Below are 109,732 nucleotides of genomic sequence, written 5' to 3' on the forward strand. Positions count from 1 at the left end.
CTGCCACTCATTTTGGCTTATATTGACTATAGTGACTAGCTAGAATTATTATTATATTATTATCACAAACAAGTGATCACACTTATATGTATGTAAAAAAAAAAAAAAAAGGTGTTTGTAAAGTGTTTGTTCACATTAGGAAAAAACAAATTTGCTATCTTGCTTATGTGTATTCAATGTAATGTCAAATGTTTTCACTTGAACATATGCCACCTATAATCCCTTTTTACACTCATACTTGATCATGCAAATCATTCATTGTGAGTAGTGTCAGATATTTCCAATAACTGATGATGTTAACCATTAGTCCAGTTAGGAAGGTAAGTGGGAAATTGCAAATGATGCATCTATTTTTGACATATTTGAGTCAGCAGTGTTTTTAAGGTTGTTCTTCGGAGCACCTCTTTGTTCTCTCTTCATAATGCATATGCCTTAAAGGGGAGGACAGACAGCAGACAGGCCCATAGAAGGAGGATATGGGAAGTTACAGTACTTGAGACACACTGGCTCCTAACCACAACAACTGGTGTCTCTCCTCTGCAGATGGACACGCAGGTGGGCTCACAGGTGGGGAAGGAAGGGGGAAGTACTCTGCCAGTTTTGTGTCCTGCTTGGTGTGTGTGTGTGTGTGTGTGTATGTGTGTGTGTCTTGTGCACATAACATCTGGACCATGGTCCACTGACATGTCAGAGAAAGAATTCATCAATGAAGCTACACTGCACCCTCCTGGACGTCTGTAGCACCACGTGAACAACCCCAGATTGTCTTCAGTTAGTTTCCAGTATCTGTGAAAATTTAAATATCAGCTCTTGGACAAATCTACCTATGAATTTTCATATTTATTTTAATAAACACTGAAACATTTTGACCTTTTATGTATCTCTAATAGTGTGATACTGTTGTGTGTCTTCACAGTTAAATGTGCATTTTCTCCTTTTTTAAACCAACAAATTCATCAAATAGTGATTTAATAATGCGTGTGCCTTCACACACTGAACTAGGTGCTAATATAATTAATCAACTATTGTTTGGGCATAAAGTGATCTTTATAATTCTATTCTGTTTTCCAACTCTCCATCTACAGATCTCCCATTTCCTCCTAAAGCTCCTACATAAATTATTTGTCCAGTCTATGAAAAGATGGGTAGAACCAAACAATATGATTGCAGAAAGCAAACTGACAAATATTATTGATCCCAGCAACACACAGACAGCTAATCAATAAATGTATGTCCTCCCCGCACAGGCTGCAAGTCAAGATCAATTTTGAAGAAAGATGAGGCATTGGCAAATAAAGTGAAGTAGTTCTGAAGCATATCCCGCTGCTGTGTAATGGAATAAATTCCCCAAACATATGAAAGATCGACTATAGCTGTAAGAAATGGTCCTGCCAGGTCAATTGAACTCAAAAAGAACAATCACGCTTAATGCGATGTAATTCTAATATCTACTGTTATTATCGCCTACGTAGTCAGTTTATATTTTTTATTCTTGGTGTCTAGTCTTACACTTTTATATCAGTTGCTCTCTGGCCTCACATCATGAACCACCAGATGATTTATTGATCTCAACACAGCCTCCAAATAACCTGCACAATTGTTTCATCACCTTGTCATTACTGCCCTGTGATGAGCTAGGCATCAAAAAGTTGGAAAAGTCCCTCAAGGGTGTATCTTTCAATACTGATTTGATAGGCACATTAGTTTTCATATGATGCAGACTCATGAAAGGTTACAGGTTGTTATTGGCTCACTGATTGCACGGTCAGCTTACTGACCTGAATTTCATATCCTTGTTTTTTGGGTTTTTCTTGTTTTTATTTTTTGGTGTGTGTAAAAAGACAGTCAGGTATTATTGACCGCTTTTAGAGCAGTGAATTTACAATTCAGTTGTCTGGAAATGGTAGCTGTGGTGACAATGCAGTAATTGAGCTTTATGTGCCATGTGACATTTATTTTTAAAACAATGATTACTGTGTTTAATGCAAACTAAGCAGAACAGAAATGCTAAGAAACAGACAACAGTCAAACCAGATTTCTTTTAATACATTCATACAAAACGACATACAAAATATACATACTTGCTGAAATGAATGCTGCCCTTTAGTCACATGCAAATGGTGCTATTCTTCAGTTATAATAACTCGAGGGAAGCAGCACACACAGGGTCAAAAGAGCCAAAAGCAAAGAAACATTCAGTCCAAGATACAGCCTCTCAGTCTTGTCATAGAGCATGACCCTCTGAGACAGGAATAACCTTAGAGGTTAGCCTGGCCAAGATGCTGAGTGAGAACTGCTATAAATAGGTAATGTTGTTATGATGAAACTATGTCAAAAGGCACAAACAAAATCCACTGAGGTCAACATGTAAGCCACATGTCAAAGCAAACAGTCAGCATGCAACTCCCTACCAGGTGAGACAGCATTAAAACAAATTGAAAAATTGGAACATTGCACCATTAGTGGACGTCGCCTGATCCTTACTTCACAAGGACGCAATATTTATCCATTGCAGCTTCAAAAACAATCAAAATGCATATAAACATATTTTTAAAAATGCTAACACAGGAACCACAGGAACTTAAAAGTGAACATAATTTGATGCAATAAAATAAACATTCATTTTCATGTTAAAATTAAAGGAAGGGATTCAGAATCCTTTTTTGTGTCAAAAATGTGTAAAGATTTAAAGAAAAAATATGAGCTCATTGGCTTCACTGCACCACAATCAAATTCACCAATTTCACGACAAAATAAACAAACAAAAAACATGTCATAATGGTATAATTTTTAAATTTGTAACCCAGGTATAGCTAGACCATGTTACCAATAATTTTCTTTACTGAATTTACTTTGTGAGATGTCACTCAAAGAAATATGCTTGCTGCCTTTCCCAGAGTTTGATGAGAAGATCAATATCAGTTTCATCTCAAGATAACAAGATACATGATATAGTTTGTGTACTTTGATCTACAACTGTGGAAAAAGTGGGGTTTTTTGTGCAGCATGGAACATTTTTAAAAAAAATGATGTTAACATGTTAACAGGAGATGAAATTCTGTGGCATTTGTAGTACACTCTGTCCTTAAAGGGTTAACTCACCAATAACATTAAATAATAATCAACAACAATAAGAAATGTATAGCATAGCAACATATCAAATACATTATGTGGTAGTAACACATGGCACGTTGAGATATCACTGCAGTTAAATAATATTCACATTAACAAAACACATGATGACAAAATACACTGTACAATTTAATTTGAGAATTAAATGCTGCTAAATTAACTGCATTTATAGACTTCCATATTGCATATCAAGTAGATATAAAGAAACAAAAACATTAGGTTATTATGTTTCAGAAATCAAAAATTAAAAAAAAATCCTCCTTAAGAGATGCTCCATATTTTGGATGTGGTCATTAGACATTACAGTATCGTTAGTTATTTAGCTGCATTTGCAGTCAGCAAAGCACAATGAAAATAGTTGTCAGACACTTTGAACACTCTACAGCCTGAGAGAGCTGTTACCTGAGGGTGAGCATAAAATATTTAGTGCCCAATAAAATCCATCTTCTTCTAGGCTAAGAGTAGTTACATGACACTGTGTTTCACAAATGAGAGCACATGGACTATGTAATGATTAAACTTCCAGCATTCATCCTGATAAGTGAAGCATAAAACCTGACTTCCTGAAAAGCAACTCGGAGGAGAGAGGAAGAGTCATCAGTGTCAAAGGAAAAGTAGGACAGATCAGTTTAACTGAGAACTGATTGATATATACATACTATATATAGAGAGGGTTTTATGTAGCCTACTGTCCGCCTTATGACAATAATGACACCACTTTTATCATCCTCCCATGTTACAATCTGTTTGGCTTAAATTTAGGTTTGCTGTAGCACTTTATATATATACATTTTTATACACATTTTCTATATACTTTATAGCATTTATGCCTTATTCAATTCACAGTTTGCCTATTCCCTTTTTTAAAAATAATTCATATATGACTTCATACATGACATTACATAGCTATCTTTCCATTAAACCACAAAAGATGCAAAGGAAATACAACACCAATTAGTTTAAATGAAATGACAATTAAAAAAAATAAGATGAAGTTTTAAGCATTTTTAAACAACAATTTCACATTTGTTATGCAAAGCGGTGCTAAAATTTAAATCTGCTTTAAAAGTCTCAATATTTTGTTGCAAAAAAGCTCCACAAAAAACAGCCATTTCCAATGTCTCGTCTGTCAAGCATAAAAGCTTGTCTCACAAGCAGATTGGAGCCTGTTCAGCTTTACAATCTCTTCTTGCTACACCCAAACAAAGTAAGCAATTTCATCCAGGTCTACAGGATAGTCTGTGAGGTGCAGTGGCTCCTTGATATCAAATCTCTCCCCCTTGTAGCTTCTCCAATGGCCAGCTGGAAGGTAGATATCACGCTCTTGCTTTCCAGGCTCTAAAACAGGTGCTACCATGAGGTCATCCCCAATCAGGAACTGGGAGTCTATTTTATAGGCTGTCTCATCACCTGTGGCAATCCACCACAGGGGCCGTATGATTGGGTCACCAGTGTCCAGCACCTCACCAGCCAGCTCCAGGACCCGTGGCGCTACAATGCTCTGATGGAGAGCTGTGTATTTCCGTGCAATTTCAACCACCTCGTTGTCATATTCCCATGGTGGAATAGAAAACTGCATAGAGGGCATGAAAGCTGACAGCTCCAGCCAGCGGATATAGAGTTCTCGATCAGGCAATGCACGATCTCCATCTGTGCGGTTCAGATAGGCATTCCCTCCGATCATGTCAGGCAGAATAAACTGATAGCCGAGAATGCTGATGGTGAGCACTGTGGGAATAAGAGATTTGAGCCCCAACTCATACCCCCACACAGAGTCCCTGTCAATAGGTCTGAAGAAGCAGGAGATGTTCTGAGATTGGTAGCCACTACGCAGCTCAGCTCTATCATTGTAGGGGATGGCCATCTCTGTGTAACGTCTTGTGAAAAAACTTGGGTCCCGAATGGGATATCTGGTACTAAATTTCCATGGTAAGTAGTTGGTCTCACCTGCGTCAAATTTAAAAGATGACACCCCATACTTTGAGCGCAGGGAACGTAGCTGGGAGGAAAACCAATCACGAGCTTCTGGATTTGTGAAGTCCAAAATGCCGCCAATGCCATTCCACCATCGCACCAAGGCTGGCAGCCGGCCTGTAGGCTCCCGGACAAACAGCCCCCTCTTTACACAGGTATGGAAGTTTTCTGAGTCATAGTTAACAAAAGGGTGAATCCAAAGTGACATGAGAAATCCATCTGATTTCAGCTTTTGGAACATGGCTGAGGCATTGGGGAACTTTGTTATGTCAAACTCAAATTCCCCATAGCGACTGGTGTAGCGGTCATCTAGTTCCAGGTGGCTGCAGTTAAAATTATACTTTCGTATGTTGGCAGCATACGTCAAAAGTTTCTCTTGATCAATATCAGTCTTATGTAGCGCCCAAGTGGACCAAATAGGATGGCGAAACATGGCTTTGGCGGGCACTTTGTTTGGTTTGTTGAAGTATCTGCGGACCATGTACTTGTGTATGGATGTCACATCCAAGCCCACACATACTCTGTAGCTAAGTTCAGCACACGGAGCCTCCCCTGGGTCTGGCTTGAAGGGACTGTCATTGTATCGCGCCTGGAAGTACATAGTCCTCTCTGTGTCATTCCAGCCCAGGTGGAAGGGCACAGAATTATTGATCTTGATGGCGGTAGCATTGGATGAAAGCCAATAACTCTCCAAAATTCCACCAAATTCATTGCGGTTTGAGTAGATATCACTAGTAACAAAAGGTTTGGGAGCCTGTTGGCCAGAGATGGAAATAGGCCAGTGCTGAATTGCTGACACTGCACCACCATACCAGTGTGCAAACTTGTATGTCATGGCATGCTCAACAGGAATGTCAGGAACCAGTTCCTCCCAACGCACACGATAGCATTGTACTGTGTCTTTGGGTCTCACCGTCTCAATAAAGAAATTCAGTTTTCTGTCAGTGGTGCGTCCACAGCTCAAAATCTCCCCTTCTTTAGAGCAAGAATCCAAATCCAATGTCCCTGACCTGCCAAGATTCAAACATAATTACATTCTGCTATCACTCTCAAGACACTACTCACATTTCTGTTTTGTTTCAGTTAAATAATAGTAGATCAAGACATGTTTAAAATGAGCACTTGTGTTCAACATGAGTTGAATTATTAAAAACAAAACCTTTATTTTATTGCACATTGGAGATGGTGACATTTTTATTTCCACATTTTACATTAAATGTATGATGTTTCTGAAATACGTATACATACAGATAAATCAGGTAGCAATTACAAGAAATAGCAAGAAATACCAACCTGAAATCCATTCTGAAAACAATAGACCCTCCTTTGTTGCGGATAATGTAGCCATCTTTATTCAGATCCAACAGCTGAGTCTTAAGCAGCTCAGCTTTGCGTAGAGAGGCTATGTAATAACACCATGCAGTCACTGCTGCAATCACCAGCACAAGGCCGATTACTCCAGCTCCGACTAAGGGTCGAGTGTCCTTGGTGTGTTTCTGCTTGGGGATAACATCTGTAATTGTGCCTCCAGCTCCTCCTGGTACAACTTGGTACATGACTTGTGCTGTTCACTGGGCAAATACTTGAGCTGATGTTCTACATAAAAATATTTTCCAGGGAATCTCTTCTGTTGCACTCCGGCCCCGTCGTTATGTCTGTTTGCCTGCCTGAGAGAGATAACAAACTTTCAAAATTCTGTGTCCAGCTCTTCTTATATTACAGTGACACTTCTTTTAATGATTTTAGTTAATACAATAAGTTTCTTTGTTGCTGGAGCTTTTGTATGTTGTTTACCAATTGTGGTTAGTCAGAATAAATTGGCCTTAAACTCACTTAAGTATCAGAGACATCCAAGAAAACAGCCCCAGTCAGAGAATTCAAGATGTCAATGTCTCACTGCCAATATTGTTTCCTTGTCAGTTCAAAGCCTCCATTACATTTCTAGCATTTTCTTACGTGCTCTGCATTGCTGCACAAAGTGATTTCACAGCAGTTAGAGGTATTATGCTGTCAGGATGTAAACTTTAAAGATGTGTTTGAGACTTAACAAAACAAATCTACTGCCAATTACCCATAAGAGGATAAAATGGACTTTCACAGAAGCAATTCTAACATATGAGTTCGACTGAAAGAATACTCATTTGTATGTAAGGAAGAAGAGAAGCAGAAAAGGGGATTTTGGCCTTAGAGCTCTGCCAATGTGAGGGGGAAGAGGGAAGCATACTAAACTTTGTGCTCCATCAAGCAAGACTAACCAAAGCTGGAAGTAACCTGTTTCACTCTAGCCAAAAAACAGACATTTTGACAACCCTGGCAAGGAATCAAACAGAAACAGAAAGACAGGTATCCATATCTATTGCACTCAGAGATTACTGCGTCCCTCCGAGCAGGAACGCAAAAGGAACTTAATCTTATGGGTAATTAACTGGTTGATGTTAGTTATTGTGGCTTTAGCTGATCAGAATAGATTAGATTAGAATGCACAGCAGACCGAAGGGAGTTCAGTCCTCTCCAGCTTCCCTGTTTGATGACTGGCCCTAACTGCAATTGACCCTCATGGTCTGCCCAAGCAGCAGCGGTCGATAATAAAAAATGATTGCTATTAATTAGCAATCTAATTGACTAATTCTGTGTTCAACTACCCTTAGTATAGATTTCCCCCAACAACGAATGATAACATCAGCCCATCATTAATTAACAGAGAACTAACTGTTGGTTCCTTGGAGATGCACTCCAGTTGCTGGACTCAGGTAGGGAAATTAACGAGGAAAGTCAGGAGAAGATTTAGGCTACTGTATATCGGGTCTATTCTAAATATTGGGTCATTTTTTATTTTTTCTTATGGAAAAGTGCAAGATACAGGGATGGAGGAACATAACCAATAACCATCTATTACTGTATTATTACAGTTATCACAATAAAGGGCTGCAAGTAACTATGATTATTTTCATTATCAATTTACTTGATGTTTATTTTCTTTATTAATTGATGACACATTAATTCTAAAATGTTATTTCTGCTACAGTTTTCCAGAGCTTAAAGTGATGTCTGAAAATTGCTTCTCTTGTTCAACCAACAGCCCAAAAATATTCATAAATTCATTATCATGAATGACTCAGAAAACCAGCAAATATTCACATTTGGAACCAGAACAGAAGCTGAAGGCAAAGACTTTTTTGAATTTTTGCGTTAAAAAATGATTTAACCAATTATCAAAAATGTTGCTGATTGATTTTCAGACCACTCAGTTAGGTTTCAGCACAATTCCTTCACACACACAGATTAAAACGTGGAAGTTTTTTGCTTTTCACACATATAGTGGCATTTCTAAACAGAAAAAAGCTCTTACTCAACCATGTTTTTGTCATTGAGAGAGTGTGAAAAGGGCAGAACATTTTCAGACTAAGGCATTTCTTTGTTTATGTGTGATCAGAGGGGCTTAATATCTGCCATTTCAGCCGATTCACTATCTATTCTGACATGGTGAAAAATAAACACAGAAATGCTGATACAGTCAGAACAGAAGTCTGAGAAAGGCTCACTACCTCAAAAGTGTGCGCGCGTGCGTGTGTATGTGTGTGTGTGCGTGCGTGCGTAGCGCATGGCAACGTGCTGATAATGGCTAAATGTAAGTATGTAGGCGAACAGTAACGCTACACAGTCACGATCTTTACATTTGGTGTGGCTATTTCGGATAGAGACTGTGTTAAGATGTTACACTTTTACGTAAATTTTGTTTATTACAGACTGACGCACAATTAATGCACACAAACACATATTTACAAGAAATTAACCGTGCAGAAAATTTCTAAAGTCTCTACAACTTCTAGGCTACATATAATCCGATGTATAGACACGTCGTTGTTGTGCGCCCTGGTGGGTGGTACGAGAAAGTTAACGGAGTGGAAATAACATGGAATACGTGTGCAAAACCCTATAACCCTATAATTATTGCTTATGCTTATTCCATTTTCTTTTCAGGTGTTAGTTCATTAAAAAAAAAAGTTTCTCCCTACCTCTCAGCAGATCCCAGCACAACTTGTTTGTCACAGTTTACAGAAAAAAAACGGCATCAAGGCATGTTGTTGCGTATCCGCCTTGTCTACGCCCATCACAGCCTGGGAAATGTAGTCCAGTAGGAGTAGTACTCTTTATTTTCTTATTCTGCACAGATTACAGTTTGACATAACACATCACACTGGTTGATTAACTTTACATAACACACTGGTGGTATACTGGGGTGGAAATATGCCAAAAACTAGATTTTTAAGAACTGAAAAAATAGCAAGAAATAGCAGAAAAAAGGTATTTCTATGGGGACTTGTATATGCAATATGGTGTTTATAATGACCTTTGTTTGCACTAGTGGTATATTCTGTCTGCCATATGGTATCTTGATAATAATGACTACAATAAGTCTGTAATACCCCTGAGTAAAGTTTCATTGTTTGCAGTACTGTTTCTGTTTAACTCTCCCTACAGGTAATAAAGAATTCATATATCACATGTGGAAAATTACCTCTCTAATAGTAGAATAAAAAATTTATGTCACAGACAGATACACATTTGGGCCAAAGTGCCTCATTTGATTTGATCACCACAAGCCCCTTAATGGAAGATTTCTTGCTGCTGATTTAGTACTGAATTGTAAAAGTGTCCATGCTGTATGTAGGGAGATAGTAGTGGTGAGAGTGCAGCCTACAGTTATATTATTCATTCATACAGCTTCTCTCACTGGGTTAATTATTAGAGAATTAAACAATAGTGTGGTTAATGAGCCCTCATTTTGTTGGGAAACCCCTGAATCCCCAGATCCACTGCAGGTCCTCAGTTCCCCACTTCAGAAGACAGTGCTCTAATAGTCCTAACGAAGGCATTCAGACACAAACTCTGGGTGTATGATGTAGTGTCCAGCTTGGTAGGGCTTCACCACATGGAAACAGCTGTAGCATGCGCTGTTGAGAAATCATGGGAGTAAAAGTGGTTACTATTTATGGCACACAAAGACATCTTTTCCAGTCATCTGTTCTGTTCTGTCACGTGTTTGAGTGATTCATATAGACAAGATTTTTTATACGAGGAAGTTCAATATGCACCTATAATCCAGAATGCTGTTAGAACAAGACCTTCTGTACTGTGCTCGTGGAAGATGGTGTTGAGCTGCAGGAGGGTTGCTGGTTTGGGGTCTTGTCTGAAGCTGAGCGCCTGCATGTTGCCTGTCAAAAATAATTATTATCGCAATAGCAGTGTAGGACTTATAGAATCGCTCACTTCTTATTTTTAGGACAACATTTCCTTTATCTCTGTATCAGCAGAGTAACTTGTAAAGTCAGCCTGATTGAATTTTCCCTTTGTCCTGGTGATTAAATAAAGTTCAAAGGCCACAAGAAGAAGTCAGAGGTCAGTCTCTCACCTGAGCTGCTGTGCTGAAAGTAGATGGACATTCCTGTGATTATCCATTCTAATGCAGATAAAAAAAAACAGGATTAGTATTTCTTTAGAATTATCTTTGAGCCATAGATTGATCTGATTGATTGTCACCTTGGTGGATTCTTCAATGCTGCATGGAGCTGAGTGTCAGTGCCAGCAGGAGGCTCAGTGAGCTGTAGTTTGTACAGTCCATCAGCAGAGGGCAGAGCTTGTGCTGTGGATGTGTTGACAGGGGGCATGTGCTGTACTTTGCTTGTGTCCACAGTGTTTAAAGAGTTGTCAGTCTTAACTGGACAATGGAAAGACAAATGTCTGACAGGGGGGAAGAGAGGACGGCCAATGTCCACTGTATGGGATGAACTGTAGCTGGGTTGAGGACTCCGGGGAAACAGAAAGTCCTGGGAAGGCAAGAGGACGAGCATGAATAGAAATACAAGAGGAAGAAGTAGAAGATAAGAAGAATAAGAAACTGGATATCACTGTTACAGATCATCTCTGCTCCTCACTGTTAGCTAGACTGAACATTCCTGTTTATTTGTAGTGTACACTGTCAAATGACATATAATATGGCAAATCTTCACAGACACATCATTTTAATGTGTAGCTAATATTCTTATTTTTATCTTCTTATTCTTTATCCTCATTCAATACACCTCATCCAAGATTATTTCTCTCTTATTTCTCTGTCATTACAACTTTATTGTACTGCAAGAATGTAAAAAAGCATTACGTATTCAAAATACCATCAAAATTCCTCCTAGAAGGGTTTTTTTAATCTTAATGATCTGTATTACTACCGTTGCATACACCATTACCATTACCATTGATACATTAAGTAAGGCAGTATTGCTCAAACTGTAAATTGTATTTTGGCTTCTTTTTCAATGCGTTATGGTCACCTCTGTTGTACAGTCATTAGGCTTTTTTTTCTTTACAGTAGGGTGACTGTACAGTATAAAACTCCTTTCAGCTCTGTTTACTCCATGTCTGGATAAATAAATAGGCATGGAGGAAATACTGAATAATAGATGGGATACAGCTTTCACCAAGCACAGGGAAATGTAAACAACCAACTGCCAATTAGTGTAAGACACTTTAGACGACTAAATGAAAAGCAATAAAGAGAATGTCAATAATAAGTGACTCAAGTCTGACCTTAAATGCACCGCTTTGAAATGTTTATTTTTATTTGTTAAATCATTTTTCACTATTTGTTAAATGACACAGATTGAAGGACAACCACTTTCATGAATTGGAGACTATTTTTTACTTAAGAAATTCTACATCTTTTCCTTTTTGAGCCTGTATGATAACTACTCTGACCTTAAAATCCTTCAGTTCATGTATGTGGTACAGCAGGCTTTGCATCTTACCGGCCGTGGCTGGGGGTTGTTCCTGCGGTGTGCAGACGAGGGTCGAAGTTGTGCCCGTTTTGCTCTGCCAGGAGAGGCGAACTGCTCTTTGTACATAGTGATGTAGAGCTGGGGAGCCATCTTCGCTTTAAGTGCACTTATTTTCCACTGCTTCTCTGCAGTCTGCCTGAAAGTTATGAACATCTTTCTCCTCCCCTGTCACCTGCTGGCTCCTCCCTTTCAATCATGTGTACCTGTTCTTCTTTTATTTTCACATTTTCCTTTTATGGAAATTTTACCCAGTATATGTGGTTTGGTTTTTTCTGCTCAAAATTGTCACTGCCTTGAGCATGCAACCAATTTTGCTGACATAATTTACTGGTTCTGTGTGTTCATGTGTCCTGTTACAGTATTTCTACACACATCAGTAGCCATAAATCCTGCATAGATCTTAGTCGATGACCAAACAGACAGTGAAAACTTTTTGTTTAACCTGCAGCTATTGTGGTGAATCTAGCATGTTGGAAATAGAGACAGGTTAAGAGCATCCTTTCTGAACCAGAACAACTCTTTGTGCTACCTGAGCACTCAGCCACTAATCCTCCTAAACCCCCTGCAGAGACACACATACCTGGGGTCACTATCCATGACCTACTTCCCTCCCAGGGGCCTTTTACAAACTAGCCAGCACTGATCTCAAACACTATGCACAACCCCCATCTGTTTAGCCTCCTTGTAGTTAAAACAGACTCAGTCTTATCAGATCTTACAGAACTGGAACAAACCACTGAAGGGATGGGATTTTGCCTCATCTCCCACCACCATCCAGGGTCACCTCTATTCACTGTCAGCATTCCACATGAGCATCAATAATTTACCAAACGCTGTAGGGTGCCTTTGTGTCTCAACCGATTGCACTGAGTAGTCTGTGACAGGAACTGGCTGTTCATCTCTTTGCAATGACTGGTCCTTGTTTGACAGTCATGTTAAGCCCAGTCAAATCCATGTCAACAGATGCAAAGCAGAGGACAGGGAGAATCATAGTAATGATGTGGCAGGAACGTCCTTCAATGGTGCTCAAATCAAATCCAAGCTGCGGTTTGTGTTCCCTTCTTCAGTATACTTTGAAGCAAGACACATCCCCAAACTCGTCCTTTATTTATTTTGTTTACATGTCCTCCAAACAACAAAGTCCAGTCTGTTCCAGTAAGAGATGATTTACAATACAGTGGATTTATGAATAATGAAAGGTACAAACATCTTTAAAACAATATACATTTCAAAGCAAATGCACTGTTTATAAGTTGTGCATATGATCAGTCTTCTTCTCATATTGCTTTCATGTGCTGCACAGCCAGTGAAGCAGAAGTCTAACATGTGCAAGGCAGACTTCAAAGGCCTTGTCATAGAATCAGTATTCAGAATTTTATTTACTGGTGCTTGGATTTCACTGCCGCTTTCAGCTTTGTGTAGAGATAGCCAAAATTCTGTAAAAGAGAACAGACAGAATCTTCAAGAAAACAAGCCTGATATATCAAGTGTTGTCTACCTGCTGTGTGTGTCTGTGCTTTGCTCAAGAATGACAGCATACAAGGCAATATGCTATGCCAGGAAGTAATGCAACACTACATTAACAAACCTGGATTGTGTAGTAAACGATGCCCAAATACGCAGCAATGCAGCCACCCAGGAAAAGATCAAAAGCTGCAGGTTTCACTCTGAAAGGAAACAGTGTCAGTGTCCATGTGTCTTTTTGAAATTAACACACACATACAAAAGGGCAAATGAAAACAGATATTTACCTGTACATCACTATCGGTTGGTTCATTTGATCAAAAAAGGTAATATCAGGGTCCCTGTGTGGAAAAGTGTTAAATGTAGTTAATCAATAGCGAAAATATACAGGTCCAGCAGAAGTGAGTGCTGGTAAGATACTATATATGTTTAATACTTCTACCACTAAATGTTACCTTTTGTCCTGTCGGAAGGTGTGTCTGTGGACTTGCTGTAAGTAGCGTTTGAACTCATGTTCCAGTGAGTTGACAAGCAGGATGTGACTGGGCTCCTTATCCAGCAGCTGGGTGGCTCGAGGGACTGACGTCAGGAAGGCCATCAGACTTGACATACGACTGTCCTGGAAGTCCTGTATCAAGGATTTGGACATGGATTCACAGAAAGAAAAAAATTGGGAATCATCTGTAGTATCACATAGAAATAAAAGTCACTGTCCAGCTGTCCTGATTTTTCAAATGAATCTGATTCTAGTTAACAATAAACAACCAAAACTAGAATTCAGATCACTATTATGATTACTAGTAGAAACTAATCTTTTAAAAACTTTGCCATAAAGTGGTAACTATGTGATGAACTTTCTCTACTGTAAACCATTTACACTCCTGAAATATATTTTAAATAATTGGCAGTTGTTTTTTGAAATAAATCTCCAAGCAAATCAAATTCACAAGACACAAACACCATGTAATGCCTATAAATTAACACCAGAGGTCAGCACTAATCTTTACCAAGTGACTAAAGATAATCAGGATCTTACCATTTGGCCCCTGAAAACCTGCACATCTTTTGGTGAACCCTTGTGGGAGATAACACAGAGTAATCACACATTAACATGCTATAAAAGAACAAAAGAACAAATGATAAAAACACAGTGTCTGTATTCAGGTATATGTATTCAGTTTCCATGCACCTTGTCTGAGAGATTGAACATATACCGTGCCAGTGCTTCTGCTATGAGGATGCCATTACGCTTAAGTTTCCTGAAGTCCACTTGTGACCTGTGAGAAGATATTCACATGAAAATAATCAGGAAACTAAGGCAACTTGGATCTATCTCCTCAAATTATGTTTCTATATTCTCTCAGGGTGAATGAGGCCTTTAAATAATTAAAATATCTACCCACATGGTGTCTAGTACAGAGCCACGGAGCTCAGATTTGGGGTCTTCCAGATGAGACAATGTGAAGCCTGGGATCCTGCGCAGGCTGTAGCGTTCATGCTCCCAGGCTACTGTGGACTCCACAAGATTGATCTTCTTATGGACCAACCCAATCTTCACCCAGGGAAATCTGGAGGAAACCACCTGGGGAAGATCCCGAAAATATAAGTGCAAAAGGTCATGCAGATTGATAAAATATATCCATATTTTTCACCTATATGTGAAGTTGTTTACCTCCTCCAGATGTTGAATGAAGGAGTGCATGGGAGTGTCAGATTTAGGAGGGCGGGACACATGCATGTACAGCTCATCGCCATTGGCCAGTGTATCCAAACACAAAACGAATGCCACATTGTCATGGAGCAAGCTGGACTCTGGTGAGAAAAAGTTTGGATAAAATAAATTAACAAACGGGACCGCTCATTTTCAGTTAGGCCTATGATAGTGTAGACTACTTTCTACATGTTTCGACACAACATAAGCCTCAAAACTCACCAGCATGGTCCAGATTTTCTTCAATCCATCTCTTTGTGCCAAGGAAGTTGTGTTTTCCTCCTCCAGTTAGGGAGAACATTAAATGATATCTAAAACACCAAAAAGAAATCTGAAAATCAATCAAGCATTTTAATCAATAATGGACTTATTACCTGCCAACCAGATAGGAGCCATTTTTTCAGATAACGAGATAGTCACGACATGGTTTATGTTAGTTTATCAAATCAGACTTTTATAGTGTACAGCTCACTTGAGAAAACAACACAGTTTTTAGCACAGTTTGGGGTGTTTTTTTCTGCCCGGCACCATGCATAATAAAAATGTGTGTTTGCATAGCATTAAGTGGTTACATTATGGTGAGCACTTTAGGCAAAATATTCATAGAATAACATGTTTTGTCCACTACTGTATGGGGGACCTGTAACTCACGGTGGTCTGGTACTTGGGCTACTATAAAGCTTCTGGAAGAGACGTGCCAACTCTAGTAGGATGGTGACCCCGCTGCCGTTAGAGTCTGCTCCATAAGACAACCACTGCATTACACACAAATGCAAACATACACATTAACACTGAATCAACATGAACATGAGGAAATGGGAATGTGTTAAGTAGGGTAGAGCTTTGGAAACTGTCACAGACATTACAATGAAGTGTTTTCTCATTTTTATGACTCACTGGTGCCAGCCCATAGGAATCATAGTGGGCAGTGATGACAATAGTGGGTGCATCCTCCAATGCTCCAGGAAGCACTCCCTGTAACACACATCACCAGATATAATGCGTAATAGACAGTTAAGGCCCAAGTCAAAATAATCAGGTTTGACTAAAATTTTGAGAATGTCATTATAGGGTTTTTACTTCTCTTTACTGCATAAAAAGTCTTGAGTTTTCACACTCACCTCCAGTGTGACTATAGCGTTGTCCGTGATGGCCTTAATAGGGGCATTGTTGCTCACTAAGATCTGAAAGGCTGTAGCTGTGACCATACTTCGAAGGACTGCCGAATAATAAAAATAAAAACATCATAAAAGGTTGAATAAAAAAGACAGTTTTTATATCTGCTTTTTCATTAGAATCTCTTCAGCCTTTTGTATCCATTGTGCAAATTTGGCCCTAGATTTTTTTTCTATAATCTTTTACCATATTTGTTATCAAATATACCTTCCTTACATATCCATATCCATCTTTTTTTATCTATTCTTTTTAACATAACTGTCTCTTTCATTCAAATCATCATGCCACCCACTATGAATTGTCCATCCATCCACAGTGGCACACAACACATCCATTTATCCTCTTGTATCTCTCACCTCGGATAAATATTGAGGAGGTCCGGGTGGCTGCAGCCTGCTTGACCTCCTCATACATGTAGAGCAGTTGTTCATCCTCAGGCACCACATACACAGGCATGAGGGTCTCTTTCAGCAAGGCCTCGCTCTCACTTACCATGAAGGACTGGGAGAGAAAAAGACATTGTTGAAACAACTGGGTGAGGAGAAGCAATTGTCTAGGTAAAATTATTTTATATGGTACAAATCACTGAAGTAGAACAGGAAAGATTTCTATGACAGTAATCCTGCAAGCAGTTAACTGATTCCTTGGAGCACTGATATAATATTATATGATTAGTGTCTGATAAAAGATGTTGTAATTCTTTTCTTTGTTCCTTCATAGCTTACCCCAGAGCACAATGAATGTTTTGGGATAAATCTGTTACCTGCACTGTATCATGAGGGACGCTGGAGATATTTCTGGGCAACAGGATCAGTATGGCAGCAGCATTTTGTCTCTGGGCCTCGAGGTATTTTTCTGTGGTGAAGTCCGGCACCTTCATGATGACACAGCGGCGGGTCAGCACCGGCTCGTCGGCTGAGCGTGCCTCTGCCACCACAATGGCCCCACGGCAACCTCAGCATCCAAAAAAATGACATGGGAAAAATGACAACAATTTTCAGCCGAGGCTTCATAATGAAAGTCTCAAGAGGTCACAAGAACATATAAACTTCATTACCATTAAAAGGATTATACAAATGTGATAAGCATGTGGTGTCAGTGTTATCTTAAGTGTAATATGTATTATTCAGAAAATCCACCCGTCTTCAGTCACTGATCCAACTTAAGTAGGCCAATGTGACAGTACCCAAGACTTTTTGGTGTTTCTTCTGACACAAAGCTAATTATCCCATCCTTGGTTTTAAGACTATGATTTGTTCTATACATTTTTAAATGATATACTCCATGAAAATTCCAATAATATCTGAGCTGAGTTGGAACTGAGAGTCTAACTTTCTCAGAATTAAAATATGTCCAACTGTGCAGCAGAACAGCTCATGGGGAAAATCTATCACTGAACTCACCATGCTTTTGTTGTACCAGGTTGAACTGTTGCATCCTGTAGGCAGTGAACTCATAGGAGGATACAGCAGAAAGAGCAGAGCCATGCAGAGACTGGACAGAGAGCAGCAGCAGCAGAACAGCAGCAAAGCTCAGGTCCCTCAGAAACATGATGTCACGTCCTGCCTGGATTTTGTTATACTGTCAGTCTATAAAGGAAGGTTGATGTTAGGCTTCATACACCAGACTAGGTAGGTAGACTACCAGGAATAGAGCAGTAAAGATGATGATGTTCACCCAAATTATATATGTTAGAATAGCTTATTACATCATCTCTCATTTTTGCAGACCCTATTACAGATATCCTTTGGAAATAGAAACATTAAGAATTGGTGACTAAAGATCTGCCATCCTTGTTCTAGATACAGTTGTACCATAATCTCAACCAACTGTCCAGAAGGAGACTCAAACACTTTACAATAAAACATTTCTATAACTATAAAGTCCACTATGATCAACCTGCATCATTCTGAGGTATGAAAAAGTTCCTCACCTGTTTCCTGTTTTCCTGCAGTCCTGTCTCATGAGCTTTTTTACTACGTGTTTCTCAACTTCAATGCTACTCCTTGCAGCGTGGACACAAACTAGCTCCTGGGACTTGAGTCGTAAGCCACCATTCACCATCTGCTCCCGAAGGATCAACTCAAGGCTAATCACAAACACCCAACCCCCCACCCTTCACACTCACTATTCCTCTATCTATCTATCCATTCCTGCATGGCCACTTCAGTAGCTAATAACACATCCCCAGCAGAGATTCTGTGTGGGAGTCAGGCAAACTGTTTCATACAGCAGCTATTTCTTTCATCTACCACAGGGACAACAGTTGGAAGCAGTCTGAAGAAGTGTTCGACTGAGCGCTTGAGAAAAACAAGAGGATGATGTTGAAACTGAAGACATAATGTGACAAATATTTTTCCAGGCTTCAGTATTTCTGGTTGATGCTAAACAGCAATTTTATATTTTATAAAAGAAATTTTGCCCTCCAATCAACTGTAGTGATAATCTGTGTTAATGTAAGTTTCCTCTCGGTGTCCAGGTTTTCTCTCAAAGACATACATTTGAATTAGGAACTCTGAACTGCACACACTATAGGCGTGAATACGTTTACTGACTCATGATCTATCCGTGATAAAGGCTCCATGCACCCACTGACCCCAAGAAATGAGAGGATACAGAACATGGAGAGATGGATAAATAAAAAAAATAAATGGCAGTTTTATGACACCGAGCTAAAAAAGGTACAATCATAGACACACATGGGAACGTCAAATTTCAGATATCTAATATTTATTTTTTGATATTTCGGCACTATACACAGAACTTTTAACACTGTTAAAATCTAAATGGGACCGATTCACAATCATCATAATAAGCATCTGACCAACAAAAACCATCTGTCTGTATATGAATTATTTCCCATACTTGAAAAATAAGTTAAAACACACAACTGCAAATAAATATCTTTTGTTACAATGCATTACTTTTGGACTTTTAACTCAAGAGGTTAGTGAAGCTAAACGACATTGGCCAGATGTAGTACACTCAATAGAAGATGACTGTGTGAATCTATTAGAATGATGCATATGGTAGAGAAAAAAAATCCAGCACCATAGTCAGTCACACAGTCAGTCCCTAAATGTAAATGTTAGCTGTACACAGCTACTGGTCCAACTCTCTCCCCAGCAAACAGCTGTCCTGACCACTTTATCTTACACAAACGTCTGTACTCCTACTCATGTCTTTTTTCAACATAATGCAAATAATTTTATCATCTACACACATGGCACCTCATTTGCAAAAGAAATGCAGATTTTTTTATGTTTGTGTGCTTTTGTAACTCAAATGCTATAGAAACATTCAGGCTGTATCATGGATATTAGTGATGAGAAAAAGGAGCTTTTTTTCTTACAGATTCACAGATTTGTATGGATGGTTTACTTAGCTAACAACGGTTTGACATTTATAATTAACATTGTGTTTTCTCTTTCCCAATAGGTTTTTAGTTTGGTTTACTCTCTACACACAGTACCATTAATTCGTTCATTTAATGAGAGCAAAAACATGTCTTCTCCTCTTGACTGCACATATGCTTGCTGATCTGGCACCTTTCCAAATAATAAAAAACCTCTAAGAAATGGGGTCCTTTTGGAGTCATAGATTACACACTGTTCCTATTCAGTGAATCACAAAAACATGTTGTTTCTGTATAGATTTCCATAAAAATGTAAACGTTGTAAATGTACTAATAAAATCAGCAGAATAACAGTTGAAGAATGAATGCAAGGTTTCCCAAAACACTGCAATATATCTACAAAGATCGTCAAAATAACATTCTACATTATATATGCACACTGTATTTCAAAAATATCTTCACATCCTAATTACAAATCCCTTTGTACTTGAGTCAACAGAATGATCTGAATGTTACACAGAGAATAACTTACACCACAGTGTAAAGTGCACACATACGAGCTAAATCAAGAGAAATTTGTTTTTCCAAGTGTCAAAATGTGCTCTCATCGCTCTCAAAAAACTCTAATTGTTTAAGTGTTTCTGGGAAACCCACCACTGATCTTCTACTGTCATTTGTGTCAGAGCAGATACATCACGCATGAGTGTGAAAATAATTGATGTCTGTGAAGCTCCACAGATGTCTTTAGAGTGATGTAAACATGACCAATAAATCTTATGAATTCAGTACTTCTAAAACAGCAAGAACTACTTCCTTGTCAACATCATGGAAAACATCCATTAGTATAAAGCCTCGACAATACACAGCTGTGTCAGGTGCTACATATACAGGCCCCAAATTAGGTATGCGTAAATATATAACCATACAAAACAAATACACTTAATAAAAAAACTTAAATGAAAACATGTTTTACTTCCCTTGATATGAAAAAAATCCTATTTCATTCCCATCCAGGCAATATGGAATCACTTTAATGACATTCTTCAGAATCCATACCAGGTACGACCATTTATATTATATTCATTCACTATTCTGTAACCACATTCACTGGTAGTGACGTCCTTTGTGATCCACTCATGTCTGGGGCTTATGTGGACAAACACAAAGGAGGTACACACTACCCCATGAGCTGTTCTGCCACTATTTCTAAATAATTGTTTCTCTACATCTTCTGACATTACAGTAGGTGAACCTAAATATTGCTAATTTTATGTTTTTTTTTTAAAGCACACCTCACATAATGTCTCATCAGCACAAGGATGTGTTTAGGGGTCAATAAAAACTGGAAAAATTTTCTGCACAGGCTGATCATTAGAACACAGTGTTAACAGGCAACATGCAAAACAATTTGTTTTCAGTTTCTCTTAACCGAATATTAAACAATAAGCAGTACAACCTTGGTGTAACAGACAGATATTACAAAAAAAAAAATCTGGAATTGACTACCTTAGTGTCGTGACTGTACGTGCTAGTGTTTTATCAGCAGCTTGATGGTTTAGCACTACTATCCTGGACATAATTTCAGACACACACTCATACACACTCACACACATCATTTTCATGTTTGACACGTATATACACAGGAAGACAAAGCAGACTGGCTGAAAGAAAGGAGAGAAGACAAAAGACAATGGCCACTAAGAAACTTCCAATCTCCTAAGCTTCTTGTCCATTGAATCTGACCATCAGTGTTACACCAGCAGTAGAGCAATAGACTCCTTGAATGGTGTACTGCAGCAGTAATCACACTTTGTCACCATTTTTGTTGAGTTCCTGTCATGCCATTTTGTTGGTTCTGTTCTTCTGCGATGTCGCACGATCCTTCATGGTCCTTGTAAACCAAAATATCCACAACCATGGGATGGAATTCAAGCGAAGGAGAAGCAAAAGTAACATGTTTTCCTTGGAGGTAATGTTTAGGCCATCAGTCGAGCCCCCGCTGAACCAACAACGCAGAAGTAAGATGCACAGATCCTACCATAGGAGGAACGTGCACAAGATGCTGTACATTGACTCTTTCCTCGAGACTTGACCTGTTTCCATCGCTTACTGTAACATTTACAAACCCTTGTTTTCCTTTTGTGCCAGCCGATAGTTTTTCAACTCCTTCTTACTGCCACTCTAGTAGGAAGTTGGCTTCAGTGCAGGTGGCAGACAGGAGATTTTTTTTTTTTTTTTGAAGGGGTGGGGGGGTGGTGGTGCTACTGGATTTGACAGGCTGTGGAGGGAGCAGCCTGGCAGCACATGCAGGTGGGGTTGACTGCTTTCGGGGGGATCAGATCCAAGTCTTCGTCATCCGGGATCTCATCAAGCCGGTACCCATCCTTCAGGAGTTGGATGTTCAGGTCCTGGTTGATCTGCTGTAGAAGCAAAAGAGGAGACAGAGTATCAGCAGAGCTTCAGGAAGTTTTTGCAAAATCCTAAAGCCAGGAATGAGCTTGTTAATGAAATTAGCTAGAATTCTGATTCTAAAAACATTCATCATATATGTTCAAAAACACGGTGAGAGCCTAATTAATTATGTTTTTACATAAACAGAAAAGCAACAGAGTACAATCGGGTCTTTGGTGATAATGGAATGAGGCAAGAAAAACAAAAAAACATTCCAAGAGGACAAAAATAACAAGGAACAACCTCTTTGGATGAAAATTATAGCTAAATCATTACAGATGACAGTGATTATAAAAACTTGGGTATTACAATGGTGCAATGGGTGCACATGTACCTGGTGGAACCGATGTGACGATGGGATTGGGTGATCAGGTAGTGATGTTTGTGGTTTCACCAAATGACACTGTATCAACTACAATATAATGTGTGTATAGATACCTGGTCCCTCAGACATCTCACCTCGGCTGAGGAGTATCCTGATGACGAGTATCTGGACATGTCAAAGTCATCGTCACTGTAAAAAATGGAGACATCAGCAGTTAGATACAAGCACCTCAAAAGATGAGGGTTGAAACAATAGTAATACACTGTAAAATTGCTCATATTATTTAAAAGTTGTATGTCATATTTGATTTGGTAGACAGGGTCATTTGTGAACATAAAGTGGTGACATTTCTAAGGTAAACAGATTTAACATTTAAGCTTGTAAAAACGATCTGCTGCAGTCTCTTGATTCCTAAATAATTAATCAGCCTTTCATGCAGCCTACGCACATAGAACAGAGTAGCACTGTGCAATGTGTGTGCACGTGAAGCTAAATGTGGACAATAAACAAATGGGTGTCCTGTGTGGCTGTGAGTCAGAAATCCTGTCACAGAACGATATGATGCAATCCATGATGTAAGGTTGACTGGTTACCAGAGGGCTCATTTCACACGGGAGAGTCTCCCTCATGTAGCACAAAGGGCACAAAGGGTGGGACTCATCTGTGTCAAATGCAGACCTGCTGGTACAGCGTGGAAGCAAGCGCTCCCTCTGAGCCGCTTTTCCCCGTCCAAATCCTCACCCCGCTATCCGCTAATCCTGTGCCCTGGTAGAAGCTTTGCCCCTTTTTAGGATCCCGTCTGTTAAGAACTCTCTCAAGTTGCTCGATGGATTAATGTACCATCATGACAGAGTAAGTTAGCCAATTTCTGCTTTTCCCCTCCTTTTAGGCAAGCTCGTCTGTTTCTGAAATGTTTGTTCTTTTAACTGTGGTATCTTTTAGCGTTGTAGAAGCTGATGAGAAGAAACTGCACATACCTGTCAGTGTCCAGTGCTACAAGGGGCTTCTCATCTGGGCTCTGGTCCAAGGAGGAGTAGCCTTTGTTTGGTACCACCAACCTGAAAAAGAACACAGATAACAGCTTTATATTATACTAGCTACATCGTAGTCTATGATGTGCATCTCCTAAGAAATGGGACTGCAAGAGCTGCTTGTGCTTTCTCCAACAGGTTTCTGATGCCGCTACAGATATTTGAGAGTAAGGATAACATGAAGCAAGTCAGAGGAAATGCAGTTTATTTATTACCCAGGTTAGCACTGACTGTGATCACTGGATTACATGCTGCATTATTTCCTGTGAATCCCTCATGCATGTGAAGACCATTTGAATCCCATGTGGGAATGTCTTGAATAATTTTCACAAAGTAGCATAGTATATTCTTACATGAATATTTCAAATCATGGAGGGTGTGTACTTGATAATTGTTCTGAGTATGGTATTCTCCTTAAAGGCCACAAAAAGAGAAAAAAATGGGGCAAATCTGTGGCCTTCAGACTGCAGGCGTTGCCAGATTATCTTTCTGCTTCAGAGACTCGGGGTTCAGACCAGTTGGTAGCCTTTCATATATTTCCACTAATCCAGCAGGCAGTGGGATTAGACAGATGAGCCAGTTGTCAATACTGTGAGGTTGTACTGGGTTTTTGCTTAGTGCTTTGACTCCATTATCACCATCCACACTCATGGAACACAACAAATTCTCCTTCTCCAAGAAGCCTTGTTGCGCACTGTTTGTGTTATAAAGTCTGATGGCGTCCACAGAAGGCTAGCAGTAAATAAAGCTTTCAGTAGCGGCTTTGCTGTCCTCATGTTTTGCATTTCAGTTGGTTGTGGTGTTTTGCATTGAATGGAAAGCAGAAGATACAAAAACATATTGCTTGTGATGCTAATTAATGCAAAGTGTAACATTTGTAGTTGAGTTGGTCAACATAACAGAGAAACAAACAGGCGGTTTAGGCTGTTACCTTGTCCTGGCATTCTTCTTAGGTTGTTGATTGACAGGACTGCCCACAGTGCCATTCTTCACTGATCCCTTCCTGGCAAGGTCCCTCTGTTTCTCTGGGCAACCACAGGATGTGAGGTCATCAGTAAAAGCATCAATAAACCTCAACTTCATGACTATCAATGTCAATGACTATCAAATATGTTTAAACAAAAAACAGTATAGGAAACTATCCATATTAAAGTCATGATCACATGACTTCAATATGGTTTCTACCCTGCATGCTGCCAGTGGCTGTAGTTGCTAAAATCCGAATCAACACAGAAATTTAGTCTTTATTGGCACATTAGTGTATTCACAGATATCATGAAAATATGGATTTCAAGAAGTTCCAGTTAAAAACATTTGGGGTTGCCAATCTTTCAAATTTTAGTTTCAAAACAGGTTTTGGAGGATGGAACATTTATGTTTTGGTGAGCTTCAGGAGCAATATTTTTCAGCCAGCTATTTTGGAACAGAGCCCTTAGGACTAAATAAAAATGAGGAATACTGAGTGCAACAAAGGCGTTCACAGTGTTGTGGCAGTACAATAACAGAGGCAGCTCAGAAATGTTCCAACACCTCTGATAGAAGAGATATATTGGGAGGCTGGGGAATATAATTCAACTGTCATACAATACTTCTACTGAATATCTTTTGGTTCTGTATATAAACTGATGTTGAACAGAATGTTTTGTACTTATTTTGACCTCTTATGATGGAGTTTAGCAAACCTGCACACTGTGGTATCTATGGAAGGCCTGCAGTGACAAATGACACTTATGTTTAATATGATTTACATTGTGCAAAGGTTCTCCATTTTTTTGCTGCTGTTATCTCATCAAATCTTAAGTCTGGCATTCTGTCACATGCTGATTTTCAGTGTGATGGTTGTGATACCTATTTGGACTTGCAGTGGTGAGGGCTTGTAGTTCATAGCCACAGTCTCTCCCTTGGTGTCAGCATCTGCCTCTGAGGTGGAGGATGCTGCTGGATCCTAGAAAAAGAAAAGAGACAACCAAGCATGTTAGATTTGATTCAAACCAGTAAATCAAAAACAATAAGTGATATTTTATTTTAGTATAATCTCATTCCATAAAAATGAGATGTGCAGTATATACCATAGTCCCTGTTTCTTCACAATCCTAGTTGTGTCACTGCTAATAAACCTGGACTCAAACTTATTTTCTAGTAATACAATTCCAGTCAACTTGTGCTATACTCCCTTTGGCAACCTGAAATTGAACACAGTCCTGGGGGCACAATCAACTCAGCACCGTAAGTGCCTGTGATTTATCACCAGGCTAACAGTAAACGTTGCCTAAGAAAATCAGCTCCCTTTATATCATGCTTGTGTCCAATACCCCAGCGAGATTTCCCTTGCCTGTTGACTACTATTTTGCGGCATCAATAGGCTTGAGTGTTCTTCCTATGTCGCTGGCTCCGTCTCTTTTATGTGCGAGCAGTGATGGCATGGGGAGGAGGCCGTGGGAGAACAGAGGGGGTTGCTGTTGGAGCCAAGGTTTCCCCAGATTGAGAGAGGGGAGCTGGGTTGCGCTTGGCCTGCTCTGCTGACAGAGCTCCACATTATGTTCATCCTACAGGCCTCCCCTTGTTGCATTCTGTAGGACTCCACAGGCCACATGGACGAAGGCTACCAGGCAGTCGGCTCTCAATAACCCTATATTCTCCTCAGAGAAAAAGCTGCTATTTTTAAAGGATCCTCTAAGTACTTAAATGACTGGAGCTAAAACTTACAGTTAAGTTCCATTTATGTTCAGACTGCAGCTGTATACTGCAGTAAAGTACAGTACTGAAGTGTCTAAATATTTCAGTCATGTAAAATGATTTTATAGTCAAAATGTTGTGTGTCACATAACAGGCGTAGGCATGTTGGCAACTGATAAAAAACACTGAAAACACTGAAGTGTCTTTGAAGATTGCGTGAGGGGATTACTAAATAAATTGATCTAGACACAGATACACACGAATCTATTTCATCAAATATATTTCATGGTATTATTGTGAAATACTACAGGAATTTAGGCCAAATCCATGAGTTCATCAATCTCACAGGGCCTGATGAAAAATTCATGAGTATTTAGCAGGGACAGTGAGAAGCTTGTTTTGCATATCGATTTTCATGTAACACTTTTAAAAACATGCTGCCAATACTCAGTCTTGTAAAACAGCATAGATATGCACTATTTTATTTGCACATGTAATCACTGTGAAGTAGGGCGGGGCAATATATCAATATTTTGATATGTGATATAGCGTAAGTGTTGTCTTTTCCTGGTTTTAAAGGCTGCATTACAGTAAAGTGATGTCATTTTCTTAACTTGCCAGACTGTTCTAGCTGTTCTATTATTGTCTTTATATCCACATTATATTAGTCATTATATAAGTCATTACATCCGTATGACTGATGATTTTTTATCAAAAATCTCATTGTGTATATATTTTGTGAAAGCACCAATAGTCATCCCTACAATATTGTCGCAATGTCGATACCAAGGTATTTGGTCAAAAATATTGTGATATTGCCCAGCCCTGCTGAAAAGGTAAAGGGTAAAAATAGAAAGACAGGCTGAGGGTTTTTCTTCTTTGACTGCAGTCCAAAATGGCTAAGCGTACCTTTACTGGATACAACAGTCTCATCCTCATCTGGTCATGAGGCATTATTCACTTAGCTGGAATAATTAATGCGAGCTGCAACACTGAATACAGTGGCAAAGCACAGCAAACAGATGAGGTATTCCCACCATAACAAGCACAAACATGAGCTCTTTCTGTTCTGTGGCAGGCCCCTCCCTGGCATCATTAGGCTTACCCGCAGGATTTTTTTCATTCTTGTTTTTCACACTTTCCTTCCACCACTGAAAGACTCTGTGATGAGACAGGGTCATATCGTCTGTCAAATACATCCCTTTGAAATGTTATGCAGAACTGTCTGTGAATTATGAAAGGGATCGAGAATTAAGCTGTTTGTGACAGAATTCCCTGACACTTCTTGAGTATAAGACAGCATAATTACTGATAGCAAATAGCAGGTACCCCACAATAAACACGTTATATGTATAATATAGCGGCTTAAAGTATAAAAGTCTAATGTTTGGTGTGAAGAAATGCAACTTAAAGTTCCTAAACCTGAAAACGATTTTAAAATGAAGTCCTTGTAGCCCTATGGTTTATTATCATTACCTTACTTTTGGGTACTATGCTCTGGCACTTAAAACTTACATTAAGAGCATATACTTGCCTGTAAGACCATGTGCTGAGTGTTGACAGTCACTAACAAATGATTAAAACATGACCTATGGCACTTGGGGTGCCACATAGATTTTTATGTATTAAAAGTAAAAACACAGTCTGTTGCCCTGACCTTCAACCTGCATTCACATACACATACTGTACACTCACTCATAGGCCCACACACATACAACATCATATAAATGAAATGACCTCTCTGTGTATCAGTTTCATCAGCCTGTCCTCCTGTTAGCGACTCCTTTACTGCCTCTGATGATGAAGAGCCACAAGGTTGCTGACACAGCACAGACACCAAGTGATTGGTAGGATTATACATCATGGCCTCCCACTGGCCAATAGCAGTGAAGATGGATGCATCAGGTGACCGTTAAAACACTTGCGAGCAATACTTATACGTGACAGTGGCAACTGGGCTATATTACAGTCTCAATGTGTTGCAAAGCAATCTGTCATGATTAGATTTTGACTGCAGCAATCATTTTCTGATCACTCGTCCATGTGCTAAGTAATGAGATGCTCTGTAAAAGTAGTTGTTGAGATACAATGTTTCTTTCAGAAAATTAACTGCTAATTAAAATTTAATTTTCAAGTATATATATTTCATAATCTTAAGCTTGATCTTAAGCTTTCATTGATGATAGGCTATAAGTCAATAATTTATATCACTCAAAATTCTTTAAAGCTGGTGTGATTCGTGTGAAATTGATTCCCGACAAGGAGGCAGGTGCCAAGTTGATTCATGCGGTTTAGGAATTACAATGAAGTTATTAGCATTAAAATGCACAACCATGTGTGCCACAGCAACTGCGATTCTGATATAATCAGATATGGTTTAAATGTTAAGTGTGTCAAATAAGATAAGATAACGAGAAGATACCCACAGTGCTGTTGGACTCAAGCAGACTAATTACATGAAGTGGTAAAAAATAAACTATGCATTTTTTTTCCAAGAGTTTTAGGCTTCGTGCTGACAACAGACACACTGCAGCCACTTGCCTCTCAAAGCCAAGTATCTCTGATATTGGATACAACTCCACAGAAATCTCACTGGATGACACATGAGAAGAGACTGATCAAATCTTTATGGAGGAGAGGCAATTGCTGCTGCATAATAAAGCAGAATTTCTGTTCCGGAGAACACATTTTCTTCTGTGATTTCTGCTGGAGTTAAGCCCCAAGGTAGTATGGCTGGAGAAGCATGGGTGTGATATGAACAGTAAAACTTGGAGCTCTGCTTTTGCCTAAACTCCCCTAAGGCAAATACTTAAAAAGGGACAGCCGTTTGAGACTACTTTGTTTGAAGCGTGGAGGGTCTATGGTAATGATAAACTGCATTGCTGAAATAAAAGATTAGCAAAACATTAAATGTAGGGAATAAGAGCAGCAGATTTGTTCATTTTTGGTGACCATGACATATAATTTCAGATCTTGTACAGTGTGCTCAGTAGGCCTGTATAATAATGGCATTCAAACACTGACAGATATACCCTTAAGTTATAAAGAATAAGGCACAGAAAACACTGATGACTTCCTAGTATTGGAGTATATCAATTCTAATTTTCTAGCATGTGAAACTTGTCATATGACATTTCATGGAAGGAAGGATATTCTGTTACAGTGGGCCTGCCTGAGCCTGAGTGATCATTGCTGCAGCCTGCAGTATGAGCTTTGGACACAGGGTTCCTACTCACGCTACCATTTGGGCTTGCAGTGCATCCCGAAACACCCAAATAACCCAAATAACACGTCACCAAATGACGAAATGTAAAAGCTGTGAGCTATGCCTGCTACTGATGTAAACAAGCGCATACTGACGTGGATTTATTTTATGTATGTTTCAGTTAAGTGCGTAGTTGAATTGCTATGATCCAGTAAGATGAAAGTTTATATAATATTCAATAATTAAATGCCTCGTTCGTGTAATCATTCAGTGGGGGGAGATTTAGCCGCTATTATTTTATCCGCAGATAATCAATATAACGCATCTCATAGATTCAGTTTGTGCCAAAGCTGTCGGTTGCTGTCGGTCAGCTCACACGCTGATTGTAGCACAGCTGTCACGATGAACCACCCAGACGAAATTAAAAAAAAAAACCCGTTGCCTTCAATAGAAATGATTTGCATATGTGTTTTTGTCTTTCTTACCAAAGGCTGTGTCTCTCCGTTGACTGGAGGTACTTGGAACCTGTCGATTTCTTCCATCATTTTGGCAAAGCGTTAGTGGAAACGATGCAGCAGTGAAGATAAACGGCGACTTTTGTCTAAGTGTCCCGGTTTATGATGCTCCGTTGACGGGATCCTTCGTTATTATTCAGCATTGTAGCAGTTCGTTTTCCTCCATCCTGACAGAGGTGACTCGACACTGCAAAACAGCAGCACCGCCCCACTTCCGGGTTTATAGAATATTCATGACAAATCTGTCCAATCACAGAGAAGATCATATTGAAACGCGAATTGAAGCAAATCCGTGTCTGTAAATATATGATACAGACATTTAGACAAGTCCTTACTTGTTTTCAAATTATGAATGAAAACTGCATTTTGCAATTGAAATAATCATTAATTGCTTTCCAAGCTTTCGTATATTTGTGTCACTCCACAATTGACTGCGTTCACCCCGTTGCCCTTACTCAAAAACATAGGAAGAACCCCATTATGAGGGTTAAACCCTGTTTCAAAAGTTAAATCTGGCAAGTAGCTTTCAGACTCTTAACTGATACAATATAAATACCATATAATTCACTAAAAAACGACGGAAACTCGACGGGTGAGCTCCACCTGAAGGGTATTATCTTGACTTCATTACTATCTTAACCCTCTTTGAGTGACCAACCTGGACGGCTGGTTGTCTTGGTAACCTATATACAGCAGCAGGCAGCTGCTGGAAAGCGAGTCTTCTTTTGTTTTTCACTATTTAAAAGTTTCCGTAATACTTTATGTCGAAAAAAACATATTATCTTAAGTTAAATACCTAAACTATTGGTAAGCTAAGTACCTAAACTATTGACTCTTTTCGCAATGCCTGGGCCAAACAGTAACGCTGCAGCATCTGTGAGAAAGGTAACGTTAGCTAAATGTCTACGTAGTTAGCAAAGTGATAGCTCTATGTCTCAATAACTGAATAATGTTAGCTAAGTAAAAGTTGTACTGTCGACTTTAAGAAAGCAAACAGTGTTTCTCCACAATGCTCAAGCTAACCATTTAGTTGTCATTTGTTTTCACACAGGGCTCAAATGTCCAGAAGGCACCTGGTGCAAAGCCAACCAAAGCTGCAAGCAAGAAAAAGGTGGGTACTGTCTGAGTCACGACAAGCCTATTACACAACTCCATAAACTGACAACAGTTCTGTATTTTGGCATCTGTCTGGCTATAGATGGGAGAACTATGAGAAACACACATGCTATTACAATATAATGTGATTTTTAAATTTAACCAAGACATGAAAAACTTCTCCATGTAACGTGACAGGATGATGAAGAGGGTGTGGAGAATGGTGATGGATGGGACGAGTGGTCTCATGGAAAAGCACTCATTAAACCTGCAGACCAACTGGAGCTCACTGAGGCTGTAAGAGAACAGAGATGTTCATTGCTCAAGTTCAAGACAGCTAAATGAGGCTTAGACTTTGTTGCTGTTGCTTAATTCCTTTTTCCAACTTGAATTGTTCATTATTGTCTTTTGGGCACTGTTTTTGCAACCAGTACCTCTGCCAAATGAATGTGTAGCATATGCTTTTGCTCTCCACTTTATCTATAATATCACTAGGAGCTGAAAGAGGAAATCACAAGGATCCTGACTGCAAACAACCCACATGCCCCCCAAAACATTGTCCGCTACAGCTTCAAGGTAAAGAAGTTACAACCAAGCTTATAACTTCACATCACTGGCTGTAGGTACAGGCATCACTGCCATACTGAAGCCAATTCATATTGTAGAATGAGAAAGGCAGATGGTCTTGTGTACCTGTCAGCCCCTCACATTTTAAACACAATGGTTACCTTTAACCAATGTTCCTGTGCTAATTATAAAGATTTATTGGATACCGTGTGAATTAATACACATTTTCTTCTTTCCTAACCACAACCAAACAAAACAAACCGGTTTCTCTGCTTGCCATTCCTTACCTCATTGCTTGTTGTGTTTCCCAGGAACGTTCCTACAAGCCTATCAGTGTTGTGGATCAGATGGCTGTTCACTTTGTCATGGAGGGCAGTCTCCTGCATCAAGACTCAGATGAGGCTCGAAGACTGAGGGCCAAGGAGGGTCTCCCTGAGGGTAGTTACTGAAACATGTTACGATAATATTCTGTGTTTACAGAGCTCAGTAATGCTTTTGTTTGATATTCAAACCCAAAATTGTTATGTCATTCATAACAACTGCACAGTGTGACAGTTCCACTGTGTGTTTTTGTAGCATGTCTTTGTTATACTGGTTCTTGTCCTCTGGTGTAGTGCATAGCTGGTACCACAAGGTGTCACTTACAACATATGCCATCAAATTCAAGAAATGCCCTGCATTCAAAATAAAACGATGAATGTTTTTCCAAACTGTAACAACTGTGCTTATAAGTGATGTCCTCATTTGTCAAATTATGATTTGATGTTTCCGATGTGTCCAGAGACTCCAACAGTCAATGCTGGAGCAGAGCCTGATGAGGAGAAACCAGAAACCCCGGTAAAAATATGTTTGTTGCATTGTCCAAGGTCAATTGGTCAAGAGCATGATCTGAACAACAAAACTTCTCTCTGTTGGTTTTCCATAGGCTACACCTGTAGAGGATGGAGGGGAGGTGGAGGAAGCTGGGGAAGAAGACAGACCAGACAGCGTTGCCTCCAAAACAGACAAGAAGGAGCCAAAAGTTACTAACCAGTTCAACTTCAGTGAGAGGGCCTCCCAAACCCTCAATAACCCACTGAGGGTAGGAAGAAGCAGCCAGTCACCTAGTAGAGGGGCACCTTATGTCTTATGACACACATACAGTATTTTACATAATGGCTGAGATATCTAACTTTTACAAAAGGGAAGTTTTGATATTGAAGTGCATATAATAAAATATTCATAGCCTAGTGCCCCAAGAGTTTCAGCTGAGTCATTTTTATTTTCCTGCAGGAGAGAAGTTGCCAGACAGAACCTCCTCCACGCAGCATTTTCTCTGCCACAGCTAATCAGGTTTGTGAATTCCCTGACTAGTTTAAAAGAAATGTTTAGGCCAGACTTGTTTCTACACTGTTGAGCATCAGTGGATATTTGTGCTTATATGGGTTGAATGTAATAACTCCACTTTCTCTTTACAGTGGGAGATCTATGATGCGTATGTGGAGGAGCTGCAGAAACAAGAAAAAAACAAAGAGAAGCTGAAAGCTGTACCACCAAAGAAAGATGGTGACAGAAGTAAGAAGAAGATGATGATGATGGAAACTCAGGTAATTTGCCTGCTCACCAACTTCCCTGACTATATTTATACATACGTATCTAATATATGCATCCTTGTACATTTATATCTGATATTAAGGTTTCTGCCTCTGTCCTGTATATTTATTATATATACAACTATTAATCTATATAGTATTAACAGATCTGTATACATTGTCTTGCTGTGACATTCAATTTCATTGTGTAACGCTTCAAGCTGTCATGTGTTTGATTTTCCGATTGGACATGCATCATAGATTAGAAACACACCACATGTACAATACAATCCATTGCTCATGGCTGTCGAATGATAATTGTTACCTTGAACTCTTGATATTACTCGACCATTATAATCACAGTAGTGTTGTATTGTATTCTACAATATTTTGATGAGAAGTGAAAATTTGTTAAGAATATAGCCGTGTTTACAGTGTGTTCTTTCAGTATTTCCAGCCCAAATTATGCCATGTTTCCTTTATAGAGCGACGACATCACCAAAGTGGCCAAGGCAACCAAGATCTTTGAACGAATGGTCAATCAGAATACATTTGATGACATAGCTCAAGGTACATTCTATTAAACATGTCAAGTGACAGTATAATAAACCACAATAATACTGATACTTTAAACTGTCACTCTTCTCTTCTCTTCTCTTCTCTTCTCTTCTCTTCTCTTCTCTTCTCTTCTCTCCTCTCCTCTCCTCTCCTCTCCTCTCCTCTCCTCTCCTCTCCTCTCTGCCCTACTTTTAGATTTCAAATACTTTGAGGATGCCTCTGATGAGTTCAGGGACCAGGAGGGCACCCTGCTTCCTTTGTGGAAGTTCCAGTATGACAAAGCCAAAAGACTGTCTGTCACTGCCCTCTGCTGGTATGTTTGCTTAACAACTCTAAAACTAAATGTGATGGTGTACCTCTACCTCTATTGCATACCTCATCGTGACATTGTGTCCCCTTTGTTGTTACAAGAAAGGAGGATGACCGATGTATGCATCTTTCCTCAACAGGAATCAGAAATATCAGGACCTTTTTGCTGTGGGAATGGGATCCTGTAAGTATACAGGAAAATTCAGGATTCATAAGTCAGCAGTTATGTAAATATCTGATTGTATGCCATCATTTATCTAATTAAATCAGATTTTTAATTATCACTCTCTAGAAGGCATAGTTCTAGTAGTATTTGACCTGATCTCTTTTGTGTCCTCCATCCACTCTCCCTTATCCTTTGTCCCTCTCCTGGCTAGATGACTTCAGTAAACAGGGGCATGGCATGCTTGTCTTCTACTCATTGAAGAATTCTGCCTTCCCAGAGTATATCTACCCCACCAATTCTAGCATCCTGTGCCTCGACATCCATGAGCAGCATTCCTACCTGGTGGTGGTAGGTTTCTACAACGGCTGTGTGGCTGTCTACAACTTGAAGGAGGAGGGACTGGAGCCTGTGTATAAGAGTACTGCTAAGACTGGCAAACACACTGACCCTGTCTGGCAGGTGAGGAAGGGTGAAGATGCAGAGGTAGATAGGGTGATTGGAGTTCAGGGTGTGTGTGTATGTTGTTCATTCAAGTCCAGCGACTCCACCCTTGCACTGTCTTCTCTAAATTTGTGTGTTCTCATGGTAGGTTTGCCATTTTTAGAGCTATCCCAAACCAGTTAGTTTTGAGTGGAAGTGGACTTCAATGCTGCACCCAACAAATAATTTCATGTGCTGGAGAATAAAGGAAACACCGTATTAATTGAACTTCTTTGTCAGATAATGTTAGATAATATTTTGATCAAACACATAACACAACTCAAACACATACACCAACCATTTTCTTCTCTTTTCAGTGATTTATTTAGTATTTTGTTGTTTTTCATTCAGGTACGCTGGCAGAATGATGACATGGACAACAATCACAATTTCTATTCTGTGTCATCTGATGGCCGAGTTGTGTCTTGGACACTTGTCAAGGTTAGCCAAGAAAATCTACTCCTATATACAGTATATTTATTTAAAGATATTCTCTCTTTGACTCTCATCTGCTTTTATCTCAACAGAATACACATTCCAACTTTCAAGATGCTTGCTAATCAAATACTTTATGTACGAACTGCGTATGTGTGTATATATCTACAACTGCATCACAGTGCGTTTGCATGCTTGCAGAATGAACTGGTCTTTACAGACATTATCAGACTGTCACTGAATGGTGCTGTTTTCGAAGGACTAGAAGGTACACAGCAGCCCAGCATCGGTAAGGTCTCTCTCACTTGGTGTTGTGTCATCTTGTGTATGTATATAAGACTATATGCATGTGCTACGCTTTAAATATTATGTTATATCTCTTCAGATTTTCATTTGTCCAGTACATCAGGCCAGTGTCTGTAACAACGTGTGGCTAATTTAAGTGCTTGATGCCTCTTGTCTGCAGCATGTGGTACATCGTTTGACTTCCATAAACAGATCGACTATCTCTTCCTAGTTGGCACTGAGGAGGGAAAAATACACAAGGTATGTATCAAGTATTCCACTGTCCTAGATTTGGCTGGATGACATAGGTCACATCTAAAATTACATCAAGTGTGTTGCTGACGTGACCCACATAAGCAGTCAAATCTCCAGTGGGGAGGGGACCACGGCATTATTTGTGATGCAATAACAGAAATATTTAATTAATTAATTAATTAATTATTAAGGTTAATTAATTAGATAATTAATTAGCTAATTTGACATAGTACCAGTGATATGATATAGACAAATATATAGCAATAGACAAATATAGGACAATCATCTATAATAATACATTAAAATATGTGTGCAACTTGTTCACCTAATTTAAGTATGTTAAAGGACTGTGTCGATGGTTTCCCTTAAAAGGAAGTTTTGGTATTTTTCAACCTGGATCCTATTTTCCCATTATTTTGTGTCTGAGTGATTAATGGGGACAACAATTTTTTAAACTGGTCCAGTATCGAGCAAGAGCACTTCAGCCGGCAGCCACGATGTGTACGTCCACTAAAAGTGCTTGTTTTTACCACTGACAGGCTCAGATTGTTATTATAAGTGTCTGACAACATTATGAAAAGAATACAGAATAATAAAATGTTTTTCTTTATCTTCCTCTTGTCTGTTTGTTATTGTGTCTAACCAAGTCTCATTCTTGAGTTGTTGTCAAAATCAGTTAAATATTCAGCCATGACTTTGAAAATCTTTTAGATAATACTAAGCTACGCTATCTGTACTCCAACACAACAAACTCCTCCTAGCACTCTCTCCAACTCTGTTATGGCTGAACATTTAGTAGATTTCTACAAGATCAAGATTTCAGAACAAGACTCCTAGAGCGAGACTTGGTTAGACACGATAACAAAAAGACCGGATCAAGATAAAGAAAGACATTTTATTTCTCTGTATGGTCCTTTCCATAATGTTGTCAGACACTTATAATAATCTGAGCCTGTCAGTGGTAAAAACAAGCACATTTAGTGGATGTACATTGACAGGGCGCTATTGTCCCAAAGGCTTACATTGCAGCCCGTTTCGTGGCTGCTGGCTAAAGAGCTCTCGCTCAATACTGGACCAATTTCAAAAATTGTTGTCCTCATTAGTCACTTAGACACAAAACGGGTCCAGGTTGAAAAATACGAAACGTTCCCTTTTAGTGCAGATTTTGTGTATTTTACATTATTATATACATTTTAGGTCTTTTCAGCAGATACTTGAAACTAAGTACTCTATGTATTCTGTGTATTACATACACCACCACTACTATACTACATTTACTGCAGCTAGTATACAAAAAATTACTTAACTTTTCAGTCATTCAGACACAAGTGTCTTAATTAGGTATCTTTCTCATTCCCTCTGCCTGAATCCTCTCAGTAGCAGTATTGTTCATCTGTTTTGTTGACTATAATTTGATGTTTCAGTTCTATTTTGACTATCTTTTGCACTATTTGGTATTGAAATCAATCTTTATGTTGGACATGATTTTGTTGTGCAAAATTGGCTTGACAGGTCACATCTGGCCTGATTGACAATGCCAATAAAGTCTTCCAAAACCTCAATAACGAAGAGTGACGACAGATAATATACATATGGAAATTTAAACATATTTTAACTCTCTCTTAATTCTCACTCGGCAATTTTGACAATGATTAATTGTATGCATTGTTAAGTTTATTTGAATGACTTTTGATGCAAAAATGCTGCTGATGTTGTTCAGTTGTTGTTGTCTCTCTGTACTACCCCTTAATGACTTTAGGATTATCTTGGGGCTGTCTCCCAGTAATCTGCCCTGAAAAATACAAGCTCATTTTGTCTGTGGTGCACTTACAGATATCCTGCTGGGCTTGCACCCCAGAGGGTACACAAGCTAGAAAGTTTCCATTAATAGTGCTCCATTAATAGTGCGTGTGTGTGTGTGTGGCTGTGTCTGTGTCTGTGTCTGTGTGTGTGTGTGTGTGTGTGTGTGTGTGTGTGTGCGTGCGCATGTGCGTGTGTGATTGTCCATATGTGCATGTCCATGTGGTCCGCTGGGAGCCCCTCAGTCTTGACATTACGCGTTTAATGAGTCTCCTTAAGCGGAGGCTCTCCCTGTCCTCATCAGGCAGCTGGGTGTTTTTGGCTGGCCTCCCACCTTCTCTATGCTTTTCTTCTTCATGTTCTTGTTACTGTTAGCCACAAAGACACTCATAAAAGTCTAATTCGTTTGCAGTTACTGTGCCCCCATTATATTGATTTAATTACATAAAAGTGTTTAAATAGCTCACTGGCTAATGCACACATCACTGAAATTGGCTGATCTTTATAAAAGTAAACCTAGTAATGGAGGGAAGTCTTTCTCCCGTGGCCATAAAAATAATAAGGAATAATAATGAATTTATGTTCATTCCTGGCTGGTAGTGATGTATAATCTTTTTATCATTATCACCAATTGACCCTGAAGACCCACCAAAGAGACCAAAAGCAACAATAGCTGTAACCTACAAACAAGTATTGTCTGTGTAGGTCCAACATCTGTGTTACTGAACTTCACTGTCGCCCCAAAAACAATTAAAGTCATATAAAAGAGATAAACCATTGCATTGGGTGACCTTTTACTACAATAAAAAGATAAAACAACCATATTATTCTGATAAGGATTTCTTAACACCATGGTGCATAAGCAGTGTTTTTTTTCTTTTCATTAATTATGATTAAGAGTATATGGTGTATCAGTTAAGACTTGCTTGGTGATGCTCTGTTGCATCTTAAAATCAACAGTGCTTCATGACTTGACATGCTCATTAGTTTCTGTTTACTTGACTTTTGCGTTGTCAGTGATATCAGTGTTACAGTTTGTTCTTGCATCAGACAGAAATTACACATACTACCTTAAGTTTCCTAACGTAGAATTTTTGAGCTTTGTGACAGGAATACACACAGTGCAGAAAGGACTAACATGTTTACTCTCTATGGCTTAGATACATGCTGAGTGTAAGAGAACACACACTTTGGCTGCACTCCTGTGAAATCACCGTACTCACGTAGCTCTAATGTAGGCAGACACACCCCCATTGTGTGTATGGTGAAATATGCTGTCTGTCACCTCAAGGTTCAGTGACACACAATCCCCGTGGAGAGGAGGACTGATTAAAAATCTTTCACCTACGTAGCTGCAGGTCAGCAATCAACTGTCAGCGCTCAGTAATGCAACAGCTGTCCCCACAAGCCATAAAGCTTGTTTAGTCCTGGATTGTCCAGTTAATTTATCCCTGCAATCTAACACAGCAATACAAACTGTGGAAATTTAAAGGGTAATTCAACATTGAACCACAGAGGACTTTATTACTCTCTTTGTCTTGGAACTATCAAGCATGTTGTGCTTCTGGCCGGTTGTCAATGGCAACTTACATGTGCCTAGATACATAAAGCATCCTTTATTTTTAAAGTTCTCCTCAGATTTTCTTAGAAAACTAAATCAGTTGAACAACCTTAAATCATGTCTTTGTCATTCTTTTACATTTTTTCATAAGCAACACTACAACTCAACCTGTGAAAACAGTTGTATATTCTTTTCTGTGGTGCTGTAAGAAACGTCCCAGTGATGTCACCAGGGTTATCTCTGCTTGGGGACTGCTACTTCATTTATGACACATTCAAGAGGCTAAAAGTCAGGACATCTCGGCCTCTGCTGCTACAGTGTTCACAATTCCTTTTTCCCCCAACCTTATGGAAGTGCAATTAAATCACTGAAATACCCTGAAAGAGTTTTTCAGTGCACATATATCCTTACCAACAAAAATGAGGAATAACACATACGTTTCTAAACAATCCAATAATCTTTCAATTAGTGTTTCAGACATGGTTCAATTCAGCTGCCACAAGCAAGTAATGAATTGATTGAGTCACTGAAGGCTATCTTTAAAATATTAAGAGAAAGCTTGAGTTTACACCATCTACTTTGGACCAAATTAATACTTTTCTATCATTCCCTAGTGCTCCAAGACTTACTCTAGCCAGTTCCTGGAGACCTATGATGCCCACAGCATGGCAGTTGATGCAGTAAAGTGGAACCACTTCCACCCGAAGGTTTTCATCTCTTGCAGTTCAGACTGGACTGTCAAGATCTGGGACCATACCATCAAGTAAGACAAATGATAGAGTGAAAGAGGGAATACTTGCAGCTAGAAATTACATCTTCATATTAGATACTATATATTTTACTACAGCTGTAAAAATGATTGTTCAAGTTTATCTGTATTTTAGCTAGTTTTTCATCTACAGAAACTTTCTTTTTTATTTCTATCTCTGTGCATTTATTGCATTTCTACATTGGTGTTTGTCTATGGACTTTTTGTATCTAGAAGTCTATAGACAAAAAACTGTGGCTTTTGGGTGAGTTCAGTAATAACACTTCACCATGGTCACAGAGTCCAGGGTTTAATCTCCAACAGTGCTGCCTCTGACTTAACTGGCAGTGTTGATCAGTGGGAAGATGGTGAGGGATCACGTATTTGTTGCTGTACTTGTGAGTCCTACTGGTTGGCTTGGGTACCTTTGCAGAGGAGGGTGAGATCTCTGTCTCTATGAGTGTTACAGTCTCCCTGTGAAGCTCCTCCCTGGTGGGTGACAGGAAGAAGCTTATGACTCCATGTGTGTTGACCTTGACATATGACTGGCTGTATACTCCCTGGGGCGACAGTGGGAGTTCAGCAGTGACAACGACTGCAGTGCACGGGAAATTTTCCATTTCAAATTGGGTGAACAGGGGGATGTATAAAAGATGTATAAAAGATGTATAAAAATACATAGAAAAAAGTGATCTGAGTCCATTGGCTAATTGTTAATTCCAGGATATCCAGCAATTTTCAGTTTTTATTGTTATATCAGTTTATCAACAGTTTAGTGGACTGTTTGTTGTTGTTATATTACCTTGGTAATATATATACCTAATGCTCTGTGTATAAATGTGTTTGTACATTCAGTGAAGAAGGGACAAGGTAATGAAAATTCTCATAATCTTTGCACAATAATATAGTATATTTATCTTCATTACTTTCTTATTCTCATCATGGACCCAGTATGACTTTCCTGGCTTATTTGACTAACTCACATGCCTCCCACTTCTTGTCAGCACAGCCAGCTTGACTGAATAATGATAGTAATCATCCACCCATTATGAGAGGCAGCGTTTTCAGGAATGATCCATAACATCTTATAGATACAGGACATATTGTTTCTCAGAGATGGTCTGGCTGGATCAAACAACTTTTCACAAACTCTTTACCATACTGTTCAGAAGTGTGAAAGCCTACACTAGTAACTGCTTCTTTTGTTTGATGGCTGTGGCTGCTATAGCCTGTAAAACTGTCAGACGTTGTTAGCCAGTGTTGAATGAACTGAAGGGCTTTTAGTAATAGAAGAGAGTTGCATCAAGTCTATTAATCACAGAAAAGGTTAGCTTGATGAATCTGCAGCTCTGCCTAGTGATAACTTGGACACAATTTATGAATTCCAATTGCTCTGACTCTGGATTTACAGTATGTGCAGTGTCATTCTGCTATAAAAACCCTCTCCTGAAAGACCCTGGGCCAGATTTATCAGCCTTTTGCATCTAATTTCAGATATATTCTATACCTACCAGTGGGCATGTTATTTATCAAACAGGCTCACCAGCATGGAAGCAGAGTTTGTCTGTCATCTGAGGCACATCTTCCACAAAATCAATAAGGGAGGCCGGTGCGAATAATGGCAAGAGTTGGTTGATTGTGCATTCTGGTATATTTACTAAGGTTCATACAGTTTTGTGCTGAAAATACGCCACATCTTGTGCAAATGTGTGAATATATTGTATTCAAGGGAGGTTGTGGTGGGTAGGTATGAAATTTAACCCACCAATATTCTGTAAAAATCTCAGTGGTTGGAGTGTGAGCACACCTCAAAAAATATATACTAAATATACTGAAATATTTATAAATAATACATAAATGAATGTTATAAATTAATTCAATATGTGTCCAATCCAAACAGAGGGGGGAAGGAGAGTTACCTTATAAGCTTACAGAATGTGCCCAGAAGACTGAAGGCTGTCTTAGTTAGTTGCTGATTGCATAATTAGTTGTTGCTCTAGTAAATGAATAATTATTATTATTATTATAAATAATCACCCACAGAGTATTAGTGCAAATCGCTTTCATATTTGTAAGTCTGGCCTACTGTGTTATCAAAGTTACAACCTATCAAAAGAAATAGTTTTGCTTACTCTGTCTCTCTCTCTCACACACACACAAACACAAACTCCCTCCTTAATATTTGAAGAAGACCTGTATGTGTCTGATAGAAATATTTCATTTCTTTATCTAGCTTTCAGTGGTGTTTGACAAGTTAATAATATGAAGAGACAGTGTGCAGGAGCCCTCTGTTTCATCTCGTATTTTCTCTGCCAGGCTCTAATGAGGCATCAGTGTCTGGACATTTTTTAACTGATGAACATGGACGACAGTCTAAAGATGGTTCTGCACCACTGGAAATTTATAGGAAGAAATCACAAATGTACCAATGCCAAGAACATAGAAATGAAGTGTACTGTTTTTTATTTCTATAATGCAGAATCAAACAAAAGATAGACTGATTGTGCAAACAGTCTCAGTTATACTCTAGACCCAGCCTATTCAACTGGCGGCCCACGGGCCACATCCGGCACAGAGGCAACCTCCAAGTGGCCCAGCAAGGTTGAATTAATTAGACTATTTTAATACGAATTTAATATTTTAATTGTAATATTATTTTTAAAAAATATTTGTTAATATCAATGTTATTGTGTAGTCAGGAAACAAAACCAGCGTGAGAAATATATTCCACCTGTTACTACTGGATCTGAGCCAGCCAGAGATGTGAGTCACGCATGCGCGAGTGGGTCCGCTAGGTACAGCAACACCACTTGGACAAACCACATACACCCGCACGACTCAATTACTAAAAGTGCTTGTTCTGGCCACTGACAGGCCAGATTGTTATTATGATAGATTTCAAAATGAGACTTTTTTAAAAAGGTTTTAAATGGGCTGCTGAAAATGTGCCCATCTACATCTCCTGTTTTAAAAATCTGGCCCAATTTGTAATTGAATAGCCCTGCTCTAGACTCTAGACTCTAGACCCTATTTAAAACACCAACTTTATCTGATGAATAAGAGTTCTTGTTTGGTCCGGATGACATTGAATTTCGGAAGCACATAGAATTTCATGCAGTATAATGAACAACTAGAGATTTACTGTCTGACCTTGTGTCTGTGTTTTTCCAGCACTCCCATGTTCACCTTTGACCTGAATGCAGCTGTTGGTGATGTTGCCTGGTCTCCATACTCCTCCACTGTATTTGCTGCTGTCACTACAGATGGAACAGTAAGAGTCATTTATTTTAAACCTATATTTTCTAACACACAGCTTGACTTTGTAGTTTAGCAGTTAGAACTTTATTTGCTTATTATGGCCTTTTGAAAGGTCTAGTGAAGGCTTCAGTGCACGATCTACTGAGATTTATAAAACATCTGACATTATGGATTGTACATTGAAGTGATTTGCCTTATTAGTGGTTTTACTTGGTTTTCATATCTTAATGTCTACATGTGTACTTATTGATAGATGTCTACATCATGACATTTGAAATATAAGATATTTTCATGGCTCCAGGTGATACAGGCTGATTTATATGAGGATTTATTGAGTGCTTTGTGTGAAGGCTGTGATTATTACCACCACACATCTGCTGTGTACCTTTGATAACATAAGGGTGACATTTACCTGACAGAACACATGAAATGACAAACAGCTGCACCATCTACCACCTGCTTCCTACTTCATTATCACCCCTATAATATAGTTATGGACTCAGCTGACTAAACCCTTGCCATGGTCATGGGATAAACCTCAGATTAATGCAGAATAGCCTCAGGCAGTTTGTTCAAACACAGTCTCTTGTAACAAAGGCAGCTTCCTGCCCTGCCAGTGGTTATTGATTCTAGCCAAAAGTAATTTCAGTGGATGCCGTGTTGCTTATCTCTACATATTTTCTTAGTATGGCTGCAAGCTGTCCCCATCTGTTTGTCTTCGCACCAGTCTGTGCCACGCTATAAAAGTCCACGGTGTTGTGTCTGTCACATTTCCTGTCCAGTGTGCCAAATGAAGTCGAGTGAGAGTGACAGAGAGGAAATGAGAGCTGAGCAATATGAGAGACACCTTATGTGATAGTGTGTGTATGTGTTTTCTGTCCTCTCCAATGCCAGTCTTCAGTCACCACAGGCAGAATACATTCTGTAGTTTATCCACCATTATGCAAATTATTACACAGTCAAACATCAGTCTTGATAAGACGTGGAAACAAGGAAACATCAGATTTCACAGCAAATTCACATCTATAAATCAAATTTCCCATTTTTATAGTGTATAAGCACTTTGTTAAATTGTAAATATCTTCTAAAGAAATAAAATTAAATTAAATGACTTTGTTAGAAAGCATATTAGGTCTCATGTGTATTGTAATTTATTTTCTGAAACTGGATCAAAAGCAGTTTTCAGCAGCTATTAAAAATCTCATTAAAAGCTCATCAGTTGGCATACATTCCACAAGCACAATATCCTCTCTTTTCAAATTAGCAGGAAGGACAAGAATATTAAATTGGAGTGGATCAAGGTCAGTGTGGCTGGTCCATTATTTCTTAAAGAAGACCAGGTCAAAACATAGTATGTGGCTGGACCATTTATGAAATGCTAGAGGGCTTTTAAATTTGAAACAATGGATACAGGAAGTGGCGAAACTCAGCCAACTGATGAAGTTCCGCCAACCGATGGTGTAACTTAATCAGTTGACTGTCTGATGAAGTTCGACTGACTTCATCACTCATCATTAATCAGCATAATCTTCCCCCAGGACAGCAGATTCTCTGCAGTACATTTGTCGTTTTCTGTGACAAGTTTCTGATAGAGATTGTGTGACTCAGCATGAGTTGTGCGCTCCTTGACATGTATTTACTGCTGCTGCTGCCACACTGCAAAATGTCAAAGGCACAATATTTTACGTGTGTGTGTGTGTGTGTGTGTGTACATGTGTTCATAAGTATAATGACCTGCCTGGCAGGCTGAGGTGTAAGAATGACACAGAGTTGTGCAGTGCATACAAATATCTTTCCATTCTCTCTGTCCTTGTCTCTCCATCTGAGATGACAGGAACTAAAGTGTCAGGAGCAAATAATAAATCCAGGCTTATTCCCTGGTGATTAGTCTCCAAATCTATATGTGCTCTTTGTACAGCTTGTCTTCACCTGCTGCGCTTGGACTGCCACATATTTCAGTTAGTATGCCTTTTTCAGCTTATGAGAGATTTTAAGGACTGACACTTAACCAACCTAAATTGATAAAAACTGCAGTTTTAGCTGCAAATTTTTAATAATTTTGGGGTAACTCACTTTGCTGGGAGAAATTGTATTCATAATTTTTTGACAACGCTCTTTGCACAACTGATATCATAACCTCCCTAACAGTTTGCAGTGGATTAAATACATTTGTTGATATATTAAACTTAAAACTCTAATTAATTTATTTTGATACATTATAGGCAATTATTTTATACATTAAAACGTCTCTCTGCCCTATGTTGTTGCACAATTTGCAGATGTTCTCATGGCGTACTGAAATCAGTCATGACTAATAGGGCTTATATATCAACAATAAAAACACTGTAGCTAATGGCTATAGTAATGGAGGTTACCGAAAGTCTTACCCTGATAGAATATGATGATTAGTTTCAAGGGATGGCTGTGATGCTTTGTGTGTAGCTGGTACAGACAGCGTGAACCCTAGAGGCCCGGGCACAGTCATCTTTCTGATAAAAGGAGTGGGCTGCGCTTTGCAGTGGGCTCATTTGTTGTCGAAAGATCATCCAAATGCACTTAGGCACAAAGAAGAATATCTGTGATCTGGTTTCTTCTGGATAAAGATGCCTGTGATTGTGTATTGGGGCTGCTAGTACACACACACAAATACATACACACATATGGACAGAAATGCACACTCATTGAATTACTGGGAATACCCTCTGCCGGTTACTGCAGTTACAGCAAGCACACCTGCACTAAACTGATATAACAGCCTACATGAGTCTCATGTTTCACCTGCAAGACTCGTATTTTAATGCTGTTCATCGTTTGTCACGTGAAAATGTCAAAAGAAATAAAAAGTTTGCGTCCTGGTATTTAGTTCAGTTATAAAATCAAAACGCACCGGAGAGCATCTCTCCTGCCAGCTGCTGACAGCGCTGTCAGCCGAAGAATCGATCAAACTGGAGGTAGAGGAGGAGACAGCAGAGACACTGGTATGTGTCTGTATAAACAGGAGTTTAGCCGACTTCTCTGCATTCAACACCAGAGCTGAGAGCTTGGAGCAGGAAACAGTCGCTCTGCGTCGCGCTGATGTCCTCTGTTTCCATCACAGTTATGCATTTAGGTCATTTACAGACAAGACTGTAAAAGTTTGCAGCTTGTCAAGTTGTCACGCATATCCAGCGGGATAAAGCCAGTAAATTTGAGTAAAATACAGACTTCACTTAACTCATGCAAATGCACCACATGAAACACAGACGTGGAGGGAGAGGGGGTCATTTCTCAGTCACATGAGGTCCCCAGGTAATACTTGTCCAGTGCAAACAGAGCTATGAGTGGAAGCGCTGTAAAGGCCCCCTGATGACGTAATAAAAAACTGTTAACACCAATTCATTTTGGAAGAGCAATGGCCAATGGGGAAACTCCAACACACGGCCGGCCGACCAGTGGTGTAACTGCATCACTCACTCACTCCCTCACTCACTCACTCACTCACTCACTCACTCACTCACTCACTCACTCACTCACTCACTCATGGACAACCATATGTGTGGGGCTGGCCTTGCTGTTGTGGTCCAGCTAAAAATGTGGAAAAAAAAGACTGATAAACACATTAAGTGGTGTGATCACTCATCTTTTTCAGGTTCATGTTTTTGACCTCAACGTCAACAAATACGAGGCTATCTGCCAGCAGCCAGTGGTGTCCAAAAAGAAGACCAAGCTGACTCACGTTGAGTTTAATCCCATTTATCCTATCATCATAGTGGGTGATGACCGAGGCTACGTCACCAGCCTCAAACTCTCCCCTAACCTCCGGAAGAAACCCAAGGTAAGACTCTAATCAAGTTCCCAGAGATAGACTTTATCTTTCAATTACATTACAATCATTTGATTTTATTTACTCCAGAGTTACTTACATTTTAAGCCTGCCTGTGAGTGAAGAGTAGATAAACCTATTTTTCCAAATGCGACTGCCTTGCCATTCCATGCTATTCTTGCTACTTTGTCTTTAATTAGGCTCTATTGGCACATACAAATAGAGTTTGTACACATTAGGTACCAAATCTTCAACCACTTTGGAGTAGTGTCTTCTTCATTCCACTTTTACAGCCTGTTGTGTTCTTTCACCCTACTTATCCTTTTATCCTTAAACAATCTGTTGATGTTCCACATCAATGAAAGCCAATCGGATGATTCATTCTTTACTCAGTCCTGACATCAAGCTAATTTCACTAAATAACAATGGAATGAAGGCCACAGTTCTCCCCCTCTTCTCAGCAGCTCATTATCAGCATCACTAATCGCCTGTATTTCTCTATCCCTTTCTCATTTAGGCCAGTTAACAATTAGCCACAGAGAAGTCAAGTGTTCTTTGTAATTAAATAAGCTTGTTAGAAAATATCACTAGAAGGAGAAGCAGAGCAGAAATTATTATTTATTGGAAATTTTTGCTGAAAATCAATTTGGAAATTAAGATAAAATGGAGTGTTCAGGTGGCCCACTGGTTTAAGATGCCTGCCGCATAACTGTTGCCACTGATGACATGATGGTTAATGAGCTGTGGAGTAATCACCGGCCTTACTAAACACAAGAGGAAACCAAATGGCACAGTGAGTCACAACACTTTAATGAGGGCCCATTTACAGTCAGCTTTGCTCTGCAGCCTCTCCAGTTGTCCTTTAGGTTGCTCATGTCAGTGCATGTAAACTAGAAGAAATTATAATAACTGGAGTAACACGTATTTATAGTCACTGCACATCTTTGTGCATTATACATGTCATCGCTGGACCTGGGTGCCCCACACATAAACTGTTCTCCTTCAACCACACACATAAACACAGTTTGTATGAGTTCAGCATGACCACAAATACACAAACCCAGTGCCACCTCATTAACGACCTCAGACTGTATCCCGAGAGCATACATTTGGGAAATAATTGCACAGTTCATCACCACTGACAGTGCTCAGAGCATTTTGTAACCCAATGTGGCAAATAAGCATCAGGCAAAAACACTCACTGCAAATATTATCAATAATATGTTCTATAAAATTGGCACAGCATCCCACTAAAACCAGCACAATTGCCATGGTGGCACATTAACATACCCAAAACACTGGCACAGTGGTCTAGTAATCCAAACTGAATAACTGTGACAATACAAGCCAACGTCTTGGCTTTCTTACTCTCACTAAACCAGTCCACTTGGCCTCTCTCGTCTTGTGGTGCTTTTCAAATAGTTTTTAATTGATTATTTTGATCTTCCAGGGTCAGAGAGGTAAGGAGTTGTAGCTCATGCATGAAAAAGAAAATCACTGGAGGTTGTACCACGCTGAAGTGTGCTCTATAATGCCGTGAGCGCTGTCCATTGTGCTGATCTGAGCAGTTATTTCCCAGTTGTAAGCCTGAGGGCTACATTCAGTAATGAGGTGATGATACGTCTATGTTCTGTTGTGCTGCACACATTGGATTGTGTACGCCTTAAGGTATGTAGTGTTGTTGTGGAGGGTCAGTGTTTAACCAAGTGTCTAAATCCCACAGTGCTCACCAGTGCCACTCTTTATGTGTTTGGAAGTCTGAGGTTTTGGTAACTAAAAGTGCACATAATAGCGTACTTTAGACATGTGTACTTAGTGTACTTTGGCCACTAGCAGTAAATGATCCCTGTCTGTTTCTGTATACTGTTCTCTTCAACTGTGTGCAACATGAATGTGTTAGTCTCATTGGTCATTGACCTCACTCTTTATTGCCACAAATCAATGCAATTTAAAAGCAGCATTATGCATTATTTTGTGATAGTCTATTTATCACTATTGCCTCCCAGAAACTAACTTCTATCATAGCATTTACATTTGAGCACCAGAAAACAAGGAGCAACAATATTCTGAGCCTTAAAACACAACCAAGGCTTCTTATCTGTATGCATTACTTTAATACAGAGGAAGTTCATAGACAGAGCAGGTCTAGGATTTTACTGCTGCAGTAAGCAAACTAGCAGGGTAAAATAGGAATTTAGAACCCAGGTTGACATGTTGAGATATAACAAATTTATATGATTTTGATTAACTTTGAAGTTTTTATTCATTTTAAGTGCAGGTTTGTGTCTAGTCAGCCTTTCTCTCTGCTGTGTAGGAGGCTTTATTGAGCCATTCATCATCACAGAGATATTATGTTGCATCGGGATTTGGTGCTCACTCGTCTGTCTGGATCAGCCCCCTCGCTGTATCCATTTCAGACTTCAAATTAGTTTAACCAAAATATAAATATAGATGTAAATAGAAGGTGAGTGTTATATAAGCAGACTGCAGCACTTGAAACTTTTTTGATGTTCAAAGGAGGAGTTAGCATGTCACCCCTCATTTGTACAAAAGTGTTGCGGCACCCTTTTCATATCAGTCACTAAGTCCCAATTCCATACTAATACTATAAACACTACATTATTCACATGTACTAATGTTAATAGTGCACTGGTTTGGTAGTTAGTATGATTTATTGGATTTTATTGTTTTGCACTATCAAGATGTGATAAAAGGTGCACAGACAGACATCAAACTAAATTCAATACACTATAAGTGTTTTGTTGTAACTGAGCAGACCGTCTAGTTTTTTGTCGCTGTGTATTTACATTGTTTATTGCATTGTGGGATAAATAGTGTCCATCAACACCGCACTCAAAAATACAAAGCCTGTTAGTATGCAGGCTGACATTTTAAACATTTTTATCCTTCATGTTGACCTTTTTCGCAAAAGACATGATATGTGATATCATAGCAGGAACAGCCCACATGTAACTAATAATACAAATGATGGCTGCATTATATTTTGTTGTTTCAGTTCCACCATGGCTTTGGTATTGTGTGTCGTTAATGTTATTAGTTACACCTGTGCTTTTTTCTTTTTTTTCAGTGGTATAAGCTGTAATGCAGGTTGCCTCCTAAATTCCCAAAAGTCAAATGTGTTATTTCCTGATTAAAATGGTTAAATCAAGTGAACTTTCAAGATTGTATCAGGCTTCTTCAATCAAAGTCCAATTCAGTCTGAGGAAATCCTGTAACAATATTGAGTGAGCCTTGATAAGGAGAGCCCTGTTAAATATCCACTCGCAGAAGCAGAGTGAACTCCTGCAGCTACACAAGACTTAAATCTTAAGCCATAATATAGCTCTTAAGCAGCTGTGCTTTTCTACGCACAGGAGTATTTAACATTCTCACACCACAACTTTGGAAGATCCCTTTGTATATACTGTTTGCAATGCTGCTATTTAGGCAGCAGCTTGATGTCTTCAAGGCACATTTCCCAATATGGTGGAAAGAAACGATTATATAATGCAGTAATATAACCGTTCTGCTACTGTTGTCCTTGCATCCATTTCAAATTCTGTCTGATTGAGTTGTGTTCTCCTCATGTTAACTGCCTGCCTGCTGGGTTTGTGGTCTCTTTCAGTGCTTGGTAAGCATAAGGTCAAGTAAATCCTGATTTCTGTATGTCTGTGTGTGTATAGGGGAAGAAGGGTCAGGAGCTGCCTAAGGGTCCAGAAGTGGAAGTAGCCAAGATGGAGAAGCTACTCAGTCTGCTGAGGGAACCAGAGCAAAACACAGTTTAAAGCAGCCACCATGGCTTCTCTCACCAACACAGCAAAATGGTACAATCTTTTACTCTTATTCATAAAAGTCACACTTCTTTTGCTCAGTTTGTGCATCAGTAACAATGTCGACATGACAAGAAAACAGTTTGTATATGTTTATTAAAAATGTTTTCCTCTGCTCTCTTTTAGCTGTTAATAAATCATTCATGTTCAATTAATAATGCATTTATTATACTGCAGTATTTGATACATATTAGACAGGCAACATTAGAATTGGCTGACCTCTTCAGAAGAAGTCTGCAGGGATTTATTATACCCATTCCATGTGGATTGTACAAGTTGATTAAGTTAAAAAGTGAAGGGGGGGAAGAGTTACTGAAAGTGAACAAGGAGATAAATTAGCATAATAGATTGAGCATTTATGGACCATATCCCAGCGACTTATCTTGGCTGGCACACGCAGTCATCCTGGGCAGCCATCCAGAGATGAGCTAGAAGCCTTTTAATATCCCATCTACGTGGAGAACTTTGCTTTGAGTCATGGCGGTGTGTGTCTTTATTTGGCCTTTTTCTCCGTTCCTCTCTGTCATAATGATCTTGTCCTTCAGTAAAGTACCACCCATTGCTCCGTTGCTCTACTGGAATCAAATGCTTCCACAGTGTCTAGGGCTCTCTTTCTTTTTCTCTTTGCCACAGAGAGCTTCTCTGCCCTTCATGTCTTCCCACGAACACATGCAGCACTCTCTCCCGTAAGTGTGATTCATTATTTCATCTCAACAAGTTTAGCAAGAGAGGGCTTTTAAATCACATCATTTTTACAGACAATGCGTAACAAATGACCGCGTTAGTAATGAGAATACAGCTGCGACAGTTACGTCATCACTGCAGTAATTGGAAGCATACTCCAGGGTTAACCAAAGAGCTGTTTGTTCTACGGCTAGTCAGATGTCTTTATGTTTATATGTTGCACTTTTGTAGATTGTTGTAGCCACATGAATCTCATTTGGGTTGGGTGGAAGAATAGTCAAGTGGCTTCCTGTAATGTATTATCAGTATGTGATGTACCAGGAGTTATTTGTTATTATGTTTTTTTTAGATTGTTTATAGAGCCATTAGGTGTAGCATATTTGTGTATATAGCAATATAGCATATTTTAAATTATTCTGATGATCTAAGGGTGCTTTCACACCTGTAGTTGTGACTCAACCTCATTTTATGAACAGTAGCAACCAGATAGAGGACAAAAAGAGGCGTCTTTTACTGTAATATTACGGGTTAAATAGTTACTGTGTGATGTGTCACTTACTTTTAAATAAGGAACTGCCAAAACACAGATTAGGACACAAGCTCAAGACACCTCTGCTTTAACTCCTGTTCACTTTCTGATTTATCAGGGAAAATCCCCACTCTTATGTACTGATGAGCATTCACATTTCCACAGTTACCAAATGATTTGCATGTACATGGCTTATACAAAAATGGTTATAAGTTTGCTTTTTTGAGAGTTCACGGCCAGAAGATTTAGATTAGAAGATTTGATAGTAGTTTATCTTTTGAATTCATGCTAAAATCATTTGTACCATCAGGAAATCCTGTGGTTCACACCACAACACTGCAACAGAGTCTACTTGGAAGCAGACCAAGACCCTCCTTTGCAGGCAGTCTTGGTCTGGCGTGCATTGCTGTCTGTCACCTTATCCTCTTCATACAACCAGTTGGGAGCACAGTGGCTTAACACAGTTATACTGACATCAGCTAAATGCCTGAAAGGTACTCTAAAGTTTAAAATACACATCATAAATCTTTTAACACTACAGCATGCCTTGTTGAGTCTGAAGTTGAAGAACCAGCGGTACAATTTAAATGTTTAGGTACTAATGTGTGGTGGAAACCTGACCGCTTCTTTGCAATCTGTAGGATTCCATACAATAAATCCCTTCTGCATGAGTCCTCTCACCAGTCCAGAGTGATTGGGCCATCACGGACAGCCACAAACAGATGTCAGTATCGAAGAGGACACAAATCTCAACTAAGCCTCTCTTGTCCTTATGTAACACCCTCAGCAAGGCGTTATGCCTCACAGATCGCTGGTATTTATGAGTGACAGTGACACACACTCGACACAGGCTCAAGTCCCTGTTTTCTGCGATAGACTGGCTTTCTCTGTTTTCAGAAGAGAGTATGAAATGAAAGGATATATTTAGAAACATCCAACAACAGGCTATCCACTCTTTGTGTACTGAACATTCCATTCTCTCTGTTTCTGTGTAACCTGCATCCATCCATGTGCCCATGTCCTTTTCCTCAGGCTGTGTGTGCGCCTCAAATGTATACATTCACATCAGCACTCCTCCATGCGCTTTTCCAAAAACCAAGGACAAGATCTGACAAGTGATGGCTGCTTATAAATAGTTTGCTCACTCCGCCACAATTCATCCTTGCTATCTTTGTGAGGCACAGCCATTTCTGACATCACACCCAATGGCTCTGCCATCCAATAGGCAGCTGACTTTAAAAGCTATGAAGGACAAGCCTGATTATTGCTTGCAGTCAGTTCCTCAGTCCCCTCTTCTGTGGGGGAGTGCACCTTGGCCATCACTCGTCACTACATTTGACTCATCGCTCTGCAGTCAGGTCAACAGGTACTTGTGCTCGTTCATCTGCTGGATTCCTCCTTCACTCGGAGCCAGCACCGGCAGGCTCTCTGGGCTGGAAGGGACCCTGCAGGCTCGGTAAAGGATAAGACACAGGAGAAGGAGGAGGATGGCAACAAATGTGTTGCAGGCTATGGCCACCAATGCAGCTGTGGACAGTCCTGTCGTACTCCCTTCAGATTCCATAATGAAGACTGGACTGCAGTGTCCAGTGTCTGTCAGCTTATATTTTAAATTTCAAATTTGCAATGCGGAACCTTTGTCTCCCCTTTCTGTGAGAGTGAATAGTAGTTACCTGGAAGTAGCTACAGCTCTATGAGTACATGTGTGAGCTGCTACTGTTGCAGCTGTAAAACAGTGGATAAATTGTTTTGAGCGTCACAATCCAAGCAAAATGACTTGTTTTACTATCAGAATTTTATCCATTCAGTCTGATAACATTTGGAAAGTCTAGAAGAGCTGCACGATTAAATTATTTTATCCCATTTTATCCTTCAGGTTAGCAGAGGGCTAAACCAGAAGTTTGCCAGCTCAGCCGGCGGAAGTCTCTGGTGCACATGCATTAGGGGGCGCCCCTCAGCTCTGGCACACCAGTCATTGCTGGGTGACGTAAAACACATCACTTACGGTGGCCCAGTGCACGAAAGTCACCACAGACCGGATTAAAAACTCTGGTATGCTATAAAATACAGAGAGATTTACCTGGCAGTGATTTACCAGCATTGTGTGAACTCGTTCGGCAAGGGCTTGAATGTAGTGGACATTCATTTATACGTAAAAGTCCCACACTCCAGCTTTAAGTAGGTTCCATGATGTATTTAGTCCATTAATAGGGACTGAGTGAGACTGAGCATCACCTATGTCTTGAGATGTATTTCTAGAATCAAGAATTAATCTTGAATCCATAGGTTTATGATGACTTATGTGATGGACTTTATGGATTGTAATTCCATTTTATAGTTAAATGCCTTTTGCAAAAAAATCAATATGTATTGTGAGTGTTAAAGGGGGAGTGTTCCTTGGCACCGTGCACATTGCGTTTTGCTGAATATTTAGATTAGACAACAGCAGAAAAGTCTGCCTGTTTCTTTCACCGCCGAGAAGAATGTTTATTCCTCAAAGCTCTGTTTTTGTTTTTAGCTTCTTTAGGGTGACATGCCACCTTTCCACCATACAGATGAGTCTCGCAGCATTTTCTGGCAATGTTGATTTCATAGCAGTGTGTGCTATCAAAACACTGCTTTCGATTCCAGTGGGTGTCTGCCAGTGTCTGTAAGAGAGGAACAAACAGAACAATTAGGAATAATTTAACACAAATGGAGTGTGAGATGGGACATAGGAACAAGCTGCGTGTCAGCCAGTTAACATATCATTCTTCATAACGCAACGCATCAACATTCATCAGATGCACAGTGAGAGAAAAGCACCATTGGTCTTTCACATGACTGCCTCTTAGCTGGTGATGAAAAATCGATTTAAGGAAATCTTTCAGTGCATATATTTTTGGTGTTCTGTGTCAAACAGAAATTGACCAAATAAAAAAAAAGTTAATAGATATATATTATTAATTTCATTTTCTGTTGGTTTTAAATTTTGGAGCATAGTTATTACATACAGTGTACAGAGACAATGAATGAGGAAGGACAATAGATGTAACACAGGTCCCCAGCAGGACTCGTAACAGGGGACATTGCAGCTAATGATCAGCTGACTCTTAAACATGAAGTCATGAGGGCGCCCCATTAAATTTACATGTTTATGAGTGCATGAACCCCATCTTTGCAAAACTGCATTTTTCTGAGTAAAGGGTTTTTTTTGTGTGTCTGCACCTATGTACTGTTTCAATATCTCACCCTGCACCAATGTAAAAGTACAAGCAAAGTAGCGGGTGTCATAGGAAATAAACAGTGACTGCAATTTGTGCCTTAAGTACAGACTGCTTTAAAATTGCACAAGCACCTTTTATGTTCTTATTGTAGCAGTAAGGACAGTAGAGCAGAGTATAGATCAGGGGAGGCCAACCATATGCTGTGCTGATCCAACCGTCTACAGGTTTTCATTCCAACCGATCACCACAGCACATGACGATACTAATGAGTTCTTTCCCCTCTACTTGAAGATGTACTAATCAGTGGGTGGAGTCTTTGGTTGCATCATCACTGGTATAGATGAACAGCGGATTCTTAGCTGCATCTGTCATCTATATGCTGCTTGTGGACTATATGATGGTTGACTGACTGTACGGTCATATGAAGGCAGAGATAAAGTATGCGCTCCATCTGCAGCATGTAATGTGCATATTTAAATGACCAGATCCACTGTGTTAAATTTGACACAACTACCTCTTGCTGCTGCAAAATAACCACATAACATTCATATTAGATTGCTGTATTTTCACAGACAAGTGGCAGACAAGATTATTGCTTTCCTTTTAGAAGATGCTGATCTGGACGACATCAACTGACTAACTGTCAGTATGTTGGGGGAATGCATTGCTTTTAAAGTGATGATATCAACAGCATGATTGTTACTAGCCTTGAATAAGTTCCTAATACGATACGATGACAATATGACAATAGATTCCTCCTTATCCACTTTCCATGTGTGCCTGGTGCACCGCATGCCTTTAACTACATCTCAAAAGTGTGACTGCACCTTGTTCTGTGCTCATTAATTCATCAAAATAAGCCCAAATTCTACATCAAATCAGATGCTGCCAGTCTTTGTTTTTACATGCACCATGCCACTCAGTACTTGATGAGCTCACCTTTCTTCACAAAATCCTTCAAATTAACATCTGTAGCACAGGCGGGCCATATGCTAATATGGATTCACAATATCAGGATCTAGACTGAAAATGAAATGCTATTATTTTGCCATTTGGTAAATTAGCATATCCATAAATTTACATTGGAATAGCACTCATAATGTGAATAACAATTAACTTATGCCACAGTGAGTGAGCCAGAGAGTGCTTTTCAATTCTCATCATTTTCAATTCATTAAAAAAAAAAAAACCCACATTAAAGATGCAAACAACATCAGAAAAAAATACTTGCTTAGCAACTTGTGACCAGTTGGATTGAAGATAGAAAGGACAAAATATTTCTTATTCTGACAATGGCAACATTGATGTCGTAATACTGTAATAATGTGAATGTTTCATATTCTATTGAAGAAATTATCGGGTTAGATTAATGGAATGATCTGAGATGTTACTGTGATGTGCATTCTCACCAATGGAATTTGGAGTAACTGATTGTTAAAATAATATGGCTTCATAAAGATATAAAAATGACTATAAAGGAGATCTGCAGCACAGCACAGAGTAGGAAATTTTGTTTGTGACAAATATACTGGTGAGTTTTTAATGACCTTAAATATCTTTGGCGCTTAAGAAGGGCGGCCCTAGTTCTCAACTGAGGATTGCTCTGCATTCTAAAATAGGTGGTAAATAGTGCAGTCACTTGCTGTGAGAAAACACTCTATCCTCTCTACAAACCCTGTGAACCACAAGGATATAACCCCAGGTGAATTACTCACTTGACTCACTTAAATCTCTCTCTTCCTATCAGTTAGTCTTTAATCCGTTTGTTTCTTTCCTTATCTGGGTTACACGCTGTCATACGCTCACAAAAAGGTTTACCAAACTGTTGGTAAACCCTGCTAAAAAGCTTTACTTAAAAAAACAACATCCACATGCAAATGATAGCATAATCACACACATGCCTTTTATCAATCAGTCTGATCTGCTAATAAGATTCCCCAACCCTCTGGCAATTCATCCCATACCTTCACATGGTGTAATGGAAAAGCTGGTTGCCCACAAAGTGTGACAGGTGGATTTGATAAAGTCACAGAACGTTTGATCTGGCTGTGGTGCAGCCTTCAACCCTCAGGTGGAAAGGAGCCTCCGTTCTTTCACTCTTACGAGATTAAGGAGGATTTTTATTCATGACAAAACTTCCCCTGAGAGTCTGAAGATGTAGCAGTCACAACTAGAGATTCCCCTTGTGCATCATTCACTGTCTAATTATGTCACATTTTAAGAGGCTCAGTTATCCCTCTAATAACAATGAACAGTCAGATAAATTTGGTTTATCATACTGTTCATATTATCACATGTCAGAGCAGAGTCGTAGATTTATACTAGTTGTTCACTTACCCCACAGACTCAGCCAGCAGTTTGTCCTCTGAATCAATATCCGGCTGTACAGTCTCCGTTGTGGTAGTTCTGTTCACATGGATATAAGTTCCTTCTTCAGCTGTCTGCCATGCTCTTTCCCCTTTCCTCTCATCTGTGCCTCTGTCTCCCTCTCTTCCTCTCCTTCCCCATCTGCTCCACTGCACTACACACACAGCTGAAGACAAGGCAGGACTGCACACTGCTTGTGAGAGAGATCTCCAATAGCAGAGAGAGAGAGAGAAGTAGAGGAGGGGCTGTGTTAGTAGATGTCAGCAGTGATATCAAGCGTATGGGAGAAGGGGAATGGTTTGGATGTAATTACACAGGGTTCCTGCTGCAGACAGGAGCGGGGGGGGGACTGGAGGTTGTTACGGAGAACAAGCAAAGCTGCCTGTCAGCCAAAACAATGACTACCGCCTTGCATCGCAGTACAGAGTATGGCCAAATAAATTATTTCAGCTGTTCAGCACAGGACTGGGAACAGAGGGAGGCATACTGCGCTGTTATGAGAGGAGCCTCAATTAAGGCTCAATCAAGGGAATTGTTTTTCTGCTTCTCGCAAATATTGCAAACGATACAAGCAGGAAAAGGCAAGTGTGTGTTTCCTGAAATTGGAACTTTTCCCTGGCGGTCCAAGTATGATGATTGGTTCTGTTTTGTTCTTCCATTTTGATGATTATTCTATTTTCTCCACTCCCACCATGCCTCCGTTGGTCCTGTTAATGATGCATGTTAATGATGAATGGATAGCCTTATGGGGGTAATTTGCAGACATTTTTAACATGTTGTGCGAGATTTCAGATATTAATGAAGTGGCATTACTGCAAGCTTGCAAGTTAGAAATAACTTAGATCATATTATAAACTTTCTGATGTCAGGACATGCAGTAAGCCTTTCCTTTAACTCCTCTGATCGATACTCTGATATGAGGCCTGCTTCAGATCTAACTGAGCTGCAGAGTCATCACAGTGGCAGGGTTTCCAGTAAGTAAGTAACACCATACACTTACAATTTGATCTTGACACATTCAAGACTGAAAAGCAGCTGACAAAGCAGAGAGTGCAACAATTAGTATTGCAGCATGTGTGGAATGTACAGTACAAGAGATGATTTTCTGTTGCTAATGAAAGCTCTGGGATGTTTTCATCTGAGGTTTCTGAGGTTTTAGATTTATGGTTCCTCCCTGTCTGTCACAATGATCCCTCTCATGGGATCTTATTTCGTACGAGTTGCTCCAAGTTATTTGGAGGGAGAAAAAAATGACAGAACAGTGTTTTCTCTGTGTGAGGCCATAAACCTGTATCTGGCTAGTGTGGAAGACGTTGAAAGTTTGGTTTATTTTAAATATCAATGAAATGTCACATAAGAAGTTTACGAACAGAAATGATATATTTAATTCAGTCCTCTCAGAGAAAATAATAGGATTAGTGATGTTTCAGGCACAGGTGAAATAAGCAAGAATCTCACTTTACTGTTTTCTGTGAATGACTTTGCTAATTTACAGAGCATTGTGGCATTATGACTTGCTGAAAGAGAGACAAAAGATTAATATATTGAGGCGTAACCCGCTAAGGTTGTTTTTTTCATTTCCTAAAAATCCTCCATTGGTTGTTGTTATGTGTTCAGACTGTCTGTAGAATTTTCCTACTATTTTTGTTCCTCTATTAGTGAAGGAACTGATGGAGAGCTGTGTAACCCAAAGTGAAGATATTGTGAGGAGACAGGGATTTCTTATGCGGGAACATTTATTGAAGCTCGATCAAGGAGAACAGAGTTACAGTACAAGTGAAAACACTGTGCAGTGCCACTCAGTTCTGCAATCTACATCTGGACAAGAGTATTTAAACTCTTCACCAAATCCTTACCCTTACTACCTGTCCAAATGAGGTTATTCTTTACTCATCTATGCCTCTATTGGGTATTGAACTATAAACAAGTCACTATGCTGACTAAAAGTTAACTGAAGTCACATAGTCTGTACACAGGTCACATGCTATCCATTCTACGAGGAGACCAGTCTGACCGTCTGCACAAAGCACGGCATGTCTCCACCCAACTTTGGTTGCCAGAGGACACAGTCAGCCTTATCAAGACAGCTGCTTATGCCAGCCAACCTCAGTAGACAGAGAGATGTACTGCTCTGTAAGAGACAGGTCATGACCTAGTGACGAGATTGAAAATATACAATCTGCTTATTGAAACCCATGGTTGCTGACTGCTTAGAGGAACACCTTGGAACATTTTGCTTGTGGCCCCTCTACAGGCCAGAAATATTATTTCTGGCAGGTGCAGAACAGTTTCATAGTGCAACTTTGAATTGACTCTGGAAAACAACTCTGTTGGCTAACAGGCTTCACAGGAAAAATCAAGAATCTGAGGCTTCCCTGTAGCGCTGTGGGAGCACAGCAAAGATAGAAGTACTGTTAAACATGACTTCAATAGCAATATCTTTCAATTATATTGAAAACAAAACTGTGATTAAAGCTGGAGTGCGGGACTTATGTCTCCCTCTTCTGGCAGTGAGAGTAAAGGTGGGCGCTACAAAGATGTAACTAGGAGGAGGGGAGGACATTTCTCTTCATTTGATAACGTTAAAAGTAAAGTTAGATCTTGCTGTCGGCCTCCCGACTCATTTTGAGAAAGATGAGAAAAAAAGAGAGAGCTGAGAGCACCAGGGGGAGAGAGAGAGAGAGAGAGAGCAGCTGTGTTCGAGTGAGCTAGAGAGTGAATGAAGAGAGGTAGCGGTGGTGGCAAGAAAGCCGGTGAACCAGATCAATAAAACGTTATTTTCTAATTGTTTTACAGCAGTTACGTTCTAGAGCAAAAACACGCCCACACACCTCCGCTCAACCCTGTGATGGGTTGACCATAACGCCTGATTTGGTCTGAATACGGCCTAACAGCCATGCAGCACGCATTCATGCACACCCCCAATTACAGGCACACAGAGAGGGCCGGTAAAAACGGATATGTTTTGATGGTCCACTGGCCCAAAAACATATTTTTTGAAGGCCCACTGGGATTTGTCCCAGTATGCCTTATGGCCAGAACATACTGGTCGTAATCTACTGTTGCAGCTATAAAATGGTGGATAAATTGTTTTAAGCATGACACAACCCCCACGAAATGACTTGTTTCACTAACAGAATTTGATCCATTCAGTCCAGTAACGTTTGGAGCCGCACCATTAACGGACATGGAATTTCACATCCAACATGAGACTTAAAAACTCGTTATATTGTGAAATACAGAGTGATTTAACTGGCAGTGATAGGCTTGATCAGTATTGTTTGAACTCATTTGGCAAGGGCTTGAATGTAACAGACATTCATTTATGTGTAAAAGTTCTGCATTGCAGGTTTAATGACATAATGTAACCCAAAAGACACACACTAGTGTTAAAATAAGCATGATTTAGACTGATGTTACAGTTAAGGCTATTTTTCTGGGGACACTGTCACCCCGTCTCTCCCATTCTCACACATACACAGTCACAAATAGCTCAAAATGCCTGGATTTGAGTTTGAAGTCAGTTATCACTAAGAGAGAGAAGCTGATGCAAAACAGATTGGCACCTTGGCTGTGCGTAGGCAGGACATACTGTAACTCTCTTTCAGCTCCCATAACATGTTCACGGCACACTGACATATTCTTAAGAGTAGCTCCTCCCAGAGCGAAAGAGGCAAGAGGACCAGGAAAAGAAAGAGGATAGCTGTGCATACCTGTAACAGCCAGACATAAGATTTCTAACACTTTCATCTGTCATCTGTTGCCATAAGTATAAATTCCACACACCTGTGGAATGATTATTAAAATCACCAAAAATAGAACTGAAAATATGTGAGAGGGAAGCCTTTCTTTACTCGTTTCACTCCCGGATTTAGACTGCTGCTCAAACTTTAGATAGGTAATACTGCAGAAAATAGTATCAGCAGGGGGTTTGTTTTTAGGGAGATCAACTTAAATTGCACCAACTTCTTTGACAAACTTTGGCTTGGATATGATGGGTATCCAGAGACTTCAAGTACTTCACAGTGAATTCAGACCTGCAGAGGAAAGTTTTTTTTATCCAGTCTGCTGCAGTCCTCATATGACACCATTTGACCAGTGAGTTTATGACTTTCTTTGAGTCGAGATGTCACTTATAGCTCAGCAGCAGGTCTGAGACTGCAAATGGAATTCAGATGAAAACTTGAAGAAACTCAATGTTGACCTGCATACAAATGGAGTTTTAGCAAAAGTTCAGTCAAGAAGACTATTTTTTGTATGCATAGGCCTGTAGTTATATTTCTCATTTTATACTGCCATCTCACGCATGCTCACTCATAATTTCCCTTGATGTCATTGACTGGGGCTGTCAATTTAGCTATCAGCTGTTCACATTAGCTGTTCACATTTATCTATATATCTACATTTATATATATGTTTCTCTTTCTGCCTTTAGTGCGTTCATGCTGCTGTTATATGCTTATCTGTCATTGTGCAGGTCATGTATGGCAAGTTAACAATTCGCTTTGCTGCTTATTCTCGGGCTGTCATCTTATTTTATGTCAGAATCAGAAACGGAACTGATCGATGCTGACTTATCTGAATCGGCTTCTACCTCATTGGCAACTCGGCGCAGTGCTCGGATTGCTACTCATCAAGGGGAATCAGGTTCAGAAATTCTGGAGATGTCAAAAGCTCAGGGTATTACTCCGGCACCTGGTCTGGAGCTCTCGCAGCTTCATGACTTGGCTAACGAAGTGGTTTGCAAAACACCAGCTGAGGATGAGCCCCCATGCAACCCTTGGCCCTACAGCAGCACCTGGTCGCAAACGCACAAAGAAAACACATCATCTAGCTCCTCAAGCCAAGTGTAAGAATGTCTCTGCCAGCTCTGCTCTTCCTGATCAACCAAATGCTGCCCTTCATCCATAAGATAATGCCCTCACATCAACTCTCCAGTCTCTAGTAAATGGTATTCATGCAATTGATGCTCGCCTCCAGTGTCTGGAGAATGCCCAAACCTCATCATCTTCCTCTGCAGTGTTTACTGCCTCTCAAATCCCATTGATTTATATGCCGGCACCTGCACCTCAGCCATCCATTTTCACCGTAAATGCCCCAGACATGCTACAGCATTCCCTGGCCTCTGCTATCTCTGCTTCTATGCTAGGTAGGCCTTATGTTCCCTTTGGAGCCAACATCTCTCCTCGCTTGAGGTCGAAAATTTAGTTTAATGCTAGATGTTTTGATCCATCTTTCCCCAGCCTATTCTCCAATCCAGCCATTAAACTGTTACTTAAAGGCATTTCAAAAGTTTCTCCTTCTAGCATTGATAATAGACTCCCTATTACTCTTTCCATCTTGCATAAAATGTTTTGTCACTCTTGAGACATGGTCATTTATCTCCCTCTCTCTTGGATTGTTCTGTTTTATTAGCTTTTCATGGGTTTTTAAGGAGTGATGAAATTACCACTTCTTCAAATTCATTTGATCCAGCTAAAGATGTTGCCTTTGCAGATTTAACTTTGCACCCAGATTTCTTTAGTCTTTTCGTTAAACACTCTAAAGCTGGAAGTGATTCTCAGTTCTATCCTTTTAAATCAATGTGTAAATATTTTTTTTAAAAAATAAGCCTTTCTCTAACCCTGGTGCCCCTCTCTTTCTGACCCCAGATAACAATCCCATATGCAAATCTTGGTTTAGCTTTCATTTAGAGCAGATTCTTCTGAGATGTAACATACCCCTAAAGCATTAATCAGGTCATCCGTTTAGAATAGGTGCAGAAACGTCTGCAGCCATGCAAGGTCTATCAACGGCTTCCCTTCAACAACTGGGACAATGGTCATCTTCTGCCTATGATTCCCATGTGCGTCACTGCAATCATTAAAGCTCAAAGATCTCTAAAGCCTCAACAGCTTATGGTAAGCAATTGCATATAACTGGTGGTTGGTGGTTTTGTGTTTTGTCTCGTCTATTATTTAGCTGCATCCTCTAATTACTCATTTTCAGGTCAATGCTGATCTTTTTTGGCCAGGTCCAATCATTGCTGAATTTCAGGTCATCAATGTCTTATTACCGCTGAAGCCTAATCATTTTAAGTCATTCCTGAGCGCTAGCCGTTGCTGGCTAAGCTCAAAATTGTTAGCTGTTCAAGTCATTGCTGGCTGTGTTTTGTTTCTGTCTATTCCTTTATGGTACACTTTCCATATTTATAATCATTCATCCATCCATTTTCTTTACCACTTATCCTCTAGAGGGTCGCGGTGGATCAGGGAAACAGGTCGCTAGTCAATCACAGGGCTAACATATAGTATAAAGACAGACAACTATTCACACCTACAGGCAATTTAGAGTCACCAGTTAACCTAACCTGCATGTTTTTGGTCTGTGGGAGGAAGCCAGAGTATCCGGAGAGAACTCATGCAGGCACAAGGAGAACATGCAAATTCCACTCTCTGGGCCCAGCCAGTCAGTGGGTTTGAACCCAGAACCCTCTCGCTGTGAGGTGACAGTCCCAACCACTGCACCACCATGCATTTATAATCACTCAAGCTCTAAATTTTACTGTGTCATGCTCATAATTACATTTATAATAGTAGATTAGTAGATTATGCCAGATAAGGCCCCTCAATTAAAAATCTCCCTGTAGAGTCTAAATGCCAAAGACTTTCCTGACCAAAACTTAATTACCACTACATCATCTGTTATAATAAACAATTATCTTTACTTCATTCACTGTCTCTCCTGGTTGAAATAAATGTATTTCAGGCCTCAGCAAGATTTACCGATTTTTAACTGTGACCTTCTCCTAATTGAAACATGGCAAATAGTTTCACAATCAAAAGATGCTATAGCTTAAATGGCTGCAAAACATTTTGCAACTAAATTAATAACCTCCTTCATGAGCTTTATATTACCAAGGGTTGTATCAAAGTGTAACTGAATCAGTGTTAAATTGTTTATCGTTGTATAAAAGAGCTGTCAAAAAATAGTTTAAAATTATGAACTCGAGATGCTTATCAAACCACTGTCTTGAATAAATTGTTTCTTTATTGAATATATTCTGAATAGATGAAACATAATGAGGAGCTGAACTCGCTGCTGTGGCTGCTCACCATCAACTACTTAGTTACTTTTTTTAAATATGCATGAAGTGCATAATGATGTGTCCCTATCATCTGTGAAACCAACACTAAAATATAATTTTCACCTGTGTAGGAAATTCTACACCACTTTTGTCTGAGCTGACCAAAACTTGAGTCACATAAACTGAACTCTAACAATTTTGTTTTTGTGCTTGTTTCAAAAGCTACTTGTTATTTCAGACAGCTGTGATTCATTTCCTTTGAACCGTTGCTTGATACGGAATTTCATTATGGCAAAATTCCTCATGCAAATCCCGCAGATTTATTCAGGGATTTCAGAACACATAAGCCATGTGTCATATCATATCTAAACTCGAATGAATCAGCATCAAGGTCTGTCAGAGCTGTAATCCACAGCCTGACTAAATGTGAACCTGTAATTAAACCACCTCACTACAGAACAATTGTTGATTAATATACATTTAACAGGCATCAGTGACTGCTGCAAAGAGAACTTGAATGAAACACACCTACACATGTTAAGTTAAGCATAACTTGGAAATAAAGTACCCAAAAATCTTTTTAGAAAGGATGCCGTTTTGAATTTATAAAAGTCTTGGTAGATCACATGTAAAACAGTGTGCTCAGTTTCATCCTGTGCTATCTTCAGTGTAAAGTGTAATTCAGTCAGTGAGGTAGAAGGCAGGGGTGTGTTGTTGACTTGGCAGCAGGAATACATGCTCAGTCTGTCTCACACACTCACAGCGTGTTATAGATAGCGATGCCATTACTACATACATTATTAACAATTACTACATACTGTACATTATTAACCATCATCACATTGTCATTAAGAGATATCATTTGTTCACAGATGTAATTTGTGATGACAAAGATTGAATATCCACACTTTTCTAATGCTCATTGGCCACACTGTCATGACCCAGATTATTACAATGAGGTTTCTATCACATGCCTGTTTTCAAAGGTCATTCAATACAGGGGACAAATTGCAGCAGACAGCCAGAAAAGGACATTTCTTTATAGGTTACTGTCTATGATACACTGATTTCTAAATATAGTAGACTGCAACTACAATAGGGTGAATAGGTATAATGCATTATTCAAGGTCATAAAAATATCACAATAAAGGAAAAGCTGCACTTTGCCAAAGCATCTACAGAGAATATATGCAAACACTGAAGCAAATTTCTTATTTAAAGTCCCCCTCCTCTCAAAAATATGTTTTTCTTCTTGTTCCTACAGTTAGATGTTTGAGGTTCTCTGTGCAGAATGATGTATATGGGAGTTTGACACTTAATGGTTGTTTTCACATTCATCTGCTGAAAGTGGAAAGTTTCTGGATTTTTTAGATGTACAGATTTTGTAGATGCCATTTAAAGATTTTAAACATAGTAATCATATATTTTTTTGTGGAAAAACCATATTGGACACACATTGTTCCAAGCAGAGTATTTTTATACGTCTAAATAAATGAGTGGAGGGGATCTTTAAACGCCAAATACACTGAATATAGAAACAATCAATAATAATAGAAAACTTGTTGACCGTTGTTTTCTATAATTTAATGTTTATTTGTATAGGGACATATATATAGCAGGAAACAATGCCATATACCACAGCATTATAGCTAAAGCTAGTTAACAGGTCCTTTATGACTACTGTTTCAAAACTGTTTCAACTTGAGTTTAAAATGATCCCTGTCATGATCCCTGTGGGTAAGAAGCTCCACATATTGGTCCCCTGAACAGAAAAAGACAGCAGCTTATCACTGGATGCTCAGTACATGCATTTTTATAATCACTATGAAGTAATTTATTCCTCCTGATTTGAGGAATAGGCTTAAGAGAGAAGGATCAGTCAGTGTTGTCACGTCAAGTGTTCAAACGTAGCTGCCACTGGAAGACATCTGGAGACAAGCATACAGACTATGCTGTCTTATTTGACTCTGCAAAGTGTTGGAAATAGTAACAAATCAAAAAACGGTTGAAATGCAGGTTTTGACTTTAAGAATTTTATTCATTTCAACCCAGCTGACGTCTCAGACTGTTTGAGTTTCATACCCCTGAGATAGTGTCTTGTCCTATTTTTATAATCCTAAATTGAAGCAAACTTTTTGCAAATAAGTATTGGGGCTCTAATAGTATCATATTATAGTTAGAAATCTCTTAAATTCATATTATTAAAAATATTTTAAAACATAAAAGTTGATTATGTTTGTCCATTTTTACAGTAGCATTTCATGAGCACAGCAGCACACCATGACTAATGAAATTATTCTACATAAGCCAACATGCTCATCAGATTTCACTTAACAACCATCCAGCGAAACTGTTATTAGCATCTATAATAATCAGTAGCGGGCCCCATTTTGATAGGACAAAGATATGGGTCAACATATGCGATATTGGTGTAGACGTTGGTGTCAAAATATTGTGTCAACACCTTTATGAAGTAGTGAAAAGCACGTAATGTGCAGACAGCTACAAGTACATGACGACAGTTTCTCAAATGACTGTCAAACTGCATAAACAAAACAACAGCTTGTATCAGTATTCAAGCTTCCTTTTGGTTCCCGTGTGTCACAATACAATTCTACTGTAATGGCTGTGGTGTAGAATCCAATAGAAATCTCAAAGTTTATTAAAAACAGTATTTCCTTGTTAAAAGTAGAATAAATCCTAAAAGTGAATCTTGAGGGACCTTTAGTATCTTGTGTATCAGGTACCTGAATGCATGTTTATGTTTCCCTGTCCGCTCTGCATCATTCCCACAGTTATCTCTTTCATTTATTCAAACTGGATCAAACTGCAGCTCCCTGGTAGGAATGTGTCATGGGATATGTTCGCATGGAGTCTCTATGTGGCGCTAATGGAAGCAGCTGGTTTGAGAGGCCTATTTGTGAGCACTTCATGTGAGTCACAGAGTGCTCTCCAAGCACATTAGCTGTCGTGCAGCCAGCAACACAACAGCACAGCTTCAGGTGAGCTGACGCTGTGAAGGCAAGCTGGAAAAGACTACAATTCATCACTCTGGTGCAGAGCAATAAAAGCTAGAATGTAATGTAATGTAATGTAGCATGAAAAAAAAACTAAATGAAAACTTCATTCATTCGTTTCATTTGTGTGAAATACAACACAAACAAGCCTCATTATTCAGTACAGAAATCAGCTTCCTGTCAGAGAGTCTACCTTGATCCCTTGATAATTTTACTAAGTGCTTTCAAGTCGCCTAATCCCTGCACTCATTTCATTTTTCATCTCTTGTTCTCTCAAGTTTTGCTTTGGTGTGACATCAAAGAGGTGGCACTACAAACACGCTGTATTTCTCTTTCAAGTAATGGGAGTTAATGGTGCAAGATTACTGCCAAAACTGATTTGTCCAAGTGCATTAGAATAATGGCTGAAACCTGGCAGCAGGCCTGTTATATCAGATGCTTGACTACAAATCAAATATGAGGACACAGACAGTACAACATTTTATTGTGTTTTGTGTACAGCATGCACAGTATGTGTCATTTGTATGACCGCCAGGGTCCATGAAGGACGTTGTTAACGCACAGAGAGCTGTGGAAAGCTTTAAAGTGTTGTTGTTCAATAGCGACAATGAAAAAACTGAGATGAGTTCTGATATTAGATTGAAACTGACAAACGGGATCGAGACCCTCCTCCTTGAACTGAATCTGAATCATCACTTTATCTTCTCCCACTTTTTAGGCCACTTTTGAATCAACTCACAACTGATTCACTTCAGCTTGAACATATGACAGATGGGGCAACCTGCAACAAGGAGGGGAAATCTGCTATATTTAGTTGCTGGTCTACTATTACATATCAAACTACAAAAAACTTCTCGGCGCTGCAGATTTTCGATCAGGGTTCAAGGAGGTTTCCAGGGGAACTAATGTGAAAAAGAATCATTTCAAATATGCTTAGTCTGTTTCTGCAAATAATTCTAGTAACCGTAATAAAAATAATAACAAATCAAAATTGCATGAAAGTTTCACTGTAAATATGCTGTAATTGAAAGTGTAAATGATTAAAAACAGTAGGGGGGGTGTATGTTGATCTATCACATAAACACATAACATGATCTTCTCATATGTGTTTACTTTTAGGTAATAGCTTTGATGCCAAATTCAGCACAGTCTGGAGCCACGCCATGTCAGTCAGCGCGGCACGAGTCAGATAACATGACAGCAGGAATCATTCTGTCATTAACAAGGAAGAAATTATCTAACAAGCGAAATATTTCCTGCAGTTACCAAGATTAGGTCTGAGTGAGTGTTAAATATGTTGCTAGAAATGAAAGTAGAGGACAACATGAATGATAGACAAGTTTGTTTATACAGTAATTCTTCATGTACAGCAGGAAAATTTCCAAAAATGTGTTTGAAGCTAATTAACAATTTTTCTGTTGTCATCAAAGAACATTGAAATCTTGATAAATTTCTTTTGTCACAGATGAGAAATAAGTGTTTTTTAAATACATATAAATTTATATTTAATAAAATAAGTTTTGTTAGCACAGGCAGACACAATATCATAATCACAAATAAAAATGTTGTAGCACAGATATCTACATCTAATATTTCTAACAAAGTTTAAGAATATTAGGCAAATGACAGTAAATAAAAGTGGTTGTTTTGTTTGTTTCTTTTTTTAAAATTCACTCCTGCAGAATAAGTTATGGATAAAATATGTATTCTGATAAAGCTATAGACAGTTTATTATATGTTTAGCAGCATTTAATTGAGCAAAAAAACAACAGTGAAAATACATTTTTCCACATCTGGGTCACAGCAAAAACAAAAAATAGCTCTGAACTGTGGATTTCCCTACACATTTGTTGAAGCTGCCAGTTTAACTCTGAATCACTAAAATTAATGACTGAAATGTATATGGATTCAACAGATCATATAGTCCTTGATTGTCCGCATGGAGAACAGGAAATATGAGAAGTCAGGATGCACAAATTGAATCGCACAACTGTAAACATGAGTAAAGTCAGAGTCCTTTAAGATGGTTTGAAGCAGCCGTCTGAGCCCATCCAGAGATAAGCTCATGTCATCATGTCCTCTGAGAAATTTGTCTCATTTGTCTTCTCCCCCCTCTCTCCACTTCTACAGCGCTAAAAATCCATCTGGACCACAAAGAGAAATATATGTATGTAACACAAATATCATTTGCAGTTTACTGTCAATAGAAACAGAATGTTTGAGGTCATTTGTCCAACATAATTGTAAGTTAATTATAATTATAAAGTCTTCATAAGTATGTTAGTGTGTATGCCACCCTTTAACCCTCTCTTTTGCTCTCTTTTCCACCTCTGCACTGCATTTTATTCCAAATTACTTTATTTCACCAGGATAATCTACTCAATATCAATGCTGCTTTCCAGGGAGTCTTGGGTACATACAGTATATTGCATAAAAATTAATAATAATAATAGTACATGTAACATTGGCAAATTTAGCACAAAATTGCTGCTTTGCTTTGCAGCACAAGGAAAGATTGTTTAATGGCAGAAAACAGGAGGAACTATCAACTCTTCTCAAAATAAGGATTATTGGGAAATTACTTAAAACACTTTTATCCTCTTAAGAAAAATACCAAAGAGGCACAACCTTGTTCACAACAGGAAAGAATCAGCTTTGTAGCAAAAGGTTCTACTTCTGAAAGATAATACCATTGGGATGAGAGAGAAGGTTACAGAAAAGGTTGGTGGTTCGATCCCCAGATAAATCTGTGAGGGGAAAGTGAGCGACCATGCAAAAGAAAGAAAGCCTTACGGTGGTAAAATGCACGATGCAGGTGATGGCAACGACGAGGAGGCCGATGATGATGGAGGCAATAGCAACATAGAGGGCGTTCTTGCCAAGCCGTCGGGAGCCATCGTAGTCACCGTCATAATAGCTGTTCCTAGACTGGAAGAAGAAACCACTGTAAAACTTTTAAAATAACCAAATTTTGGAAACTTTAAAGTATCATCTGAATCTTTCTAACAGTTGTGGCAGCAAACACTAACTGGTTTTGTCACATGGTTTAATGGTTAAATTGTGTGTTCTTTTGAATATTATTAAAACTACAGACAGTCTGGTAACAGAATACACTGCTAACAGTCTAGTCTGTGGTTTGGCCACTAACCTAATGTTTATATCATCAGTGTGCAACATGGAAATCCTGTTTCATTTTCCAAAAAGGAAGACGTAGGTTTGTTTGATGGGCAGAGCAGCTGTGTGTGACTGGGTTACATCGTAGTGTCCAACATGTTCACTCATAGCACAACATGTCAGAACACTTTGTAACTATAAACCCTCTGAAAACACAAGAAATGTTTATTCTTGCTGACATTTTCTACCTAAAGATACACACTGTTACATTGTGATATATCAGCTTAGCCAAAATAAACAGTCCATGCTTACCATGATAGAGAAGACCAGGGCCACGATGTTGACAGGGTGCGCAGGACAAAAGCAGGTGAATATAGTCAAACAAAGGTAGCTACGGAGTGGAGGTGGAGGTTCCTGTTCCTCTATAGAACTATGGTCAAAAGATGTGCTCCCACTCAGGGAGCTTTTCCCTTGCGAATTGAACACTCCTAGAGCCATTATACCCGCCAGCAATTTAACACAGTCACAGAGGAAGACAAAACACCCAAATTAGAGAAGGTGAAAAGTCACGAAAGCAATGGAGGAGTTTAAATCCAACTTTAACCAGAAAAGATTTAAAGCCAGAGGTTTAAAAGTCTGATGTGTTGTGTGTTGGTAGTCCTTTATAAGCCATAAAAAATTGACTTTGTAGGGAGAGAGGGAGCATGAGAGAGGTGAGAGAGGGGAGAGGATCACTAACCCCACTGGCCTTCATCCAGGACCCTGCCCTGAGATGAAGTGTGAGAGATCAGACTCTGTTTACCACTGCTGGCACCTCACAGAAGTACATAACATGCTGATACATGAAAATCATCACCCTCAACAGTGTGATGTGATGTTTGAGTGCTGTTAACACAGTTCACTACAAAGAGTATACAAGAGTCAGAGACTCTGCTGCATCGTGCACCGCTCTTTCTTTGTTGTACGTCATCGTTTAATTATCATAGTTCCAAACAGATGAAAACACAACTTAAACTATGAGACTGCATGTGACAATGTCCTCCCCGAACATTTACTTCGTCTTTACATCCCTTTTGTTTGTAGATTTTCACTTTTTAAACCAGGCATTTAATTATCACCATCTCTCTTTAGGCAGTATTTCACAAAACACAGGATCATACTTGAACATGTGGTTTGAACTTTGTTTGAGGTGAGAGAGCTCTGATGAGAAGGCAACAGTACCTTTTCTGAATATTGAAGAGTTCATTTGTATTTTTGGACCCCAGTGGCATGGATTATTTCAGGGCAGAGACAAAAAACAAAACCAAGGGCGCACCCCTGGTCTTAGAGGTACAGGCACCAGAGACACAGGAGCTGTGAACAGACAGGGCAGCATAGACGAAACACTGGTTGAAGGCACAGAAGATATCTGTCACAAGTGTCTTTTGTTGTGTGGAAATGTTATGGAGTCATAGCATCTTTCAAATGATCCTGATGGCAAATTTTTGTTTGTAGAGTAGGTATTTATGGCACAATTTCTGCTATTTCCATGGTGCACGGAAGATGAAGATCTTAAAGGCCCTAAAAATCAGTTTTCAAATCTTAATTATTTCCATATAACTATATGGAAATAATTATTATGTATTATTATTATGTATATTCATTGCTAAATGTGCAACAATCAAAGTTTAAGTTTAAGTTAGGTATCATTTAATATGAGTTTAACCCTCAAAACTAATCCTATCTGCGTCATCAGGACTGTGTGGTGTGGTGTTATCAGAACTGATAAACAGTGCTGGCGGCAAATGCCAACAACGGTCGACACAATTTGTTTTAAATGATACTTTCGATTCCTGATTGGTGCACAGAAATGTGTGACATCGCATCTTTCCAACTGCCCGTTTCAAACCAGTGAAAGGGCTCAGACAAAAACAGAAATACAGAAATCTGTAGGATATTTGTGAAATAACCAAAACTGTTTGAACTTCAACAGAAAAGTTAGTCTTCATGTTGGACGCCATTGTTTTAGTAAGAAGCTGATTGAGAAAGAATGTTTTCAGGGTCTTGTGGACCACAAGCCTAAACACACTGGTTTCACAATAAAGTTCTTCCTTATACTTTTTTAAAGTTTTTTGTTTGAAGAAAAATAACTAGTGTATGTCATGCTGCAACACAGCTTTTTTATGTTACAACTAACAGAAAATCAGAAATGTTAAATGCCACTGCTTAGTATAGTAAAAAAAAAAAAAGAAAAGAAACCACAGTCAAATGCTTTAGAATAATTTATTAGGATTTTAAAATTGAAATTATCAGAAAAAAACAAGGAAAAAAGAAAAGCATTGCTGTAAAGCTTGGCGGGGGACATCCCAAATCTTTAACTTTAACCGAGCTCATGTAGAGCTACAAGCTCCATTCAAAGCATTGGCCCTTTTCCTTACATCAACACAACAAAAGACATCATTAAAATCAATATACAAGGGGAGCAAGATCTCAAAACAGAAAAATATAGTTTCTTTTTTTTTTTCTGAAAATAAGCCGCAGAATTATCCACACGTCGTCTGCTATTACCAATAATAGTACTATTTTCATTTGTAAGGTAAAAAATAACTTATTGCTTTATTGTAAGTTAAAAAGTTACAGTGTTGGTGTCCAGCAGTAGTTTTATGTCATGTCCCAGATGGTCTGACAGAGGAACTACTGGCTGGATCAGGAAGTCCTCTGCTTCAAGTGTCTCGCTGTGCTGAACGTCAAACAGGCTGCAGCAAGAAGGCTGAACAAACAGGCTACTTGTTTTTGCACTTGTTGAATTTGTTCAAGCTTTTTGACTTTTCCTGCCAGCCAGTGTTGTCTGCAATGAGGTCCTGTATCAGAACCGACTGGGAGCAGACCCTGTTCCATTTCTGGTTCCCTGCCCAAACCCCCCTCTGTTCACCACTACAGAGCAGCAACTGTATATAAACAATAACATGTCGGATCCAGAGAAGCACAAATTCATTCAAACTAAATATGAAATGGGAGGGAGGCAGGGGAGAAGAGCAGATGAGCCAAAATGGAACAGGGCGATCTTTTCAGTACCAAAAAAAAAAAAAAAAAGGCAATCGAAATGCTCCTTCGTTTGCCAAAAAGTAGTTCCATTTTACACCTTGATGTATGCGCACAAACACTCACTCACACACACTCAGACGCAATCACATGCACCTTCAATAGTGATCAGAGGACAGAACATGGTCGTGATGTTTTCTACAATTGCTTCTCTGAGAATGTCCTTCATTTTTTTTTCACGGCGGAGAACACCGCATAAAAAGAATTTTTAAAAAAGAAAACAATAAACAAAAAACATTAAGAAGTGAATTGCGCAAAAAAATATATATAATATTTTCAAAAAAGAGGAAGTCAAGTCAACCCCCGACCCCGTGAACCCCTGATCTCTCCTGTTTAAGGTTGTAATTCTTCCTTAGTCCACCATCTTAATCTTAAGTAGTTTTCATGTGAAGATACAAGAAATGTGGTTCATCGTGGTGTTAAAATGAAAAAGTCATAGTTGCTTTTTCAAGAAGCAAAGCGAACAAAGTGATGACTTTTCAAACAAAAACTGTTATTTTAACCGAACGAATATGCCAGACAAACTCCTGGAAGTTTATTTCTCAACAGCTATCGTCGACAGCGCCGCACTGAACCAGCGCTGGAGCGGACTGGCCAACAACGTACACATAAACCATACGTGTACTAATAAAAGAAGTGAGATGACCACACATAGCAGTAGATGACATCCAGTCAGATCGCTGTTAACCCTTTCCAAACCAACCAATGACATGCCAGCCGGTTCAGTAATCCCACCCCCAACCCCAACGTCTATGTACAATATCTTACAGGAAGACATAAAAACATTGCTTTAAAACCAATTACAGAATAAAATACCTCACAGATTATCATTATTATGTCAATATTAATAACAATATTACAAAGGTTTGTTTTTAAAGACTACCAAAATATACATTTTTGTTGTTGTTGTTGTTGTTTCATGTTTCCGTGACGCTTAAAAAAGGGACTTGCTGTTGGATTTGTTCTTCCTTTGTTAAAAATGCCTCTCGGACAAAGACCCATCTTATTTTTCTCCCTCTGTTCACATCGGTAACAGCTTTCAAGGATTTCACGATGAAACAACGTATCACATTGAAATAAAATAATAATAATAAAAAAAAACTAAAAATAAGTCCTCTGTGCCTTTGTCAAAGATGACAAATTTTTCCTCAGAGATTTTTTTGTTTTTTTGTTTTTTGTTTTTTTGCAGTTTTCTTTTCTCAGCTTCAAAAAAAAAATAACGGATATCAGGGGGAGAGGGGTCTAATTATTAGGCTATATGAGGACAAAAGAGGAGAGAGACGGGGAAGTTATGTTGAAGTGAGATTAGTACAGCAAAACAGAGTTCAGGTTTTAAAAAGATATTCAGTCGGTGGGTGGAGCCACAGGGAGCCAAGAGAGCTTGGTAGAGCCTGTGGCCCTGCCAATCAGGTTGTGCCATCAGTGGGCAGCCAGCATTTTGATTGGCTCATCAGCAGAGGAGAAGCCCTCCCATCTTCTTTGACCTGAGTCTTCTCAGTGGTAGCCGTTAGTGAACGCAGTAGCAATCAGAGGACCCTGAGGACACAAAGACTAGAATGAACACATGTGCTATTAGCTTTGTGAATAAATACGTGCAGTCATGCATGTATTCAAATGTGTGTGTGTGTGTGTGTGTGGGAGTCGACAAGGGGGTGAGAGACCTACCCCTAGACCGTGGCCGAACCCTGTGCTGGGGGCGGGGCTAGCGGCACTGATGTAGCTGCTGACTCCTGAGTCCTGATTGGCTGCAGCATACAAGTCAGCCATTGGTCCGGGGCTGCTGGTGCCCAGGAAACCAGCTGTGCGTGAAGGGGTGGAGCCTACCAGACAGAGGAGACAAGTCAAGCTTAAACACTAGAGGGCTTTACACACACATGTCTAAAAATACACTTTTATTTGTCAAAGCAGGCCATTGTAGACACACTTTACCTAAGGCAAGAATACAAGTATATGCATATGCACAAGTAGGCTACACACATTCTCTGTCTCAGCATGTCTTACATACACAAACACACACACATACCTCTAACTACTGCTGCTGCTGCGGCTGCTGCCATTGGTCCATATGCAGTCAGGGGAATGGCTGAGGGTAACAAACAGACTAAATTATTGCACTCGTCATTGTGGATGGCTCCAGTATCAAATCATGAGTAACAATCCACAGCTCCACATCTGTTGAACTGACATCTGCTCAAACATCTGTCCTCTGATTTACATACATCTGATGGAAACCCAACTACCCCGATTAAACATCAGAACAACTGATTTTTGTCTCTTTAAATGTGAAGCAAAATAATACTGTTGCAAAAAAACAAGGAGGATGACGTCTCCATTTAAAGATGCAAGTACAACTCGGAGCCTCTAGATGGCAGTGTGAAGACAGAGCTGCAGTAGCTGTTTGTTGATAAGGATCCACGGCCAGAAAGCTTATTGTTAGTTAAAAGATCATTTATAAAGTCACAGGATCACACACCTTTCTAAGGATGCAATTTCACAACAGCTGAAAACAAAACAACTGACTGGATTAATGGCAGAAAACAACAAAGCTTTTTCCTATCTGACAGACAAGACAGAGCAGCACAGCACAACAGCAGCACCGTGCAGCACTGAGTTATTCAGATCATCAGGGGAAAAGCCAGAAATATACACAAATCTATTATATTGTAATGTATTCCCTTGCATGCTGCTCAGAGTAATCTCAGTCAGCGGCTCCTCTGGCAGCAGCACAGCATCTCTCCCTCACCTCTAGCGCCGTGCGCACACAGGCTGGAGTCAGTTACTATGGTTACGGGGACGCTCTGTGTCTATGTCACTCTGAAACTTTCTCGCAATTCCCAATAATAGGTTTTTAGGTTAGTTGTGAGGCAATTTCATTCATTCAAATTGTTTGTACTTTGTTGTAGTTGTTAGACTGAAGATGCCTTCTGAGTATTGAGAATAGCAACCCTCAGGTTTAACATTGTTTGACCAGGTTTAATTATACAAATCATATTGTGGTATGTTGTAAGACTATTTCATTTATAAAAATGGTTTGTCCTTGTTTGACCTTGAAGATGGTCTAGTAGCCTGCAACCTACTGACATTTTAGGCTACATGTTTTTATAAATATAATTTTAAATATGAAATACCCATTCTTCTGAAAATCACTTCCTGTTCTGATCCACCCAATTATAAACTGTTCTTGATGTATTCTTGGTTTTCATAGCACCCTCAGTCTAACTAATCTAGACTAGAGGAGGTGGCTGTTTCTTGACTTAATCCAAAAGATTAGGTGGTGTAGAAATGCAGGAAATTTGTTTTAAATTACAATTTTTTTTCTTGGGGAGGACCCCAGACCCCCCCTATCATTTATGTATTTTTCCAAGTTTGTTCCCTCATTTCAAAACATGACCAGGCACCCATGGTGAGGAGCAAAGATCTTTCTTATTCTATGTTTTGAAGAAAAATATGTAATATCTGAAGTGTATATCAAAAATGCTACCCAATAAACACAAATTAGCAGAAAGAAAGTTTTATGAAAAAGGTTTTGATTCTTAAGGCCAGAGAGGTCGAGTAGACCACAAATAATGCTAATTTTATTATGAACAAAAACAAGTACTTACCCCCCCATGTTACATGTAACTTAAATGAATAGAACACGCTTATTCACTTTCTTACAGAGAGTTAGATGAGAAGATTGATTCCTGTCTCATACCTGTTTGCTTCATAAGAAATTACAGCCAGCAGCTGGTGAGCTTAGATTAGCATATGTGCCGTATGTGCCAGTAATCGCCCGTAAAACCTGAATGTGTCATGTTTGCACATTGGTTTTTGTACAAAACAAGATATTTACAATCAGTAAGCTTTAGAAGTGATGGTAGGCCTGTTTTATTACATTTGGACAGAGCCAGGCTAGCTGTTTCTCCCTGTTTCCACTCTTTGTGCTAAGCTAAGCTAACTAGCTGATGGCAGTAGCTTCATGTTTAGAGTACAGACATGAGAGTGACATCAATCTTCTCACCTAAATCTTGACAAGAAATCAAATATAAGTATTTCCCAAATATCAAACTATTACTCTAATAAGCCTACAATTAAACTAAATACAATATTAAATGTAAAAGAGGAGCATAAAAGGACCATGAACATGCAGCCTTAGATCTGTGAAGCCAAACTGATCCGTGATCAGCGTAGCTTTTGTTCTACAGTGCATCTATGAAGGTTCTCAGTCAGTTTTTCTGCTGTAAAATAGCTTTTTTTTCCTCATAGGGGCCTGTGGAGGAGTGAGGAACCACTGACCTGCCAGCTCAGGGGGGTGGGATGATGTCAGGAGGGGGGTCCTCTCTAAATGGAATTCTAGAAACAGAGAAGGTCAAGAGAGAGCGCTTTGTAAATACAGTCACCATCCACCGGCCAGACTACAAAGCCACACACACATACAGACATTTAGCCACAGCAGGGCGCTGATATGGACGCACAAGCACAGAAAGTAAAGTTTGAGGAGTAAATATCTATTGTAGGGACAGGCAGGAAGGCGGGAGCAGAGGAAAAGGAGGGGCGATACAGCCGAGTGAAAGAAGGTTACGTAAGTAGATCAAATAAACAGAGAAGAATATAAGAAGAAAACAAGCAAATAATACAAACAAAAGGAAAAAAACATCAACCAATGAGATTTGAGACATGCAGAGATATTTTGCAGGAGGAAAGAGGGTTTTAAAAGGACATAAAGTAACAATTTAAAAATCACACTCTTAAATTTACAAGCAGCCAGAGACTCTGCTGGAGGTAAGTTTGTATTAAGTGTGTGTGTGTGTGTGTGTGTGTGTGTGTGTGTGTGTGTGTGTGTGTGTGTGTGTGTGTGTGTGTGTGTGTGTGTGTGTGTGTGTGTGGTGTGTGTGTGTGTGGAGAGAGAGAGAGATCCACATGGCCTTTGTAGTTCCAACACATTTCATGACCTCAGTGCTCACAGCTGAATCAACTTCATGTCTCAGCCTGTATCCTTTAGCCTTTCTTCTCTCCTTGTTGGCGAAGCTGTACAAAGTGACATTAGGTGTTAGATGTTAACAGACCTACCTGGGAACTGGTAGGTGTAACCAGGAGCAATACCAGAGTAACTGCGGCTGGTGTAGGTAGTAGTCTGGAAACCTGGGTAGCCTGTCAGGAAAAACATAAACATTCATCAACGCAATTGATTTGGCTACAAAAAAGATATAAGGACGATTTATGCGACATATCTAGTCAACATATGAATCATGAATGAATACATAGACATCAAAATCATCACCACAGACCAGTTTGATCAGTTAGTGTTTTGTACAGCTACCTCTTTAGCATACACTGTGTAGAGCAGTAACAGAAAATCAGTTTTCACCTGAAGAAAATTAAACTAGCAGTAATATTTTATTGTTTTTCATCATAAAGCTTTTATAGCCATTGATCTAGCCAGGATTAGTTTTGGAACTACCTCAAAGTCAATCTGATTATTGCCAAAAGCTAATACAAAATCGTCAAATAATAATGTATACAGTGTGGCATACTGGCAATTTAGCTGTAAAGGCTCAAATTTTCTTTAGTCGCTGTAAAGTTTGTATACAAGTGATGCTCTGGAGGAAAGTGTCAACATGTGGACCATTTTAGTCTGATTCCTTCACATATGTGCTGACCAATGATGTAATAGTCCAGGTAGTTCACCATAGTTTCCTGTGGTGAGAGTCAGGGTCACCAAAAGTTGAATTATGGACTAATCAGTCCCGATTAGTGTGATCCACACCCACACAGCCAGCCATCACTGAGACTATTATGGGAGCCACAGGACACAAAATTATGATGTAAATGTCCGGTAGATGGCGCCAAAGCACCACAAATGACACACATCTCAGTTTGTTCTCTCAATGAGAATTTTACTCTAGTGTGTGGAGATGTATCACCCCTCAGTCTGTGACCTCTAAATTTCAGATACATCATACGTGTATTTTTACTCACAGCAGATAAATGTGAATAATATAAAAGAAATTAGGATGCAAATTTTAGTTCAAGTCAAGTTCTTCAACATTTCATGGGTGAAGGCAAAGAATATCACAAGAGCTACATCTGGTGCAGACAAAGATTTATCACAAATGAAAAGGTGGAAGTGTTCTTGTGTGTCCAGCAAGTTGCTTTCCAGAAAAAAATTGGTATTATTATTTAGAAACCCGTTAAAATGGCCATCAAACCTTTCTGATGCCGTATGTAAGCAGGACTATATTTGAATTCCAATAATTTGGAAAATGCAAAAAATGCTCATGTTTCAACTGTAACTAAATAATACGTGTAAATATACTTTTCATTTATATGGTTAAATAAATGATTAATTGTGACTTTAAATATATATTAAATACTGATAAAGCTGCCCTTTAAATGTCAGTGTTTACATTGTGTTAGGAAACTTTAGCTTCTCTTCTGCTCTCCACCACAACTCCCTATAACCTTCAAGGAGACTTATGTATGATTGACTTGTTTGCTTTTGTTATGTACATATATATACATTGTACTATATATATTGTACTGTATAGTATGGTAAAGTATATGTGCTTTCTGAATCTTACCTAGCATGCCAATGCCCAGCATGAAGGCGTCCATCCCATAGGGCATCACTCTGGAACGGCCTCTGGCTGAGCCTGTTGGCATCATCACTTCCTTGGGTTGTGCTTTCTTACACTCAACCTAAAACGTAGGAAATAGAAATAAAGCTATACAACATAATTCATAAACTAATTTCACAACACAATGCAATTCAAGCCCAAATCTTTATACAGTAGTTTGAGTAGTGTGACATAAACTGAATATTTACTCTTAAAATTAATATGTTCTTAAATCAAAACCTCCAACATGTTGAACTGTGTTTCAGCTCACATGCGTACCATTTTGTTGTTGATCTCATGGAAGTGGATCTCGCACACTTTCTCCACCACGTCTTCATTCTCAAATGTAACAAAGCCAAAGCCTGGAAGACACACAAACATTATTCCAACACTTGAATGTGTAGCGGAGACACCAGTTCTCAGCAATTAGTCTGATACAAAATGTTGTAAAAACCCGGAATTTTATTTCGGAAGAGTTCTCTACGATGTGAAATACAAGCAGAATATTTTTACAGACCACCATCAATATCCCAGGAACTTAAAAAAACTCTACAGGTCTAATTGTGAGCAGATATAATAAGACTGGGAAATCAGATTGATTAAATAGACAAGAGGAATAGACAAGTGACTGCAGTCCAAGTTCCAACCTCTTCCTCAGCCTTCTTCACCAGTCATTTCTAACACAAGTGGCTACCGTCATGAGACAAACCTTGCATGGCTCGCCTGTCAATCAGCTGTTGGCAATATGGAGGAGCCGGGATGGGTGTGGTTCAGTTCATCAAAAATGGACCCCAGATTAACTGTCTTCTACCACACCCAAATTTTTTCAACCACGCTCAATTACCTTCCTTCCTTTCCTTCCCCACCACCTTCTCCCTTCTTTCTTCACTTGTCTCGTTAAGTTACATCCTCCCCTATAACCAATCTGACCCGGTATCGTGACCCTCAGCGGGCGCTGCACTTCTGACTCGCCGAGAAAGGACAGAGATAAATGAAACAGGGGGAGGCGAGAGTGGAGGAAAGACAAAAGAATGTGATTGGAGAAAAAAAATCATCTATTTTTTTCATGGAGGTTCACCTCTCTGCACGCAAGTGACTCTATCACGCTGTTTCTCCTTTCTGTTATGAGGACGTGTTTCTAGATGTCCCATTTAGTGTGTCAATACAAATGAACATAATGTGAGTGTGTGTGTGTAACTTGCTATACGTACCTCTGTGTCTGTTGGTTGTTTTGTCAAACATAAGCATGGCATCATCAACCTGTGAGAACAAAGCGAAGAATAGATGAGCTTCGAAATATTAACACACACACACACACACACACAGACACACAGACACACACACATCATTACACAGCATGGGGTGCAATTGTCCCTCTTTAGCATTGGAGTAAGAGGGGGAAACAGATGGAGAGGGTGGAGGGGAGAGAGGGAGGGGTGACAGGTGACAAAGGAGAAAAGAAAAAGGAAGAATGAGGGGCAGAGAAAGGAAGAGAGCGATGGGCAAGTGAGGGAGGGGGGGGGGTGGAGGGGGTGCTGTACAAAAATAAAATGAAATACAATCTATCAATGTGAAAAAGAGTGAATGTTCCCTGTTCATGAGGCACTGGAGGAAATTCTTTCCCATTCTCTGCTGTATCTCTCTGTCTTTCTCTTGAGTTCTCACAAACTCTGTCCTGCTCTCTCTCTCTCCTTCTTTTTTTTCCCCCTTTCATTCGTTCAACCCTTGCTGTCTTTCTTTCCCTCTCCACAAAGTTTACTATTCCCATGGAGACCTTGTAAAGAATTTCAATTAGAAGAACTTGCCCCCACCACCACCACCACCCCCCACCACCCCCGACCCAACTCATTTCAATGAATAGAATGGAGAGAAAGGAGGAAAAGAGAGGGAGAGAAAGTATGTGACAGAAAAGGAGAAACAGTGACGACTAATGGGGTGATAATTTTAAAGTTTTGATGGAGGATAAAAAATGTGTCAGTGAACATTTCAGATCAGAGAGAGAGAAAGAGAGAACAAAGTGAACTAGGGGCTTTGTCAAAACGCTCACCTTTTATTCTCCTTCTCCCTCCACTTTCCCTTTTTGCACTCACTCCACTGCCCTATTCATATTCCTCCTCCTCCTCCTCCTCCTCCTCCTCCTCCACCTCCTCCCCCCTCTTCACCCTCTTTCCTCCCTCCCTCCCTCCCTCTCTCACTTGTCCTTCACTGGCAGGAAAAGTTAGCAGCTTCTGCTCAAGCTCTGGCAGCATGAAGAGACAGACAGGGAAGCCAAGGCTGGGATCGCTTGTGGAAATAACTCTGGTCGTTAAGTGACAACCGAGAAAGAAAGAAAAAAAAAAAAAGCCTTGCGACAACATCCCAAAAAATCTGCAACACAGCTCTTCTACATCACAGTCACGTGGAGACACATGTGGAGTATGACTACAAGGCTATTTTCATTAGGCAGCGGCACTGAAACTCAAACCAGTGTAACATGAGTGGCAGAGGCCTCTGGATGACCAGGCCAATTCGATTTCTAACCTTTACCTCAGATGAAAAACACACCCGCCACTTCAAGTCCGATTGAGAGGTCTGTGTTCGTGTGTGTGTGCTTACAAAAGTGAAACAGTGCATTTTCATTCCTAAATGTGGCCATGATGGAAATGCAGAGGATCAAGGTTGCTTCTACAACCTCCCTGACCCTTTTAGCTCTCATCCCTCTCAACATATAGCACCCACACACAGTGAGAGAGAGAGAGGGAGAGAGAGCACCCCCTCCTCTCTCTGTCCTTCATTCAGTTTTTATTCCCCCCCCCCCCCTCCCTCCCCTCCTCTCCCCTCATGCCTTCCACCCTTCCGGTCTTCCAAACTCAATGACACAGCAGAGAGCCAGGGAACAGGACAGTAAGTAGACAGCTGCAAGCCAACATGTTATCATAAGAGTAGAGTTACATGCACAGCTAGCCCCCCCTGTTAGCATTAGCATTTATTCTGGAAGGATGACCGGATGGTAAGCGCTGCCAGCCCTGAGGAGACCTTGTAGCTGAAATTTTTGAGCACATGTAGCCCCGTGCTAAATATGCTCAGTATAATTGTCTTCAATGAGAACACAATGGTGTGCCGACTTGCAAAGGATTCTGTCACGTGTGCGGGCTTATGCTGTGGTCGCACACCAGCCCCTTGCCCTTGCCAAAACCAATAAGAAGACGATCTCCGATGTCCACTGCCCAGGGTGCTGTAAGACAATCTGATTGGATAGCTGTGGGGGTCTGAGATTGGCTTAGCGGTGGCTCAGTCGCTAACTACTCAGCATGCATGCGGGGAGTGAAGAAAAGTTAAGGTCATATTCTCATGAAGTTCTGACATTCTCAGATGTACCGAGATGAGGGTCAGCTGTGATCCTGAGCAGCTTCAGGGTGCAGAATTAAAAATATCTTTTTTTTGTGTGTCAAGTGTGCTGCTATTTGTCTGAAGAACAAGTGTTTGCTGACAAGTCCATTATGCTTTTTTTTTTTCTTTACAAGATTATGAAAGGTGGCATTCACATTTTTCCCTGCTGTCTCCTCACATCTCCCTCTTTCATTCTCTCTCTCTCTCTCTCTGGCCATCTCTCTAAACAGGCCAGCAGACAAAGTGTTCAGTCAAGCCTCCTAATCGCCAGCTCATATGGGTGAGTGGAGTCCCAACTTTTCCCGTCTGCCCTGTCCATGCTGCATTTTTCATCTTATCCACTCCTTCCTCTGCTTACCGCTCCAGCCTATTCTGTCATTTTATTTTAGGAGAGTTTGAAAAAAGGGGGGGTTTTAATGGTTTTTCATATTATGGTACTTTCAGGAATGCAGAGAGGCAGGATAAAAGGCATGAAAACAGGGATTTCCTTTGGGATTAAACATAATTGACTGTACAGTATGACCGAAATGCCTGAAATGCTAATTATCAAATTACCCAACTGCATGCCTGATTTCCAGTTTAAAACACATTTCTCACATCAAACAGCCTCTACAGTTCTTCAGCCTTGGCAAAAAAAGGAAGGAGGGTGTTCTTAACTCTGCACCAGGTTGAGTGGGATTACAAGACCTTCACCTCAGGATTCTGACTCATTTCTCAGACAAACATGGCGGCTGCAGTCTTACAGGCCTGGGGACATTAAGCAACGGGGGCTCAGATTTGTTCAGTTAGGAAACCACACACAAACACACATGCCTCGGTTTGGTCCACGACACCTGACGTCTCAACTGAGCAGACCAGTCTGATGAAGTTTGCGTAGGTGTACTTTCAGAAGTGCACTTCAAAAAAACAAACTTCAGCGCGTATCAAAGAGGTGCAGAAAATGCATAGTGCATTCTGTGTTTTCTTTCTGAGGCGGTGCCACAGTATGAAAATAAACAGGACACTGAGTCCTACTCCATCCCAACCTGCACCTTGTAACCAGGCTCAGATAATAAACAAGAAATACCTCCCGCTCAGCAGGAATGCACTGTGGGATTGGCGCTATCCATGATACAGCTTTGGTCTCACGTGTCCAAACAGTCCAAATATTCCCTCATCCTGCGGAGGGAGTGCTGTCTTAGATATGAGTGTCTGTAATCACCAGGGAGAACTGATTCGGCACACAGCTGCAAACAGCCATTTAAAAAAGAAAAAAAAAAAAAAACAGAGTCAGGAAGCGTGACACGTGTCACAACATCCACCTTACAACGAGTTAAAATGTTGTGATGGCCACACTTGTAATCCAGATCGACCAGGATGAACCGGCACAGAATTAGAAGACTTCATTGCAATTTAAACCGGCACCCAAAATATGGTAATACCCCCAAACATGAGTCAAAGGCCAACTGAGAGAAAACAATGCCCGACACGAGGCAGAAGGAGGTTTGTGCTGTTAATTTCTTCCAACCCATTAGGCCTACATCATGAGGTGATGTTCATTTTTAGACTCTGTCCTGCGTGTGAGTCTCACTGTCTGTATCTGTACAAATGTATGCAAGCTCGCCTCTGTTTGCGATGTCACACTTTTATATGCACACACACCCTTCTTTCCATTAATGCAAATACACATTCACACTTCGCACACATTTTTTTTTTAAAAAGGAAACACACACACACACACACACACAAAAACACTGGATTACAGCGGGACAATGGGCAAAAGCAGGTCACCACGGCAACAAGCTGAGAGGGACTGGAGCAGGGTGTTTGTGTGGGATGGGAGGGGAGTCTGAGGTACTGATTTTGGGTAAGGTGGGGTTGGGATGGGTGGGGGGATGGGGGGGGGTGGTGTTACAGGAGCAGCTGTTGCATTTGATTAGTTAATAATGAAGAGCCTGAACTCTCCTCAAACACACTCCCCAAACCCACTAAAGTGTAGTTAGCTAAAAAGTAACCCAACATTTTACGCATGAAGGATACTTTGGTGCATTTATGGCCCATCAGATTGGTGTTTTTCCCCCTTTCATAGTCACTTTTCTTCCTCACTGTCTCAACATTCCTCCTTTTCTCTGCCCTTCAACCCTTCCGAGTTCCCCTCCCTCTCGCTCTATGGGGGGTTGCTTCTTCCCTTTCAGTCCCCCGCCATCTCCCTCTTCTCGTCCCCTCCTCTGGCTGCTTTTTTTTTTTTTCTCCCTCCCTCTCCCCGGCCACTCATCTGTCTCCACAGCATGTGTTTGCTTTTCACCAAATTTCATTCAAAGGAGCTGAGCAGTTTGAATGTTGAAGCCAAAAACAAATCAGAAAAAAAGAGCAAAACTGCTAACAAGAGATAAACTAACAAACAACTTCATACTGTAGCTGGCAGAGCAGAACCATCACTGACCACACAGCTTTTGTCTTTCTTTTCCATCACTCCTCACTTTCACTTTCAACATCTGCCTTTTTTTCCTCACAGTTTCTCTGAAATTAGGCTCTCTTTGCACCTTTTGTCTTGCTATACTCAAATGAAAAGGGAAAAGGGATTAAAACACTCTGTAATTTATAAATTTAAAAAGAAAAGGTTAAAGATGGATAGGGCCAACAGATGAATATAATCTATCAAAGGTGAACAGTCCATTTAGAGAATCTAAAAGACAGGAGCTCCTCATGGCTACAAATAGATACCAGATTTGTCTCTGTGTGTAGTTTACCTTTCCAAACTGGTCGAAGTATTGCTTCACATCTTCGATGGTGGTATTGACTGACAGTCCGCCAACAAAGATCTTCTTTGTCCTGGTCACCAGCTAGCAACAGAGGAGAGGAAGAAGCATCGTTTACCACTAATCACATTAGGCAGGGGGTAGATGGTGGTGATAAAGAGACTTTGTGTTTGTTGGTGTTTATCTAATCGCAGAGGTTTCTGAAAGCTCTTCTGAGCATTCAACCTAATTCAGTTGAGTTTAAGGTCTGCAACATTTAGGGCACAGAGGTGTGCATGTGTGTACAGGTGAGTACTGTCTGTGAGAATGCGTTCAAGTGTGTGCCAGGATACAAAGTGTGCATGCGTGTGTGTGTGTGTGTGCGTGCGTGTGTGTAAGAAGTTGGCTACTGATGGTCAGGGGGTTGGTGGGGTCAGGGTACAGGGTCAGGGTGTCAGGATGGACAAGTGGATTGCCGCTCCTCTTTGGTCACGTGCCCGACTCTAATCCCAGCCAACCAGGTCTGAGTGATTAGGGGTGACACATGACATCATCACTACTCTTCCTCGGTGTTAACCCCTTCAGGGTGCACTCACCTTGGGCTGGGCCCGGCGTGGAAAAGCCACCTTTGGGTCGATCTGTGGGGGAGACATGAGTTGAGACACGAGTTAAGATAAGCGTTTACAAACTGGTAAAAGTAGAGAAAAAACATCTCAAGCTTTCCTAATGTGAATGTGATCGTGTAGGTCGGTACCACTGTATTACAGATATTAACATAATTCTGTTAGGAGGATGCAACTGTGAATTTAACCGTTGTGTTTTGTTGACGTCTTTACTTCCTCATTGTTTGGTGTCCCACAGATCCCATTTCTGTGTGTGTAAAAATAACAATAGTAATTGCAAAACAATTTTTTTTCTTCTTTTCTTCTAACCTTATTGAAATCCAATATGTACAAAGTACTTATATATCATATGGGCTATACATAAATATAATTTAGTTTGCCAAAAGGCCATTCACAAACATAGAAATGTACAGTATGTTAACCTACATAGTGAAGTCTATCTCCCTTTGTCAGGGAAAATGCTGCAGAAAAAGTACAGTTGACTAGAGCAGCAACGATTAGTCGATTAATCAATTAGTCAGTCGAAAGAAAATTAATCGGCAACTATTTTGATAATCGAATAAACAATTAAGTCATTTTTTAAGCAAAAATGCCAAACATTTGCTGGTTCTAGCTTCTCAAATGTGAAGATTTGCTTCTTTTCTCAGTTTTATATAATTATAAATTGAATATCTTTGGGTTATGGATTGTCTGTCAGATGAAACAAGGCATTTGAAGACGTCACCGCGGGCTGTGGAAAATTACAACAGGCATTTTTCATTATCTGACATTTTATAGACTAAACGATTAATCGAGAAAATAATCATCAGATTAATCAACAATAAAATAATTGTTAGTTGCAGCCCTACTATAAACCACTCACAGGTGTAGAGCATGTGAAAATCTGGTGTATTTAACCATGTTTTACAGTTGGGGTCTAGGAGATCTCAACCAGAAGTGATAAATAATTTTCTGTAGCAAACATCTGAAACATGTCAGCAATTCATGTTTATAAGAAATTCTTATAAAATTAGGAAAAGTCATTAAGTATAAAGGTGATAAAACAACGTCAAGTATGTTTTTGAACTGTTACTGTGAAGAGGGTCCAGGGTTTCTTGGAATCCCAAATGAATATTAAGGTTAAAAAAAAGAGAAAATGAAATGTCATGTCTCTTCTGAGACTGCAAGGTAGACCTCCTCTTAACCAGAGCACCCACCACTCGAATGCATCTGCCCTGCTCAAGTTCCTTTGAGCAAAAACACCAAATCTCTACTACTCCAGATATGTTTTTCAGTATGTGACCCTGCTTTAGTTGAGTGAATTTCCCTCCAGGGATCAATGAATTATCACACTGTTAACTAACCAGAATGAGTTAAAACACTGAGCCTCTAAGTCTGAACCCATCTGAAGGCCAAAACGTCCAGAAATAGAACGTATGCTAATCAGTGAGTATGTATAGTAGACCCTTGTTGATGCAAGCCCCCAAAAGTCCAAACACACCACCCAAACAAACAGGCGCTGGGAACAAAACACACAGAAAGACGTGAATACGTACAGTCTCTGAATTGCGTGAATTATTTTTACTTGTGTGTCGAGACACAACTAGATGCATCTTAACCACAAACTAGACAGGGCGGTCTGGAATCCAAAATGAGTGTGTAATATTCTGAATACATTTCCGATGGATATATATTTTTTAAATCTCACAAATCCAGGCAACCTCCATTTTGGATTAGCCAGATTTGACTGTATCCATATTTCTCCCCAGTGGAATGTCTCAGCAGTGGTCAAGGTTACAGATAAAATTAGAAGCAAATGAGTTTTGAATGAGCTGGCCTTTAATAATGCTAAATATGCAAAGCCTGGCCTGGCATTTTAAATTTGTGTGGAATCTCGTGTTACTCTCACTCAAGCCAACAAGAGAGATGATTTTAGGTCACAGGACCTTGTAGTGTATTATGGTCTTAGAGTTCCATCTTTGTTCTAATAATTGGATGTGTGAAGAAAAACCCCTTGTGTCTCACACAGCCGCTATCAGAGGTATTGAATTGATATTGGCAACTAAAAGCAGCCTATCAAACCGCCAGAAATAAGTACTTATAATGAGAACAATGCACACAATACAAGGGAGGGCTTTCATTCAATATTCAAACAATCCTTTCATCTCTTCCTTCCGATAATTCCCTGTTTCTGATGACAAATCTACAGACAAAAATATCCTTCGAGGACCTTTAAGTGCCTAAGATTTACCACTGTTTCGAGAGCACAGCGCTGTGTAACTAAGATGCAGCTGCAGCGTCCTTGGGAGAGATTGCAGAAGGCCTTTGCACCTTGAAGTGGGACAAAAACGAAAAGAGTCATGTCACCTCCAGCTGGTCTGAACACAAAGACAAAGGTGACAAGGACACGCAAAGCCACCGTCGGCTCACTGCAACAGCAGTGCAACAACAGAACGCACTCACAAACAATGACAACACAGCATTCCTCGCAGGGTCTGTGCTTAGTGGGCCAAATTTAACATTATAGATGTCATGCTGTATGATTACCAACACAAGGGATGTGTGTACCAACTATATGATCTTGCTGTTATGATTTAACAGAAAGGATGAGAAAAAAAAACACAAATAAATAACAATACAGATATCTATTTCTATATGCTACAAGTCTCCACTGTTACTGTACCCCTAAAATGAAATGTTTTAATACTATAAATGTATTTTATGGTCAAAATATACAATATGCAAACACACAAGGCAGTGACCTCTAAAGCACAACGCTGAGACAGAATCACACTGGAAGCCTGGAAAGCAGGCAGTAATATACTTAGTCATCATTAAATACTGTGTTGTGCTATGTATGTATTTTTATCATAATAAAACTTCTTGATTACAAAACAGTCATATTGGTGTAAACTGCTCGGGAAATACAGGCAACATGGCCGGCGTGTTTTCCGACCTGAAACTGCTGAGAGGTAAGAGCCTCTCCTGTTCAGGTCAGCCCACCTGCCTTCAAGTGTTTTTACAAGACTACAGGACAGGAGCTGCCCCGAGGCAATTATGTAGCACAGACAGATATTAAAAAGAAAAATACCACAGTGTAAATAGCACAGAAAAACCTTATGGTTGACAAATTTATATTTTTTCATGGGATATTTAATCATTTACTTCACGTGTTGACAAAACACCAATATTTCATAGCTTTTAATTGATCAGGAGCTCTTAGAAATAGCCTAAGATACAGAAGGTTACCAACTAGACTAGGTTAGGCCTAATGCAATATCTGTAGTAGTGCTACTACGGCTACAGTCATGCCATGCTGTTAAAAAATCATTCCACTTCAGCGAAATAACAGAATATATCTAACATGTAATTTCTACATCTGGCTGTACTCAAGAGGAAGGCTGTAATAAATGAAAACTAAAGCATCTATCAGACTGGTGGATTAGCCTCGAGGAAGACAGATAGGCCACAAAGCAAAAGTAAAATGACTTAGCCAGGTCACTGTTTGCAACACTCAGAAATAGCTCTTCGAGAGGCTTGACATTGGAGAAGTGGCTCGACAATGTAGCGGTCTCAATCAGGCCGGTTGAAATGTAGCTAATCGTGAATAATGTTAACAAACCTTTCAAGGAAGAAAAAAGGTTTTCTTCCTAAACTGACAGAGTTATGACTGAGTGTTCATGAAATGGTCTGACTAACATCCTGCTTCATGACATCCAACCTCCGCTCAATCTAAGTAGCATAGTGACGGCAGAGCCTAGAATATGATTTTAGTGGTTTAGCTTTTTAAGACTAGACTAATCTACGACCAATAGTCACCTCACGTGGCCCAGCGCGTCCACCAGTGTAACAAACTGGAAAACAAAAATAAAAAATTCAACGTCAAGTCAATACACAAAATGTTGCGTGCAACAACAACAACAACGAAAAAAAAAAACAGCTTCCACCCTGTACCCTAATAGATAGAAAGATAAATAGAGAGCAGGAGAGAGGGAAGGAGTGAAAAAGAAAAAGCACAGGGAGAAAGAGGAGGCATTCATTTGGAAAACAGGAGTCAGCCCATGAGAAAGTGGGCCTGTCCAGTGTAGCGGTGCAGCGGGGCCGTCCCAGCAGGCAGCCCCTCTGATTTCATTAATTAACAGGACAAAGAGTACAAAACAGATGGGCCCGTAGAGGAACTGGGGCTCCCGTGCTACCCCCACAGGCACACATACATACACTCACAAGCACCCACATAATGTAGCACAAACATAAACACCAACACATGTATACAATGTCACACACATGTAATTTAATAGGCGAGAATACACACACACACACATATATATTAATACACCTCTTCCACTACTGACGACAACTGTATTTCCGTACACATACTTTACAACCATGCTCACTGTATCACAGTTACATATAGAAACATTCGAGCTCGGACACACCAGTCAACCTGCCAAGACATTCTTGTAACAAAATGGCCAACGCACATATTGATAGGAGGCACCGCAGGCTGCCCCATTATAGCAATATAATCAATATAAGCTAAACAAAAAGCTATGAACACGAGAGGAGATAAAAGGAGTTGGCATGTCAATGCATGCACAGCGAGAGAGAGAGACTTGGTTTGGGCTCAGGCCAGCAGGGTCATTCTGCACAGCTGAACAATGGCACAGTAATTAGTTAACGAAGCTCACTAATGAGGACCCCCCCCACACACAACCCCAACCCTACCCCTACCCCTGTAACCCTGCTATAGAGAGCCTCGCCTCTCCAGGCCGGGTGTGTGTGGTAGTAGTGGTGGTGTGGGGCCCAAAGAGCGCCCTGGATCCACCTTCAGAGCAGGTCCAGGCTTTATCCCTTGGATCTAAGGCCGCGTATGGACCTCGGAAGCCCAATCCAGTTTGTTTCCTTCAATCCGATTAGTTGCTTTTCAGATCTATACTAATTACAGCACAGAAGCTGGGCCTCCCTTTCTCTCTCGCTCTCTCTCTCTTCACTTCCACCTTCTCCATCCCCCTCTCCAGTCTTGTCCACGTCAGCATTAACAGCTAATCTCCAGTCAGGAGCTAGGAGCTAGCGCTAGCACCTCAACTCCCCACTAACCAGGTGTTAGACCAGTAGCAGGCTGCGGTGCCAGTGGTCCACAGAGGCTGGCACTAACATATGTTGTTACAGTGCATGGCTATAGATGAAAGCAGCTATATTAGCACCATGCAGACTATTACCTTCACAAACAGACATTCGTGCCAAAAGTAGCAATTACCACCTACTGTACCACACTCTGAAAAGGGCATTCCTGTTTACTTGGTGTAAAAAGTCTAAAAAGCAAACAAAGGATCATTTGATTACTACATACTTCATGTTCCTTATTTTGCACCATTCCCTTCTCTAAAAGATATTTTCATTCTAAGTAATATTTCAGCATTCTCTTCATTTTGCATTGGGCCTTTAAAATATAAAAATTGCTAAATTACAACACATAAAGTGGGTAAGACAAGTACGGTCCACTGCGCTATGAAGATGGCTAAAGAGTGTTTATTTATCTGAACTAAAAAGTGCACAATAATCCATCATATATTTGCCTGAATTAGTCAAGCAAAGAAATCTGTAAATCCAAATCACATATCACACAAATGACCATTTTTCTCATCTGAAAACTCTTGCAAGTCCACATTTAATAATAACACGCCGGAATCCAAAATAATTCGGGCCTAATCCAAGCGTATAAGAAGTGGCAGCGTTTCACAGAGTATCTGATCTCGCCTTTTCTCTTTTCCGTAACTGGTTCCAGTGAAGTATTTCTCCGAGAAAACAAATACCAGTTGTGCCCTTCTTCTGTGTCCAGAGAAATACAACGGCACACTACTGCCCTCAGGCCATACTCTGCCCCGGCAGGAAATCTAACCTCCAACCAAAACAACAACTTCAACAGACCTCACTCTAAAAACAATACATAACCTCTCATTTGTTGTATTTTCATTGTTTAGGTACACAGGTATTGACAGTAGTTAAAACCAGTACTTGGCCTGTGTCTTTCCTTTTCTAAGGTTGAATAAGACCAGACTGGATGGAACAGGACTGTAAATGTTTAATAACACATGTAACCAGTTTTAACCACAGTGCTATGGACCTTGCACCAGTTAATGTGGTTCACTTCTCACCCTATGTGTCCTTACACAGCACCCTGTTGCACTGTTACATCTCTTTCATTCAAATTCCTCGTCTTTCTCCTTCCGGCTTTGTGCTTTGTAGCGTCTCACACACACCAAAGGCCCGGCTTAAAAATGAAAAAAAAAAAAAAAATCAGAGCATCGAATATTCTTCCTCATTCCAGGGAGGAATGTCTTTCTCACATCTCATGCTGATCAAACAATAGTTATCCTTCTCTAACTGTGGAAGGAGAGAGGGGGATGTCCAGGAGTCAGGCAGACACACAATGTGTACAGAAAATATAGAAATTAATATAAAGAGAGAAAATCATTTTTAAAAGGACAGGTGTGAAGAAAAAGCTACGTAAGTTTTTTTTAAAATACTCTTTTCTGATCCACAGTTGACCTAAAGCTGCTTTGAACAACAAAATTAACTCTTTTAAGGTTTTATTCATAAATACTTAGAACGTAACTACTACCTTATACAATGGTTGAGCCAAAGAACGAGTTGTTTTGTTTTGCATTCTGTTATTTTGGATCAGTTATATTTTATATAGCGTTATACTATACACAATAAAAAACCCAGCGCAAGGTCATTATCGACTTTAACTATACAGCAAATCTGAGATTTGCAAACAAATGAAAACAAAAATCTGGCCTCCTATTTCCAAAATGGAACGACAAAATGGCAACCATACCCTCGCTCAAAACGCGTGGTTGGATAAATGCTACTACAAACATGCTTCCTCCGCAGACTGCTGCCACAACAACCTGAGATCCTAAAGCTGCATTTGGGCCGTTAACATTATTATTGTTTAGCCTTACGCCGTATTTCGGTTTATAATAGGGCAACGCCTAACCCCACCAGTGGCCTGCCAAGTGGAGCTTCCAAAAGCCTCCCCCTCCAAACCAAGTGTTCACATCACACATACACACACACACACACACACACACACACTTGGTCTAGCTTTCAAGGACTCAGGCAGCATCTAGTTTTAAGAGGTAATATGACTCATGAAGTAACACTTTACAGTTGCTTAGAAGTTATTTCCAAGCTAACTGAAAAATTTGACACAGATTACCAGCAGCAACACTTTTTTTGTAATCATTCACGACAGAGTAAGGCTCCAACTTTTCAATTCAAACTTTCTAAATATTAATCATCTCACCAAAAAACACAGATAATATCTCAATTTTGCGTACACATAAACTAAGTATAAAGGTCTGCCCTGACAAGCATTACTGTATGTGTGTTAGGGCTCTGCTACCCAACCGAGCAGAGTGTCTTAAGTTAATGCAAAATAGCCAAGAAGTTGTTATGGAGACATAAATCCCATCAGGCTGTGCAGTTCCTGCACTGTCTCCTGTGGCTGGCGTCACCCCCAGCAACAGGCTTGCTCCAACAACTAACCAACTCTACCTTTCTCCACCCCTGGGCTCTGCTGCCTTTCTGTGCCACCGATTTTCACTCTCAAATGATCCTATTGTGTGTGTGTGTGTGTGTGTGTGTGTGTGTGTGTGTGTGTGTGTGTGTGAGTGTGTGTGTGTGGTTAGGGAAGGCCACAAGCTGACGAAAGAAAGACACACCCAGTCCCCATTCCTACAACAAATCTACATGACCAAGACAGCAATATTCACACCTTCATAGATATTTAAATCTGAGTCAGCAGCTCTGTGACACCACATCTACAAACCACAGGGATTTACGTACTTTTCATGACAAGGCGCCTTCTATAAGTATCCAGCATTTAGCTAAACACAAGCATATTATGTGTTCTTATCTCTATTTGGTAAACGATTTGTCCCATTCACCCACATTTGAATTTTCATGTGTCAGAAGTGTAGGAGGGGAAATTACAGAGAAACCCCTGATCAGAGTAGACGTTCAAACACAAATCTCAACAAACCTCAGTGTCTACATCAATATTTAAATTTAGACTCATGTGGACCTCACAGAGCTTCCCCTGACATCAGTTTGGGAACCAACTGTTTCCTTTCCACAAACTTTTTTTTAATCTCTCTCTCTGAGAATCGACAGAGTTGCCACTAGAAAACTGTGCTGTTATATATGAAAAAAAACAACTTGTGAGCTCTCTGCATAAACCCTGTGAGGGTTTTGCAGGGGCTCCTACCCCATTCAGGTCCCCAGGTAACCATGGCAATGAAGACCAAGAAAGAACGCTTTCATGTTGGCGCCCTGAACCGGGATTTGGAGGGGGAAATGAGCAGAGAGAGAGAGAGAGAGAGAGAGAGAGAAGGAGGAGGAGGAGGCTGCTCCAAAACGCACTCCTCAACTTTACAAGCCATACGGTGGGAGGCAAAATGCACCGAAGGGGGAAAAAAACATACTACACAAAATCCTAATTGGAAAAGTTACCCAAGACAACTTTACTGGCACCATCCAACTCTTCAAAAAGGGCAAAACTCACCGTTTTGGAATCCAACTCGTGTCTGTTTTGCGCCAAAACCTTTTCCACACCAGCTTGCTCTGCGTATGTTACAAACCCGAACCCCCTGCAAAAGATTAAAAAAAAATAGCAGCAATTCAAGTCACAAAATCAAAATGCAAACTCACGGCGGCTTAACAGTGTCATGGAAAGGCGTGGAATCGCATGGGGGCATCCAGTGATAGGACGGGGAAGCGCACACGCCTCCTTCTTACCTCGACCTCTTGGTAACGGGATCCCGCATCACCATACACTCCTTCACCTCGCCAAATTTGCAGAAGTACTCCTTCAATCCCTCTGCAGAGACAGCGGGGGAATATTATTAAACAGCTACATCCAGGGATGCTATTTTGACTTGCTCTAACAGGCCCTGGTGAGGTGATGGGCTGGCAGTGGCTGAAGAGAGACAATGGGGTCGGGACGGACCACGTTGTGTTTGTGTCCCTCCAGCCCTCAGAGATAGTAGCCTATGGCTATCTGGCCATTCAGCATAATAGCCCATTAGGCCCTGCAGACCACAAACAAAGCTACACTTGGTGACGATTGCTGTTTTGACACAGCAGCAGCAGCAGCAGGATAATAACACAGGCCATCGCAACAGGAATAAACTGTATTCATACACCAGCCTGCGCTCATGGGTCTTAAAATAAATGAATGGATTCAGCGGAGTGTAGCTGAGAGCAACAATAAGGAAAACAACCCACGAGCGTGGGCATCAATATGGTCTGAACTTCTGGTTTTGGCGATGAATAATCGACCGCTTTTACTAGAAATGCCCTTCCACTGTTATTAGTGTAATAAGTGCACAAGAAAAGACAGACAAGTCGTTGTATGTGCACGCATTTCCAGTGTTAATCTCCCTGCGTCTCGGCAAATCTAAATCCTAAGAGCTGATCCTTATTGAATAGGAGGCTTTGATTTAACTATTTGCAGTGTTTCTCCTTAACTTCGGGAAGCCTCTCATGCAATATGGGTGCTATAATGTAGCCACGTAAAGAGGAAAACAGGAGGCTTTCATTCAGACTTATTAAAGTAGCGTGCGGGACAGCTCACCTTGTGTTGTCTGCCAACTCAGACCCCCGATGAACATTTTGCTGAATGAGAGAAATACAAGCTGTAAGTCACACAGAATAACACGCGTCTTTTCGAGCACAACACATGCATTATGGAGGGGGAAAACCGGAGCTATTATGTATAATATAGCATCAATAAAGTAAGAAGAAAGCATCGGCCATGTTGCGAAGTCACCAATCGGCCAGTCGGGCCGTTATAATCCCCTAGAGGAGGAGGAAAAAAAGGAGAGGATTTTCCAGATGATGGAGGAGAAGTTGCAATGTGGCCTTTTGGAGGAAAACCGAGATAAATAAACAAACAAGAGGGGAAAAACAAGCGGGGAGCAGCGGTGCGTCTGTGTCTCCTCCACTGAGTGGATCCATCCCACACACACGCGCACACACACACAAACACACATACATGCAGAGAGAGCGAGACACACACACACACACACACACACACATACACACACACACACAGCGTGCTTGTCTTTTGTCTCGGCGCGGCTCTGCTCCCGCACTGAACTCAACTAAAGTCCAAGGTGAACTCAAACCGGGCCGAGAGGCGAGCAAAAGGCAGGCGGGCAGGCTGAGGCTGTTACCAGGGGTCGTGGGGGGAGTTGTCCGTGCTGGAGGACAGGCTGCTCTGGCTCCCTTCCGTATCCATTCTGCTCTCCGCTGGTATATTCCCGCACTGTGAGGCGAGGAGAGGCAGTGAAGCTCCACTGCTGCTGCTGCTCCAGACTCAGGGGCGGGCAGCCGAGGGGAGGGGAGGAGAGGAGAGGGGAGGGGAGAGGGAGGGGGGGGGGCAGGGGAGGTGGGGGTGGGGTGGTTAGAGGGAGGAGGGGTGAGCGAGGAAACACACACACACACACACACACAGGCATGCATGCACGCTCAGAGAGAGACTCCGCCTCTACCTCGTTTTCCCGTAGCCTACCCCAGCCTCGGACCTCCCTCCCTCCCTCCTGCACGTTGCCTGCCTTTATTCATGCTGCCAGTGGCGCTCTCTCTGTAGTGTTTCCCCGCCGTTCATGTCATTGGTTGATCACAACAGCATGGCCCATTAAAAGCGTTTTTGAATGTTGAGATCTACAGCAGCTTTTCTCAATACAATACTGTAGCGTTATAATGAAAAAAAGGCAGATCAAAACATAAAACATATTAGAAGATAATCTATAGGGTATCATACATGGCTAGCATTCACAGGCATCTGTACAACATAGGTTTTTAAGGAGGCTATTGAAAAATACCATGAAATGACGTCTTCCTGCGGTGCAAGGTCAAGCTTTGGGTGAAATGAGGCTTCTGTAATGTGGATATTTTCTTCCAACCTATTTAGCCAATACACAAGATCACTGTAAATAAAAACATCTAATTGGATATGAGGTCATTCTTATAATTTTAGATTGCATGGAGGTCAGTAAGATCCAGTTTTCTGAAAGAGGTCACAGAAATGAATGTTATGTTACATTATGTGTCCCATATGATATTGCAATACTGATGTTAAACGTGATGTAATGCTTATGATCTTATATGATGCAATGTGATTTGGTATTATGTGATGTAATGTAATGTGGTCTTGTATTATTTATTATATGTGATACATTGTAATGTGATATTATATGATGTCACGTGATGGGATTTGACCTTCCATGATGTAATGTGATGTGATTCTCCATGTATTCTCCATCGAAATCAAATTTTAACCTAAACTGTTTTTTTCATCACTTCCTGGTCTCATTCTCATCACACCCCAACAAAACCTCATGCAACCAGCCTTTTTTTAGGGCCTCCCTATCCATCAGTCACTCCTGCCTGGTCAAAAACTCATACAACCTTCAGCCCACCTGTGCCTACTGCCCAGCTCTCATCCTAATCCATCACATCAAAAAACAGCTGCGATCAGTCCTCTACATCCAGTTCTTACCCAGTTATATTTCAACTCCATCTAACCTTACTCCAGGCTTTACCAACCCTCATCTAAACCTGGTCTTACCCACTCTAACCCCCTCTCTCGCCCCCATGTGACAGGCAGTACTAACCAGCTAAGTGGCAGATTAGCAGCATTACCTCTAAATTCTAAATCAGCCACTCTCTCGGCCGAGGCAAGCCCAGTCAGCTGAGCAGTTTCGTCACGTACCTCAGCTGCTCTGACAAAAGTGAAACAAGTGAAGTGCTCTTATGTGAAATGCAGTTGCTTAACTCATCAGATTGTGACCTTATTTGATATGCAGAAAAACCAAAAGTTCACAGCATGCACATAATGCAAGCAAAACTATTTCTTAAACCAGTGAGATCATGTAGGTTTTTGGGGCTTTTCTGGGCCAGATAAAATGTAATCTGTGTTGCTGTAATGATATTACAGTAGCAGAAAATGTCCCTGCACATCAAACAATCATTTGTCGGCGCACGTGTAGCAAGTTAGAACTGGGGCCGAATCAGAAATGAGCCCAAAAACGATCACATTCACCGTGCACCTGCCTAAAACTTTTTTGCAAATGATGAGTTAACATTCCCAGCACCACATGATGATCCGTGCATGTGCTGGTGTGCGCTCCGAGACGGGCCGCAGGGTGTTTGTGTGTATGGCAGTGGGGGAAGTCAGTGAGGAGAGGCAGATCAGGGGGAGGGTGTGACTGTGGCCTGGTGGACCATAGCGAGAGAACAGTATGTAGGACAGGGCCTTGCACTAGCTAACCTATCCTGGCTAGAGCCGCGGTTGGGCGTGCTGAATTTCTGCATGCATGATCAATGGCACTGAATAAAAAAGAGTGAGAAAGACAGCGGCGTGGGGGAGGGGAAGGAACAAGTTAGAGCGATGTTAAAATATATAATAAAGCAGGAACACTCGGCTTTACTTCTATTTAGAATATTAAAGTGAGTAACTTTTTTTGTAAGTGATTATTAATTCAAGCACAACAAATACAAGAGATTTTGAGGGATTTCTTGTTTTTAAAACTTTGGCTAACTTGTTTCAAGGGCTCAGTTTTTCAGCTTTTTAAGTCTGGTGAGGTATGCATGAAAGCAAAATTTACACTGTTTTGTGTGTGGGGGTGTAAAAGGTTTTCACTACGCTCATGTTGCACTTTTTATTTCTGCCTTTTCTCTATCCCATCTCCCTCCCTCGGTTGTCACTCCGCCACCTTGAAACACTGCAATAGTTTGTCCAAACCAGGCCTTCAACCCTTTTGTTTCCTTGACCACAGCTGACCCAGAGTGGGAATCCATTGTCTGTGAGCGACCTTTGACCTGCCAGGGCCTGGGACCTGCTCTCCACCACCCTCGAGGCAGTTTGAAAGAGAGCTGAGGAGGAGACTCAAGAGAAAAGAGTTAGAAAGCCAACTTCTGATCACTTGTAAAGCTAGTAGCTGTATGCTTCAGCAGCAGCTTCAGAGGCTATCATTTGCATGTAATGCAAAATGTAAACAGGCAACAAGTAGTTCCAGTAAGACCTCGTTGAATTAAATGCAGGCAATGGATAATGAAAAAGGATACAAATGGAATGTTTGTTGTTGGATAAAAGACAAACAGAACAAGCAAAAGAGTCTTTTAAGGCGGAAGCCAGGAGGCCATTTTAAAGCACTCCATTTGCTGTGGGTGTTTTTTCCACCTGGCAGGTGGCAAGCCAAAGAAATCATTACATGAGAGAGGAGAGGGGAGGAAACAAGCACACCTGTGGTTTGAGCCAGGAGCCCCACCTCCGTTCTCCGATCACAATCCCTCCATCCCCCAGGGGAAGGTGTGGCAAAGGGAGAGAGACAAAGGGAGGAGAGAAAGGGAGAGGAAGGAAGAGATTGTGGGGGAGATTTACCGGCCTCTTCAACAGTTGACTGAGGGCTGAGTTAACCTTTTATTAATCGTGCACACACAAAACAAGCTGGACTGATGGTGCTTGAAGGCTCCAAGAGGCTTCCAAAGTCGTCTGCGAGCACAAACAGACCACAACCTATTTACCCTGATGACACAGGACTATTTCTGTCTGTCTGTCGGCTGTATGAGTGTAAGCAGCAGCAGAGATCTACGCTCTAATACCACACAGTCAGCACACACACACATACACAACATAGAAGTGACACAAAGGCTTCTGGTTACAAATCAGCAGAGACCTAACACTTAAAGACAGATTGTCAATACTGCACTTGCCACCATGGAAATTGGTATGGGAATCACAGTTTGTTAAAGGACTCTCTATCCATCACTGTTCTACTGAGTGCATTATAAACTCCAAGATAACTAATTATCATATCTGCAAAGCTTTTATTGGCATGGCATTAAATTACAGCATCCGTGAGATTGATTTAGAAATGACACTAAGTTAAAAAAGGAACGCTTTGATGAACACTTTTTAGAGCGTACTTTCTTGGTTGACACCAAAAATGTAGTAGTAGTAGTAGTAGTAAAGATGAATGAGCCTTTATGAACTTAAAAGGATATTCATATTTTTATTTTTATGCACCATCCTTCATGTTTGCAACTTAAAGTCCGCCCTGGCCTGTTTCAGGGGTGAGATGATATCACTATGCATTAACTGGAAATGACATCATGACACATGCAGATGGAGTCACGACCATCTTGGAGTCCACCGTCGTGTGCCGACCTAAGAGAAAGGATTGTGCAGTGACTCATCGTCTCTTTATCGGAAGATGTGCTGTGGGTAATGTAGTGTTAACACACAATGGATTTCACACCAGAGCCTTGGAGCAGGACGAGAGAGAAAAAAAAGAGAAAGAGGAGAGGATGAGGTGTATATGTAAGAGAGACAGGGGCAGAGAGAGTGGATGAATGGTGATTTTTTCTTTTTAGGGGAGGGGGGTGGTCTAAGAGTTCTGTTGGTGGCAAGAAATCCATACCGCCTCCCTCCAAAGTACCTTACAGACACACACACACACACACACACACACACACACACACACGAACAAGTGGAGTTGCGTCCCTGTATCTCTTTTAATCCTTTTTCCACTCCCCCCTCCATTTCTTTTCACAGGACCTATCAACGCCATTCCTAGCTGCTATTTATAGGAGACCACTGTCCCCCCTGTCCCCATGGCTCAGTGTAGATGTGTGTGCGTGTGTATGTGTGCGTGTGTGTGTGTGTGTGTGTGCGTGTGTGTGTGTGTGTGTGTGTTTCAGGGGAACCTCAATAAACCAGTGCTTCTCACTCCTAATCTCAATGTTGTCTGATTCTCTGAACAGGATATATGGGAGAGCCAGTTACAAAGATAGGTGTGTGTGTGTGTGTGTATGTGTCTATAGTGGGAGGGGTGAATGAGGTTGATTTATCCCACCTGTCCGATTGTTTCCGGTGCGTGCGTGTCGATCCACAACCAACTGCTGAAAATGTATTCCACGAAGGCTTGGGAAAACAAATCATCCCTGGAAAGTTGGAAAGTGTGTGTTCGTGTGTGTGTGTATTTATTGTTGTGGACACTAATTATATACTTACATACAGTATATTTTGAGATTCATATCATACCAACACGTGGTTCAGAACAGTAGAGCTGCTTTACGTGTGTGCTGCAGTGTGCAGGCCCGACAGCCTGATGAAAGGCTGTGATTATTGATTTATGAGCTCACAGTAATATTGCATCCTGCTTTGTGGTCTAATCAACAGCTGACATATTAGGTCTTCACGTCATACTTTTTCATTTGTTGTTTGAAGGTTTTGATGGTGAATTGTGAGATTATCAAACCATATCTCTATTGATATGTAGGAAAATACACATAATAAACATAACAGACTTCTCCAAAGACAAATGGCTAGTGTAACTAAACTGCACCTTGTAATTAATGTGTTTATAAAGTTAATTTTTACCATTAAAGCTGCACTAATCAATATTTCTGTATTACAGTAACAATGGATCAAATAACTATGTGTACTGTGAAAGCAGCAGTTCATAGTGATAAACTCACAGAGATTATCTCCAGACTTTGCAGTTCCCCTCAGCTCTACAAGAGCGCTTTAGCTTCTTTTAGCTTATTGTTTTGGTTTTACAAAACTTTAACTTTGGTTGAGTCTCACTGCTCTCATCAGCATCATTGTATACTACCTGCCCAGGACCAAATGGCGGACAAAGTTAGCGGATAGCTGGTGAACATAGTGTAGCATGTGGCAGCTAAGGAACCAGATATTTTTCTCTTGAGTTGGTGGAGAACAAAACGGAGCTAAAAAGAGACTGAATACTGGACTTACATTTGTTGGGTGGCTACAAACATAACTCAGAATGAATACTAATGTTGCTCCATATGTCCTGGATGTGTAAATAGGCAACTGACACACATGCTAACACATTTGCCACATCTTTATAAGGTGATAATATGTCAGTGTTGTGTTTACAGATTAATTCTGCTGTCCCCAAGTGACCCCAAATGCTTTATTACTCTGAAGAAATTGAATTATATCAAACATATTACTGCTTTCTGTTTGCATAGCCTCACAAAAACCAAGATTCCAGATAATAAATTTAGGATTTTTACCAATTTGATTGATAGGGACTCCAACAGATCTTATAATTGGCTATTCATCTCATAGCCCCAATCTGATGTAACCATGCAAAGTTTTACATTGATTTTTCAGTAATTAAATCAACTTGAATCTTAGCTTTACTAAGGTTGTACTCAAGGAACAGACAAAGGTGATAATTAATAATATTTGACAAATACTTTATACAGCTGTATGTGTCAGTGAGAACACCAAGTTGCATGTGGAGACAGAACAGACACAGAAGTTTAATAGAAGGGATTTAGTTGGAGAAATGATGAAAAGGAAAGAAAGGTGCGTGAAGACAAGAGTGAAAGAATAAACTGAATGGGGAAAGGGAAATTGACAAGCAGAAGGTGTGTGTATTCTTATATACTTCAGTGTATGTTTGTGTGTGTGTGTGGGTACAGTATGTGTGTGCAGCTGTGCAGTGACAGAGTGAAGGGGGGAGAGAGCAGAGGGGGTCCATTGTGGATCTTTGTGTGGCTCAGATTGTCCTCTTCTCTGGGAAAGTGGAAACTCAACACTTCTCTCCAGAGGTCTGGTTACCAGGTGAGAGAGGAGGAAAGAAAAGGGGAAAAACAGAGCGAGGGAGGGAGAACTGCATAGGTGTGGAGAGAGAGAAACAGAAAAGAGAGGCAAAAGAAAAGAGCATGAGATTTTGGGCATGAGAGCTGGAAAGAGAGATGGAAACTGAAAGGGGCTGAGAGATCAAGAGATGAACACGGAGATAGGAAGAAACAGCCTGAGAAAGAATAAACAGAGAGAGACTCAGATTTGGTTTAAATCCCACAAGACTCCAAAAATGGATGATCAAAGTGTAACAATCCCGAACAAATTTCAAAATGCATTGCGTGTTAACTTAGCTCATCACATGTGGCCTGTAGATAAAGTAATGATGTGGAATTAAAATGATTTTATCACTGTTGTGTCCCCTCTGTATTGAAACCATAGAATATAAAGGGATCAGACCATGACCTCATCTGAAGCAATTCAACAGCAGATAGCAGATAAGAAAGTCAACATGTCCCATAATAATTCTAAAAACTGCTGCTGTGATCTCTGTTTTTTAACAGTCAAACATGAAACTAAACTGAAACCAGTGGCACACATTTAAAACTATAATATAACCCCTCCTGGTGGCCACTTCTGGGACTTCTTGTCCTCGCACCAAAATCAACTGAACTCTTCCCATGATCACAAATGAAATAAGCATCACACTCACACTCTTATATCTCAAAATGTACATTTATTTGATTATTTCACTTTTTACAAACTATATTTATATATATATATATATATTATTTATTTTTACAAACACCACCTTTAACCTTGAACACCAAAGTTTACAAAGTACAAAGAGAGATGGAGGATGTACACTATCTAGCTAGAAGAAAGACCACTCAATTTCCAGACAAAGTCCAACTTGATTCTTTTAAGACGTGCTTGATGATGGAATGATTTTTAAAAAACGGCTAATTCATCTAAGATGGGGAAGGAGAAGATTTTACTTTAAAATAAGTAGGCCCAACCTTCTCCTTGGACCAAGACTTCACACTTGTTTTTCATTTCATCACTTTTCTGTACATATCATCACATGCATTATGATATCAGATCATATCAGCTCCTCTCAGAACTAATGAGTATTTCATATTTGCAATTTCCTTTTTTGACAGTTCATTATATGAGTTTATCATCTTTTGTTTGGTTGCAGTTAAAGGTTACAATTCACTGTTACCTCATCTATTTCCAGTTTCCAGTCAGAAAAAACATAAAAATAATGGTGCTAATCTCAGAAACGTTTGATCAAACTCTTATACAGTACTCTTGTTGGTGTGTCTGTGTGCGTATGAAAGCGAGAGAGGAGAGGGAGGTGGGGAGGGGATCGCAAGAGTGACCATGTGTGTTTGACAGGAGTGTTTTTGTGGATGGTTTCTCTCTTTCTCCCCCGATATTGTCTGGAGTGGATTGTGGAGGCGGTAGCTCTGAGAACAGCTGCTTCTGACAAACACTGCGTAAACACTATGTGTGTCACTTGGGGATTGAGTGTGTGGGTATATGTGTGTCCGTGCGTGTGTAGAGGGGGTGGTAGGACACTTTTAAAATTGCTAAGAGGAGACTAACCGTCTATCTAACAACCATTTGCTCTGTTTGAGACACATCACATGGCCACTAGAGTGATGTGTCCCCTCTTGGTTTCGAATAGATCTGTCCATAATTAAACAGATAAATTAACCAATTTTTAACCTCTTTCCAACAGAGGCTTCCTGTTTATTTGTATTTCAGAGCAAAGACTGATATTGACCTCCTGCAATATCAAATACATCTCCTGAAAATGATAACAATGAATGGCAATTCATCTTTATAAACATATGAGGCAACTCAACTCTGTCTTTAGCTGTTTGTGCATGTATCTGTGTGTGAACTGTACGTATGTTCAGCCATGTGCATGCATGTGTGTATATGTATATCTATAAATGTGAGTACGCGTGTGTGTGCATGCACATGTTTATGTGTGTGTGTTTGCATGCTAACAGGCAGATATCATTGTCCTCCGTTATAAGCATAGTCTGCCTTGTTGTGCATGACCAGTCTGTTCTCCACGAAATAGAAGCTGTCTGAACGGGTCTCATAAGGACACTCCACCATCTGACGGACTGAAAAACAGACATGTGCATGTCAGTAATCCCGACAAACCCAACAACAGACATATCCATGCAATTAGGACCAACTGTATAAAACCTAAAATGATTGTGTTAGTATTACTGATTGAGCACCTGAAATATTCAGATGCTTAGTTAGCTCTGTAGCTCAGTGGGAAAGCCTGTGAGTTTTAGATCTTTGATAAACACTGGAGCCACAAGCGCTAACCCGTGATACAAATGTCTCTCCATAATCACAATGATGATATCATTGACATGTCATGATAAAACCAGTTGTGCTACTGTAGGCAGGCATTTAATAAAATACATAGAGCGATCTCAAATATTTATGAGAACATACTTGTAATCACGTAACATGAGTGGTTTTATATGAACTTTTTATGTGACAGCATGAGAGGACAGCTTCAGAAGTCTGTCTTAATACGATTATGTACATTTAAAGAGGTATTAGTGAATGTAATCATCCCTCTTTGTGTTTAGTGTGCTGCAGCAGAAGTATATTTTTCAGGTAGTGACATGTAGGTTTGTTGTTGGGACGAAACACCAGCAATCAACCTACACCGTCTGCCAGGGGGGAGATAGCATAACACAGATAGAATTTGATTTGGATAAGTCAGACTGACAGAGAATCATATTATGTTTGGCTGAACTTTAGGATGCATTTTTGCACAGAAGGGAGGAGAAGAGGAACGATTGCAGCGACTAATAACTCTTTCAACATAAATATGGCATGTGGGTGTTGTATTACGATAGACTTGAAAAAATATGAACCTTTAGTAGAAAATCACCTTCTGTCATAACTATGCACATTTACCACAGCAAGGTGCTTAAAAATCTAATAAGATTGTCAACATCATCTGTTTGGTATTTGGGCTTTGGTATTTCTTCTCCTAGATATTTAACATTTTGAAAAGGTGACACAATCTCTTTCACACTACAGTGACCAAATCATATTCATGGCATTTTTAGGTCTCACCCATAATGGTTATGGGTTTGGAAAAGCAGACTCACCCAAGCTCTCAGACAGCTGAGGGAACTCATAGATGTGCTCACAAGTATTGCGGCTGTTCGGGATACAGAAGCCAAAGTCAAAGTCGAAGCTCTTCAGCAGGTGATCACGGAAATAGTGCCTCTCGATCATGCGGAAGTTGTTTAGAGGCCGGTTTCCAACAGTGAATTCCACCCTGATTGGATAACATGGAGAAAAGGGAGACGTTGCAACCATTGTCTGTATATACAGTCAATGGTTGCGACAGTAGGTCTGCTCTTGAGTAATGACAAAGTTAATACAGTCCTACTGCACAGGTACACACCATCAGTGAGTGTGTGTTAGCTGACAGAAGACAATGATGTGATTGTTTTCATTGTTTGACAGGTGAGTGTGTTTGTCTTAGTTATGTGTTGGTGACGTGCGAGTCACTCACGTAGCTCCCACAGTCCTCAGTCGCAGGAAGGCTGGGGTGAACTGGTAGCGTACAAATCGGCCCGCGCTGACATCTCCTTCTCTGTTCTCCTCATCTTCCTCTGAGACCCACAACATTGGAGCAAAAACATTTTATATCACTCATACTGAGGACTATTTCTCATCACAACGGCCAGCGCTGGATGTTTCTGAACCTGGTAAACTTCATTTTTAAGCCCTCGAGAGCCAGATCCTTCACAGTCAAAAGATACACATTGATAACAGAGCATACAACACATGCAGAGAAAGCACAAGGAGTGGGCTAAGACACAGTACCTGTGTGTGGTGGCTTGGCAATCTCAAACAGGACAGTGCCAGTCTCCAGGTCTCTGATCTTAAAGCGCACAAAGTCAATGTTATAAATATTGTCCTCGGGTTTACAGAGGTACCCTGCAACAACGACAGACAGATGACAGGAGTTATAAACATTTAAATGATTTCCAGGTCATGGTGATTAATGTTTGCATTGTTAAAGCCCATGCTGTTCTGTTGTGACGTGCACAAAGATAACATGCAAAACAGTGTGATGACAGAATTTTGCTTGTACACAAACATGCAGTTTTGCTTAGATACACATATGCACAAGATACAATAAAACAGACTTAAATGATCACTGGCTTTTGTGTATTTAATTGCAGCAGTCATACAGCAAAAAGAAACATATGAGGCCAATTTACTGTGATGCCCCTGCTGTATTTTGAAAGACAGCAATTGAAATTTGACAATTGAAAATGATGAATTCACGATTTAACAATGTCACAAAGACTGAAAATTAGATAAGAAAGAAATAAAGTGCTCAATTTATTATCAACAACTTGTCATTTCCTGTCACATATTTTATATCACCTCCAGCTGTAACTGTAGGCTTCACCACTGATGAATTTACTCTTTTTTGTGTGTAAATTCATCAGTCCAGGTTGTGATGTCACAGCAGTGCTAAATCAGGTCATTTACATACGACATTATTGAATAATTTCCCAGTGATTCAATGTGAAGTTATTAGGATCATAGTAATATAAAGTGACACCACAGAGAAGCTTTGTCTCTCAAACGCCTCCTATTGTTAAATTCCGGGTTAAGCTGCTTAAAATAGAAACGTTTTTTTCCATGAGTGGCGGATGACGTCCAACATTTTTGTGACGTCAGACATGTATTCTCTCACATAGCTAATTATACTATTGCTTTGTTTATCTTGTTTTGATTTCAAATAACAGCCATGTAAGCCTGAATAACTAGACGTAATTTCCTCTAATTGCATGTATTGTAATATTTATTTTGTTAATGTATCCTGTAGACTGACTCGGTTACATTATGTTCACATTCTCAATTCACCACTGGCAGTAAAATGAGCGTCAGTGAGTCCATTCAGGCTGTAAAAAGCGACTGTGTCAGCCAACAACAAGAGGCACTAGAGAGGGAGCCAAACCTCGCGTAGCCACCCGCAGTCCTAGCACATCCTCCGGCGTGATATGACCACTCTGTGTCCGCAGGTCCTCCTCCGTGACGGGCCTGCTTTCCACCTGGCTCCTCCGGGACTTGAGCCTCTTCAGAACACCTCCGCCGGGCTTGCGGTCCCGCGGAGGAGCCGCAGTACCGTGCCCGCCGCCGGAGACATTTTCAGCAACAGGCGCTGCGTCGCTGCGGGCTTTGGCTCCGCTCATCTTTGACTCTCCTCGGCTCCCCTCTGTTTGGAGAAATATCTTCTGTTTTCTTCTCTGGTAGTAAATGCGAGAAGAAGAAGAAGAAGAAGAAGATGGCGTCGTAGATGTCGAATGTCGAAAGAAGTGTCGGTGAACGGTCAAGCGCTTGTTTTTGTAAGCACATGCTGTACAGTTGCCATGACAACTCGTCCGGTGAGCCAGAGGAGGGTGTGAAGAGGGTCCCCGGGACGACCACCAGGGGGCGATAGACATAGTTCAGATCACTAAGCCCAGCTACTGAAATATGTCCTATTTAATAATGATGATAACAACAACAGCAGCAACAACAACAACAACAATAATAATAACAATAAAAATAAAAATAAAAAGAAGAAGAGTATTGTTGTTATGTCAAGTTCCCAACGAAGGGGTCGGGCCCCCTCTAAAGTGTCACACGATTAAACTTGTGGTTGACATGATTTTCTGATCTTTTCCCTCATTTTATTTATTTTTTTATTTTATTATTTGTGTGTGTGTGTGTGTGTGTGTGAAATATTTGTCATCCTCTATCATTGACCAAGTATTTAAATGAAATTATCTGAGAAGTTGAATGAGGAAATCACTTTATTTGAACTTTACAACTCAGACATCTGAAATGTGACAAAAGGGGCCACAACTACTAGTCACTTTTGTCAGAAGTTAAGCGCCAAAAAGGCTGGGAACCTACGGGTTAAATCTTGAACGAAGCATTTTATTAGTGTAAACCTACAGGCCTTTGTGTTTTCATGCAAATCATAATCTGAGAAGTAGTAAACAGCTGTGAGATAACAAAGGAGTGGGCCAAAAAAAATTAAAGTCATTTCCTCTAAAATGTGAAGTAGCCTTTAGCTTGAAATAAAGTAAATATACTGGTGATAGACATCTTAGT

General features: G+C 40.1%; 7 protein-coding genes across 11 annotated transcripts; 1 reads left to right on the forward strand and 6 right to left on the reverse strand.

Moving 5' to 3' along the window:
* Positions 1–2,025: 2,025 nt before the first annotated feature.
* On the reverse strand, positions 2,026–9,202 carry myorg (myogenesis regulating glycosidase (putative)). Its single transcript, XM_042400953.1, has 3 exons — positions 9,123–9,202; positions 6,400–6,773; positions 2,026–6,116 (listed from the first exon to the last, which is right to left on the reverse strand). Exons 2-3 carry the CDS (start codon positions 6,660–6,662, stop codon positions 4,325–4,327), a joined length of 2,055 nt encoding a protein of 684 aa, XP_042256887.1. The 5' UTR covers positions 6,663–6,773; positions 9,123–9,202; the 3' UTR covers positions 2,026–4,324.
* Positions 9,203–13,046: 3,844 nt separating this feature from the next.
* On the reverse strand, positions 13,047–18,412 carry zgc:109965 (Nicalin-1-like). The gene is made up of 16 exons (XM_042406944.1): positions 18,224–18,412; positions 17,694–17,879; positions 17,054–17,244; positions 16,647–16,791; positions 16,236–16,333; positions 16,012–16,089; positions 15,766–15,869; positions 15,337–15,425; positions 15,076–15,215; positions 14,807–14,985; positions 14,593–14,680; positions 14,440–14,478; positions 13,859–14,031; positions 13,691–13,744; positions 13,528–13,606; positions 13,047–13,375 (listed from the first exon to the last, which is right to left on the reverse strand). The coding sequence occupies exons 2-16, from the start codon at positions 17,839–17,841 to the stop codon at positions 13,319–13,321; spliced, it is 1,662 nt and encodes a 553-aa protein (XP_042262878.1). The 5' UTR covers positions 17,842–17,879; positions 18,224–18,412; the 3' UTR covers positions 13,047–13,318.
* A 630-nt stretch (positions 18,413–19,042) lies between these two features.
* On the reverse strand, positions 19,043–30,367 carry fam219aa (family with sequence similarity 219 member Aa). The gene is made up of 7 exons (XM_042403295.1): positions 30,184–30,367; positions 29,819–30,090; positions 25,301–25,397; positions 24,384–24,477; positions 23,399–23,479; positions 22,556–22,610; positions 19,043–22,065 (listed from the first exon to the last, which is right to left on the reverse strand). Exons 2-7 carry the CDS (start codon positions 29,876–29,878, stop codon positions 21,907–21,909), a joined length of 546 nt encoding a protein of 181 aa, XP_042259229.1. The 5' UTR covers positions 29,879–30,090; positions 30,184–30,367; the 3' UTR covers positions 19,043–21,906.
* Positions 30,368–30,543: 176 nt separating this feature from the next.
* On the forward strand, positions 30,544–68,901 carry dnai1.2 (dynein, axonemal, intermediate chain 1, paralog 2). Of its 5 annotated transcripts, none has more exons than XR_006093912.1 (23): positions 30,544–30,733; positions 30,900–30,959; positions 31,142–31,240; positions 31,439–31,519; positions 31,822–31,948; positions 32,292–32,347; positions 32,436–32,591; positions 32,783–32,842; positions 32,968–33,096; positions 33,567–33,651; positions 33,835–33,952; positions 34,089–34,132; positions 34,326–34,573; positions 34,946–35,035; positions 35,231–35,318; positions 35,496–35,575; positions 39,545–39,693; positions 42,850–42,949; positions 46,565–46,750; positions 50,422–50,562; positions 51,202–51,254; positions 61,832–63,254; positions 68,557–68,901. XR_006093912.1 is itself a non-coding variant. In XM_042403260.1 (21 exons), the coding sequence occupies exons 1-20, from the start codon at positions 30,692–30,694 to the stop codon at positions 50,521–50,523; spliced, it is 2,100 nt and encodes a 699-aa protein (XP_042259194.1). In that variant the 5' UTR covers positions 30,544–30,691; the 3' UTR covers positions 50,524–50,562; positions 68,557–68,901. The 5 variants fall into 5 exon arrangements, 2 of the variants coding, with proteins under 2 accessions (XP_042259194.1, XP_042259203.1); XR_006093910.1 differs by lacking the exons at positions 61,832–63,254; positions 68,557–68,901 and adding exons at positions 52,092–52,275; positions 52,423–53,118; XR_006093911.1 differs by lacking the exon at positions 61,832–63,254.
* A 46-nt stretch (positions 68,902–68,947) lies between these two features.
* Positions 68,948–71,203, reverse strand: LOC121890765 (transmembrane protein 233-like). Its single transcript, XM_042403306.1, has 3 exons — positions 70,864–71,203; positions 70,231–70,365; positions 68,948–69,581 (listed from the first exon to the last, which is right to left on the reverse strand). Exons 1-3 carry the CDS (start codon positions 71,047–71,049, stop codon positions 69,570–69,572), a joined length of 333 nt encoding a protein of 110 aa, XP_042259240.1. The 5' UTR covers positions 71,050–71,203; the 3' UTR covers positions 68,948–69,569.
* A 1,596-nt stretch (positions 71,204–72,799) lies between these two features.
* On the reverse strand, positions 72,800–97,316 carry LOC121890749 (RNA-binding protein Musashi homolog 1-like). Its single transcript, XM_042403283.1, has 14 exons — positions 97,161–97,316; positions 96,560–96,600; positions 95,722–95,803; positions 95,489–95,573; positions 86,911–86,952; positions 86,327–86,419; positions 81,440–81,488; positions 80,508–80,590; positions 80,193–80,310; positions 78,682–78,762; positions 77,908–77,964; positions 75,656–75,715; positions 75,298–75,452; positions 72,800–75,168 (listed from the first exon to the last, which is right to left on the reverse strand). The coding sequence occupies exons 1-14, from the start codon at positions 97,223–97,225 to the stop codon at positions 75,127–75,129; spliced, it is 1,053 nt and encodes a 350-aa protein (XP_042259217.1). The 5' UTR covers positions 97,226–97,316; the 3' UTR covers positions 72,800–75,126.
* A 6,978-nt stretch (positions 97,317–104,294) lies between these two features.
* LOC121894096 (protein unc-119 homolog B-like) lies at positions 104,295–109,169 on the reverse strand. The gene is made up of 5 exons (XM_042406441.1): positions 108,591–109,169; positions 107,441–107,554; positions 107,127–107,226; positions 106,714–106,886; positions 104,295–105,696 (listed from the first exon to the last, which is right to left on the reverse strand). Exons 1-5 carry the CDS (start codon positions 109,075–109,077, stop codon positions 105,584–105,586), a joined length of 987 nt encoding a protein of 328 aa, XP_042262375.1. The 5' UTR covers positions 109,078–109,169; the 3' UTR covers positions 104,295–105,583.
* Positions 109,170–109,732: the final 563 nt, after the last annotated feature.

This window comes from Thunnus maccoyii, chromosome 3 (genome assembly GCF_910596095.1).
Source record: "Thunnus maccoyii chromosome 3, fThuMac1.1, whole genome shotgun sequence".
Classification (NCBI taxonomy): Eukaryota; Metazoa; Chordata; class Actinopteri; order Scombriformes; family Scombridae; genus Thunnus; species Thunnus maccoyii.

Excerpts from the sequence above, each read along its gene's own strand:
- myorg (XM_042400953.1), bottom strand. The coding sequence starts at position 6,662 with ATGTACCAAGTTGTACCAGGAGGAGCTGGAGGCACAATTACAGATGTT. Across the intron at positions 6,117-6,399 it reads GTTTTCAGAATGGATTTCAG|GTCAGGGACATTGGATTTGG; the intron begins GTTGGTATTTCT and ends GAATCTTGGCAG.
- zgc:109965 (XM_042406944.1), bottom strand. The coding sequence starts at position 17,841 with ATGTTTCTGAGGGACCTGAGCTTTGCTGCTGTTCTGCTGCTGCTGCTC. Across the intron at positions 14,479-14,592 it reads TGTTCAATCTCTCAGACAAG|GGTTCACCAAAAGATGTGCA; the intron begins GTGCATGGAAAC and ends ATCTCCCACAAG. Across the intron at positions 14,032-14,439 it reads AGGTTTTCAGGGGCCAAATG|GACTTCCAGGACAGTCGTAT; the intron begins GTAAGATCCTGA and ends TCCTTGATACAG.
- fam219aa (XM_042403295.1), bottom strand. The coding sequence starts at position 29,878 with ATGATGGAAGAAATCGACAGGTTCCAAGTACCTCCAGTCAACGGAGAG. Across the intron at positions 23,480-24,383 it reads AAGAAGAATGCCAGGACAAG|GTTGGTGGTACCAAACAAAG; the intron begins GTAACAGCCTAA and ends GTTCTTTTTCAG. Across the intron at positions 22,066-22,555 it reads CAGGATACTCCTCAGCCGAG|CAGATCAACCAGGACCTGAA; the intron begins GTGAGATGTCTG and ends TTGCTTCTACAG.
- dnai1.2 (XM_042403260.1), top strand. The coding sequence starts at position 30,692 with ATGCCTGGGCCAAACAGTAACGCTGCAGCATCTGTGAGAAAG. Across the intron at positions 39,694-42,849 it reads ATCTGGGACCATACCATCAA|CACTCCCATGTTCACCTTTG; the intron begins GTAAGACAAATG and ends GTGTTTTTCCAG. Across the intron at positions 46,751-50,421 it reads ACCTCCGGAAGAAACCCAAG|GGGAAGAAGGGTCAGGAGCT; the intron begins GTAAGACTCTAA and ends GTGTGTGTATAG.
- LOC121890765 (XM_042403306.1), bottom strand. The coding sequence starts at position 71,049 with ATGGCTCTAGGAGTGTTCAATTCGCAAGGGAAAAGCTCCCTGAGTGGG. Across the intron at positions 70,366-70,863 it reads CCCTGGTCTTCTCTATCATG|TCTAGGAACAGCTATTATGA; the intron begins GTAAGCATGGAC and ends TTCTTCTTCCAG.
- LOC121890749 (XM_042403283.1), bottom strand. The coding sequence starts at position 97,225 with ATGGATACGGAAGGGAGCCAGAGCAGCCTGTCCTCCAGCACGGACAAC. Across the intron at positions 96,601-97,160 it reads AACTCCCCCCACGACCCCTG|CAAAATGTTCATCGGGGGTC; the intron begins GTAACAGCCTCA and ends TCTCTCATTCAG. Across the intron at positions 75,169-75,297 it reads GGTTCGGCCACGGTCTAGGG|GGTCCTCTGATTGCTACTGC; the intron begins GTAGGTCTCTCA and ends TTGTGTCCTCAG.
- LOC121894096 (XM_042406441.1), bottom strand. The coding sequence starts at position 109,077 with ATGTCTATCGCCCCCTGGTGGTCGTCCCGGGGACCCTCTTCACACCCT. Across the intron at positions 107,555-108,590 it reads ACTGCGGGTGGCTACGCGAG|GGTACCTCTGTAAACCCGAG; the intron begins GTTTGGCTCCCT and ends TCGTTGTTGCAG. Across the intron at positions 106,887-107,126 it reads CTGAGGACTGTGGGAGCTAC|GGTGGAATTCACTGTTGGAA; the intron begins GTGAGTGACTCG and ends TTATCCAATCAG.